At 50.0% G+C, this 144,179-nt stretch overlaps 2 protein-coding genes across 2 annotated transcripts; one reads left to right on the plus strand and one right to left on the minus strand.

Moving 5' to 3' along the window:
• Nucleotides 1-308: 308 nt before the first annotated feature.
• TUBGCP3 (tubulin gamma complex component 3) lies at nucleotides 309-90,513 on the minus strand. Its single transcript, XM_079137421.1, has 25 exons — nucleotides 90,340-90,513; nucleotides 81,336-81,443; nucleotides 80,643-80,710; nucleotides 76,351-76,428; nucleotides 75,333-75,550; nucleotides 73,610-73,782; nucleotides 71,935-72,053; nucleotides 71,228-71,353; nucleotides 69,166-69,234; nucleotides 68,715-68,847; nucleotides 67,013-67,179; nucleotides 58,296-58,406; nucleotides 57,898-58,006; nucleotides 39,885-40,051; nucleotides 31,156-31,266; nucleotides 30,757-30,865; nucleotides 28,023-28,212; nucleotides 26,262-26,397; nucleotides 25,590-25,658; nucleotides 21,701-21,836; nucleotides 9,639-9,727; nucleotides 9,411-9,542; nucleotides 5,669-5,809; nucleotides 2,887-3,003; nucleotides 309-1,402 (listed from the first exon to the last, which is right to left on the minus strand). The coding sequence occupies exons 1-25, from the start codon at nucleotides 90,413-90,415 to the stop codon at nucleotides 1,244-1,246; spliced, it is 3,111 nt and encodes a 1,036-aa protein (XP_078993547.1). The 5' UTR covers nucleotides 90,416-90,513; the 3' UTR covers nucleotides 309-1,243.
• On the plus strand, nucleotides 87,205-88,459 carry LOC306658701 (eukaryotic translation initiation factor 3 subunit J-A). Its single transcript, XM_079135896.1, has one exon. It carries the CDS (start codon nucleotides 87,223-87,225, stop codon nucleotides 88,006-88,008), a length of 786 nt encoding a protein of 261 aa, XP_078992022.1. The 5' UTR covers nucleotides 87,205-87,222; the 3' UTR covers nucleotides 88,009-88,459.
• Nucleotides 90,514-144,179: the final 53,666 nt, after the last annotated feature.

Here is a 144,179-nt window from a genome sequence, read left to right on the forward strand (position 1 = left end):
CCCAGCCCTGCATGCCTCCGGGAAGCCTTGCCTGGAGGGAATCGCTCGGATTCCGGCTTTATGAACCCCGTGACTACGGTCAGGTTGCCTCCTAAGACTTCCTGGCCTTCCAGGATTCCTCTCTGCGTGGCCAGGACTCCCCGCGACTCCCACACCAGCAGGGAGTGGGGCTCCCTGAGGCTCTGCACTGTGAGTCACACGCAGTCTGATTTCTTGGTGTCACAAATTCATATGCTGCATCACATGAAATCCAGCTCACCCCCACCCGAGACCCGACCAGTGACTACTCAAGAGATAAGCAATGCATCTGAAGATAGTCGCCTTTAATTTTCTAAGTTTTCATTTATGCAACATTAAAAAGGCAGATTTATGTGACCTGATATGACATTTTTACAAAAAACAGTTTCCCCCGAACATCTGGTCAGTGGTATATAAATATTTACAATGAAAAAATAGGCAAGGAAAAAGGAAACCTCATTATCCAAGTCGATTTCTTTCCAATGCTTGTCAGGATTCTGAAAATAAAATACTCACTTTGAAGTTATTTGTATCTACACACTGCTTCAGCTGACAGTTCTGAGAAATCTGGGCTGTACTGTTTTAAGGTTTCTGTTCTATATTGCGCCTACTTGTTTCTATACTGTTTAAGAAGTTATCTGAAATAGTAAACTAAATATAAAAATGTAAACTTTGGAAGAAAAAGTCAAAACGGACATGTGTGAAGGCAACGCATTAAGATACAAATGCTCTCAGAGGTCAGTATTTCACAACACTAAAACCAAAATAAAATGCTCTGTGTATTGTTTTAGTAGGGACATTTTTTTCATTTTAATTACATTATGGTAACAAAAACTGCCTCTAAAGAGGATGTTAAAAAAATAGCCTTGACATTACCATTTCAATTCATGAATACAGCACTGTCCTTGTGCTAAAAGAAACACAAGTTTCTAAAAAAGTGACAAATATAAATGACACAGCGTGTAAGCAGCCCCAAACACGCTGGCATCTTCTGAGCAGGAAGACCGTGCCAGCCAGCTGTTCAACCCAGCCATCTCGCACTCGACTTCAGCACAGGACCAACTCCGCCAGCTGCCCTGCCACAGGCACGCGCACCTCCCAGCAGACGGGGCGTCCAGCACACAGGGCCCCCAGCAGCATGCCACTGCTTGGAGGGCCGGGGACGTGAGCAGAATCTCAGTGCTGACGTCAGCAGCAGCCCGGCTCCTGGGGACGAAGGCCCTCGTCACATGTGGGCACTGCGCCGCCCTCTGGTGCCCAGAGACACGCGGAGTCTGGGCTCTCTGGCTTTATAATGTTCGTTGAAGTCCAACCTGAAGCTAAGAAACCGCAGGCTTTCGTCGGAGCTGGTGGTCAGTAGCACCAGAAACTGCTGCACAATGCCCTGGAGAGACAAGAGCACAGGCCTGCGTTTCAGAAGAGGACCCGAGCCACCCGCCTCCAGGCTCCTGTGCTTGCTCTTTCTTCTGCCGAGCGCTGTGACAGATCCCACAGCAGCTGTCAAGGACACAGGCTGGACCCTGGAGCTGGCTCCGGTGCTGCAGCACCAGGAGCTACGGTCTACAGACGCGATCAGAGTGCATGGGTTTCACTTAAATCAACACACAGTTTTCCTTTCAGTCCTCAACTCATACAAAAGCCAACAGAACCCTATAGAAGCATTCGATGCGTCCTGTTTTGAATCCAAACCGAATTCAAAGCAATGCTCTTCTTTGCTCACCTGGTGCTGCAAGCACGTCCACCACAGAGCTGAGGGGAGAGCGGGCCAAGAACACACACTGACCTGGCCAGGACAGAGAGCAGGCTCCACGAGGGGCACCGGGCAGCCATGCCACGCCCCTCCCTCAAGGTGTTCCCTAAAGAGGCCACACCAGGACAGAGCAGACTCAGAATGTGACATAGAAGCTGTCTGCTCAGCACACGCTTCTCTGTAAGGGGACTGCTGTTCACCTCTGTGGCTTCAGCTGCCTTGAGAGGCTCTCCTCAAAGAAAGAGGCACAAGGCACCACACCCTCTCGTCCCTGCAGTCTCCCCGTGTCCCTCCCCTCTGCCGGGCTGCCGTGGCAGGGCAGGCACTCATACCCACACAGGAACCCCTGGAGCAGGCACAGGCTGCAGCATGCCCGTGTGCCCAGTGCCTGCCTAGTGACAGGGAAAGCCACCAGCAGTGACAGACTGCTTCCTGTGACTCGCAGCCCCGACACCCAGCCGCCTCAGGATGCCAGAGCAGAGACCAGCTTTCGTCATCAAGGAATCTGAATGGTAATGATTTACAAAGTTTAAGACTGCAATTTGAACAAAATTGGGATTACACTAATTAAGATTACTCTTTAAAATATGTCTCAACTCCATCAGGGAAATGTGTATAACCACACACTAGAATACTCTCTCTCTGAAATGGGCGACTGGTCATGTTAAATCACACATTACTACTTTGTAGCTGCACGACTGTCTAATCTCAGTAGCACAGAGCTAACCAGGTGTTGCGCTCAGAAGGCAGGCAACCTCTCTACGTGGCACAAGTGGAGAAGGAAGCTCAAGCCCCACCAGCTCTGGCACGGGTCTGGGTACAGACAACTCCCTGCTGGCCCACTTGGTCTGACGGTGTCAGCAGGGGAAACAGCCCTCCCTCCACGCTGGCACCACCCCACAGGTCCAAGTGCCAACCTCCCTGCTGCGGTTCTTGTCCTGTTACCCCACAGCAGCCCCTGCAAACCTGTCTCCCAGGAGCCCAGGGACCCCTGGGGCTCCATCCTGGCCACTACTCACATCTACACAAATCAGAGTCAACTGGATAGAACCGGATCTTGTCTAAACAATTTGAGAACAGAAATTTTTCTGTCACTTACAGGAAATGCTAATACCCACCTGGTAGAAGTGTGTCAATATTTGCAACTGTGAACACATTTTTGGAATAGATTCTTGAAATTCTCGAATTCTCCTATTTTCCTCCTCTTCCTCTGCTGCCGTCACGCCCCACTGACCCTGAAGAATAAAAAGCACCGAATTTAATTTTCTGATGTCTACTTGCTTCTAATAACTACGGTATTACACTACACAACATGCAACAATTCATGTGATTCATTCCAAGCTAACCAGTCTTTTCCTACTACAAATAAACGGCCTGACATCTTTCTGACAACAAGGGTGAGGACGGACGCCAGCAGGCACTGCCGTGGCCCGTGAGACAGGCTCAATTCCTTCCTGGGACTGGGAATTCTTTGCTAGGGACATGTCACCTACTTCTGTTTTTTAAAAGATAATTTCCAATCGATGGTGACTGAATAAATATCTTTTCAACCAGCATTTACCGGAAATATCGAAGTCATCTCTTTTTAGTAATTAACATGGAGAATTATATGACTAGATTTCCTGATCTTGACATTCCCAAAATAAACCCTAGTCCTGTTCATTCTTGAAATTTCTGCTAGAGTTTTTCACTACCATCTTATCTAAGATTTTTCCATCAATATCAATAGCCCAGAACATTCTCAACTACAGAACATTCCATGAGGAAGAAATGAAAAACAACAATGTAGGTCAGCAAAGGGAGGAACTACCCTAAAAAAAAAGTAGAAACCAAGTCAAGTTAAACACCAAAAATAAGCCCAAATGACTGGGAATACAAATTGTATCTCAATAATAACCGTAAACATTAATGGCCTAAACTCATCAATCAAAAAAGACACCAACTAGCAGATTGGATTAAATAAAAAGCAAGACTCAACAATATGCTGCCTTCAAGAACTTGTCTCAGAAAAAGACATCCACAGACATTCACAGAAGGTGAAAGGATGGGAAAAAACCTACCACACACACAGACTCAGTAAAAAAGCAGGTGTTTCCATCCTTATATCAGATAAAGTGGACTTCAAGCCAAAGTTAGTCAGAAGGGATAAAGAAGGACATTTCATACTGCTTAAGGGAACCATAAATTAGGAAGACATAATGATTGTACATACTTATGCCCCAAACAACAGTGGATCTATGTATGTCAAGCAAATCCTCCTCAGTTCCAGGAATCAAACAGACCACAACACAATAATTCTGGGTGAGTTTAACACACTGCTGTCAGAATGCATGAGAAAATGCTTTCCCCCACTCCAGAGTCCTATCAATACATATGTTAGTTAACTTTGGATTTTTGCTAATGGAGAGAGAGAAAACAGTCTTTCATCCACAGTTTTAGTTTACATTTCTTTCTTTTAATGAGTGAAATTAACTATCTTGTTGTTTATTAATAGCAAATTTTATTTCCTTTTTCTGTGTTTCAAAAGGGTTATGATTTTGTCAATTTACATGTTAGCAAGGATAGCTCTTTTTAATATAAGCTGTAAATATCTCCCTTAGTTGTCTTTTTTTTTTTTTTAAGTCTATGATGCTTCTTTCCATAAAAAACTGATTTTTATATAAGAAAAAGTACCAGTGAAATATTTATGACTTAGGGATTTTGAGTCACGAAAGGTTAGATAGTTCTTACTAACTCCAGATTTGTAAAGAAAGAGTTTTCTTCTTATTACTTAATGGTTGTGTTATTTAAAAAAATATCTTTGGTACATATGGAATTTATCATGGTATATGAGGTAAGGCAGGGACATTACTTTACTTATCCCTGTAACATTTATTGTCTACTTCTTTTTCCTAGGGATTTGAGATGATGTCCTCTTTATACATTCAATCTCTACATGTATCTGAGTGTATTTACATCTGGGCATTCTGTTTTGCTAATAGACCAGTATGATACTCTTAAATTATTTAGGCTTTAAAAAAAGTCTTAATGTGTTTTAGTGCTCATCCCCCTTTTATGTTTATTTTTTTTCACTAAATTTAGTACCATGTGATATGGCCTAAAACTGTTTTCATTGAGATTTTGTTAAATTTACAAATTAATTTATACAATAATATGGTCCTTCCATTTGTAGAAAAGCTATTTTTTTGGCTTCAGTGGTATTTTAATTTTTATTTTTAATAGGTCTCACATTTTTATTGACAAACATATTAATATATTTTTTGTTACTGTTATACATAAAATATTCTCTTCCGTTAAATTTTCCAAAAGATTGTTTGAATATACGTAAACTACTGATTTTTGTACTGTGACTTTGTATTTGGTAATCTAACTGAGCTATCTTACTGTTTGTAGTAGCTGTTAATATTTTGAATCTTAAAAAAAAATACCTGAAGACCCTTTCAGACTTCCTGGGCCCCCAAACAAGCCTCTGCAAAGAAGATGGCTTTTCTCCCTCTCCGCATTCCTTTCCTCAGCTCGACACTGGCAAGACCCTCAGGGCAACACAGCAACAGCACGGGACCCCATGTCTCTGGAAAGGTCCCTAGTACCTCACTATCGAGCACAAAGTTCTGCTGCAGATTTTCCATGCAAATCCTTTGCCAGATTTTACTTGGCATTAAATGATTTTTCTCATTAATTTGTAAATGTGAACCATAATATTTTTATTAGAATGATGCAAACAGCTTTGTATTTTGAGATTGTGCCTAGACATGGTGGAACCCATTTTCCTTTTCATACGTCACAGGTTGGTAATACTTTGGGTTCTTACAACCACGTTCACAACAGGAAAAGTACTTGCTGCCATTTGGGAATAATATGGCAAGAAGTTAGCTCATTGCTGGACTAAAAAAACCATACCTCAATTTCATGCTGCTTCTTTTTCTCTTCAAATTGTAATCTTCTCTGCAATTCTTCTAGAGCAGCTCTGTATATTGCATCTTGAGCATTCTGAAGTTCAATAATTTGATCAAACACAGCTCTGAGTTGGTTTAAAAGTACCTGAAAAGATATGACCCATGTTTTTTTTATTACAAAATTAAAGTGCTTACTAAGCTTCTTGAATGAAAGACTTCTAACTGGATAGAAAGACTCTTGGTTTGGATGTGGTCTGTCCCCTCCACAACTCACGTGGACATCTGTCCCCGGTCTCACAGTGCTGCAGGTGGAGGGACTATGGGAAATGCTTGGTCCTGAGGTCACACTGAGCAAAGGACCATCATCACTCTGCAGGGCTGGAGACGGCTTAGGGAATGAGCTCACTCTCCCAGGCTGGGGTTGTCCTGACCAAGGGCACCCCTCATGTTCTCTCCACCCCCCACCCACCATGCCGCTTTTCCACCAGTCACCCTGCAGCACGAGCCCAGAAGTGAAGAGGTCAGTACCACGCCATTGGACGTGCAGCCTCCAGAAGCATGAGCACAAACAGACCTCATTCTTGATGAATCGTCCCATTTCAGGCATTGTTCAGCAACAGAAAACAGGGTAAGACAGTACTACCCAGTAAGTCGTCGGCCCACATTCTCCAAGGATTCACTTACCAAGTGCCTACTACGAAAGAGCTCTGCGTGAGGTGCTGGCAAAACACTGTACTCTGCACTTAAAATCTTCCACTGTTTGAGATGGCTTACCCCACAAAGCGCAAGTGCAGGAGACCTGGTCCCCAACCTGTCAGTGTGGAGCCGGGGGCCTTCACGAGATGACCAGGCCATCAGAGGCTACGTCTCCCTGACCAGACTCGTTCTCACAGGAGCAGGCTAAGCTCTTGCGCCCCTTTCTGCCATGCACGCCCACTTGCCCTTGAGGTTCCTGCCATGAACTGAAGCTGCATGTGGCCCTCACCAGAAGCCATGCCCAAGTGGGTGCCATGCTCTTAGACTCCCAGAACCCTAAGCTGAATGAATCTCTTTTCTTTAAAATCGCCCCCTTGCAGGTATTCAGTCACAGCAACTGTAATAGTGCTAAGTACTAATCTGATGAGGTACCAAGCTCTCCATGCAAATTCTCTCAACTTCTCATGCTAACCCAACAAAAGCAGTAAACATAGTAATGATAAATACCTTTTAAAAACATGCTTGCACACATGCACACAAGATGGTTTTTGATTACTTTTAAAAAGTAGCAGCTAACACCTGCATGCCAGTCACTATAATGAACATTCTACATAAACCACATAACTTAACTCTCACACATCTACCAAAGAGAAACTAGGATCCCTCATTTAAATCAGGAGAATACTGGAGTAAAGCTATCGAGTGGGATTCGAACCCTGGTCTATCACTGGCAAAGCCCTTCATCTTTCTAACTGTGGCGACCTGGCCCGCTAACAGTGTGCATGACTGAAGCACACACAGCAAAGGCCTCCCGTGGGGACTGTGTGCTCCCCAGCCACACCCACATACCAGCCATATGCTGAGGATACGCCCAGATATCCCCTGGACGAATACACACACCACCTAACACACTGAAACCCATTACAGTCTCAGGTCAACAAAAACCAGGTTTGGTGAAGGTAAGAGAATACAAAGCCAGCAAACCTTTCAAATGAACACCTTTTAAATTACTAAGTATTTTCCAAGTATTTTAAACTACCTTTGTAGTTATTTCAATATGTTTCTAAAAACACTGTTTATAGAAGCATCTTTATCACGGCATGTTTTTAAGTGATGATCAGTAGTTCTTTAATAGTGAAATTCAGTGTTATCAAGTCCCTATTTCTCAGCCATGGTTGTCTAACCAGACACACTGACGTTCAGGCAGAATGAAAGCTTCCAAGGCAGACATCTTCCACAGCAGGCCCCGAGCTGGCCACAACGAGCGCCCTGGAGCGCCCCTCAGCCACCGCCCTGGCTCTCCCGAGGCCTCTTAGCCTAAGAAAGGCACCCGAGGTTCTGTGCCTGCGCAGCTCATCTGCCGCAGGTCAAGCAGTGTGCTCCTCCTCGCCCAGTCCCAAGTGAGACCAACCTCCAGAAACCAACCACAGGGACACGCAGCAGCCGGCACAGGGCCGGAGGGAAGAGCTCGCAGACGCTAGACGCCGTGGAAGTGTTCCGCACTCGTCGGGGCAGCCTGCTCAAAGGCGCGGAGCCAGACGCTGCCCAGGGAGCGTCAGCTGCAGAGACCACCGTCCCTGGACTGAGAGTGACAGCACTGGAGTGTGGCTCAGGGGTGCCGCGCTCATCTCGCACGCAGCAGGCGCTAGGTCCAACCCCAGCACTGAACAGGCGAGAGGACCCCAACCTGAAGGCTCCACGAACAGGTGAGAGGAGGACCCCAACCTGAATGCTCCACCTAACAGGTGAGAGAGGACCCCAACCTGAAGGATCCACCTAACAGGTGAGGAGGACCCTAACCTGAAGGCTCCACCTAACAGGTGAGAGAGGACCCTAACCTGAATGCTCCACCTAACAGGTGAGAGAGGACCCCAACCTGAAGGATCCACCTAACAGGTGAGGAGGACCCTAACCTGAAGGATCCACCTAACAGGTGAGAGGATGCTAACCTGAAGGATCCACCTAACAGGTGAGAGAGGACCCCAACCTGAAGGATCCACCTAACAGGTGAGGAGGACCCTAACCTGAAGGATCCACCTAACAGGTGAGAGGACGCTAACCTGAAGGATCCACCTAACAGGTGAGAGAGGACCCCAACCTGAAGGATCCACGAACAGGCGAGAGAGGACCCCAACCTGAAGGCTCCACGAACAGGTGAGAGGACCCCAACCTGAAGGCTCCACCAACAGGTGAGAGGACCCTAACCTGAAGGCTCCACCAACAGGTGAGAGAGGACCCCAACCTGAAGGATCCACCTAACAGGTGAGAGGACCCTAACCTGAAGGCTCCACCAACAGGTGAGAGAGGACCCCAACCTGAAGGATCCACCTAACAAGTGAGAGGACCCTAACCTGAAGGCTCCACCAACAGGTGAGAGGACCCTAACCTGAAGGATCCACCTAACAGGTGAGAGGACCCACCTAACAGGTGAGAGGACCCTAACCTGAAGGATCCACCTAACAGGTGAGAGAGGACCCTAACCTGAAGGATCCACCTAACAGGTGAGAGGACCCTAACCTGAAGGATCCACCTAACAGGTGAGAGGACCCTAACCTGAAGGATCCACCTAACAGGTGAGAGGACCCTAACCTGAAGGCTCCATGAACAGGTGAGAGAGAACCCTAACCTGAAGGCTCCACAGAACAGGCGAGAGAGGACCCTACCTGAAGGCTCCACCTAACAGGTGAGAGAGGACCCTAACCTAAAGGCTCCACCTTTCCTGGCACCTCCTCTGGGACCTCCGCACAGGCCACTGGCCACTTCGACCCTGCAGTGCTCTGCTTGGTCTACTGTCCTCCTGCAGCCAAGCACGGCTCACGATCATGTCTCCCTTTGGAACACAAAGGATATTACCACGGCCCACCATGTTCCTACCGCCTCAGGCACGTCACGGCCTGCTCTTCTCCCAGCCCCTCTGTTCCTACTCTGTTCAGAGATGGTGAACCTCAAGCACCCATCACTGAACTGCTGCCCAGGAGGGGTATCGGGTGAGTCTAAGGTGCTCTGTCCAGCAGCTGGCATTCCTCCCGTGGTCTGTCAGTCAGCCTTACCCTGGAGCCACTGTCCAGCAGGCAGCGGGAGGTGATGGTGTCCAGGAATGCCTCGTGCGCTGCGATGATGTGGTCCAAGTCCTGTGCCTGCTGGACTCGGTTCCAAAGCTCGTCCCAGGAGCACTCCAGCACCTGCAAATGACAAGTGGAGGCTTCTGGAAGGCCAGGTCCTACCTCCTGCAGAATTCTGCACTGATCTGGCTACGCTCAGCAGGATGGTCGGCGTACCTCAAACGTGATGTAATACTGCATTTGATGAATGAAGTGCACCATCTCCGAGGCCAGAATGTGACACTGATGCAGCACCCCGGAGAGCTCTGCAAGAAAAGACGGCGTCCTCGTGAGGACACTGAGGACAGCAGTGCACCATGTGGAGGCCCCAGCTGAGCTCCCGAGCCTGCAGCAGGAAACCGCCTTCCATCAGCAGGCCGACAGACCTCAACAGGCCGGGGGACCTACTCGAGCAGCGCTTCACTCCACCAGGGTGAGGAGGAACGGCACCCAACAGGAGTCGTTTTTGAAGGTCAAACACGTTCGGCTTTATAAAAATGCAGTACCATGATTAAACATAGGTTCTAGTTCATGGCTTCTTCACAGCAACCTGTCTGCTGTGCACAGACCAATAGCGACTCCCCAGCTATTTGGAGACAAAAAAAGGTACTTCTTTAAAGACTGCAGGACCTTGTCACCTGCAAGGAAGACAGCCTGTGAAGGTGTCAAGGTGCAACAGACTGTGCGTTCCCTGTGAAACTGAACTGTCACAAGGCTGAAAGGTGCCCATGGAGTGCAGGTCTCTGCTTGCTGTGCTCAGTCATGCCAGAACTTTGTCACACTCATATACGTGGCATTTCATCAGGCCAAGCCATCAGCAGAGAACCGTGAGCAGACGCTGCATAGGCCAGCCTGCACATGCCTCTGCTGCATGTGTAGGAGGGAACAGACAGAGGAGAGGGTGAAGTGACGGAGGCCACGCAGGCCTCAGAACCGCCCCCCTCTGTCACGCAAGCTGAGGGCCTGAGGGTGGGTCACAATCCAGTTTGATTTCCCTTAAGAAAAGAAGACAGAGACACCCAGGGAGAAGACATCCATGTGAGCGCAGAGGCAGAGACTGCAAAGAAGGCCCTGCCAACGCACAGCTGCAGAGGCCTGGGGGCCCTTCCGGCAGCCTCCCAGCGGCCCGGCCTGGCTGCACCTTGCTTCTAGACTTCTGGCATCCAGAACTGTGACCCAGTTTGTGATTCTTTATCCCAGCAGCTCCAGGACACAGACATACGGTCACGGCAATGAGGTGGCCCCCCCAGCGAAGTGCTGATGCCTAAGGAAAGAGCGCTCCTTTCCAGGAGCCAGGGAGGGCCCTGTGGGGTGCTGGGGTCCTGTTCAACTGCACCACGCGGTCGGGGAGAAAGGGAGAGAAATGACCCCAAGCTTTACAGAATACAAACTCTTCAACAAAAAACGAGCGTTGCACGTGAACTGTAAGAATGCTGTGCAAACAGATTCCATCAACAAGTCGTGACACGACCTGATCCTGGCCCGGTGCTGGGGGGACGTGGAGGGCTTAGGCAGCCAGGGCAGGGTGACAGGTGGAGGTCGGGCAGGACAGAACAGAGGAGCATGGAGGGTCTCCTGCCTGACAAAAGTACTCGTGGACACCAGCGGGGGACCTGAGCAGGCACTTCTGAACTCGTGCTCCTAAGGGAGACCCAATGGAAAAACTAAAACAGACGAGTGGATAGGGTGGGGGGCGCCAGTCTATCATAGGAGAGCGTGGACAGGGAGGAGAGGAGGAAACTCCAGGGACCATGAAAAGAACAGGCCAAAGCTCCCCACCAGACTCCCAGCTCCAGGGCCCCTTCTCCCGGAGAAGTCCGTCTCTGTCGCTTTTGCGATAAACTGCTGCTTACTTGCTGTCTATGTCCTGCTCCTCAGTTCTTTGCTGAGCAGAAACAACAAACCCAAGACCCCTAGATGGTAACAGTCAGCCTGAGATGAGCCAGCCACGTGCTTGGAAAATGGCAAGAGAAAATGCAGAAGCAGATGTCATCCAGCTCCAGGAACCTGGAATCTACAACCCCGGAGGGCCAGGTGAGCCGGGAGCAGAGCAGAGTCCTGCCACAACGTGGCACACGTGCACTCTTCTCGTGCGACAGAAGGCATCTGGAAGTAAGAAGGTGCCTGAAAAGCTGAACTCTGACGACAAGGAGACCCCCACGCAGGGAGGCAGGAGAGTTCCCCGTGGAAACGAGCGATGAACGGCTTGCCACACACCTCCCAGGGCTCAAGCCTAAAGCGAAAGCACTGGGGCCCGGACCCTCAGGTCATAGACGGGTCGGGGGTGGACGCCTGGGTTTTCCTGCAGGCACATGCCAGTCCACCTCATCCCCTCCAGGGCGGTGACACACTTGTTAGACACACAGCCACGACTCCTCACGCACTGCTTGGTGCTCCCACCACACCCTGGACAGCTGGACACAGCAGCTGGGGTCCACCCCCAGAGCGCAGACCACAGTCCCTGCCCGGCACCAGGCTGCTTCCCTCCAAGGGCAGGCCACCACACCGTCCTCCCACTGCTCAGATGGACATCCACAGCCCAGGTTCAGTTCCCGGCCCAGCTAAAGGCCCAGAGTGCAAAGCATGCTTTTCCCCAAGAAAATAAGCTCCAATTCTGCTAAACTTAGACTTCAACTTTTAAAAGCATAGTAAAATGTACTCTAATGGTGGGCAGCTGTATTATGGCTTAGTGAGCTTCTACAGGAAATAACCATCATTTGCAACTCCAGATTGGGTTTCAGCCAGAGCCTCATCTTCCCGAGTTACTGCCCACAGCCTGGCTGGTGGTCGACCATCTGTGCCTGTTCAAACACTCTACCTGTCCAAGATGCGTAGCTTTGTGACTACATTTGACTGCTCTGAGTGCAGCAAAGTCATATGAAATAGTTGAGGTACTATTTATGAAAGGTTTTCTTGCATTCTGGATTCTGTCACAGAAGCCTGGTAGAGTCTTCCATTAATAAATAAACGGCCTGGGGTCCTTCCTCAGGTCTGCCTATGGCATCTACGCCTGAACCACCTCTCCAGCTGCAGCGGAACACACCTCCGAGCAGAGCCCTGACGCAGTCATAGTGAGCTCCACCCTTGCTCTCCGCCCTCCTGAGGCAGCTATGCAGTCAACTCACCTCTCCTGACAGCTGTCCAGGGAAGCTGGTCCAGCTTCACAGGACCAATAGAAACAGACAAAAATCACATGCCATCATGCAGATGCACAGAGGCCACTCATCTCCTGCTCAGAGGCCCTGTGTTACTGAACAGGAAGGTCACTCCCCCTGTCTAGGAGACCCTGTGTTACTGAGCGGGCCCCTCTCCCCCCTGTCCAGGAGACCCTGTATTACTGAGCGGGCCCCTCCTCCTGTCTAGGAGACCCTGTGTTACTGAGCGGGCCCCTCTCTCCTCGTCCAGGAGACCCTGTGTTACTGAGGGGGCTGCTCTTCCCCTCTGGGCCCTCTATGATCAAGCAGGCCGCACCTGCCACTGTCTCAAGACCCTCTGTCTCAGTTCTAGAAACATAAACATTCTTTGTAGCCAGTCTTCATTTTCTAGTTCTAAGTTAATTTTCCACACACAGTGGAAGAAGTGCAATCGCAGGAAAACTCATGTTTGCACTGTTCATTTCAGTCTGCATTGACAGAAAGACTTCCAGAGCTGCTCTTGAGGAGTCCAACTGCCCTCCAATCCAACAGTGTTTGTGTAACGTGTCGTTTTTAGTACAGTTATACATTTCTGCTGACATTTATACACTTCACTTTTCAGTCAGGAATGTTTTTCTGGTTTTCAAGTCCTTCTGAAAGTAGATACATACAGATTAAATCATTAATCCTATATCACAATCACCGAATTTCTCAAGTGCATGATTTCTTTACTACTAGTTACATTCTAGAGTCCTGAATGCCACGGCCTTTGGAATGGAAAAGTCACGGGGTTCTGACATCAGTGCTTGTCTGTGATTCCTACTTGCTCCAGGGCTCGGGATGCAGCAGCAGCTCTGCCCCTCAGCAGGGATTTCACTAAAGCGCAGGATTAGACAGAGTGTGGGAGGGACTCGGAAACGTGGGCGCGCTCAACGAAGAAGAGAGAGCCCGCTGCAGCCCGGTCGGCTGTGGCAGTGAGCTGGTTCAGCAGAGGGAGAGCACAGCGACCCAAGGCAAGGTTTGCTACGGGAAACCCGAGATCGGAAAGCAACCTGGACTAGGCTGACACAGAGGCTGCACCTGAACTGGGGCTTGAGAGTGCAGCTTCCCAGCTGGCTGCAGAAGCTGAGTGGAGTCACCCTGAGGCGGCCACGCTGTGACTACTGCTGTGCAGCCTGGAGGCCACACCGCCATACTGTCCCCGCCAGCACCCGCCCCGTGGCTAGAATACCTCACAGAACACAAGTGAAACAGGCACAGGGGGATTCAGGTTGGAAAAGAGAGGCAGGGCCCAACTCCCTTGTCCTCTGAGTCTGGCCACATGACCAGCTAAGGCCGCACGGCCAGGAGTCTGAACAAGCAGGTGTGAATGCTCCCAGGGACTAAGCCTGGGAGGGCTGCTGGCAGCAGCAGGGCGTGTGGAGGGTTGGCTCCCCTGCCCCACAAGCAGAATTCTCAGGAGATTCCTGAGATCCAGACTGCCAACAGGCTCTGTGGACATGCTGGTCTAATCTCTCCAGAGCAGACCCACCCAACACGGCTCCTGAGGCTGGCAGAGCTAAGCCCCAGCGCCCGGAACTCCCCTCCAAGACTCTGCAGCAGCCCACCAGGTGTGCACAGATGGGTCTGCGCAGACAAAAACCTCGTCCTCCCGCTCCTCCTCCAACCCACACCTGTGTGTCCCCAGTCCAGTCCACTCCTCCTCTGCTGGCCCTACCCGCAGGGTTCCAGTCCACACCAGCTGCACACAGTGGCCCACGCTCCTCGCTGTCACCTAGAGCCTTCCCTAACCTGCACCTGCCCAGGACAACGTGGATGCCATCGCCCCGGGGTCTTCTCCAACCTGGTCTGCCTGAGGCCTCCTGTTTTGACTCCTACAGCACTTTCCCCGAGCAGACCCTGTGTCACATTCCAGGATTCTAAGTTCCTGTCTCCACATCTGTCACGTCCAGCACTGGACCCTGAGTGGATGGGGGATCTGCACCCACTTACAGCCGGATCATTCAAACACACCTTCTCAAAGGGTCCCAGGATCAGGCCGATTCACAACCGTGTTCGCACATCTTTCCTTTCCTTAGCCTTTGTGCTTTTTTTAAATTATTTATTTATTTTTGATATTTTACGCACTGCATTTTGATTCACTGTACACAAATAGGGTACATCATTTCATTTCGGTTTGCACACGATTTAGATTCATACCATTCGTGTAATCATACATGTACAGAGTAATGATGTCTGTCTCAGTCCACCATTTTTCATACCCTTCCTCCCTCTCATTTCCTTCTACATAATCTAAAGTTCCTTCTATTCTTCTCTCACTCCCCACACCCCCACCCCCATTATATATTACTCTCCACTTATCAGGGAAAACATTCAGCCTTTTGGGATTGGCTTATTTCACTTAGCATGATATTCTCCAATTCTATACATTTATTTGCAAATGCCATAATATTATTCTTCTTTATGGCTGAATAATATTCCATTATGTACATATATATCACAGTTTCTTTATCCATCCATCAGTTGAAGGGCATCTAGGTTGGTTTCATGCTTTTAAAGTACAACCAACCCATGCATTTTTCTTTCTAGAAAAACCTTTGTCTTTTCTGTGCCCATGTGCTAAGGCTCTCACAAGGATAAATTCAACTCAATTCTTTCATTCAAAGCACTGCTCATGCCTCAGAAAACCAGGCACTCTTCGCCCCACACCTGAAATGCACACAAGTCACACTTTCCTTCGTGGGTGACCATGACATTGCATAAGCACAGAATCCCAGAAGCAGGCAAATCCATACTACGGCCAAACAGATACAGTGTGCCCGGCTGGTCCAGCACCAGAGCTGCACTGAGTGAGCAGCCAGCCACCAGCCCCGGCTTACCTAGGAGCCATGCAGGACTCATCCGTTGTTATGGTTTGGATGTGAGGTGTCCCCCAAAAGCTCACGTGAGACAAAGCAGGAAGGTTCAGAGGAGAGAAGACTGGGTTTTAAGTCTTAACCTAATCAGTGAATTAATCCCCGATGGGGTTAACTAAAGTGGTAGGTGTGGCTGGAGGAGAATGGAATTTGGGCGTGGCTCTTGGGTATGCACTTTGTATCTGGAGAGTGGAGTCTCTGCTTCCTGATGATGCGAGCTGCTTCCCTCTGCTGTGCTCTTCCGCCGTGATGTTCAGCTTCACCTCGAGCCCCAAGGAACAGAACTGGCCTTCTATGGACTCCAGTCCATAGACCTCTGAAACCGTGAGCCCTCAAATAGTCCTTCCTCCTCTGTAATTGTGCTGGTCAGATCATTCAGCCACTGCAGGGAATCAGCTGACTAAACGTCGGTGCTTCCTGACTGCCTCTGAAGGCTGCCGAGAGAACCTTGGTGTGAACAGCATCCTCAGCCAAAGGCACCTGCTCCAGGAGATGCTGGATGAACAGCACCGAGAGTCACTAAGGGTTTATTTTTAAAAATATCCTAAGCCAGTTTCTTCACAGCTTCAAATCCCTTTCCCTCAACACGTATTTATACCTGATGCCACCAGATTATAAAGGGATGTGATCAAACAACCGTGTGGCTTCTTTCCTTGAGTCTATGTATTCAAAGGGCATTTCCCCAATCTCTCATCAGTTCTCTTCCTCACAGGGCTCGCTCGGTGTGTCCCCACTTCGCAGGCAAGCATCGCACGCCGGCTGTCCATGCGTGAAGCTCCCAGCAGCCAGGTGCTGTTCCAAGACTTCAGTGCAAACGCAACCCTGAGAAGCCTGGCAGTCAGCGCTCCCCCACCCCAGCCACAGTGGGGAGTGAGGCCACACAGCCAGGTGCGAGGCAGATGCGGGGAGAAGGTTGGCGGGGGCCACGCAGCCCCAGGTGCGTTTTGGTGACAGCCTGAGTCAGGCACAGACAACTAGTGCAGATTTGTACAATTACAATCTGAGGGCTCATTCACACACACAAAGCAAGTGCAAAGACATTTTCAGAGAGGAAGACGTCCGCCATCTTTCAGGCACCGTCTCACGGAGGCTCGGTGCTGTGTGAGACACCTCGCTGCTAACATGTCTCCAGAAGGAAGGCGACCGCCAGGTGGACTGGGCAGTGCCATCAACAGGCCTGTGGCCCGGGCACCAGCAGTGCTGACGGCCACGATCCCCGACTCCAGCACCTGCCGCTCGTGCGGAGTCCTTCGCTTTCAACCTGGAAAGGGGAACTCCGGCCATTCCTCTGTAACGGCCTCTGCCTGGCTGGGCTCAAGGGGCGTCACTGCTGCTCCTCCCTCTGCAAGCACGGCGCCCGTTCCCCTCGACGCCTCCACCGCTCCTCTCAAAGGCAAGGGTCAGAGGATGCGCCCGGGGACAGCCGCAGGGAGGCCACGCACCTCCTCGTGGTGGCAGCAGGCACCTCAGACACGTTCTCAGAGATCATGACTTCAAAACAATGGACCTTAAGGTGACAAATAATGAGTAAAAGGTGAACCAAAAAAGCCACCGGAGCAACGAAGCCTTGGCTCACCCTAAGCCTCTAACACAGCCGGGTCACCCAACGTCCCCCGCTTCCCCGAGGCTGCCGTCACCCTTGTGCCATCGCTGTTGAGCACAGGTGCAACCCAGAGGAGAAATGCCAGGAGAGTCAGCAGCGGTGCAGGTGAGGAAGAAGCGCAGAAGGGGGCTGGCCAGGTACACGTTCCAGCTTCCCCAGTCGGACTACGGACCACCATGTTCATCTTCCAGATTCCACCACAGCTCAGCGCCAGGAGACTCAGGTCCCTCCGCCCAGCTGAACGTGCATGCGATGCAGGTGTGGGCCTGAGACAGCCATTGCAAGCCACCCTGAGTCTCAGGGCAGCTCTGGCAGCAAGGTTCAGGCTGTGAGGCCTGCAAGGTTGAAGACAGCACCTGGGACAAGCACCTGGGAGAGGAGGGCACAGACCCAGGGCAGCCACTACCAGATGCCCAGCCTAGTCCTCCTGACAATTCTGTAAGCACCTAATTTCCAACATCCAATCCAAATATCAGGCCACTTCTCACATCTTCCATTCCTATTACCTATTTTTTTTATTTGTTTTCTTGCTAAGATTTCCATTTTTATTTTCAAACGTGAGAGTTAATCCTGAGCACATACATGTAATTACATGCTCTTGGACCAGCCACTTCCTATGCTCAATGGAAACAGGCATCCCATGAGATGTCCGGAGGGCCCCATGGCAGACACAATCAGCAGTCAGACACAGCCACACCCCAACACCGTCTCTTCTGGGAGCACTATTTCATTCAGCAGTATTAGAAACAACAGAGAAAAATCAGTACCTTTAACTGTCACTCAGTCAAGTGATGAATTGGTGTTTAGTACACCAACTACTGTAAATATTATCATTTACATTTCTTTAAAGCTAGTAGAGTTATACTATAATAATATTAAAAAATAAGCAATAAACTGCCACTAATGTTCTCCCTATCTCCAGACATTGTAGAGAATTAAGATTCTCCTATGGTTCTCTAAAAATTCAGGGTCTAAACTATTTTTTGTTTGTGAACAAAATATGTGAACATCTTAAAACAAAGGGAGAGGTAATTTCTGGATCAGTCTCACCAGAGGGCCTTGCAGCAACTCTTCACAAGGATGAACGCGGTCTTCTTCCTCCTTCAGAACACAGGCATGCCATTTCCAACCAGGACCAATAGGTGACCACTTGGACATGCTGCTCTGAGTGGAGTGGAGCCTCAGCTCTCCTTCCCCCTCACACAGGGCTGGGGAAGACCACGAGCTCCCCTTCCCACACTGTCCACTTTCTCACGGAACGTGACTGCCACTAGTAGCAGTACCATTTAGGTTAACTGAACCTAACAAACATTTTAGTGGTAACTGTGTGTTTTACACAGTTGAAGGGCAAATAGATAAAAACTTCACCATCCAGGGAAAATGATCTTAGGTTGAAACAGATACAATCCTCCCAGCAGATCACCACACTCTGTCTCTACTAAGTGCAGTGACATACGCCTACAATCCCAGTCACTCCGGAGGCTGAAGCAGGAGGATGGCAAGTTCCAGTCCAGCATGGCAACTGAGTGAGGCCCTGTCGCAAAATAAAAATTAAAAAAGGGCTGAGGATAAAATGCCCCCAGTTTAGTCTCTTTGTCAAAAAATGAAAACAAAAGAAAGTCTCCCGTCCCGAGCAGATGGCTTTCTCCCTTAACCGCTCGCTGGCATGATGGGGCTGGACACTGTCCTAACAAAAGCCACCAAACACTCGCTGGAGCAAGGCCACCCTCCACATGGAGGACTGCCACGGGCGGCTCACAGGAGCACCTTAAGGGTCCCGTCTGCAGATGCCCCAGGGTCCAGCCGATGAGACAGATCTGTACCAGCAGTATCAATAGATACCACCACAGTTAATTTCTGCTTATGAAAATGCTCGCCATAACCAACTTCAAAATGCCTCTCAAAAATAAACATAAGTGCATTAATCCCCCAACAGGAACACAGGCAATAAACCATTTTCTGGAAAAAGAAAGACAAACAGGAATAAAAATGCAAAACACCCCCTTCTCAGTAATTTTAAAAGCATTAAACAATTAAAATGAACTCTGACTTGTTAAAACCCTAATTCCTTTGAATGTAACATCTGATGTCTGCAGAAGCAGCGAGAGACAACTTCTGCGCAGTGAGGGCTGGCTGCGTGGGGATGCAAGCTAAACCAGCGCAAGGCTCCCAAAAGCAGCCTGACCGTGTGCACACCAGCTGGGACACCAGTGCTGAGTTCAGTGCACAGAAGCAGCCGGAGCCCACGCCCATGAGCCCCCAACTCTGCTCAGTTCCCCTCTTATAAAGGCATACTCAGAGAGGCACGAAGACCCCCTCACAGGACCTTAGAGTGTCCTTTCTATTAGTGGAAATCACCCATGCAGGCAAAGAGCAGTGACAGAATGACACTGCAGCCAAGGCAAGGTGATGATGGGGTCCGACTGTTCAAAAAAGTTCATGACAAAAGGGAGGATGGGCAAGAGAAGCTGGAGCCGAGCTCAGCATGCTAAGACTCACTCCTGTAAAGCTACTCAACAGACATCAAGGTGCATGTTCAGACACAGAGAAAACTGACCAAAAGATGTACTACTTGTCTCCAAACAAAAACCAAAACGCACTGTTGATCATTCAAAACAGTGAGAGAAATGCAGTCCCCACCAGCAGCACCTAAAGGTGCTCTGGAGCTCAGCTCCCCAGAAGCAAGGCACCTGAGACACTGATACCACAGGGAAGAGCGGCACAGGGACGAAGTCTCTATACAGCAGGGGTCAGTCTAAATCCACAGCAAGACACTGGTTTGTCGGGTGGGTGGCTGAGAACCCACTTCTTGACGGTACTGATGAGAATGGAAGAGGAAGGGACACCTCGCAAGGAGAGTCAGGAACAGCAGTGGCAGCGAACCCTGTGGCACAGAGGGCAGAGGTGGCAACACAGCCGTACCCTGGCGGAGGCGGCACAGGTGGGACTGTGTACACAGCATCTCCAGACCCCAGTGCAGCTACTCTGCACCACAGCAGCCCCCAGGCACCCACGGCGAACCACTGGTGCCCTTGCTCACTGGCCAGGCAGGTCCCTCCCTGCAGCCTGCCTGAGCGTCACTGCTGTGGAACTCTGGCAGCTGCTGGAGGAGAGCTTCAGGCTAGCAGAGACGCAGCGATCCTGGACTCTTTCCTTCAAACACTCGATCCTTTCTTATTTTTGATAACTGCTTTTCACCAACCCAAGGGCATGTGCATTTTATTTTTCTTTAGAACTATGCATTTACTGAGACACTTTCTCCAAGGTTCTTGCCAGATCGACTTCAACACAAAGATTTCAGAAGTATTTGCAACTAAAGTCATTCAATATTTGTAACATTAAAATAATCCTGACACTTGGCATTTTTGCTGCAGTTTAAGACTGTAAAACATTTCCATGTCCTAGTTTATGGGAAAATAATGCACTAAATACATTCCACAAAAGAATAGAAGACACTAAGTGAATTTGAAATGAGTCAATAACTTATTAAATGGTTTTCCTTCCTTCTTAAAATTGGTGATTAAAAACGGGCACAGTGACACACGCCTGTGATCCCAGCTACTCCGGAGGCTGGGGCAGGAACATTTTAAGTTCCAGGCCAGCTTTAACAACTTAAAGACTCTGTCTCAAAATAAAAAAGGTCTGGTAATGTGGCTCAGGGGTAGAGTCTCTGGGTTCAGTACCACCACCACCACCACCCACCCCTGCAAAACTTGGCCATTAAAATGGTTAAATTGTTTAACTAGTTAACAGTTGAACACCAGTGAAAAACAAGTGTGATTTAAAAAGAAACTTCCATGATCTAAAAAAGTAATAGCATGACTCACTTTCCTTAGTTGTGCTGATGCCATGACCAGCACAGTCAAACTCTCAGGCCAAGCGAGGGGCGGAGGGGGATTGGAAAATAAAGATTCACCAACACGGATCTTGAAGATGAAGCTGGGATCAGGTGCAGCTCTGCTCTCTGCGGAGATGCAGGTCTAAAGAGTCACGCCAGCAATCTTTATATGTCTCATTATCAGGTTCGTTATCAGGTTAAAGACTATGCAACCATTATTCTTTGTATTCAGGAAAGTTACAGAAACCAGGACATCTACGTGGCTTTTCCAGAGTTGCAATCCAGTTGCAAAGTGCAATGTTAACTCTCAAGAAAGTCCATTGTTTAAAGTCACTGTAAAGCGGGCAGGAACCAGGGAAGCTGTTGGTGAAACACTGGGGTGGTGGAGCATAAGCAGTCTTCTGTTCCCAGGAGCTGTGTGCCTGAGGTCAAGGTCAGAACTGACAGGACTCTGCCACAGCCTCCTCATGCAGGGCACCCTGCACAGGAACATTCCCAGGCACCAGGCACGCCACAGCCATGAGGTCATCAGAGACCCCCAATCTCCGTCACTGCTCTCCATATACCGATGTCTAGATAAGCAATACTACAAGTAAGCCCTTTCACAAAAATCAAGTTCAAAGGCAAAACAGTGAGTCCCTTCAGCTGGATCATTTTAAATGGACTTCAGATTCCATGGACTTACTAGAAACCAGAGAGTGGCAGCTGTGGGCAAGCATGTGCCCACACAGCCACCCTGTCAGGCCTACCTGGCATGTTCCTTAGGAGCTTGGCGTTGCACATGTGTCCCTTCCGGATGTCAGTGAGGATGTACTCCATGCGCTTGGCCCTCCAGAGGAAGTTAAACACTCTCAGGTAGTGGCTCATGCACTCCCGCGTGAACACCTGGGAGATAGTGGAAGACAGGGTCATGGCACTCGGAACTCGGCACAGACTTGAACCAACCCAGGTCCCGGGCTCCAAAGAAGATCAGCAAACACTCAACCAACACCAGCAAATTCTAGGAGGTGCGCGAGTAACCACAGCGGCGCATTTCGAGGAAAGCACCACGGTCACCGTCGTACTGATGATTCACAGGCCAGGCACACTCCCGACAGTACCAGGCAGGCATCTTTAGACCCATCCCGCAGCTGGGAAAACTGGGCTCCAGGCGATATGGCTACAAATGGCTCTTCAGTACCATGGACCCAGGCCAGACCCAGGCCAAGTGTGGATGCCCAGCTATGACTCCCAGCTTCTGGAAGGACATCCAGCTGGAGCACCTGCTTCCCTAAGAGCAGCTCCAAGGCCTGGCAGAATGTCCACTCTGAAGGGCCCCTTGGCCGTCTTCGTGCATCTACTCATCACTTCTGAATAACACCTCTGGTGCTCATGAATGTGGCTTCCCAAGCAGGTGACCAGCCCTGTGGTGGGGACAGTGCAAGGCATTCCCTGCTGCCCCTCAGGGCAGCCAGGTAAACCACAAGTCATTCTTCCATTAAGGATGTGCCTTAATGGAAAGGGGTGGGAAAAGGTTTTTCCAGTAAAGGGTTTTCTGCAAACCAACAAGTCTCTGACACAAGCATGAGTGTTGCAGAGGTGAAGCCCGAGCCCACCCCACCCCAGAGGGCAGGCAGAGGAGGCACCAGCTGCCTCAGTGCCCACTCTGCACCATAGCCACCTGGACACACCCTGCCCGAAAGGCCAATTTTCACACAGGGACAAGGCCTGCCTTTGCTCTAAAGGGAGCTCTTGCACCCCTGGGACCTGGCCTTGTCCACCTCCGCTTCCTTACTCTAAATGTGACATATGTGGCCCTATTTTACCCATCTCACCTGCCCAAACTACCCATCCTCCAGGACAAAGGCACACATTGTTCCCCAGTGGCACCCATGTCTCTCCTCCTCAGACACTTGCAACATTCTGCTTGATGTCCACGGTTTTAGCATGTAAGTACGACTACCTACGATCCTTCTGTATGCTTCCTTGTGCCAGTACCTGGTAGGTGCTCCACACTGATGGAGGACCAGATGTCGAAGCAGAAGTAATTAAAATTGCATTGAAGGTACTCCAAAACCAAACTATCTCCTTTGCTGTGCTCCCCTTTAACAGTCTAGCAATTACAGAAATTAAGGGTGATCAGTTTAAGTACTGTAATAAATAAAGGATTCTTCACCATGCAAACGACGCATTACAGGGTAGGGGCCCTTTAACACGTTTTAAACTGCATTGTAAAAGTGCAGTTTAATCACCACCACCTTGGGATATTAACTAAGAAAAAGGCACTCACATTCCACTGAACTTACGTGGAAGAAAGCACGACACTGCAGTTTTGCTATCAATGCTGCCTTTCAATTCCTCTCCTGCTACAGAATCAATGTCACAGAAGACTAAACGGGCTCTGAACCTCACCAATGGGTCCCTGGCAGAGGAGACAGAGATCACAGGCCTCTGCTGCCCCTGGCAGAAGGGGGCACTGAGAGCCCTGTCCATACCTGCCCTTGCCAACACCAGGCATGCACTGCCCCTGCCTCACCGTGGACCCCAAGTCCGCCTCAGCTGTGGGGCAGTCAGACGCCTCAGCACGAGTTCCAGATGAAACAAAACCCGACTTCACACAAAGCTTAGGGCTCGCTCAAAACAAGGTGAGCCAAAAATATTGTATTAGGTGTTTGGTGAACTACATTTGGCTAATTTGGAGGGAGGATAATCTGAATCCTGAATTCCATACATTAATTTCAGATTAATTTTCCAAATAAAACCTAACAGAAAATTTCAGTGATATTTTATATCACAGAATTAGTATGAAGCTATTATATGAAATGTAATTACATGATTATTATAAGACGTGTACCCATAAATTCTGTATAAAAATGCCAACTAGAACTGAGAACAGAAAATAGAATAATAGTAAATTTAACAGAAAAAAACAGAAAACCATTCTCTTCAAAACCTTGACTTGAAAGATTTTTTTAATATGACAGTCGTCTAGTTCCCTTTATATACAACTGCATACAGTTCACTCTCTGAAAAAAATCATTCGATTTCCAGTAATAGTCTGAATACTTACAATGGTCCAGTGTGGCTACAGCTATGGCAAGTTAGCTAAAGACACACTGACCACATGGCAAGCAGGAGCACATTCCCCACGCTGGGTCCCTGGCAGAGCTGCCACCAACCACAGGACCTTCCTTTCTCCTTTCTCCGTGAGGCAGCCTAGGCTGCTGCCACCACCACCTACAAATTGACACCTGTTTGTGGCAGGAATGTCCTAGATGTGTTTTTTAAAATGACGCTATGGCATGAAGTGCTTTTCTTCTGTCCTTGCACTAACATCTGATTTTAACAACACACTACTGCATGAGTACCAGTGTACACACACAGCAGACTCCAAGGTGTGCAATATCACAAAATAACTAAGGCATCACGGATCTGATCTGTGCTCAGTTTACCTATCTGTGAAGGCACTTACGCTCTGTGAAAATGTGATCACCCCTCCTACGGCATCCTGGTGCCTGATGCAGGCTAGGCAAAGCACTCTATCACTGAGCCCCACCCCAGGCCCACTGTGGAAACTTGTAGGCTGTGAAAATAACAGGAAATGTACGTGAGCCAGCAGCAAAGCAGATAATATGAAGGTCTCTAACTTAGAGAGTCCCTGTTTAGGATATAGGTCAAAGGAAAAAACGAACACGAGAAGACAGTAAACCTAAGAGCAGCTGTGCGTTCAAACTGGGGTAGCTCTCTCTGGTGAAGGACAGACAAGGGACGCAGGAGCAAGACAACTGTGCCAGAAGTTCCAGCTAATGGACAGCACCACACACCTGGTTGCTGCCAAGTCTGTCAGCGAAGCTTCAGAGACATTATCCTGGCAGAGGGTGTGACTTTCCAAGAGAGAAGGGGACAAGTGATGGAGTCCAGCTCCACAGGAACTAATGAAGAAGCCTTAGAATCTAACTACTTAGACAACTATATTACTTCTTAGCAAAATATTTGTCCCAACAGTTGAAAGAAATGCAATGTCCTTCTTTTCAATATTTCAGCTATAAAAATGACTGAACTAAGTTTAAAGAGATATCATGGTCAAAGAGGATTTATTCAAGACCAAATAAAGAAAACTGAGCACCAGAAAGAGACACTTTAATTGCAGATATGAAGACAACAACTCTCCTGGCCAACCTTTTATGATGGGATAACTAAAAAGAAAAGAGAACCTCACGACGTGTGGTAAAAGCACTACGAACAATAGCACAGCTATTTTCTCATCAGTTTAAATGAATACTCAATATCAAACTTTATCTAAGTAGTGAAAATACAATTCCCCTAAAATACACTTTATAGTTCCTTTCAAATTATCCTAAATTAGTTGCTATAATCTAAGAATAATGGAACAAAATGAACAAGCCCTTTATTAAATACTTGCTGAAATCTATGGTAGAACAAATGACATTTTCAAGGAGTCTTAAAACACGATAGCACCTCAGCACTTATCACTAAGGGTTCACACACGATTTGGCCCGAGTATTCATTCAAGGGCACATCCTACACGTCACGATCACTTCAATCAAGTTCATGGAGAAGAAAGCCAATTCTAAACAATTAAATGTTTAGCATTCAAAATAGGCGTGGCTGTCAGACAAGCACACAGAATGCGCTCACAGTCGCAATGGGTCCATCGACGTGATAATCCAGGCTGAAGACGTCCCAGCCCGTGTCACCCGGAGAGACCTGTTGACAGAAAGAGACAGAAAACTGAAAGCTCTGGCGTGCCTGCTGCAGAACTGCCCAGGCTTCCCAGGGTCGGCCGTGACCCACCCGCTGTGCAGCAAGTGCTCGCTGTCTGGTGCAGGAGAGCAGGGAGCCGCGGGGTCAGCCTCTGCGCCTCAGCAGCGAGGGACGGGCGAGGCACGCCACAGCTGCTCTACAGGCGTTCAAGACGAAGGTAGTGAGGACGTGCTCCAAGTCCAGAGGCTCGCAAGACTCCAGATCTCCAAAAGTCGTATTTTAAGAAAACCAATGGAGTCCTGCCAGGATCCTCATCACGCTCAGCAAACATGCTTGTGTTTACACCCATCTCCAGCCAGAGCCACTCCCCACACCTACGCTGAAAGCCAGTCTGCTGCTGAACAGACAGTGTCTGTGACGTGCCGTCTGTTCTGGGACCCCCGCCCTGTGAGTTGCCCCTCCCAAGGTGGGACGGCTTACAGGGAAGGTGCTTGCCTGTAACCACCAGTATCAAGGGTCAGGTGGGGTCATGGCTCCCAGGAAACAGGTGCAGCTTCCAGGAGAGTCCAGATGAACCACACAGACACACCCATGAGGATGGCTCACCTCCAGCAGCCTCACATCCAGCCTTCTGAGGGTCTCGGGGCTGTCAAACTGTGCATTGGTGGCTCTGACGGCGGTCTCGAGGATCCCAGTCAAGTTATGCTGATACAACGTTGTTGCTGGACGGACAAGTTCTGGTCTTAACAAATTGGGCAGAAATTTAAGAGAATGTTACTTGGATTTCTAAGGAACTTCTAAATAATCTAAAAGAAAAGTTAAGAATTTGAATTATAAAAACTGAAAAGATAAATGGGACCAATACAATACGGTAATGAAAGCTTCATGGCATTAAATTGCAAATAGGATCTGTCAATTATTTGAGACTGAAACATTTATTAAAAATTTCCAAAATATTGATTTTCATTTGGCTTAAACTGAAAGTACTCAGATGTTAACAAATGAAGTTTTCAAACTTAGGCCTGGCCTATGAGCAGCACAGATGACTAATTTCCTACAGACACATGGCGGGAGGGAGGGCTTCCTAAAGTCAATTCTACTAAAAACAAGGATGCCACGATTCCCAAGGGCTCACAAACACCTACCACCTGCCAGGTGCAGGTGGCTACAGTTTCTACCTACCAGGCACCTATCTCTCTGCTCAGGGCGCATGTGAAACATGGGCAAATGCTGAGCACAGACATCACCTGGGCACTCCCTGTGGACAGCAGACATCTGCAGCAGACCTCTAAGGAGGACCCCTGCCACCTAGGGACAAGAATGCAACACTGCACATGTCGGAGTGAGTTGAGGGAGGCAATCTACAATGTTAGGTCCCATGTGACCTGCCTACACCTGCTCCATCCCGGTTCAGCCAGCACCCAGAGAAAAGTTCCCTTTAACAACTCGATTCCTCATGCACCTCAAACCACCCATGTCTAAGCCACTAGAGATCCTTGCCTGAGGAGGAAATGTTCTGTAAGCGGGACCACCTAGCAGCTGGCCCACTTTCACGAGGAGCTTATGGGTGCAGAAGGTCAGCTATTACCAGGTCCTCCACCACATTACTTCTCAAACTGAAGGCCACTTCCAAGCCCCACCCAAACCTCCAGACGAGACTCCGGGGCCATCCGACACACACTGAAGTCCAGACCGCAGGTCCAAGACCACTGCAAGTCTGATGAGGACAGCTGGAGCTCAAAAGTAACTCACTGCTTCGTGTCCCAAGGGGAACATCTATCTTTATAAAATGTCCTAAAGGGAATCCCACACCCCGTCCCCACATAAGAAGTGCCATTCTTCCAAACGCCCCAGTGAAAACCCCTGAGCTCGCGGTGTGCTCATGGCCAGTGCTGCCCGGAGCCCTGCACTGCACCCCTGGTCACCTCTATCTCCGGGAGGGAGGGAGGGAGGGAGGGAGGGAGGGCCAAAGGGGCAACACGAAGGTCTGGCTCTTCACACAAACGAGAGCTGGGAACTCGGTACCAATTCACATGGATCACTCATCTTCAGGCCGAGCTCAAGCTGAAGCCAGAGTTAACTGTGACTCTGCCTGACTGCTAATAACACAGCCTCGGAGCTCACGATGACACAGGTCCTCGGGAACAGCGCGGCACAAGCCTGATGGCCTACAGATCACCAGAGCCAACCCAAAAGGGACCCTGGCCTGTGAACTGACACCATCTGTGTAGATTCTGAGAGACATGTGCCCTACAACATCTCAACTGCTTTCCCTGTGATGCCACTGATTCTTCCACCAGAACTGTCAGACTCTTTCACGTTGTAAGTACTGCACACTTAGAACACTCGAAGCAGTTCATCTCTTACTTTAGCAAATCCATTAAGTGCCTTATAAAGTCTCCTTGACCGAGAAGCAAGTACCGCCTCATTGCCTGCATGTGGTCCAGCAAGCTGTACTTTTTGTTGAGAACATCCAGTAGATATTTGCTGGTCTCGAAATAAGCAGCATCAATCTTCCCTTGAAATGCATTTTCTAGATCTGTGAATAGATCTGCAGCTGTAGAGGACAAAAGGGAAAGCACACATACACGCATGATGTGTATCTGAACACGAACAGCAAAGGCACACAATGCGCAAGGCAGTGACCACCCGCCAGAGCTGCAGTCAGTGAAAGCAAGCCAGCACCCACAGCGAGCCAAGGACGCTGCGTCCAGCCATCGCTGACGTCACCCGCGGGACCCACACAGGAGGAGATGGCATGGCACTGCTCCTAATTTCGAGGATCACTCTCCACACTGCCATGTGAAGTCTCACTAGAGATCCATGGTCACCCACAAACACCCACAGGACACTCCATAACTGGGTCCTAGAGCAGAACCACATGTGAACAGGCATGTGCTAAGCAGCTCTGGAGAGCGGACCATCACAGTCATGCACACAGTGCCACAGAGTGGGCCCCACGGAACTGCTGGAGACTCCCAGGGACAGGACCAGACTGTAGTCCACGGAGCCGGACTCCTAACAGGGAGAAGCACTCCAGGAGACACAGAATGTGGAGACCACAGGCACACCACAGAGCTTCGTATGATGCTAGTTACATCCTGCAGCTCAGGTCTGCTGAGAAAAACATCTGAACATTCAGTTTCATTTAGAATCCACAGTAACTCATTCCAAAGCTGAGGAACAACCTAAGACTGAGAAAAGATAAAATGCATGTTCAAGGTCAAGCAAGAGTAAGGGAGGCGATGCCTTCCGTGCCAAGTTTCAGGCTCCCAGCACTACTGAGTCAACCAACTTGAAGGCTTCGTGATTCTCTGTGCTTCCCCACACCAAGGCGGACTCGTACTGCTGAGTCCAGTGTCACACCTTGTTTCCTACCCGGCTCTGAGGGCCTGCCATTTGCCCCATTTGCCATTGCAGCCCAGGAGCGCCTTTCCATACCACTGTTTGGCGCTTAGACACTTCTCATCCAGTACAAAGGCAAACATCACCAGTCTTCCCCAGGCGCCGATCAGACGGCTGAGACCCAGGCTCCTCACAGCCCATGGCTCCTTAAGCTCCAACTTTTCCGATTCCTCTCTATTCTTTAGTTGCATGGGGTTGATCTCGAAATTTTTTCACAGATGAATATGACATTTTCCACCATTTTGTATTATTGGTAGTCTCTTGAGATTGTGCCTATCTTTCCACTATGCCATAAAGTGAGCAGCAGAAATCTGGTTTTCCAGACACTAGCTGTAGCACAGTAGGAAGGGGCAGCAGGAGGCCCAGTTCACTGTGAAAAAGCAGTGCAGCCACAGCCACAGTGCAGAACGGCAGAAGCAGCTGCAGTGGCCATAAAGCAGCAGCAGAGGCAGCCTAATAACAGGGACTCCGGGACACTGCCCCTCACAGGTGCCACCCATGCCTCTCCTGCGGGCTGTCCTCTCTGGGCACTATGGAGAGGTCACAACTCCAACACAATCGTTCTCCTGGCTCTTCCTGCTTCTACATTTTAAATGTAGGCATTTCCCAAAATCTGCCCATTCTATTCCAGGAGTAAACCTGGGGGATACCTAAAACTGTGTGTAAACACACTTGGGTGAGACACCCAGCCCTGAGGGCCTGCCATCTGCCCCGCCCCTGGGAGCTCCTGCCAGGGCATCAGCCTTGCCCCTAGCCACCATGGCAAGGCAGGTGCTTCCCAAACCTCCACATCCGGCCCAATCTAGCTTGGGTACACCATTTCCAATACGATGTCTTATACAGACTGAACTTCTTGAACACATGGAGACGACATATGAATAGCAAATACAGTCAGGGCTGGAAACTATAAAAATAAGTTAGGCACACATACAATATCATAAAATCATTAAAGCTGGGCAGGCAGCAAGTGGGTAAAATGGATGCAAGGAACGGCAGATCAATGAGGGGACATCATTACACCTGAAGTGCACGGACAAATTTAGCTTTGAATAGAATACACATTTGCCAAATCCCTGCTGATTTCTGAACTAGCCTTTGAGTCCCAAAGCATGGCTACCATTAGTTACATTTCACCCTGTTTTCTTATTTTGTCACCTGTCACTTTACCATTAGGAAAAAAGTAACAAAAATTACTAAGCAGAATAAAATAGCTACACCTCCTCTAATACCTGCTACTTAACTCTGCAGAAAGGGAGTTAGACATTCACACGGATATAGATGTCACACGCGCACACACACACACTCTAGACTGTGTACGAAGGAATTTCAGTAATCCACATAACCAGTGAGTTCTATGGAACAAAGAATATTTTAAGCAACATACGCCACCACCACCATCACACATCACCACCATCACAGCATCCCCATCCCCTACACGTCATCGCCATTATCACCACCACCATCACCCAGCACCCCAGCACCACTACCACCTCCTCACCAACACCCCGTCAGCTTCCTCACTGTTGCCATCAACCCCTCACCACCACCACCAGCTGTCCTGACGTCACATCACCACCACCACAGCAACCCACCTCTACACGTCATCTTCACCCCTCACAAGCAACATCGCCATCATATCACCACCATCATCTCCATCCCACACGACTGCACCACCACCACCACCACATCATCATACCATCCTGAGGTGGCTCTGCAGACTTGGTCACAGCTATCATCTTTGTGGTAGGAGTCTGATCATGACAAACTTGGTGTAAGAAATTTATTGATTTTCCTATCAAAAGGACCTAAAAAAGAAAATATCCTAAGATTACCTTTATATGAAATTTAAATTATCATCCAATACTACAAATAGTCACATGTTACAAATCGGTTATCAGTTAAAAACTACATAACAAGAGCATTAGGTCAATACACTAACAAACACATTGATACGTCGATGCATTCAGTCAACACATACTTTAAGAATACTAACAATCCTAAAATGCAACAAGATTTTACTTAACTGAAAATTGTTATGTAATCCAAGTATACATAGCAATAAAATATCAAAATCACAAAAATGTCTTCTTCCTACCTTCCTAGATTGATCCATCGTCATAAAGGAAGGAATCATCGATTTCCTCAAGGTATACTTGTCATGCCACAGCCGGTCTGTCTTCACTGTTGGATCTGACGCTACAAAAAACTGAAAGCAAATGGTCAATGGGTTTCAAAAAGTGGTATTATTGCAAAACATGAACCAAATGCAACATCAAAGAATAAGTTATTCTAGAAAGGTATTCTATGGGCAAATTCTCCAGGTAACAGGGAGTCTTATCCATTTACACAATAAAACCTGTTTTATAAAACTTGTTCTTTGGACAAAAATCCAAGTTGAATTACATGTTTTCCACTTTCAAAACCGTAAGAGCGTAACAAAACCAAGCTACACTTCTTGGAGAGCAATGAAGCCTCTGCTATGCAGCATGGAGAACCCACATCTGACAGCTTCCCTATCTGCACAAAGCTCCTCTACTTTGGTAACACCACAAACTTCTGGAGCTTTCTACTCAACATGTACCAACTGTGACTTCCTGCACTCCACTGTCCCCTCCCATCCATCTGCCTGCCCTTTACCATCTCTACCTCACAGAGCCCCACTGTGGAGCAGGGGTGTCTGAACCCACATGCTCTGGTCACAAACTCGTGGCAGAGTTCAGACCATCGCCTCCTGGCCAGCCCTCGTGGACACAGGCGCGCACGTCCAAATGGTCACAAGCAGCCAGCCTGGTGGCACTGTAGAAAGGGCCAAGAATCTCCTCTCCCGTCCAAGTCATAGCTCATTTCCATTTCCCCTCCTCCACCCAACCCACTCCTGCCACCCAGACCACTGACACCAGAAGGAACTGAGCACGGAGGGGAAGTCCACTGCGGTCACTTCCAGCTTAGCTACCACCTGGATGAGGATCCTTTCGTCTTCAGTCAAATGCCCTAATACCTGTGCCTTTGTTTCTATAAGCTTGTTTTCTAAAAGCAGAACCCCTGAATCAAAGTAATTTGATTTTTATGGACAATGCTAGCGTTTCCTTTCCAAATGGCTGTTTACTGCCACTCTTGCCAGTAGCATGCCCTGTATTCTGCATCCTGTGTTCTTTTAGGTTCTGCCAATTGGTGAAATCGTTATTTGTCCTGTTATTTGACTACAAATGAAGTTGAACACATTTTCATGATTTTGTTACTTGCCTTTCTTCTCCTGAAAACTTTCTGTGTCCTTAACCCATCTTTCTGCTGATTTTGCCTTTCTCTTATCAATATGTAGTTCTTTTCGTGAATTATTACACAACACAAATTTAGTTTTTCTAAGTTAATCGTTTGTCACTAATTACAGTATGTCCTATTTTTTGTATGTTCTATTTTTCTGTTACTTAAATATCTTCCTCCTATAGCTTCCGGGCTTCCTGTCTCCCTAAGATCTTCCCATTTCCAGATCATAGAAATATTCTCCACCATGTTCCTTCAGTCTTTGTGCCATTTTATTGTTACACCTTTGGATGCTGAACTGACAGCATGCTGCAGGGATCTGCTTTCTCCAGGTGCCATGATTCTTTACTGCTGGACCAGTCACACCATCAGAACTGCATCAACAGACAAGAGGAAGCCAGGTGGCTACTGCAGGAGATATAAGGTACGTCTGATGATTCCTTCATCTGCCATCCTCCAGAGACCAGTTCACTTTTATTACCTTGTGAACGCACAATTCAGTGCCTCTGGAATTTGAACCTACATGGTTATTATTCCCACTGGTGCTCCATGCTTGGGAATGTGGAGCCTCTGGGGCCACTCCCTGGTCCTTAACACTGGACGGGCTCCAGGGATCCTGCTAGCTTCCAGGCATGGAAAGGCCCCTAGGCTCAGCTGCTTCCCCACCATCCTACTCTGCCTCTGAGGGAGAAGTCAGGACACGACCTCAGCACCCATGGTGGTGTACTACAGGAGCCCAGAAGAATGAGACCCAACACTGCAGCTGCACAGCGGCAGACTGGAATCCCACCTAGGTGGAGCACACAAGTGTCTGCCCATCCCACAGCACCATGTGGAAGACACCCTGACTAGACAGTGAGCCCACAGACAAAATGGACCCAAGGAATCTTAGTAACCACAGAGCAACACAGAATTACTGATTTCCTAACAAAATGCAAGGACCAAACTAACCCAAGAAAAGAGAGGAGACCCAAAAAGAGCAACAGCTTTGGAAGAAACTGGAAATGTAAAATGCTGTCTGTCAGCAAGACACAGGGCCTGCTTAACTTCATAAAAACGAAAAAAACAAAAGAAACACCTTTTTTTTTTTTTTTTTGGTACCGGGGATGAACCCAGGGGCACTTAATCACTAAGTCACATCCCTATATCCCTAGGCTTTTTTATATATTTTATTTAGAGACAGGGTCTTGCTGGGTTGCTTAGGGCCTTGTGCTAAGTCGCTGAGCTGAGGCTGGCTTTAAATTTGAGATCCTCCTGCCTCAGCCTCCCGACTGCTAGGATAATAGGTGTGCACCACTGTGCCTGGCTAAAAACTACCATTTTTATGCTTTTAAAATGTTCAAGAAAATATACATAATGACCAAGTTTTCTTCATGATGTTAGCATAATACTAGCACACCTTACAAAAAGTGTCCGAAGTTAATATCATAAGCCAGTTTCCTTTCTGAATATAGAAGAATAAATTCTGAATAAAATAGCATCCTTGTATTACTGAAATAAAGTATTCTTGGTCAGAGTTTATTACTGTTTCAGTATGGCACTAAGTGTCTAAAAACAAGTGAAAACAAAACATTTAAAGGAATCATAAAAGCTATCATGTAGTGATTTGAAACAGTTTGTTTTAACTACCACTGACCCTCCAAGAATCTGAGGAAAAGTACAGACCTTTGTCCCAGGAAAAACTGCACACTTCATAATATAGCTGGTATAAAATTCAGGAACCTCAGAAATCATTCTAAGCAGCTTTAGTAAGGAAAAACAATATTTACTGGCATAAAATAACATTATTTACCACAAGGAAAAAATAACAGGTTATAAAATATGAAGTGTGATTATGATATACAAATATACAGCAAAAATGGGCATATTCATAAATTACTGGTGAATTCTTAACTACCTCTATTTATCTATTTGTATAATCTATTTTATCGCTATATAATCTGAATTTTTAGAACTGCAAGTATTTTTACATCAGAGAAAATATTGTTTAATTAAAGAATGAAGTAATTTCATCAAATACTGAACACACTGACCAGTACTTTTCTTAGTAACATCGTTTTCTCAGGGCAATTAGCTAAAAGAGCTTTTCTGTCTCTTGCAGAAACAAGGGTAAAGACTTGAGACAGAATTCCAGTGATGCCCAGGTCCTGGTAAGAAAGGTGTGATGGCGTCAGCTGCACACAGCCAGCCCCTCTGCATGGAGGTGCATGACTAAACCGAGGCCCCCCAGACTGTAGAGCAGGGACAACCCCACTGAGTGTAGCTGAGATTTCCTATCGTTAGCACAACTTAAACAACCACAGTATTCGCTGACCTTTCTATTTCAGACTTTTTGATTTACATTTCTTTTCTACTTTAAAACACAACGCAACTGCTTTGATAAATAAACATTCTCTAATGTGGATTATCATCGCCTTAACATATGCTTAAATAATCTCCACTGAAATTTAAAAAAAAAAAAACATTAAAAACCACCATGAATAATCTCCACATTACCCAATCACTGTGCTGTGCATGCTCTGTAGCTTGCCATTCAACAGATTAGATTAACTGTATAAACTATTTCCCTGCTCTTTACTTGAACAGAAGAGCTAGTTTTTACAGACAACACACTAATTCATCCTAATAGCTGGAGTGCAGCCGGATTTTTATCAGTGTGAACAATAAGGAAATTTAATTTCAACTATAAAAAGCTCAGACAATCCAGTCATCTTCAGAAGTCATGAACACACTGCTTCCTCTGGGGGCAAAGGAACAGGCAGTCACTCTACTGGCAAACAGCTAGTGTGAACACAAAGACCAGGGGCCCTTCAGGATGCAATGAATCCTGAGAGAGAGATGAAGTGATGGAGAAAAAACAAGGCCGGAATACGGCCGCAAACTTCTACTTTACCGATGCACCACTCAAGGTCTTGGATTTTCAGTTATATCAGACACAGAATCGAGAGAAATAGAGCTTGCTGTTGAGGAAATGCCAAGGCTCCTACTAAACACAGAAAGGAAGACGGTGATTTTCTCAGTAAGGAACTGGTTTCTAGGAATCGGATCCATTGACACAGACCTCAAAAGACTCCCTATGTATACTCACCAACCATGCAGGCCACGGCCAGGGGTGAGATGGCTCCTCAGGACACCTCCAGGAGACACCATGCCGACTGTGCCAGACACCCCACAGAACGAAGGTCCCGGAGGAGACACATTCACAGACCACAGCATGCACGGGCTCAAGACTTGCCCTCCCTTGGTTAAACTGAGCCCTGCGTGTTTCAAGTGCCCAGGAATACAGCTGGTTCTTGCTACTGATCTTGCACCTGCTACGTGGAGAACCTGTTCACTACATTCAGGTGTCTTCGCCTAGGTACAGCTATGGTACAGTGTGTTTGCATTTAGAAGGCCTTGTCCTTAGGCACAGGAGACCACCTACTGCTTCCTGTCCAATCTGGATGCTTCCTCCCCTGCCTGCAGCACAGTGCTGACAAGAGTGGTGGGAGAGGACCCCCCCTTGCTCCGATCCCAGGGGCAGGCTCGTGGTCTGACAGCTCACGGACGCCCTTTGCTAGCTAGGCTCCTTTCCAGTTGGTCCTGTGCGTTATTATGGTGAAGGACACGGGATTTCTTCAACTGCTCTTGGAGCATAACGGGGCGGGGTGTTTCTGTCTTCTCCCCTCATCGTCCTAATGTGGTGTCACACAGTTGTTCCAGCTTGGACGACCCTTACGTTCCTGGGGTAAATCCCACTTGGCTATGGTGTGCCACCCTCTGATGTGCTGTGAATTCATTCTCCAGGATTCTCTTGGGGGATCTTCACATTTGTTTTCATAAGAGACACTGGCACGTAGTCTTCCTGTGCTGTCTCACGGCAGCCCTCTTAGAATGACCACAGAGCCCTCCCGTTCTACTGTGAGTGCTGGCCTCTGGACACGCAGAGCCAGTGTCCGAGCTGTGTGCCACAGGTCTCCTGGGCACTGCTCAATGCCTGCCTTCTTTCTCATTCAGTCCCCCAAGCTGGGAAGGCCTCACCAGACCTCCCTGCTCCCGCCTGCTCTGCAGCGCAGCTTGCGATCTTACTGCATGCAGTCACTGCACTGCTTAGCTCCAGCTTCCATGAGGTTCCTTTTTACAAGTTCTCTTTCTTGATATTTTTCTATTCCTTTTGATTACAGAAGGTAGCATTTATGCAGATATTCAATCATCTACCAGGAAATAAAAGTTTATAAGCTCCCATATAGCAATCAGTCAACTATAGACTTGAGACATTCAACTTTACAGTAGCCAGACTGAGGAAGAACTAACCTATGCTGGAAAAAAGGGGCAGACTTCCTCAAATTTTAGTCACATAACCATCAAAACACACAATGTATACCTCTACAAAGTACCATATTCATACAGTGCGTATATTAGAGTCAACTAAACAGAACCTTCCCCAAAACTCATCAGAGGTTTAAACAGACACGTATAAATGTAGGGTCTTCAGGAATTCAGGGTTGATGGAGATGTACAAATAGAAAAGCGAAAAAGCCTCAGACTTAGGGACAGAAAGAAGGGACTCAGAGTCCACACCGTTCTCCTTGGGCTCTATCACCTCAGATGGACATCTACACGCTCACATTGCCACTTGTCTGCTCAAGCCTTGCCCACACAGAACCCCACCAGCAGGGTGGCTACCATGCACCTCTGGAACAGAAGGGAGGCTGGGGAGGTGAGGTCGCTGCACAAGCACAGAGTCATCAGGATAGGCAGCCCAGAGTCAGACCTGGAGCGTGGCCTGCCCCACAGGCAGGAGGTGGCTGGCAGCAGATGAGCAGTGAGCAGCATGTGCCTGGGCCTGCAGGGCTGTGTGTGGCAAGCCTGGGCAAGGTGCACCTGCACTTCACCTCAAGGACATCAGGAGAGTTGAAGCAGCACAGGGTTGTGTTATGATTGACATATCAATTACCAGAGGGAATATAGGGCTCTTCAATAAAATAATGATGTAACATTTTTCATCTTTTTTTTATGATGTTTCTAAAGGTTTCTTAAAAAATACCTTTTGGTTCTGTTAGGTACAATTTTACGAGTAATAAAAAACTTCAAACAAACATACAGAACTTTTTTCCTTGGTGCTGGGGATTGAACCCTGTCAATGCATACACCTTGAAAAGAAACCCTTATTTTTTCATTTTCTTAACCACAAGATCACTTACAGACCACTAAACTCACAAATGACTAAATTTTTAAACGCCAAGATAATTGTTTTGTGATATATGGTCAGAAGATTATAATAGCATTTTAAATAATCAACTACATGGGGTTTTTTTGTTTTGGGGTTTGGTTTTTGGGGGGGCGAGGGTGAGCACTTGCCCCTGAGCCACATCCTCCGCCCTTTTTATTTTTTACAAGTTGCCTAAGACCTTAGTACATTGCTGAAGCTGGCCTCAAACTTGCAATCCTCCTGAGCATCCCAAGTCGCTGAGATTACAGGTGTGCACCACCTCCGCCACACAGGTTTTTAATAGCACATGCATACACCCTATAATTGGAGAACAACAGGACGCAAACACATTAACCCTTCCAAAGGAAAGCAAAGGCGGATACCTGCAAGTTCCCCCTACCTCCCATCTTACTGGATAAGAACTGAACATAAACACCCTTTAATCTTAAAAATGTAAGTCTCACTTGAAGCTCTAACTAAACGACTCATTACATTTTCCAGAACAGACCCCAGAAAGGATTCAAACTTCACTACAAACACAAAACAAGCTTGCTGCAGGTGGTGTGACCAGACACGCCACACAGCCACCCGCCTGCCTGAACTCCCGAACACCTGGAAAGCCAGTTAGAGGAAGTGCTCCCAGGAGTGGAGTCAGCCAGGACAGACGCTGGCTCGGGCCAGGGGCCTCGTCTGAGGGCCTGGCCAGAAGCACTGACAACACTGGACTTGCTCTGGATTCTGGAATGTCTGCGAACACGAGGGACCTTGGGATGGGACTCCAGGGTGAATGACTCCACTTCTGCTTCCCGTGAACCTCACGGCAGTCCAAAGGCACTATGGACACAGGTCAACGTGCCTGTGTCTTGGAACATGACGGGCCGGGTGGAGCTTCTCACCTGTGGCATCCTGTTAGCACTCAGAAAGTCTGAGTTCAGAGCACCTCAGAATTGGAACGTTCAAATTAGGGATGCTGAGCCTCGGTATACCCACTGGAGGGCTTAGAATGGCCGAATCAAAATCTAAAGCACGTATCCCCACCAGCCAGTTCCACCTCTGCACCTACTTCAGAGAAATCTGGGAGACACAGAAACGGACATTTGTTTGAATAAAATTCATAAGATTAAAGCTACAAAGAGCAGAATTTCCATCACTAGGAGAGCTGCTGAGGACAAGCTGGTCTTCCATATGGTGAATAGTACAAGGTGATAAAAAGAACTCCCCACACTACCACAGAGCCAAGACGCACTGACCCACGGCACCACACACGCCCCTGCGTGCCACCCATCACGCGCTCCCAAAGCACAAAGCTCCACCTACCATCAGTTCTGCTATAATGTGTTTTAAAAACAACAGCTATGGCAGCACAACCAGCAAGCCAGGCAGCACACAACCTCACATCTGCTCACAGGCACTGCGAGCCAGAGGACACAGTGGAAGCCAGAGCCACGGCCGCCGATGTGTAAGGCGGCCCCAACACTCCACAGGAACAGACGAACTGAAGCCCTCCCGTGCCCACTTGCACTGCAAACATCAGAGCCGTCTCAAGGAGAATGCCATATTTATTGCAGTGAGTATGTATTTCTTAACCACTTACTTAATGTGTAAAATTTTGGGGGGTTCCTGTTTTTGAAAATGTTTTTGAGTGTGACGCCCCTCACCCTACTTTCCCCCAAAGCCCTATGGTTTTCATTATGTGGGTTTGCATAAGTGATTTATTCATTCATTTATTTATTTATTTATTTTGGTACCAGAGGTTGAATCCAGGGGCACTTTACCACTAAGCCACATCCCAAGCCCTTAATTTAATTTTTTATTTAGAAACAGGGTCTCACTGAGATGCTCAGGGTCTCACTAAGTTGCTGAGGCTGGCTTTGAACCTGTGACCCTCCTACCTCAGCCTTCCAAGCAGCTGGGATTATAGGCGTGCCCAGCTGCATAGCAGTAAATTTTAAGAACGCATACACCATATTATAGCAGAACTGACAATACTTCCAAAAATACATTACACAATTAAGTTGCTTCCTTCAAACCACAAGCACCCCAGCTGGGCAGAGTGAGTGCACACAGCAGCCTCCTAACACAGAGAACATGAGAAGCTGCACCACTCAGACTCAGGACAGAATGCCTGGGTGAGGGGACCAACTCCCCTGAGTCTCTCACTCCTGGAGCTAGAGAGCAGCTGTCCACTAACCACTCAGAGCTCTGCAGCTCAGCAAGACGGACCCTCTTTCCAGCACAGTGTGAAATGCGTGTGGCACTTGAGTGAAATGCAGTGTGTCCCACTAAGAGGGAGCAGAAGTCGTGGGGACCAAAGGAGTCACCAAGCACCTGCACCTCTTAGCCCCCAGCCTCAACACCAAACACCGCCTTACCTCGTGGTAAGTGTCCTCAAGCTCCCCATCGTAGATCCAGCGGTAGAGGAAGCTCAGCACAGGATGAGACACCAAGCTCAGAATGTGCTGCACCAGGGATCTCATGTAGGGGTCTCCCGTTCTCGTGTAGGCATGGACAGCTGAGGCCAGCTCACCTCCTTTCCTTCCTGGGAAAACACACAACACCCAAGTTTACTTCACATCACAAACCTGTCACTCAGCGTTAACCAAAGATGGCCAAGTAAGGGAGATAAAAGAGGTCTGCTTTCTTTGGTTTACACAACTTTGGGACTTAGATGCAGCAGCAGCAGCAAGCAATGCATCAAGGCCAAGAAATCAAGACCCTGCCCAGGGCTTCACTAAACATCAGTGATTTCCCTCTTCACAACTACTTACCAGTGCTTCAGTTGAGAAAGTAGCAAAAAGTGGCTGGTGACAAAAATCTGTATCTTACGTGGCTTTCCATGCCTTCTTGACTGAGATGCACTAAGATTCACACTTTGTATTGTAATTCGGCATCCATGTAAGCACACATAAGGACTAAAGTTCTAAGAAACAACACCTACACTGTTTTGGGAGAATATCACACTAGTCTCAATTCACTGACTTCAACCTTTACCAACAGCAGTGCCATCCGAGACCCTGCTCCACACAGACAAAGCAGCCTTGAGCGCAGTCTGAAGGAGGGGGCGGCAGACTCAGGTCCAGGAGCGCAGGTGCAGGAAGCTTCCCAAGCAACACAACAGCTCAGGTTGCCCTACATCTCTGCTTGTGAGCAGACTGCTCTGACGTGTGCCCAGGGGTGTAAGCCTGGGACCCAGGATCTGTTAGTGGTTCTCAAAGCAGCACATGCTACCAAAATGGGAAGAGGACAGGTCAGACAGGCAGAGGACAGCAGCAGGACTTAGGTGACCGACTGGACACTAGAAGAGCTGGAGGACTGAAGAAAGAAGGGTAGTGGCAGAGACCCAGGCATGGAAGTGTGCAGTAACTGGGCCAACTGCAGGGGTTTACTTGTTGTGGTCAAAAACTTCTATTTTGACAGGTGCCAGAGGCGGGAGGCAGGCACAGGCAGCATGGGCTCAGATACACTTAAGTTCAGGTGCTGAGAACCACACAGCAGAAGATGGTCGAGTGTGTGCAGCTCCTGCCATGGGCAGATGGCTGGCTCTTCGCATCCCATCAAGTCCTAACAAGCCAAAGACACAACAACTACCAGGATCCCAATGTCACAAATGAGAAAAAGAGGATCCTGCCAATGTCACAAAAGAGAAAAGAGAAGGTCCAAGATAATACAGACTATGAGGAAAACATGTTCAGAAGGCAGCCAAAAATACAGAGGCTAGACCCAGGTGGAGGCCAGGGGCAGGAGCCTGCCTCAGAGGAAGAAGAGCGCCAGGGAGACGGCAGGGAAGGCTGCCAAGCAAGAGGCCAGGCAAAGAGGAGCATGAGGGGTCCCAGCAGATACAACACATGCAGTGGCAACTGCCAGCCTGGACACGTCCCCTCCTGGCCTCACAAGGACAAACAAGGACCACACTGACCACAGTCGCTCTCTCTATAGGTGCCGGGTCTATTAATCTGTATTCAATGAACATACTTTGGGCTGTTAAGGATGCAAAAGGTCAGGGCAAAGCAAAACTGGATGGCTTGCCCTACTGATGGTTCTCAACTGCAGCACACACAAACAAGACGGACCTTGGCAGTGATCCACCAGGGCCGCAAGCGTCTTCAGTCTTATTTTGGGATCATACGTCCACACCAGGAGGCGCCGCAGTGTTAGGCTACTCTCAAGACCCAAATTCACCCTGATCGTCCTCTAGTGTAGCTGAAAAACAACATGGAAAGTTTAAGCACAAGTAACTAAGTCTGTTCGGATCATTCAAACACACCTTCTCAAAGGGTCCCAGGATCAGGCCGATTCACAACCGTGTTCGCACATCTTTCCTTTCCTTAGCCTTTGTGCTTTTTTAAATTATTTATTTATTTTTGATATTTTACGCACTGCATTTTGATTCACTGTACACAAATAGGGTACATCATTTCATTTCGGTTTGCACACGATTTAGATTCATACCATTCGTGTAATCATACATGTACAGAGTAATGATGTCTGTCTCAGTCCACCATTTTTCATACCCTTCCTCCCTCTCATTTCCTTCTACATAATCTAAAGTTCCTTCTATTCTTCTCTCACTCCCCACACCCCCACCCCCATTATATATTACTCTCCACTTATCAGGGAAAACATTCAGCCTTTTGGGATTGGCTTATTTCACTTAGCATGATATTCTCCAATTCTATACATTTATTTGCAAATGCCATAATATTATTCTTTTATGGCTGAATAATATTCCATTATGTACATATATCACAGTTTCTTTATCCATCCATCAGTTGAAGGGCATCTAGGTTGGTTTCATGCTTTTAAAGTACAACCAACCCATGCATTTTTCTTTCTAGAAAAACCTTTGTCTTTTCTGTGCCCATGTGCTAAGGCTCTCACAAGGATAAATTCAACTCAATTCTTTCATTCAAAGCACTGCTCATGCCTCAGAAAACCAGGCACTCTTCGCCCCACACCTGAAATGCACACAAGTCACACTTTCCTTCGGGGTGACCATGACATTGCATAAGCACAGAATCCCAGAAGCAGGCAAATCCATACTACGGCCAAACAGATACAGTGTGCCCGGCTGGTCCAGCACCAGAGCTGCACTGAGTGAGCAGCCAGCCACCAGCCCCGGCTTACCTAGGAGCCATGCAGGACTCATCCGTTGTTATGGTTTGGATGTGAGGTGTCCCCCAAAAGCTCACGTGAGACAAAGCAGGAAGGTTCAGAGGAGAGAAGACTGGGTTTTAAGTCTTAACCTAATCAGTGAATTAATCCCCGATGGGGTTAACTAAAGTGGTAGGTGTGGCTGGAGGAGAATGGAATTTGGGCGTGGCTCTTGGGTATGCACTTTGTATCTGGAGAGTGGAGTCTCTGCTTCCTGATGATGCGAGCTGCTTCCCTCTGCTGTGCTCTTCCGCCGTGATGTTCAGCTTCACCTCGAGCCCCAAGGAACAGAACTGGCCTTCTATGGACTCCAGTCCATAGACCTCTGAAACCGTGAGCCCTCAAATAGTCCTTCCTCCTCTGTAATTGTGCTGGTCAGATCATTCAGCCACTGCAGGGAATCAGCTGACTAAACGTCGGTGCTTCCTGACTGCCTCTGAAGGCTGCCGAGAGAACCTTGGTGTGAACAGCATCCTCAGCCAAAGGCACCTGCTCCAGGAGATGCTGGATGAACAGCACCGAGAGTCACTAAGGGTTTATTTTTAAAAATATCCTAAGCCAGTTTCTTCACAGCTTCAAATCCCTTTCCCTCAACACGTATTTATACCTGATGCCACCAGATTATAAAGGGATGTGATCAAACAACCGTGTGGCTTCTTTCCTTGAGTCTATGTATTCAAAGGGCATTTCCCCAATCTCTCATCAGTTCTCTTCCTCACAGGGCTCGCTCGGTGTGTCCCCACTTCGCAGGCAAGCATCGCACGCCGGCTGTCCATGCGTGAAGCTCCCAGCAGCCAGGTGCTGTTCCAAGACTTCAGTGCAAACGCAACCCTGAGAAGCCTGGCAGTCAGCGCTCCCCCACCCCAGCCACAGTGGGGAGTGAGGCCACACAGCCAGGTGCGAGGCAGATGCGGGGAGAAGGTTGGCGGGGGCCACGCAGCCCCAGGTGCGTTTTGGTGACAGCCTGAGTCAGGCACAGACAACTAGTGCAGATTTGTACAATTACAATCTGAGGGCTCATTCACACACACAAAGCAAGTGCAAAGACATTTTCAGAGAGGAAGACGTCCGCCATCTTTCAGGCACCGTCTCACGGAGGCTCGGTGCTGTGTGAGACACCTCGCTGCTAACATGTCTCCAGAAGGAAGGCGACCGCCAGGTGGACTGGGCAGTGCCATCAACAGGCCTGTGGCCCGGGCACCAGCAGTGCTGACGGCCACGATCCCCGACTCCAGCACCTGCCGCTCGTGCGGAGTCCTTCGCTTTCAACCTGGAAAGGGGAACTCCGGCCATTCCTCTGTAACGGCCTCTGCCTGGCTGGGCTCAAGGGGCGTCACTGCTGCTCCTCCCTCTGCAAGCACGGCGCCCGTTCCCCTCGACGCCTCCACCGCTCCTCTCAAAGGCAAGGGTCAGAGGATGCGCCCGGGGACAGCCGCAGGGAGGCCACGCACCTCCTCGTGGTGGCAGCAGGCACCTCAGACACGTTCTCAGAGATCATGACTTCAAACAATGGACCTTAAGGTGACAAATAATGAGTAAAAGGTGAACCAAAAAGCCACCGGAGCAACGAAGCCTTGGCTCACCCTAAGCCTCTAACACAGCCGGGTCACCCAACGTCCCCCGCTTCCCCGAGGCTGCCGTCACCCTTGTGCCATCGCTGTTGAGCACAGGTGCAACCCAGAGGAGAAATGCCAGGAGAGTCAGCAGCGGTGCAGGTGAGGAAGAAGCGCAGAAGGGGGCTGGCCAGGTACACGTTCCAGCTTCCCCAGTCGGACTACGGACCACCATGTTCATCTTCCAGATTCCACCACAGCTCAGCGCCAGGAGACTCAGGTCCCTCCGCCCAGCTGAACGTGCATGCGATGCAGGTGTGGGCCTGAGACAGCCATTGCAAGCCACCCTGAGTCTCAGGGCAGCTCTGGCAGCAAGGTTCAGGCTGTGAGGCCTGCAAGGTTGAAGACAGCACCTGGGACAAGCACCTGGGAGAGGGCACAGACCCAGGGCAGCCACTACCAGATGCCCAGCCTAGTCCTCCTGACAATTCTGTAAGCACCTAATTTCCAACATCCAATCCAAATATCAGGCCACTTCTCACATCTTCCATTCCTATTACCTATTTTTTTTATTTGTTTTCTTGCTAAGATTTCCATTTTTATTTTCAAACGTGAGAGTTAATCCTGAGCACATACATGTAATTACATGCTCTTGGACCAGCCACTTCCTATGCTCAATGGAAACAGGCATCCCATGAGATGTCCGGAGGGCCCCATGGCAGACACAATCAGCAGTCAGACACAGCCACACCCCAACACCGTCTCTTCTGGGAGCACTGTTTCATTCAGCAGTATTAGAAACAACAGAGAAAAATCAGTACCTTTAACTGTCACTCAGTCAAGTGATGAATTGGTGTTTAGTACACCAACTACTGTAAATATTATCATTTACATTTCTTTAAAGCTAGTAGAGTTATACTATAATAATATTAAAAAATAAGCAATAAACTGCCACTAATGTTCTCCCTATCTCCAGACATTGTAGAGAATTAAGATTCTCCTATGGTTCTCTAAAATTCAGGGTCTAAACTATTTTTTGTTTGTGAACAAAATATGTGAACATCTTAAAACAAAGGGAGAGGTAATTTCTGGATCAGTCTCACCAGAGGGCCTTGCAGCAACTCTTCACAAGGATGAACGCGGTCTTCTTCCTCCTTCAGAACACAGGCATGCCATTTCCAACCAGGACCAATAGGTGACCACTTGGACATGCTGCTCTGAGTGGAGTGGAGCCTCAGCTCTCCTTCCCCCTCACACAGGGCTGGGGAAGACCACGAGCTCCCCTTCCCACACTGTCCACTTTCTCACGGAACGTGACTGCCACTAGTAGCAGTACCATTTAGGTTAACTGAACCTAACAAACATTTTAGTGGTAACTGTGTGTTTTACACAGTTGAAGGGCAAATAGATAAAAACTTCACATCCAGGGAAAATGATCTTAGGTTGAAACAGATACAATCCTCCCAGCAGATCACCACACTCTGTCTCTACTAAGTGCAGTGACATACGCCTACAATCCCAGTCACTCCGGAGGCTGAAGCAGGAGGATGGCAAGTTCCAGTCCAGCATGGCAACTGAGTGAGGCCCTGTCGCAAAATAAAAATTAAAAAAGGGCTGAGGATAAAATGCCCCCAGTTTAGTCTCTTTGTCAAAAAATGAAAACAAAAGAAAGTCTCCCGTCCCGAGCAGATGGCTTTCTCCCTTAACCGCTCGCTGGCATGATGGGGCTGGACACTGTCCTAACAAAAGCCACCAAACACTCGCTGGAGCAAGGCCACCCTCCACATGGAGGACTGCCACGGGCGGCTCACAGGAGCACCTTAAGGGTCCCGTCTGCAGATGCCCCAGGGTCCAGCCGATGAGACAGATCTGTACCAGCAGTATCAATAGATACCACCACAGTTAATTTCTGCTTATGAAAATGCTCGCCATAACCAACTTCAAAATGCCTCTCAAAATAAACATAAGTGCATTAATCCCCCAACAGGAACACAGGCAATAAACCATTTTCTGGAAAAAGAAAGACAAACAGGAATAAAAATGCAAAACACCCCCTTCTCAGTAATTTTAAAAGCATTAAACAATTAAAATGAACTCTGACTTGTTAAAACCCTAATTCCTTTGAATGTAACATCTGATGTCTGCAGAAGCAGCGAGAGACAACTTCTGCGCAGTGAGGGCTGGCTGCGTGGGGATGCAAGCTAAACCAGCGCAAGGCTCCCAAAAGCAGCCTGACCGTGTGCACACCAGCTGGGACACCAGTGCTGAGTTCAGTGCACAGAAGCAGCCGGAGCCCACGCCCATGAGCCCCCAACTCTGCTCAGTTCCCTCTTAAAAAGGCATACTCAGAGAGGCACGAAGACCCCCTCACAGGACCTTAGAGTGTCCTTTCTATTAGTGGAAATCACCCATGCAGGCAAAGAGCGGTGACAGAATGACACTGCAGCCAAGGCAAGGTGATGATGGGGTCCGACTGTTCAAAAAAGTTCATGACAAAAGGGAGGATGGGCAAGAGAAGCTGGAGCCGAGCTCAGCATGCTAAGACTCACTCCTGTAAAGCTACTCAACAGACATCAGGTGCATGTTCAGACACAGAGAAAACTGACCAAAAGATGTACTACTTGTCTCCAAACAAAAACCAAAACGCACTGTTGATCATTCAAAACAGTGAGAGAAATGCAGTCCCCACCAGCAGCACCTAAAGGTGCTCTGGAGCTCAGCTCCCCAGAAGCAAGGCACCTGAGACACTGATACCACAGGGAAGAGCGGCACAGGGACGAAGTCTCTATACAGCAGGGGTCAGTCTAAATCCACAGCAAGACACTGGTTTGTCGGTGGGTGGCTGAGAACCCACTTCTTGACGGTACTGATGAGAATGGAAGAGGAAGGGACACCTCGCAAGGAGAGTCAGGAACAGCAGTGGCAGCGAACCCTGTGGCACAGAGGGCAGGTGGCAACACAGCCGTACCCTGGCGGAGGCGGCACAGGTGGGACTGTGTACACAGCATCTCCAGACCCCAGTGCAGCTACTCTGCACCACAGCAGCCCCCAGGCACCCACGGCGAACCACTGGTGCCCTTGCTCACTGGCCAGGCAGGTCCCTCCCTGCAGCCTGCCTGAGCGTCACTGCTGTGGAACTCTGGCAGCTGCTGAGGAGAGCTTCAGGCTAGCAGAGACGCAGCGATCCTGGACTCTTTCCTTCAAACACTCGATCCTTTCTTTTTTGATAACTGCTTTTCACCAACCCAAGGGCATGTGCATTTTATTTTTCTTTAGAACTATGCATTTACTGAGACACTTTCTCCAAGGTTCTTGCCAGATCGACTTCAACACAAAGATTTCAGAAGTATTTGCAACTAAAGTCATTCAATATTTGTAACATTAAAATAATCCTGACACTTGGCATTTTTGCTGCAGTTTAAGACTGTAAAACATTTCCATGTCCTAGTTTATGGGAAAATAATGCACTAAATACATTCCACAAAAGAATAGAAGACACTAAGTGAATTTGAAATGAGTCAATAACTTATTAAATGGTTTTCCTTCCTTCTTAAAATTGGTGATTAAAAACGGGCACAGTGACACACGCCTGTGATCCCAGCTACTCCGGAGGCTGGGGCAGGAACATTTTAAGTTCCAGGCCAGCTTTAACAACTTAAAGACTCTGTCTCAAAATAAAAAAGGTCTGGTAATGTGGCTCAGGGGTAGAGTCTCTGGGTTCAGTACCACCACCACCACCACCCACCCCTGCAAAATTGGCCATTAAAATGGTTAAATTGTTTAACTAGTTAACAGTTGAACACCAGTGAAAAACAAGTGTGATTTAAAAAGAAACTTCATGATCTAAAAAAGTAATAGCATGACTCACTTTCCTTAGTTGTGCTGATGCCATGACCAGCACAGTCAAACTCTCAGGCCAAGCGAGGGGCGGAGGGGGATTGGAAAATAAAGATTCACCAACACGGATCTTGAAGATGAAGCTGGGATCAGGTGCAGCTCTGCTCTCTGCGGAGATGCAGGTCTAAAGAGTCACGCCAGCAATCTTTATATGTCTCATTATCAGGTTCGTTATCAGGTTAAAGACTATGCAACCATTATTCTTTGTATTCAGGAAAGTTACAGAAACCAGGACATCTACGTGGCTTTTCCAGAGTTGCAATCCAGTTGCAAAGTGCAATGTTAACTCTCAAGAAAGTCCATTGTTTAAAGTCACTGTAAGCGGGCAGGAACCAGGGAAGCTGTTGGTGAAACACTGGGGTGGTGGAGCATAAGCAGTCTTCTGTTCCCAGGAGCTGTGTGCCTGAGGTCAAGGTCAGAACTGACAGGACTCTGCCACAGCCTCCTCATGCAGGGCACCCTGCACAGGAAACATTCCCAGGCACCAGGCACGCCACAGCCATGAGGTCATCAGAGACCCCCAATCTCCGTCACTGCTCTCCATATACCGATGTCTAGATAAGCAATACTACAAGTAAGCCCTTTCACAAAAATCAAGTTCAAAGGCAAAACAGTGAGTCCCTTCAGCTGGATCATTTTAAATGGACTTCAGATTCCATGGACTTACTAGAAACCAGAGAGTGGCAGCTGTGGGCAAGCATGTGCCCACACAGCCACCCTGTCAGGCCTACCTGGCATGTTCCTTAGGAGCTTGGCGTTGCACATGTGTCCCTTCCGGATGTCAGTGAGGATGTACTCCATGCGCTTGGCCCTCCAGAGGAAGTTAACACTCTCAGGTAGTGGCTCATGCACTCCCGCGTGAACACCTGGGAGATAGTGGAAGACAGGGTCATGGCACTCGGAACTCGGCACAGACTTGAACCAACCCAGGTCCCGGGCTCCAAAGAAGATCAGCAAACACTCAACCAACACCAGCAAATTCTAGGAGGTGCGCGAGTAACCACAGCGGCGCATTTCGAGGAGGAAAGCACCACGGTCACCGTCGTACTGATGATTCACAGGCCAGGCACACTCCCGACAGTACAGGCAGGCATCTTAGACCCATCCCGCAGCTGGGAAAACTGGGCTCCAGGCGATATGGCTACAAATGGCTCTTCAGTACCATGGACCCAGGCCAGACCCAGGCCCAAGTGTGGATGCCCAGCTATGACTCCCAGCTTCTGGAAGGACATCCAGCTGGAGCACCTGCTTCCCTAAGAGCAGCTCCAAGGCCTGGCAGAATGTCCACTCTGAAGGGCCCCTTGGCCGTCTTCGTGCATCTACTCATCACTTCTGAATAACACCTCTGGTGCTCATGAATGTGGCTTCCCAAGCAGGTGACCAGCCCTGTGGTGGGGACAGTGCAAGGCATTCCCTGCTGCCCCTCAGGGCAGCCAGGTAAACCACAAGTCATTCTTCCATTAAGGATGTGCCTTAATGGAAAGGGGTGGGAAAAGGTTTTTCCAGTAAAGGTTTTCTGCAAACCAACAAGTCTCTGACACAAGCATGAGTGTTGCAGAGGTGAAGCCCGAGCCCACCCCACCCCAGAGGGCAGGCAGAGGAGGCACCAGCTGCCTCAGTGCCCACTCTGCACCATTAGCCACCTGGACACACCCTGCCCGAAAGGCCAATTTTCACACAGGGACAAGGCCTGCCTTTGCTCTAAAGGGAGCTCTTGCACCCCTGGGACCTGGCCTTGTCCACCTCCGCTTCCTTACTCTAAATGTGACATATGTGGCCCTATTTTACCCATCTCACCTGCCCAAACTACCCATCCTCCAGGACAAAGGCACACATTGTTCCCCAGTGGCACCCAGTCTCTCCTCCTCAGACACTTGCAACATTCTGCTTGATGTCCACGGTTTTAGCATGTAAGTACGACTACCTACGATCCTTCTGTATGCTTCCTTGTGCCAGTACCTGGTAGGTGCTCCACACTGATGGAGGACCAGATGTCGAAGCAGAAGTAATTAAAATTGCATTGAAGGTACTCCAAAACAAACTATCTCCTTTGCTGTGCTCCCCTTTAACAGTCTAGCAATTACAGAAATTAAGGGTGATCAGTTTAAGTACTGTAATAAATAAAGGATTCTTCACCATGCAAACGACGCATTACAGGGTAGGGGCCCTTTAACACGTTTTAAACTGCATTGTAAAAGTGCAGTTTAATCACCACCACCTTGGGATATTAACTAAGAAAAAGGCACTCACATTCCACTGAACTTACGTGGAAGAAAGCACGACACTGCAGTTTTGCTATCAATGCTGCCTTTCAATTCCTCTCCTGCTACAAGAATCAATGTCACAGAAGACTAAACGGGCTCTGAACCTCACCAATGGGTCCCTGGCAGAGGAGACAGAGATCACAGGCCTCTGCTGCCCCTGGCAGAAGGGGGCACTGAGAGCCCTGTCCCATACCTGCCCTTGCCAACACCAGGCCTGCACTGCCCCTGCCTCACCGTGGACCCCAAGTCCGCCTCAGCTGTGGGGCAGTCAGACGCCTCAGCACGAGTTCCAGATGAAACAAAACCCGACTTCACACAAAGCTTAGGGCTCGCTCAAAACAAGGTGAGCCAAAAATATTGTATTAGGTGTTTGGTGAACTACATTTGGCTAATTTGGAGGGAGGATAATCTGAATCCTGAATTCCATACATTAATTTCAGATTAATTTTCCAAATAAAACCTAACAGAAAATTTCAGTGATATTTATATCACAGAATTAGTATGAAGCTATTATATGAAATGTATTACATGATTATTATAAGACGGTGTACCCATAAATTCTGTATAAAAATGCCAACTAGAACTGAGAACAGAAAATAGAATAATAGTAAATTTAACAGAAAAAAAACAGAAAACCATTCTCTTCAAACCTTGACTTGAAAGATTTTTTTAATATGACAGTCGTCTAGTTCCCTTTATATACAACTGCATACAGTTCACTCTCTGAAAAAAATCATTCGATTTCCAGTAATAGTCTGAATACTTACAATGGTCCAGTGTGGCTACAGCTATGGCAAGTTAGCTAAAGACACACTGACCACATGGCAAGCAGGAGCACATTCCCCACGCTGGGTCCCTGGCAGAGCTGCCACCAACCACAGGACCTTCCTTTCTCCTTTCTCCGTGAGGCAGCCTAGGCTGCTGCCACCACACCTACAAATTGACACCTGTTTGTGGCAGGAATGTCCTAGATGTGTTTTTTAAAATGACGCTATGGCATGAAGTGCTTTTTCTTCTGTCCTTGCACTAACATCTGATTTAACAACACACTACTGCATGAGTACCAGTGTACACACACAGCAGACTCCAAGGTGTGCAATATCACAAAATAACTAAGGCATCACGGATCTGATCTGTGCTCAGTTTACCTATCTGTGAAGGCACTTACGCTCTGTGAAAATGTGATCACCCCTCCTACGGCATCCTGGTGCCTGATGCAGGCTAGGCAAAGCACTCTATCACTGAGCCCCACCCCAGGCCCACTGTGGAAACTTGTAGGCTGTGAAAATAACAGGAAATGTACGTGAGCCAGCAGCAAAGCAGATAATATGAAGGTCTCTAACTTAGAGAGTCCCTGTTTAGGATATAGGTCAAAGGAAAAAAACGAACACGAGAAGACAGTAAACCTAAGAGCAGCTGTGCGTTCAAACTGGGGTAGCTCTCTCTGGTGAAGGACAGACAAGGGACGCAGGAGCAAGACAACTGTGCCAGAAGTTCCAGCTAATGGACAGCACCACACACCTGGTTGCTGCCAAGTCTGTCAGCGAAGCTTCAGAGACATTATCCTGGCAGAGGGTTGTGACTTTCCAAGAGAGAAGGGGACAAGTGATGGAGTCCAGCTCCACAGGAACTAATGAAGAAGCCTTAGAATCTAACTACTTAGACAACTATATTACTTCTTAGCAAAATATTTGTCCCAACAGTTGAAAGAAATGCAATGTCCTTCTTTTCAATATTTCAGCTATAAAAATGACTGAACTAAGTTTAAAGAGATATCATGGTCAAAGAGGATTTATTCAAGACCAAATAAAGAAAACTGAGCACCAGAAAGAGACACTTTAATTGCAGATATGAAGACAACAACTCTCCTGGCCAACCTTTTATGATGGGATAACTAAAAAGAAAAAAGAACCTCACGACGTGTGGTAAAAGCACTACGAACAATAGCACAGCTATTTTCTCATCAGTTTAAATGAATACTCAATATCAAACTTTATCTAAGTAGTGAAAATACAATTCCCCTAAAATACACTTTATAGTTCCTTTCAAATTATCCTAAATTAGTTGCTATAATCTAAGAATAATGGAACAAAATGAACAAGCCCTTTATTAAATACTTGCTGAAATCTATGGTAGAACAAATGACATTTTCAAGGAGTCTTAAAACACGATAGCACCTCAGCACTTATCACTAAGGGTTCACACACGATTTGGCCCGAGTATTCATTCAAGGGCACATCCTACACGTCACGATCACTTCAATCAAGTTCATGGAGAAGAAAGCCAATTCTAAACAATTAAATGTTTAGCATTCAAAATAGGCGTGGCTGTCAGACAAGCACACAGAATGCGCTCACAGTCGCAATGGGTCCATCGACGTGATAATCCAGGCTGAAGACGTCCCAGCCCGTGTCACCCGGAGAGACCTGTTGACAGAAAGAGACAGAAAACTGAAAGCTCTGGCGCGCCTGCTGCAGAACTGCCCAGGCTTCCCAGGGTCGGCCGTGACCCACCCGCTGTGCAGCAAGTGCTCGCTGTCTGGTGCAGGAGAGCAGGGAGCCGTGGGGTCAGCCTCTGCGCCTCAGCAGCGAGGGACGGGCGAGGCACGCCACAGCTGCTCTACAGGCGTTCAAGACGAAGGTAGTGAGGACGTGCTCCAAGTCCAGAGGCTCGCAAGACTCCAGATCTCCAAAAGTCGTATTTTAAGAAAACCAATGGAGTCCTGCCAGGATCCTCATCACGCTCAGCAAACATGCTTGTGTTTACACCCATCTCCAGCCAGAGCCACTCCCCCCACCTACGCTGAAAGCCAGTCTGCTGCTGAACAGACAGTGTCTGTGACGTGCCGTCTGTTCTGGGACCCCCGCCCTGTGAGTTGCCCCTCCCAAGGTGGGACGGCTTACAGGGAAGGTGCTTGCCTGTAACCACCAGTATCAAGGGTCAGGTGGGGTCATGGCTCCCAGGAAACAGGTGCAGCTTCCAGGAGAGTCCAGATGAACCACACAGACACACCCCATGAGGATGGCTCACCTCCAGCAGCCTCACATCCAGCCTTCTGAGGGTCTCGGGGCTGTCAAACTGTGCATTGGTGGCTCTGACGGCGGTCCTCGAGGATCCCAGTCAAGTTATGCTGATACAACGTTGTTGCTGGACGGACAAGTTCTGGTCTTAACAAATTGGGCTAGAAATTTAAGAGAATGTTACTTGGATTTCTAAGGAACTTCTAAATAATCTAAAAGAAAAGTTAAGAATTTGAATTATAAAACTGAAAAGATAAATGGGACCAATACAATACGGTAATGAAAGCTTCATGGGATTAAATTGCAAATAGGATCTGTCAATTATTTGAGACTGAAACATTTATTAAAAATTTCCAAAATATTGATTTTCATTTGGCTTAAACTGAAAGTACTCAGATGTTAACAAATGAAGTTTTCAAACTTAGGCCTGGCCTATGAGCAGCACAGATGACTAATTTCCTACAGACACATGGCGGGAGGGAGGGCTTCCTAAAGTCAATTCTACTAAAACAAGGATGCCACGATTCCCAAGGGCTCACAAACACCTACCACCTGCCAGGTGCAGGTGGCTACAGTTTCTACCTACCAGGCACCTATCTCTCTGCTCAGGGCGCATGTGAAACATGGGCAAATGCTGAGCACAGACATCACCTGGGCACTCCCTGTGGACAGCAGACATCTGCAGCAGACCTCTAAGGAGGACCCCTGCCACCTAGGGACAAGAATGCAACACTGCACATGTCGGAGTGAGTTGAGGGAGGCAATCTACAATGTTAGGTCCCATGTGACCTGCCTACACCTGCTCCATCCCGGTTCAGCCAGCACCCAGAGAAAAGTTCCCTTTAACAACTCGATTCCTCATGCACCTCAAACCACCCATGTCTAAGCCACTAGAGATCCTTGCCTGAGGAGGAAATGTTCTGTAAGCGGGACCACCTAGCAGCTGCCCACTTTCACGAGGAGCTTATGGGTGCAGAAGGTCAGCTATTACCAGGTCCTCCACCACATTACTTCTCAAACTGAAGGCCACTTCCAAGCCCCACCCAAACCTCCAGACGAGACTCCGGGGCCATCCGACACACACTGAAGTCCAGACCGCAGGTCCAAGACCACTGCAAGTCTGATGAGGACAGCTGGAGCTCAAAAGTAACTCACTGCTTCGTGTCCCAAGGGGAACATCTATCTTTATAAAATGTCCTAAAGGGAATCCCACACCCCGTCCCCACATATGAAGTGCCATTCTTCCAAACGCCTCAGTGAAAACCCCTGAGCTCGCGGTGTGTTCATGGCCAGTGCTGCCCGGAGCCCTGCACTGCACCCCTGGTCACCTCTATCTCCGGGAGGGAGGGAGGGAGGGAGGGAGGGAGGGCCAAAGGGGCAACACGAAGGTCTGGCTCTTCACACAAACGAGAGCTGGGAACTCGGTACCAATTCACATGGATCACTCATCTTCAGGCCGAGCTCAAGCTGAAGCCAGAGTTAACTGTGACTCTGCCTGACTGCTAATAACACAGCCTCGGAGCTCACGATGACCACAGGTCCTCGGGAACAGCGCGGCACAAGCCTGATGGCCTACAGATCACCAGAGCCAACCCAAAGGGACCCTGGCCTGTGAACTGACACCATCTGTGTAGATTCTGAGAGACATGTGCCCTACAACATCTCAACTGCTTTCCCTGTGATGCCACTGATTCTTCCACCAGAACTGTCAGACTCTTTCACGTTGTAAGTACTGCACACTTAGAACACTCGAAGCAGTTCATCTCTTACTTTAGCAAATCCATTAAGTGCCTTATAAAGTCTCCTTGACCGAGAAGCAAGTACCGCCTCATTGCCTGCATGTGGTCCAGCAAGCTGTACTTTTTGTTGAGAACATCCAGTAGATATTTGCTGGTCTCGAAATAAGCAGCATCAATCTTCCCTTGAAATGCATTTTCTAGATCTGTGAATAGATCTGCAGCTGTAGAGGACAAAGGAAAGCACACATACACGCATGAGTGTATCTGAACACGAACAGCAAAGGCACACAATGCGCAAGGCAGTGACCACCCGCCAGAGCTGCAGTCAGTGAAAGCAAGCCAGCACCCACAGCGAGCCAAGACGCTGCGTCCAGCCATCGCTGACGTCACCCGCGGGACCCACACAGGAGGAGATGGCATGGCACTGCTCCTAATTTCGAGGATCACTCTCCACACTGCCATGTGAAGTCTCACTAGAGATCCATGGTCACCCACAAAACACCCACAGGACACTCCATAACTGGGTCCTAGAGCAGAACCACATGTGAACAGGCATGTGCTAAGCAGCTCTGGAGAGCGGACCATCACAGTCATGCACACAGTGCCACAGAGTGGGCCCCACGGAACTGCTGGAGACTCCCAGGGACAGGACCAGACTGTAGTCCACGGAGCCGGACTCCTAACAGGGAGAAGCACTCCAGGAGACACAGAATGTGGAGACCACAGGCACACCACAGAGCTTCGTATGATGCTAGTTACATCCTGCAGCTCAGGTCTGCTGAGAAAAACATCTGAACATTCAGTTTCATTTAGAATCCACAGTAACTCATTCCAAAGCTGAGGAACAACCTAAGACTGAGAAAAGATAAAATGCATGTTCAAGGTCAAGCAAGAGTAAGGGAGGCGATGCCTTCCGTGCCAAGTTTCAGGCTCCCAGCACTACTGAGTCAACCAACTTGAAGGCTTCGTGATTCTCTGTGCTTCCCCACACCAAGGCGGACTCGTACTGCTGAGTCCAGTGTCACACCTTGTTTCCTACCCGGCTCTGAGGGCCTGCCATTTGCCCCATTTGCCATTGCAGCCCAGGAGCGCCTTTCCATACCACTGTTTGGCGCTTAGACACTTCTCATCCAGTACAAAGGCAAACATCACCAGTCTTCCCCAGGCGCCGATCAGACGGCTGAGACCCAGGCTCCTCACAGCCCATGGCTCCTTAAGCTCCAACTTTTCCGATTCCTCTCTATTCTTTAGTTGCATGGGGTTGATCTCGAAATTTTTTCACAGATGAATATGACATTTTCCACCATTTGTATTATTGGTAGTCTCTTGAGATTGTGCCTATCTTTCCACTATGCCATAAAGTGAGCAGCAGAAATCTGGTTTTCCAGACACTAGCTGTAGCACAGTAGGAAGGGGCAGCAGGAGGCCCAGTTCACTGTGAAAAAGCAGTGCAGCCACAGCCACAGTGCCAGAACGGCAGAAGCAGCTGCAGTGGCCATAAAGCAGCAGCAGAGGCAGCCTAATAACAGGGACTCCGGGACACTGCCCCTCACAGGTGCCACCCATGCCTCTCCTGCGGGCTGTCCTCTCTGGGCACTATGGAGAGGTCACAACTCCAACACAATCGTTCTCCTGGCTCTTCCTGCTTCTACATTTTAAATGTAGGCATTTCCCAAAATCTGCCCAGTTCTATTCCAGGAGTAAACCTGGGGGATACCTAAAACTGTGTGTAAACACACTTGGGTGAGACACCCAGCCCTGAGGGCCTGCCATCTGCCCCGCCCCTGGGAGCTCCTGCCAGGGCATCAGCCTTGCCCCTAGCCACCATGGCAAGGCAGGTGCTCCCAAACCTCCACATCCGGCCCAATCTAGCTTGGGTACACCATTTCCAATACGATGTCTTATACAGACTGAACTTCTTGAACACATGGAGACGACATATGAATAGCAAATACAGTCAGGGCTGGAAACTATAAAAATAAGTTAGGCACACATACAATATCATAAAATCATTAAAGCTGGGCAGGCAGCAAGTGGGTAAAATGGATGCAAGGAACGGCAGATCAATGAGGGGACATCATTACACCTGAAGTGCACGGACAAATTTAGCTTTGAATAGAATACACATTTGCCAAATCCCTGCTGATTTCTGAACTAGCCTTTGAGTCCCAAAGCATGGCTACCATTAGTTACATTTCACCCTGTTTTCTTATTTTGTCACCTGTCACTTTACCATTAGGAAAAAAGTAACAAAATTACTAAGCAGAATAAAATAGCTACACCTCCTCTAATACCTGCTACTTAACTCTGCAGAAAGGGAGTTAGACATTCACACGGATATAGATGTCACACGCGCACACACACACACTCTAGACTGTGTATGAAGGAATTTCAGTAATCCACATAACCAGTGAGTTCTATGGAACAAAGAATATTTTAAGCAACATACGCCACCACCACCATCACACATCACCACCATCACAGCATCCCCATCCCCTACACGTCATCGCCATTATCACCACCACCATCACCCAGCACCCCAGCACCACTACCACCTCCTCACCAACACCCCGTCAGCTTCCTCACTGTTGCCATCAACCCCTCACCACCACCACCAGCTGTCCTGACGTCACATCACCACCACCACAGCAACCCACCTCTACACGTCATCTTCACCCCTCACAAGCAACATCGCCATCGTATCACCACCATCATCTCCATCCCACACGACTGTACCACCACCACCACCACATCATCATACCATCCTGAGGTGGCTCTGCAGACTTGGTCACAGCTATCATCTTTGTGGTAGGAGTCTGATCATGACAAACTTGGTGTAAGAAATTTATTGATTTTCCTATCAAAAGGACCTAAAAAGAAAATATCCTAAGATTACCTTTATATGAAATTTAAATTATCATCCAATACTACAAATAGTCACATGTTACAAATCGGTTATCAGTTAAAAACTACATAACAAGAGCATTAGGTCAATACACTAACAAACACATTGATACGTCGATGCATTCAGTCAACACATACTTTAAGAATACTAACAATCCTAAAATGCAACAAGATTTTACTTAACTGAAAATTGTTATGTAATCCAAGTATACATAGCAATAAAATATCAAAATCACAAAAATGTCTTCTTCCTACCTTCCTAGATTGATCCATCGTCATAAAGGAAGGAATCATCGATTTCCTCAAGGTATACTTGTCATGCCACAGCCGGTCTGTCTTCACTGTTGGATCTGACGCTACAAAAAACTGAAAGCAAATGGTCAATGGGTTTCAAAAAGTGGTATTATTGCAAAACATGAACCAAATGCAACATCAAAGAATAAGTTATTCTAGAAAGGTATTCTATGGGCAAATTCTCCAGGTAACAGGGAGTCTTATCCATTTACACAATAAAACCTGTTTTATAAAACTTGTTCTTTGGACAAAAATCCAAGTTGAATTACATGTTTTCCACTTTCAAAACCGTAAGAGCGTAACAAAACCAAGCTACACTTCTTGGAGAGCAATGAAGCCTCTGCTATGCAGCATGGAGAACCCACATCTGACAGCTTCCCTATCTGCACAAAGCTCCTCTACTTTGGTAACACCACAAACTTCTGGAGCTTTCTACTCAACATGTACCAACTGTGACTTCCTGCACTCCACTGTCCCCTCCCATCCATCTGCCTGCCCTTTACCATCTCTACCTCACAGAGCCCCACTGTGGAGCAGGGGTGTCTGAACCCACATGCTCTGGTCACAAACTCGTGGCAGAGTTCAGACCATCGCCTCCAGGCCAGCCCTCGTGGACACAGGCGCGCACGTCCAAATGGTCACAAGCAGCCAGCCTGGTGGCACTGTAGAAAGGGCCAAGAATCTCCTCTCCCGTCCAAGTCATAGCTCATTTCCATTTCCCCTCCTCCACCCAACCCACTCCTGCCACCCAGACCACTGACACCAGAAGGAACTGAGCACGGAGGGGAAGTCCACTGCGGTCACTTCCAGCTTAGCTACCACCTGGATGAGGATCCTTTCGTCTTCAGTCAAATGCCCTAATACCTGTGCCTTTGTTTCTATAAGCTTGTTTTCTAAAAGCAGAACCCCTGAATCAAAGTAATTTGATTTTTATGGACAATGCTAGCGTTTCCTTTCCAAATGGCTGTTTACTGCCACCTCTTGCCAGTAGCATGCCCTGTATTCTGCATCCTGTGTTCTTTTAGGTTCTGCCAATTGGTGAAATCGTTATTTGTCCTGTTATTTGACTACAAATGAAGTTGAACACATTTTCATGATTTTGTTACTTGCCTTTCTTCTCCTGAAAACTTTCTGGGTCCTTAACCCATCTTTCTGCTGATTTTGCCTTTCTCTTATCAATATGTAGTTCTTTTCGTGAATTATTACACAACACAAATTTAGTTTTTTCTAAGTTAATCGTTTGTCACTAATTACAGTATGTCCTATTTTTTGTATGTTCTATTTTTCTGTTACTTAAATATCTTCCTCCTATAGCTTCCGGGCTTCCTGTCTCCCTAAGATCTTCCCATTTCCAGATCATAGAAATATTCTCCACCATGTTCCTTCAGTCTTTGTGCCATTTTATTGTTACACCTTTGGATGCTGAACTGACAGCATGCTGCAGGGATCTGCTTTCTCCAGGTGCCATGATTCTTTACTGCTGGACCAGTCACACCATCAGAACTGCATCAACAGACAAGAGGAAGCCAGGTGGCTACTGCAGGAGATATAAGGTACGTCTGATGATTCCTTCATCTGCCATCCTCCAGAGACCAGTTCACTTTTATTACCTTGTGAACGCACAATTCAGTGCCTCTGGAATTTGAACCTACATGGTTATTATTCCCACTGGTGCTCCATGCTTGGGAATGTGGAGCCTCTGGGGCCACTCCCTGGTCCTTAACACTGGACGGGCTCCAGGGATCCTGCTAGCTTCCAGGCATGGAAAGGCCCCTAGGCTCAGCTGCTTCCCCACCATCCTACTCTGCCTCTGAGGGAGAAGTCAGGACATGACCTCAGCACCCATGGTGGTGTACTACAGGAGCCCAGAAGAATGAGACCCAACACTGCAGCTGCACAGCGGCAGACTGGAATCCCACCTAGGTGGAGCACACAAGTGTCTGCCCATCCCACAGCACCATGTGGAAGACACCCTGACTAGACAGTGAGCCCACAGACAAAATGGACCCAAGGAATCTTAGTAACCACAGAGCAACACAGAATTACTGATTTCCTAACAAAATGCAAGGACCAAAACTAACCCAAGAAAAGAGAGGAGACCCAAAAAGAGCAACAGCTTTGGAAGAAACTGGAAATGTAAAATGCTGTCTGTCAGCAAGACACAGGGCCTGCTTAACTTCATAAAAACGAAAAAAACAAAAGAAACACCTTTTTTTTTTTTTTTTTTTGGTACCGGGGATGAACCCAGGGGCACTTAATCACTAAGTCACATCCCTATATCCCTAGGCTTTTTTATATATTTTATTTAGAGACAGGGTCTTGCTGGGTTGCTTAGGGCCTTGTGCTAAGTCGCTGAGCTGAGGCTGGCTTTAAATTGAGATCCTCCTGCCTCAGCCTCCCGACTGCTAGGATAATAGGTGTGCACCACTGTGCCTGGCTAAAAACTACCATTTTTATGCTTTTAAAATGTTCAAGAAAATATACATAATGACCAAGTTTTCTTCATGATGTTAGCATAATACTAGCACACCTTACAAAAGTGTCCGAAGTTAATATCATAAGCCAGTTTCCTTTCTGAATATAGAAGAATAAATTCTGAATAAAATAGCATCCTTGTATTACTGAAATAAAGTATTCTTGGTCAGAGTTTATTACTGTTTCAGTATGGCACTAAGTGTCTAAAAACAAGTGAAAACAAAACATTTAAAGGAATCATAAAAAGCTATCATGTAGTGATTTGAAACAGTTTGTTTTAACTACCACTGACCCTCCAAGAATCTGAGGAAAAGTACAGACCTTTGTCCCAGGAAAAACTGCACACTTCATAATATAGCTGGTATAAAATTCAGGAACCTCAGAAATCATTCTAAGCAGCTTTAGTAAGGAAAAACAATATTTACTGGCATAAAATAACATTATTTACCACAAGGAAAAAATAACAGGTTATAAAATATGAAGTGTGATTATGATATACAAATATACAGCAAAAATGGGCATATTCATAAATTACTGGTGAATTCTTAACTACCTCTATTTATCTATTTGTATAATCTATTTTATCGCTATATAATCTGAATTTTTAGAACTGCAAGTATTTTTACATCAGAGAAAATATTGTTTAATTAAAGAATGAAGTAATTTCATCAAATACTGAACACACTGACCAGTACTTTTCTTAGTAACATCGTTTTCTCAGGGCAATTAGCTAAAAGAGCTTTTCTGTCTCTTGCAGAAACAAGGGTAAAGACTTGAGACAGAATTCCAGTGATGCCCAGGTCCTGGTAAGAAAGGTGTGATGGCGTCAGCTGCACACAGCCAGCCCCTCTGCATGGAGGTGCATGACTAAACCGAGGCCCCCCAGACTGTAGAGCAGGGACAACCCCACTGAGTGTAGCTGAGATTTCCTATCGTTAGCACAACTTAAACAACCACAGTATTCGCTGACCTTTCTATTTCAGACTTTTTGATTTACATTTCTTTTCTACTTTAAAACACAACGCAACTGCTTTGATAAATAAACAGTTCTCTAATGTGGATTATCATCGCCTTAACATATGCTTAAATAATCTCCACTGAAATTTAAAAAAAAAAAAACATTAAAAACCACCATGAATAATCTCCACATTACCCAATCACTGTGCTGTGCATGCTCTGTAGCTTGCCATTCAACAGATTAGATTAACTGTATAAACTATTTCCCTGCTCTTTACTTGAACAGAAGAGCTAGTTTTTACAGACAACACACTAATTCATCCTAATAGCTGGAGTGCAGCCGGATTTTTATCAGTGTGAACAATAAGGAAATTTAATTTCAACTATAAAAAGCTCAGACAATCCAGTCATCTTCAGAAGTCATGAACACACTGCTTCCTCTGGGGGCAAAGGAACAGGCAGTCACTCTACTGGCAAACAGCTAGTGTGAACACAAAGACCAGGGGCCCTTCAGGATGCAATGAATCCTGAGAGAGAGATGAAGTGATGGAGAAAAAACAAGGCCGGAATACGGCCGCAAACTTCTACTTTACCGATGCATCCACTCAAGGTCTTGGATTTTCAGTTATATCAGACACAGAATCGAGAGAAAATAGAGCTTGCTGTTGAGGAAATGCCAAGGCTCCTACTAAACACAGAAAGGAAGACGGTGATTTTCTCAGTAAGGAACTGGTTTCTAGGAATCGGATCCATTGACACAGACCTCAAAAGACTCCCTATGTATACTCACCAACCATGCAGGCCACGGCCAGGGTGAGATGGCTCCTCAGGACACCTCCAGGAGACACCATGCCGACTGTGCCAGACACCCCACAGAACGAAGGTCCCGGAGGAGACACATTCACAGACCACAGCATGCACAGGCTCAAGACTTGCCCTCCCTTGGTTAAACTGAGCCCTGCGTGTTTCAAGTGCCCAGGAATACAGCTGGTTCTTGCTACTGATCTTGCACCTGCTACGTGGAGAACCTGTTCACTACATTCAGGTGTCTTCGCCTAGGTACAGCTATGGTACAGTGTGTTTGCATTTAGAAGGCCTTGTCCTTAGGCACAGAGACCACCTACTGCTTCCTGTCCAATCTGGATGCTTCCTCCCCTGCCTGCAGCACAGTGCTGACAAGAGTGGTGGGAGAGGACCCCCCTTGCTCCGATCCCAGGGGCAGGCTCGTGGTCTGACAGCTCACGGACGCCCTTTGCTAGCTAGGCTCCTTTCCAGTTGGTCTGTGCGTTATTATGGTGAAGGACACGGGATTTCTTCAACTGCTCTTGGAGCATAACGGGGCGGGTGTTCTGTCTTCTCCCCTCATCGTCCTAATGTGGTGTCACACAGTTGTTCCAGCTTGGACGACCCTTACGTTCCTGGGGTAAATCCCACTTGGCTATGGTGTGCCACCCTCTGATGTGCTGTGAATTCATTCTCCAGGATTCTCTTGGGGGATCTTCACATCTGTTTTCATAAGAGACACTGGCACGTAGTCTTCCTGTGCTGTCTCACGGCAGCCTCTTAGAATGACCACAGAGCCCTCCCGTTCTACTGTGAGTGCTGGCCTCTGGACACGCAGAGCCAGTGTCCGAGCTGTGTGCCACAGGTCTCCTGGGCACTGCTCAATGCCTGCCTTCTTTCTCATTCAGTCCCCCAAGCTGGAAGGCCTCACCAGACCTCCCTGCTCCCGCCTGCTCTGCAGCGCAGCTTGCGATCTTACTGCATGCAGTCACTGCACTGCTTAGCTCCAGCTTCCATGAGGTTCCTTTTTACAAGTTCTCTTTCTTGATATTTTTCTATTCCTTTTGATTACAGAAGGTAGCATTTATGCAGATATTCAATCATCTACCAGGAAATAAAAGTTTATAAGCTCCCATATAGCAATCAGTCAACTATAGACTTGAAGACATTCAACTTTACAGTAGCCAGACTGAGGAAGAACTAACCTATGCTGGAAAAAAGGGGCAGACTTCTCAAATTTTAGTCACATAACCATCAAACACACAATGTATACCTCTACAAAGTACCATATTCATACAGTGAGTATATTAGAGTCAACTAAACAGAACCTTCCCAAAACTCATCAGAGGTTTAAACAGACACGTATAAATGTAGGGTCTTCAGGAATTCAGGGTGATGGAGATGTACAAATAGAAAAGCGAAAAGCCTCAGACTTAGGGACAGAAAGAAGGGACTCAGAGTCACACCGTTCTCCTTGGGCTCTATCACCTCAGATGACATCTACACGCTCACATTGCCACTTGTCTGCTCAAGCCTTGCCCACACAGAACCCCACCAGCAGGGTGGCTACCATGCACCTCTGGAACAGAAGGGAGGCTGGGGAGGTGAGGTCGCTTGCCAAGCACAGAGTCATCAGGAAGGCAGCCCAGAGTCAGACCTGGAGCGTGGCCTGCCCCACAGGCAGAGGTGGCTGGCAGCAAGATGAGCAGTGAGCAGCATGTGCCTGGGCCTGCAGGGCTGTGTGTGGCAAGCCTGGGCAAGGTGCACCTGCACTTCACCTCAAGGACATCAGGAGAGTTGAAGCAGCACAGGGTTGTGTTATGATTGACATATCAATTACCAGAGGGAATATAGGCTCTTCAATAAATAATGATGTAACATTTTTCATCTTTTTTTATGATGTTTCTAAAGGTTGTCTTAAAAAATTACCTTTTGGTTCTGTTAGGTACAATTTTACGAGTAATAAAAAACTTCAAAACAAACATACAGAACTTTTTTCCTTGGTGCTGGGGATTGAACCCTGCACATGCATACACCTTGAAAAGAAACCCTTATTTTTTCATTTTCTTAACCACAAGATCACTTAAGACCACTAAACTCACAAATGACAAATTTTTAAAGCAAAGATAATTTGTTTTGTGATAATGGTCAGAAGATTTAATAGCATTTTAAATAATCAACTACATGGGGTTTTTTTGTTTTGGGGTTTGGTTTTTGGGGGGGGCGAGGGTGAGCACTTGCCCCTGAGCCACATCCTCGCCCTTTTTATTTTTTACAAGTTGCCTAAGACCTTAGTACATTGCTGAAGCTGGCCTCAAACTTGCGATCCTCCTGAGCATCCCAAGTCGCTGAGATTACAGGTGTGCACCACCTCCGCCACACAGGTTTTTAATAGCACATGCATACACCCTATAATTGGAGAACAACAGGACGCAAACACATTAACCCTTCCAAAGGAAAGCAAAGGCGGATACCTGCAAGTTCCTCCCTACCTCCCATCTTACTGGATAAGAACTGAACATAAACACCCTTTAATCTTAAAAATGTAAGTCTCACTTGAAGCTCTAACTAAACGACTCATTACATTTTCCAGAACAGACCCCAGAAAGGATTCAAACTTCACTACAAACACAAAACAAGCTTGCTGCAGGTGGTGTGACCAGACACGCCACACAGCCACCCGCCTGCCTGAACTCCCGAACACCTGGAAAGCCAGTTAGAGGAAGTGCTCCCAGGAGTGGAGTCAGCCAGGACAGACGCTGGCTCGGGCCAGGGGCCTCGTCTGAGGGCCTGGCCAGAAGCACTGACAACACTGGACTTGCTCTGGATTCTGGAATGTCTGCGAACACGAGGGACCTTGGGATGGGACTCCAGGGTGAATGACTCCACTTCTGCTTCCCGTGAACCTCACGGCAGTCCAAAGGCACTATGGACACAGGTCAACGTGCCTGTGTCTTGGAACATGACGGGCCGGGTGGAGCTTCTCACCTGTGGCATCCTGTTAGCACTCAGAAAGTCTGAGTTCAGAGCACCTCAGAATTGGAACGTTCAAATTAGGGATGCTGAGCCTCGGTATACCCACTGGAGGGCTTAGAATGGCCGAATCAAAATCTAAAGCACGTATCCCCACCAGCCAGTTCCACCTCTGCACCTACTTCAGAGAAATCTGGGAGACACAGAAACGGACATTTGTTTGAATAAAATTCATAAGATTAAAGCTACAAAGAGCAGAATTTCCATCACTAGGAGAGCTGCTGAGGACAAGCTGGTCTTCCATATGGTGAATAATACAAGGTGATAAAAAGAACTCCCCACACTACCACAGAGCCAAGACGCACTGACCCACGGCACCACACACGCCCCTGCGTGCCACCCATCACGCGCTCCAAAGCACAAAGCTCCACCTACCATCAGTTCTGCTATAATGTGTTTTAAAAACAACAGCTATGGCAGCACAACCAGCAAGCCAGGCAGCACACAACCTCACATCTGCTCACAGGCACTGCGAGCCAGAGGACACAGTGGAAGCCAGAGCCACGGCCGCCGATGTGTAAGGCGGCCCCAACACTCCACAGGAACAGACGAACTGAAGCCCTCCCGTGCCCACTTGCACTGCAAACATCAGAGCCGTCTCAAGGAGAATGCCATATTTATTGCAGTGAGTATGTATTTCTTAACCACTTACTTAATGTGTAAAATTTTGGGGGGTTCCTGTTTTTGAAAATGTTTTTGAGTGTGACGCCCCTCACCCTACTTTCCCCCAAAGCCCTATGGTTTTCATTATGTGGCTTTGCATAAGTGATTTATTCATTCATTTATTTATTTATTTATTTTGGTACCAGAGGTTGAATCCAGGGGCACTTTACCACTAAGCCACATCCCAAGCCCTTAATTTAATTTTTTATTTAGAAACAGGGTCTCACTGAGATGCTCAGGGTCTCACTAAGTTGCTGAGGCTGGCTTTGAACCTGTGACCCTCCTACCTCAGCCTTCCAAGCAGCTGGGATTATAGGCGTGCCCAGCTGCATAGCAGTAAATTTTAAGAACGCATACACCATATTATAGCAGAACTGACAATACTTCCAAAAATACATTACACAATTAAGTTGCTTCCTTCAAACCACAAGCACCCCAGCTGGGCAGAGTGAGTGCACACAGCAGCCTCCTAACACAGAGAACATGAGAAGCTGCACCACTCAGACTCAGGACAGAATGCCTGGGTGAGGGGACCAACTCCCCTGAGTCTCTCACTCCTGGAGCTAGAGAGCAGCTGTCCACTAACCACTCAGAGCTCTGCAGCTCAGCAAGACGGACCCTCTTTCCAGCACAGTGTGAAATGCGTGTGGCACTTGAGTGAAATGCAGTGTGTCCCACTAAGAGGGAGCAGAAGTCGTGGGGACCAAAGGAGTCACCAAGCACCTGCACCTCTTAGCCCCCAGCCTCAACACCAAACACCGCCTTACCTCGTGGTAAGTGTCCTCAAGCTCCCCATCGTAGATCCAGCGGTAGAGGAAGCTCAGCACAGGATGAGACACCAAGCTCAGAATGTGCTGCACCAGGGATCTCATGTAGGGGTCTCCCGTTCTCGTGTAGGCATGGACAGCTGAGGCCAGCTCACCTCCTTTCCTTCCTGGGAAAACACACAACACCCAAGTTTACTTCACATCACAAACCTGTCACTCAGCGTTAACCAAAGATGGCCAAGTAAGGGAGATAAAAGAGGTCTGCTTTCTTTGGTTTACACAACTTTGGGACTTAGATGCAGCAGCAGCAGCAAGCAATGCATCAAGGCCAAGAAATCAAGACCCTGCCCAGGGCTTCACTAAACATCAGTGATTTCCCTCTTCACAACTACTTACCAGTGCTTCAGTTGAGAAAGTAGCAAAAAGTGGCTGGTGACAAAAATCTGTATCTTACGTGGCTTTCCATGCCTTCTTGACTGAGATGCACTAAGATTCACACTTTGTATTGTAATTCGGCATCCATGTAAGCACACATAAGGACTAAAGTTCTAAGAAACAACACCTACACTGTTTTGGGAGAATATCACACTAGTCTCAATTCACTGACTTCAACCTTTACCAACAGCAGTGCCATCCGAGACCCTGCTCCACACAGACAAAGCAGCCTTGAGCGCAGTCTGAAGGAGGGGAGCGGCAGACTCAGGTCCAGGAGCGCAGGTGCAGGAAGCTTCCCAAGCAACACAACAGCTCAGGTTGCCCTACATCTCTGCTTGTGAGCAGACTGCTCTGACGTGTGCCCAGGGGTGTAAGCCTGGGACCCAGGATCTGTTAGTGGTTCTCAAAGCAGCACATGCTACCAAAATGGGAAGAGGACAGGTCAGACAGGCAGAGGACAGCAGCAGGACTTAGGTGACCGACTGGACACTAGAAGAGCTGGAGGACTGAAGAAAGAAGGGTAGTGGCAGAGACCCAGGCATGGAAGTGTGCAGTAACTGGGCCAACTGCAGGGGTTTACTTGTTGTGGTCAAAAACTTCTATTTTGACAGGTGCCAGAGGCGGGAGGCAGGCACAGGCAGCATAGGCTCAGATACACTTAAGTTCAGGTGCTGAGAACCACACAGCAGAAGATGGTCGAGTGTGTGCAGCTCCTGCCATGGGCAGATGGCTGGCTCTTCGCATCCCATCAAGTCCTAACAAGCCAAAGACACAACAACTACCAGGATCCCAATGTCACAAATGAGAAAAAGAGGATCCTGCCAATGTCACAAAAGAGAAAAGAGAAGGTCCAAGATAATACAGACTATGAGGAAAACATGTTCAGAAGGCAGCCAAAAATACAGAGGCTAGACCCAGGTGGAGGCCAGGGGCAGGAGCCTGCCTCAGAGGAAGAAGAGCGCCAGGGAGACGGCAGGGAAGGCTGCCAAGCAAGAGGCCAGGCAAAGAGGAGCATGAGGGGTCCCAGCAGATACAACACATGCAGTGGCAACTGCCAGCCTGGACACGTCCCCTCCTGGCCTCACAAGGACAAACAAGGACCACACTGACCACAGTCGCTCTCTCTATAGGTGCCGGGTCTATTAATCTGTATTCAATGAACATACTTTGGGCTGTTAAGGATGCAAAAGGTCAGGGCACCAAAGCAAAACTGGATGGCTTGCCCTACTGATGGTTCTCAACTGCAGCACACACAAACAAGACGGACCTTGGCAGTGATCCACCAGGGCCGCAAGCGTCTTCAGTCTTATTTTGGGATCATACGTCCACACCAGGAGGCGCCGCAGTGTTAGGCTACTCTCAAGACCCAAATTCACACCCTGATCGTCCTCTAGCTGTAGCTGAAAAACAACATGGAAAGTTTAAGCACAAGTAACTAAGTCTGTTATGTCACTTCTTAACAATACAAAGTAATAAAAAAAAACTATTCTCATGATGAAACCAAAGGACCCTTTTGAAAAAATAATAGTACTTTCAAATTACAGAGGGTCTTTAAATGGTAGACAAACCTCTGAAAATTAACAATTAATTGGCTCTAGGACACAGAGAGACTTTTATGGACCTTACAAATCTTATTATGAAACTAAATGCAACCATTTAAAAGTAATGAATGAAATAACTTAAGAAGCTGTCTCTACAGTTTTAATTTTCTAGCTTACCTGGGAATGTAACACAGAGAGTAAGCGATAGTACTCCTTGAGCTCCTGGTGCAGGGCGGCACAGAAGCTCTGTGAAGAGGAGAGAGTCGTCAGAGCGCAGCACCCTCGCCCCATCCCACACCATACGTGTCTGCAGCAAGAACCAAGGCAGCGAGCTCAGGAGCCAGCTCCGGAAGGTCCGGGCCTCAATGCTGCCGCCACCAACAGTCCCCGGGCAGTTCTGACCCCACAGTGAGCCTTTCCATGACAACAGGAAAGTGCTGGTCCTTAGCACAGAAAGCATGGACTTTACAGTGGGAAATAAAGAAAATACAGCCTGGCCTTCGAGAAGCTAACTCAATACTGATCTACTGTGCTCTGGTCTGCACTGCTTGTTTTCCCACCCACAGCAGTGAACACTCCTGTCTCCATTCTTGACTGCTGACAGGGACCACAGCAAAACTGCACTGCAAGCAGGGCTTCCTGCACCGCACAGCCCTTGACAAGGCCTTTCTGGCACAAGCTGCAGGCTACGAACAGAGCACACAGAGGGCAATTCTGCCCCCAGGACAGCCCACCACAGACAGTATGCAACAGATGAAGCCTGTTCTCCTGAACATGCAGGTTCCTGTCATCTCTGCATATGTTAAAGCAATATATAATCATTCAAAATAGGGTTTCTTTTGCTATATTTATAGGGTTCATTTTGCTTTGTTGGTTCGGACTGCTAAGGATCCTTTCATATCTGTAGCTCTAAAAATAAACATAAAAATAATGATTTTGAAAACACAAAAGGACCATTTCAAAAGAGACCTGCAGAATAAAATGTCCTGGTTTAGGGAATCGCAGACCTTAGCACGAAGTTCTGGCTCCCAGTTAAGGTCAGACCCCCCACTGCCTCAAGCCTGGATGGCTCAGTTCCCTGCAAGTAAATCAGGTCAGGGAAGGAAGCACTGGATGAAGGGTGGGTGCCAGGTGTTTAATGAACTCAGGGTCCATCTCCTTAGGCAATGTCCACAAAGGAAAAACCATGTCATTTACTTAGGCACAACATGACTCTGCAAAAAACCCCGCCCCAGCACTTCAGGGCAGGCAGACATACACACAAAAAAAGTTCAAAAAACAGAGAAAAAATGCCTGACCACAAACCATTAAATCACCACTTAGGAGAGCCAGACACTTCTAGACTCAAAGCGGGTACTAACCATATAGCAAGGACCTCCCAACTGAGACACGGAATCACCCCAACCACAGCATCAGCTATTCTTCTAACAACATAAGTCATTCCTTCTTGGGCAAGGTCAAACTTCTGAGTGCCAGCCAGCCACCTGCCATCTGCGCACCAGCCACACCACCCTGCCAGGATGCTACAGCTTACCAGGCACAGCCCTCCACACGGCCGCTCACCGGGCACAGCCCTCCACACTACTGCTCATGAGCCATACCACCCTGCCAAGCTGCTCCCCAGCCACTCCACCTGCCACGCTGATGCTCACCTGCTGTGTTGTGGTGTCAAGCTGCTGTGAATCTCTTAATTAATTTTTGCAAGTACCACTGTAATGATTACTACCCACAAATCATGCTGTAGGCAGAATCCTTTGTTGCTGCACCACTGAATGAAGGTGGGCCTGCGGAAACATCCTTTGACCTGCTGCTTCCTGCGGGAGGGAAGGCAGCTGGTGTCCCACTACAGAGCAGGACCACAGCCCCCCGGTTGCATGATGGGCTCCCAGCACCTGCAGCACTCCAACACGGCCCAAGGTACTGCCCAGAGCAACTGCTCATCTAGCCACATCCTCGGGACCACTTCTCAGTAGTGACAGCAGCAAGGGTAGGGTCCTCTCCAGAGCTTCCCTGCTCGCGGGCCTACCTTCTGAACCCTTTGCAGCAGCATCTTATGCATCTGCTGCACCAGGTGCCTTTGTGCATGCCTGCTGTGCTTTCCACTCCCTGGTTGTGTGCACGCTGACCGATACCATCGCCAACCACCAAAGGGCTTTCTTCAAAAAGCGTTCTCCTAGTAGTCACTTCACAGTAAGATTTAAGTAGACTTAAGTATTTCCAAAGTTAATAATGAACATACCTGACCTACAAGTCCAAATGAACGGTCCAGACTCCTCTGATCAGTGTACTTCCTGATTTTATTATGTAACCATCCCAGCTCAGCAAGTCTGACTGCCGTGTCCCTCAAAGATTTACTTAGGTTTGCCTAAAAAGTAAATAGATCAGAAGTTAAAAATGAAAATCAATACTAGAATTTTCATTATTATTCTCCTCAACCACTTGTACTCGTAACAGCATAATTCTCAGGCTTCAGCATGCAAAAGCTACCAGTATTAATGTACCATCACTGAGGGCGAAGACAGCACAGGGCCAGTGGATAAGGAGATGCCACGCAGGGAGCATGGAGCTCTGTCATGTCACTGTGTGCAGAGCCTGTCTGTGGCCACGACTGATCCTCGGTGGCACAGAGATCTGGGATATTTGCCCTCTGAGAATGGGGAATTCTGTGTCAATGGCAAAGTGCTAAGCTGACCCCCTGCCCCGCAGGCACCTCTGATGACACTGCTGCAGCCACGTTGCCAAACCAAGGAAAGGAAGCAAGCACTGCCCAGAAGCTGCAGGAGGCACAGACAGACAGGCAAAGGCCAGGGCCCAGCGGTGCAACCTGCTTGGGGCACCCAATTCCATAAAGCCCAGGAGCACCTGGGAAGATGAACAGCTCACTGTTTGGACTGGAGACAGCTTTTTTCTTTGTGAATATCTAAACTAGATTCTTCATTACTGTACCTTTCCTTCCACTTTGTAACAATTTTCAGTGTTGCTCATTTTGATATTTTTGCCGTCTATGCCCTGGAAGACGTATAAAATGTCTCTCACAAGAGCTGCTTCAGTAATTTCCATAGCACCTGTAAAATGATTTTTTAAATACAGTAATCACTGAAAGACACATATTAAAAGGAAATAAATTTCATGACATGATTAGCTCCAGGTTACATATATGCCACCAGGACATTTACAAACTCAATAAACAAGCTTAAGATGAAAAGGTGTGAGTCTGGAAAAAACAGAGGCCTTCTGAAAGGCAGCAGGGCCCCTCTTCCATGCAGTGCCCACCTACAGGCCTTTGAAGGACAAGGCTATATGTGACCGAGGCAAGCAGCACAAGCCAACCAGAGGTGACCTCTGAAAAGCTGGTTCCCTGCACAGCAAGCACTCTCACCAGGTCCACTACACCACTAAAGAGGAGCATGGATGTGAACACATCTCTGCTTATCAGGACTTTCAAACAAACGCTAATCAAACTGGGGGACTGGACCAAAACGAGGACAAGGAGGCAGAGACAACCCCGAAGTCCAAGGGCCAGCGCAGGAGAGAGACTCCTAGAGACGTGGTCTGGCACCTGTGTTCCCAGAGACAGCCCACCACAGAGCGCAGAGTGTGCTGCCAATGTGGGTTGGGCATGCTGCAAACACCACCCAGGGTGAGCTGCCTAGGACAACGACAAAGGCACACATCTATTCTGTGGCTTGTGTCCACGAGATGAGTGTCTTCCCATCCACTCATTTTCATCCTCTCTATCCTTATATTCAAATGAGTCCCCTTTAAGCAGCACACAGTCTGAACAGAACTAGTTTTAAAACAACTGTCTTTTCAAACAAGTGTTATGCACTTAACACAGTTACCACTACATCTGGGTTCAGAGTACAGTCCTCTCTATCTACCCCCTGCCCTTTCTTCTTTTCATCATCTCCTGATTTTCGTGGATTAACCAAGGAAACCTTTCAAATCCACTTTTGCTCTTGGCTTTGCCAAGAACACAGGTTGAAAGGCACTGGTTAGGGGACAGGAGTAGAGAGCAGCGCTGACTTGGTCAAAGACACTGGCACACTAAGCATCAGGCAACATGCCCGTGCCAGCTGCTATTGGAAACAGCAGATCTGTGTGGGGCTGGGCCTGCTGCAAAGGCCACAGGCTCCTGGACACCTTCCCAGCTCCAACACAGTCCTCAACCTGCCTTCTCTGCAAACTCAGAGGCAGCAGGTTGTGGACCAGCGAGAAAGCCCACTCTTTGTAGGGCCTCAAGAAGGACACTAACACTCCTTTCACCAGCAGCAGATCATCACCAAGCTTCTTCCACTCTAGGCACTGCACTAAGCACCGGCCCTGTGTCAGAGACAGACACGGCCTCCGTACCCCTCAGATGCGGGGGTCTGAGCAGCCAGAGGCCCAGAAGGAACATAGTGAGGTGTGAGAGGAGCTCTGAGGAAGGTTCCCAGGAAGGACAGCAGGATGGGAGGGACCATGACCACTGGCTAAGAAGCAGAGGGCTACAGGACAGAAAAACAGTACATGAGTTGACACCAGATGTCAGGCCACACCAGGCACCCGCCTGACAGAGTGAAAGACCCCTAGGAGTGGAGGTACTGAGGGGGACCAGGGTGCTGCTGGGTGCTTCACTCACCACCCGTCTCTCCTTCTCTCCTCGACCTTGTCATGCTGCGAGAAACGGCATTTGGGATACCCTTTGAGGGAGGGGTTTGCGAAGAAGGCTGGTTTGCAGTTAAAGTCCATGCGAGACGAGACCCCAGCTGCTGTCGAAGGCAATCCCCAACTCCCAGAGTCTGATGAGACTGTCTAGAGAAAGAAAGTAACGTTAATATCTTGAAGTGACCAGGCTACTTACTGAAGAGACAAAAGTATCCCAGAAATTCCCCTAAGCTGCTACAATGAATCACATTAACTCATCACCTGAGATGGGAGACCCCACAACTTCACCCAATCATATATCATGACAACCAGTCCCAGCCTGTGGATATCTGGACCTACCCAGAGTGCTGAGAACATCTTATTCCCCTGCACACACACCTTTCTCCCTCAATTGCTTTTCTTTAAAAACACATGACACATTACCCACAAATTACCACTTTGGAATTCTCAACCTATTTTAACTTCAAGATCACCGCCTTTCACTCACTCAACAGTTCCTGAGCATAACATCTGGAACCTAGCCATCTGCCTGTCCTCACTCACCTCCCACCCTCAGGGTACTCACTAGGAAGAGACTACCATTTCAATCAACTTGGAAAATGGAAAGATGCAGAAATGGAAGGCAACTGCACATTCAAGGTCAAGGTAGCAAAGTGACTTGAGAACACATCACAGGTGCCTCCTGGTCCGAAGTCCGAGGTCCTGACAGCTGTTTCTAAGGACACGTGCTCTGACAACGCCAACAGAAGTGCTGCTGCCTGGGCTGCAAACACAGGCAGCTCACTGCACCTGCTATAGGTCCAGAACCTCTGTGTAGGGCAGTGCCCACTGCAGACTTCAGGCAGCAGAGAGGAGAGGGCAGTCTGGAACAGAAGTGCCTGACTCTACCCTCAACAGGGGGAAGCCAACAACAATCAAACCATGTCTCTGCAGACAGCTGCAGACTTAGGAGACTGGTTCTAAAGTACTGTTTCGGGTCAAAGTTAGCTATGCACCGTTTCTGCAGCATGAGGATCATCACTCCGATCCTGAGGTAGGAATGAGAATGTCAGCACACTCTGAGCTAGAACACGGACCTCAGACTCACTCTGTCACGGGCTGTTTATAAACATGCTGCATCTCCCTACGGAACACTCTGCCCACTCATTCCATCTTCTAATTCCTTGGACATAACTTTTCATCTTACAAGGCCATTTATGACTCTACTGTGCTTATGCAGGAAGCACCACATATCTGATGCTGATTCCTGATCACAGCTCCGGAAAATTATATACTTCTGACCATCTGCTTTACTGAGATTTGATCACCTGCACACAAAATCATATTCTTAAAATTAAATTTTAAAGACATTCTGAAGGCCCATTAAAGACTCTGGCACCTTTCACTCTCAGTCATGAGTTCATACTTCCTCAAAACATAGCCAGTGGCAGCATGTTACACCCTGGCATGACGACTCGGCCACTATGTAGTCCTGGAGCCCAGCTGCCCCATTCCTAAGCACTAACTTGCCAGAATCGTCTGCCTGGGGACAAGTCAACCCTATCACTTATTACTACACATTACCCACCACCAGCCCAACACGGCGGCCAGGGAAGCGGCCTGAAGACAGGGCCTGCAGTGCTCACAGCAGGCTCAGTGGGAAGCCCCAGGACCCCGACTCTGCTACGCCAGGAAATGCCTGTGTGAGCTTGCGTTACCCTGGGAGGAGAGGCTGAGGCGCAGGTGCAGGGCCGCCGAGGGCACCCATGCCGATGCTGCTGATGCCGCTGCTGCCCAGGCTGCCCGAGCTCGGCACCGCCTGGGTGCCCCGGTCCTGGTAGTTCAGGGGCAGGGTCTGCGGCCTGGCACAGTAGTAAGGAGTGGAATGAGCATCTCTCGGCAATGCCTGTGCAAATAACGTGGCATAGTTCGACACCTGAAATGGAAGTGCACCAAGATAAAGAAACGTGAGATCACAGGCCCACTGTCCCAAATCTGAAAGGGCAGTCTGCGTTCCTACTCTTCCATTTTGGGAATTAGATGTAGATTTCACATTTATTAAACAATCTGGGTGAGATGTTTTTGAAATATGCCAGAACTAACAAAGTTTTAGAAGTTTCTGAAACCCAACAACAACGTCTGATAACTGAACACTTCATCCAAATCCAGGCTAAGTGACACTTGAGCACTGGAGTCTGCATCACCCGCGGTGGAAAGGCCGAAGTGCATGGTGACCTTTAGAGAGACATGCAGCTGCCCCCACCACATTCCTCAGCCTGGGCACACGCATGTCTGCAGAACAAGTTTTACTGGACTGGACCAGGGCACAGAGCAGTCAGGCCACTCTCAAATACAGCACAGGCATGATGGAGCCACATGACAGCATGAAGCTTCACTGGGATGTCAGAAACAGTGAGCCCAGCAGCAGAAGGCATGAGGAACCCCGGGCCCTTCCAGTCACGAAGAACTACGCACCTGTGCTGAGTGGTAATTCTGCAAAGCCCAACTTAAAACCAACAACTCGGGCTCTTTTTAACTGCACACTGTTATATGAAAATAACACAATTCTGAAATACAGCTTAAGGAAAGTGCACAGTGACTAAAAATGCCCTTAACAAAGAAACTGCCTGATCCCAATGACCAAGCCAGTTCCCTGCTTTCTGCTGCTATTTTTTCAGCTGCAGAGGTTGATCCCTTTCGAATCTGACATACTGTCCCAACACGAGGGCCACTCACCTTGTTTGCCTGCCTGCGAGGGTCTTCACTAAGGTTCAGCAAGAGATAGAGTATTGACCACTTATTTTTCAAAACTCCCTGTTAAGAAAAAAATTAATACTAAAAGAACTATTTCATATAATTCTCCAGTTTTATTTTCCTCTCTCCTCCTAAATACATTTATTTCCAAAATAGAAAGCCATTTTAAAATTTCCCTGGTGACATCACTCTGTACTCATTTCACGTATCGTAAATACAGCGACCATCGGAAGGCTGGAGGTAATGTTCTCCAGTCAACACCCTTGGGTACCGTAACACCCTGCCAACAAACTCCGAAGTCCCCATAAGAACAAATCTTGACATTACCCTATTTCTGAAGAGCAGTGTAGTCTCCCCTGAAAAACACCTGAAGAACCGCCCAGAGAGACCATGGGACAAGTGCCATTATAAAACATATGCACTATTTTTTCTTTACAATGTCTCACTTAGGTCTGAAGTGTGAGCAGCCTCAGGGGCATGTGGACCTACTTCAAGACTGCAGCACCTGTCTGCCAGGATCACTGGCCCGGTGTCACACAAGAGCTGGCACACAGGTCCCACTTTTCTCTAGCCCTGCGTCATTCACAACTCCATCTGCAGCCAAAGCTCAACCCGCTCAATCTCCATCTGCACAGCACCCTGTTCTGTTGGTAGAGCCTCATCTGTTGGACACACAGGCTGGCATTTACAAATACGAGACAGATCACTAGTCACTGAATACCTGCGGCACGTGGACTCTTCATCACTAGCTACTGAATACCTGTGGCATGCAGACTCTTCATCACTAGTTACTGAATACCTGTGGCACGCAGATTCTTCATCATATAAAACACTCCCAAAAATTTATCTGAAGAATAAGCTCATCCCAAGTATTTAAATTACTAACTTATAAAACTAATTTACATAGACATTTTATGAACCAATTCCCCAGCTGAGACAACGAGAAAAAGAAAGAGCCCAGTCCTGATGGAGCCTCAGCCTGTGTCAGACAAGCAGGCAGACTGCACAACAAACGGCTCTTTGGGCTCACAAAAGGACTCTCAGAAATGCAGACACACAGGAGAGAGGGGAACTGAGTCAGAGCACCAACAGAAAGGGTGAAGAGTTCAAGGGAGCACACCACATCACTGACGTCACCACTGAGGGGCACAGGAGGTGCTGGAGGCAGCAGGAAGACCACGACCACCTGGGAAACACAGGCTTGGACCTCACTACCCACTGAGGGGCACTAGGCCTGGGGCCAGGGACTTGCTCAGGCCGAGACCTGCAGTCAGACCTTCACCTGCCTGCCTCCCGCAGACCACTCCTCCCCAAGATCCCACTTCTCTGTTTTGGGGCAGTCGGTCAGTAGCAGCAGCTGCCATTCAGAGATGGTCCACAGGGTCCAGGCGCTTTGCCTACACCATTTCCTGCCACAACCGAATGTATCTGCTTCATTCCACAAAATAGAGAAACACAGAGGGCAAGCCAAATAATTTACCTAAATCACAATGCTGCATGCCAGATTCAAACCAAGGTCTCCCTAACTCCAAAAGAGCCTGAAGTAAGAGGAGTCAAGAGGGTGGCAACTCAAGGTAGCACACACCAGAAAGGGGACACAGGGAAAGCGCAGAGACGCCCAGAGGCACAAAGAGGAGAGCGCTCCTTTCAGTTCCGAGGACCCCGGCTGCAAGTTCCAGTGAGCTTTCCCAAGAAACATGGTGACTGAAGGCGCCAGTGGCGCCTGGCAGGAGAAGCTCTGCCTCTGCAACGAAGGGCAGGCCGTTGCCAGCTCTCACTCAGAAAGGGCATGTGAGTGACCAGAGCAGAGAGATCACAAAAGGGGACAAAACCATGCACATAGAAATTACCCATAACATGTAGGAGGAGGCAACAGGTTTTTCATGGGGGTGGGGGTGCTGAGATTGAACCCAGTGTGCTCTAGGACTGAGCTGCACCCCAGTCCTTTTTATTTTGAGGCAGGTCTCACTAAGTTGCCCAGGTTGGCCTCGAACTTGAAATCCTCCTGTCTTGGCCTCCCGGGCCATTGGAACCGCCAGCGTACACCACCGCACGCTGCAACAGCTTTAACAGAGAAGAACAGGTATTAAACAGCCAGGGCCAGCCGCTGAGGAGCACTTAATGAGCACTTGATGTATGCTGAATGAGACAGCAAGAAGGAGGCAGGAGCAGGAAGACAGCCAAGCCACAGGGCCAGGAAGCTCGGCGCGGCCTCTGACCTCCCACCCTCTGGCTGGTGCCTCAGCCATCTCCAGCTACAGCCCGGAAGACAGAAAGCAAGAGACCTGCTGATGCAAACAGAAAACAATCTCAGCTCCAGCACGGATATTTTAACCCACTCCTGCCACTGGACTCTGAACACAAAGGGGCCTCGATTCAGACATTAAGCTTTCAGGACTGTGTGTAAACTAAATGAAACACGTGTCAGACATCGTGAGATCCAGAAATATCAGATCCAGTGTTTCTATAGAGTAGCTAATCCAGCAGATCCAGCACAGCTCACCCAGCATCCTGCGAGGCTGCACCTGACACCCCCACTAGGGCCTCTTGGCACACTCCCTGACCTCTTCCTGCCTGGCCCCTGTCTCATCAGTCCCAGCTACAGCGTGCTTCTATTCCCTAAGCAAGTCACTTCCCCTGTCCTCAGCCCTTCCTTGCCAGTCTCACCTAAGCCCAGCTCAGGGTCCCCCACTCCACAGCTCGACCCCCTTCCCCTAGAGTAAAAACCATCACAGCAAGCTGTACCTTAGACCTTTCCTCCCACAGCATGCACAGCACAATTGCAGATGAGGGACCCTCACAGAGACGACAACAAAAATAATACCAACATTTGTGCTTTTGAGCCAGATAAGTTTCGAAAAAAGATGTACTTTAATGACTAGTGTTACACTACCATCTCCAGTCACACGATGAAAAAAAAAAATCACCCAGGTTAGCTTTCTGGGCTAGCCCTAAGAAGCCACTCACCATTTCAAAATATTGACCCTTAGAAAGAAACGAACATCGAGTTCCAAACAAAACTTTGGGAAACGACCATTTTAAATCACAAAGTTCCTACCATGTTTCCATTCGATGGCCTACATCGACAGACACACAGGGTTCACTGGACACAATCTCCAGGTGGGGATCCCAGCAAGGCTAAGCATCTCAGGAACGTGATGCCTGAGAGCACATCTTTCTAACGCCCAATGCAAGTAGTTTTTATAGAGAGAAAGAGTTAAGAGAAGCACATAATATCACAGTTTGAAACAATCTGCCTAGAAATGCACTTACAAAAAAAAATTTCCTATTTCCCACTTTGTAAATATTATCAAAGATGAAAAAGTGCACTTAAAACAGTGAATCTAAGTACACTGATTTGAATTAAGGAATAAAAACACCCTCACCCTACTGCTACTCTGTTCACCCCTAACACAGCAAGTGCTAGGGGCAGAATCACCCTCTCTGACGTACTCTCTTGGAATTAAAATGCTCAAAGGACTTAGGCTTACACTTAGGCTTGTCTCAGGGCACAGTATATGAAGAGAGCTGAAGATTCAAAATATAAGAGTTTAGTTACTAGTCGCACTATGCCAAACTCCATAATTTGTATCATTGAAACTTCAACTTCACATCTGTTAAGCAAAGCATTAAACTTCTCTGGACTCACTTTCCGTTCTACAAAAGGACAGAGAAGGCTGGTGAACTTGGTTCCTTTACAATCAGAAATCTCTCCTATATTTTTCCCTGCAGTGCTGGAGACTGAACCCAGGGCCTTACACATACTAGACAAGAGTTCTACCACCAAGCCACACCCAATTCCCCCACTCAATTATCTTACTGGCAAAGTCTTTCATAAAAGTATCAGGCTAGAAAAACCATTAATTTTTAAGTATCAGTACCCATCACAAAACATTCAAAATCTTTTCATTCATTCCACTAAGAGTACAAATCAGGACATAATAAAGTATAGCAGAGGTGAGCTTTTCTGTGACGTGTGGACCAGCATGCCGTCTGAGTGTCGGAAGACTGTAACACAAACCCAGAGCCCTGATTCCTCTCCAGTGCAGCTCCACTCATCTCCATAAGCCATTTCATAGGAAACCCAGCTAAAACGTACTTCTACCATTGAAACTCTTAAAAACAGGGAACACTACTACAATTCAAAGTCCCTAGTGATCACAGAAAAGCTTAACGTGACACCACCAAAAAAGTCCACTAGGAGTGCCTCCCACTGACGGACTGACTTTCCCAGTGTCTGCCACCCCTGCCAGCGAAGCGTCCCCGAGCCGTACCTGGGAGTGAAGTTTCCTGTGGAGCTCTGAGAAGAGCGCAGCGTCTGCCTCCCTCCTTTGTCGAATAACTAGAAAGTGAGGGAAGAAATTAGGCGCTTATCACACATGCCATGCCACTCTTATGATACCACTTCATCTACAATAAGACAGCACAGAGCGAATTTCTAGAATTTCTAGGGGAGATTGTCCCCAACCAACCTCTCTGACACTTGCAAAATATGAGAAATATCAGTCTGGGATCAAAGCATTTATGTGAAAATTGCTAAAGAGAAACAATGGGAACATTTCAAGTCTACTTACAAATACTAATTAACAGTGAGGCAAATGATCATCAACTAGTTAATAACAACTACCTGGAAAGAAGGATGGAAAGTAAAAATAACTTTGGAATCCTAAATTCTAATGACAATAAAGTACAACATTATGACAGTTTTCCTGACTTAAAAACTATCCTTTCTACAAGTTTTGTTAAGATAGACAGCAATTAAATTATTGTTTCAAAATAAAAATCAAAACAGCTTTATTTTCATGTTATTAAAAACAATCATCTGAAAGGAGTGACAGCAAGCAACAAGTTCACCTCACATTCTGCTCCCTGAAGAGAGAGAAGCTATGGGTTGCCTGTGGGCCCAAAACTCACCACAACATGTTGGTGTCAGAATCGAACTTGTAACATTTAAGAAAAATACTTACGTTCTTTCTTGATTTTCTCAGCTACTAGAAATTCATCTCTCTCAACAGTTGGGGCAAAGTTGCTGCCAATAACTCGCACAGCAAACTGGAACTGTTGGGCTACATCGGCTGAAAGGTAAGTCAAAGGGTGTGAGTTATTACCAATCGGGCCACATTTCAGTCACCCAGTCCTTGAGGTTCAAGAAAGCAAAATGGGCACACAAATCTACCTTCCACCATCCCAAGATCTCAACTGAGAAGACGGAAAAGCTATTAAATCATAATGAAATGAATGAAAGTGAAACCAGAGTTTCATCAAATACAGGAGGAGACAGCAGCAGACCAGGGAGTCGGAAAAATCCCACAAGATAAAGAATAAACTGGATTGATCATCGCACCAAAAAGTAGCATGGAACGCCACAACCCAGATACAGCACCTGGGAAAGAGGCCTGGAGGAAGTCTCTGAGAAGCACCCAGGCCAGCACACAGAGAAGGCAGGCAAGCAGAGCACAGCCAGAGAGCCCATTTGTGTTTGCACATCCAGACAAAGATGGTGTTGCCTCCAACACCTTGGAAATAGCACTAACCTGAGAATGAAGCAATTTTTAAAATAAAAGCATAAACCTACAAAGGCAAAGAAACGAGGCAGAAATGAAGTTGAGATTAGTTCACAAACTGTGAAAAGGGGAAAACAGGTGTGTGTGACTGACGGCAGTGGAAGTCACAGTACAAGGTCTGCCGGGACTGGGGAGCAGTGCCCTCTGCAGTACCAGCGAGGCTCAGAGAGGCAGGCGCTCCACCTCTCAAGACAGCCACCAGAGGGCAGAAGGAGCGCCTGGCAGGGCAGAGGCTGGCAAACCAACACCACTTGCCCCCCACCACGACCCCTCAGGGTCTTCCCCACCAGGCTCCAGCCTGTGACAAAACTGTGCCTCAAGCTAGACCTACATCACAAAGCACCCGAGAACCTGCGTGAAGGAAGGACCACAGCAGAGGGCTTGGACCCTGGGACTCTTCAGATCTATAGTCACTTAACCACCTGGAACACAATGAAGGCAGTTAAAAACAGAAGGACAGGAAAAGAAAGATCACACAAACTCTGTTCAGAACAAACATGAACCAGTAAGGAAACATCAGGCAGAGCAAGCTAGACCCAGAAAGTCACAAGGACAAAGAAGGACACCTCACAACAATAAAAGGCCAATTCACCAAGAGGACAACAGCTCTAAGGTGCACCTCCTACCAGTGAGTTGGGAGGGAGCTTAAGCAGGAGGCAAACAGCAATAGAGGAGAGAGAGAGAGAAGCACATGCTCAATATGCTTGGAGAGGCCCAGCCTGCCTCAGGATGGAGCAAACAGGGAAGAGGACCCAGCAGGGACTCAGCGCAGTGCCCTGACAACAACCCACACCACCAACTCTCCTTCCACGTGCACAGGGAGCACCTGTCCACACAGACCGCATTAGCGGTCACAAAACCACATTTAGAACACAAAATAACTGAAAGTATTCAAAGCAAGGTCTCTAACACTAACAGAATTAAACTAGAAATCAATAATATGACATCTGAAAAGTCTCCAAATATCTGGAAGCCAGTCAACACAGGGGCCAAAAAGAAAGTCTCAAAGGAAATTAGAAAATTAATGAAAATGAAAATACAATGTATCACAATATATAGGGTACACTAAAACAACACCTAGAGGGAAATGTGTATCATAATAGGTTGAGGGCACGAAAACAGCACCTAGAAGGAAGTTTACAGCACAAAATGCTGAAAGATAAAAAGACCTCAAATCAACAAACTTGGTTTACACAATAAAATCCAGAAAAATGACAAACTAAACTCAATGTTGTTAGGTCGGAAATTAGGCGACTGTAGGGGGCAGAGCTGAGCAGCTAGAACAAAGACCAGCCCGCCAAAGGTGACCAGAAAGTTCGCAGCAAGGTGGATGGAAAGTTCCACTGACCCTTCACACCCACCTGTCACTCAACAAGACCCCCTCCCATCCTAGTCTATAAAAACCCTGGGCAGCCAGGGCCATGTGTGATTTTCTCCGGGTCCCTATACCCCGGGGGGTCCAATAAAGCTTGCTTCGGCCACTTTTCTGTCCCATTTTATTTGGCTGCTAACTGTGCCCACCGAGACCCACGGAGTTTACATTCGTTGAGCCCGCTGAGCCCACCAAGCCCGCCCAAGCTTACAAATGTATCATTAGGAAATACTAAAATTAAGAGCAAAACCAACCAAATTTAAAAACAACATGAGGAAAAAAATCAACAAAATCAAGAGTTGGGTTCTTTATAAAAAAGAAAGAAAAAAAAATAATAGGATCGACAAACCGCTACCAGAATGACGAAGAAAAACAAGATACGAAATCAAAAACAAAAGAGGGCGCATTGATACTGACCCCACAGAAACTTAAAAGGGCTAAAGAGGTACGAAGATGATCCACCCTCAAGACGGCAGAGTGCGGGTTCTCCGCTGGGGGAGTGGGGGCTGCACCTGGTGACTTTCTCCCAAAGGGCACAGGACAGAAGGCAGGGGAGGGCTGTCTAGAGGAGAGGCCTGAGGGTCCCGTCCCAGTCCAGCAACCAAGGCTGACCTCAACAGGCTCAGGCCCTGCTGAGAGTCTCCCATGGATGGCGCTTCACCTCTGTGGGCTTTCTCCCAGCACACAGGACCCAGTCTGCTCAGGAGAAAAATGTCAGACAAACCAGAACTGAGCATCCTATGCACAACCTTGATCTTCAAAACTGTCAGGATCATTATTTTTTAAAAAAGAAAAGAAGAATTCTGAGAAACCTCAGAGTCCACGGTGTCCAGAGGAGCAGAGAAGCCTGAGGAATGAGAGTCCTGTGACTCCATGAGGGGCTGTGCTGGAGGTAAGTGGCAGGAGGCAGTGACAAAGCAGCCCAAACAGCCAAGACCCGGGGAAGCACTCTCCGTCAGGGCAACCCTGCACCACAGTGTCCAAGCACTGGGGAGGGAGCCCCGCAAGGCGTGCAGCTGTCCCTGTGCAGTACTGCTCTGTCTCCAAAACACTCTAAAATAGCGCTGCTGCTGCCGCCATTTCGTTTATGTTTTGGTTTTGACTCACAAACCCTGTCTTCACTGCTCAAGAGTGGGTCCATGCTATCAATATTTTTAAAGCTCCATTTGAACACCTTTAGTCTTAAGAATAAAACAATTGAAACATTTGTTTAAGTTTCTTTGGTAATTAAAAAGTGAACCCCAATTTATAACACGCCACATATGAAAATTAACCTAGATGTACCATACCTAAGAGTAAAGGGTCAGCCCTCTTAGGAAAACAGAAATACAAGCAGCAACCAAAAGAAGAAATCTTTGGTATGTGTCAAAGGTTACCAAAATTTTGATTAAGATTATCTGATCATAAACCAAAGTAATGATAGATTTTTTTGAAAGGATAAACTTAACTTCAAGATTAAAAAGCTTCTGCTCTGCACACACACCAATCTAAATGACTGCCATGAAGTCACTGATGATGAAATTGGCTCAGAGGGGGCAGAAAGTCGCCACCAGATGCAGATCCCAACAGTGCAGTGAGCGCCCAACACTCAGACACCAAGCTCCAACAGAGGCCTCCAGAGGCCTCCAAGATGGGCCACGAGTAATGACTGAATAAGGACCACATGAGAGAGCTCCAGGGTGAAGTGAAACTCTCCTGCCCTCAACAAATGCCTGCTGCCAGCGCCCCTGCCCATATCAACCAACCTCCTTAGGCTCCTGTGGGATCAGAGGTGATTCCAATGCAAGCACTAGCTGACACAACGCTCCAACAAAAACACTGCTCTATACCAAACTTTTTGGTTGAGGGGTCCCTTTACAATCTGAAGATTGAGGACCCCGAAGAGTTTTCATTTATGGAGGTTATTACACCTACCCACAGTTACCATATTAGGAACTTAAGCAATGACAATTTTAAATACTGACTTACTTTATAATTCGATAACTTATAATGTAATAGTTAATTAATTCTATGTATATACTTTAAATCATCTATAAGTTATGTATAATAACCTAATACAATGAACATGCCGTAAACAGTTGTTAGACTGTATTGTTTAGGGAAGTTACAAAAAGATCCACACTGGGTAAGGGTTGTGGCTCAGCAGTAGAGCACTTGCCTGGCTGTGCTCAGCACCGCATATAAAAAAATAAATAAATGTTCATTGACAACTAAACAATTAAAAAAAGAGAGAGATCTGTACCTACTCAGTACAAATGCAAAGTGGTACACAATCGTTGATCACCTGAATTGTGGACCCAAAGCCCACTGATACAGAAGACCACATGCACACATTTGATGTATATTTTACCTTTAATATGTGGTTCAACAAACATTTAACACTCATTGATTTTCCCAAAAGTATAGTTATTACCATATTCTTCAAAAGAAAGATTACACATTACTCAAAAAAAAAAAAAAAAAAAAAAATTACACATTACACATTATTCACCACTTTAGAAAATCATGAAATCAACAGCAGCACTGTCCCAGACCCTGGACCACCAAGACAACACTTCTTTTGGTCAGGAGTGCACTAACAGGGGTCTTATTTTGACACTTTGTATACCAGTCATACCTGAACATTCATGTGGCCCATACTGATCTAACATAAACTCCCCTATACTTCTGTTTGCTTCACAGTGAGGAAGACTGAAGATCACAAAGACGGGCTTACAAGGCATTATGAAAGAAGCGTTGCCTCCGTCACACCTGAAGCATGCTACCACCAAGCTCACTGTTCCCAATGAGTGAAATACCACCTATCCAAAGAGAAAAGTAAAATGTGCTCCAGGTCAGGGCAGGGATATGGAAATAGGATTTTCATATCACTGGCTGGCAATATGTTGTTTCAAGCAAATTCACAAGTGCTAAATGTTGGGAAAAGTGATACTATAATTTGGATTTTGAATGTTTCCAAAGGCCCATGTGTTAAAAGCCTTGAGGAGAGCAGTTTGCTCCATGATGAGGAGCCTCACCACAGCCCAGCACAACCAACCAATCATGGACTAGAACCTTCAACACTGAAGTCAAAGTAAAACTCTTTATAGGTGGATTATCTCAGGTATTCCTCACAGTAACAGGAAGCTGGCTGACACATGGGAAATGATTACATTAACTTTAAAAAGTCATTAAGCACCATTATGCACTAGGTGCTTGGCTTCTGAATGTGTACTGAAGCCAAGTACATATATTTTTAAAGATTCCTTATGGCAGGGTGTGGTGGCAGATGACTGTGATACCAGTGGCTCAGGAGGCTGAGGCAGGAGGATCTCAAGTTCAAAGCCAGCCTCAGCAACTTAGAAAGATTCTGTCTCAAAATAAAAAATAAAACAGGCTGGGTATGTGTCTCAGTGGTTGAGCACCCCTTGTTTCAATACCTAGTACCAAAAAAAAAAAAAAAAAAAGCCTTATGAAAATTTAACATTATGAAAATCACATTAAAAGTAACAAGTAGGGCTGGGGTTGTGGCTCAGTGGTACAGCAGCACCTGCCTAGAATGTGAGAGGCACTGGGTTCAATTCTCAGCACTGCATATAAATAAATGAATAAAATAAAGGTCCATCAACATCTAAAAATTATTTTTTAAAAAAAGTAACAAGTATCTCTTAAGTCTTGATTTCACATAATTAAAAAGCAACATATTAGGGGCTGGGGTTGTGGCTCAGTGGTAGAGCACTTGCCTAGCATGTATGAGGCGCTGGGTTCAATTCTCAGCACCACATATAAATAAGTGAATAAAATAAAGGTCTATCAACATCTAAAAAAAATTTTTTAAATAATAAATAAATAAAGCAAAGTACTACAAGAGCATAAAGCCAAGTGTTTCTAACATGTTATTAGAAAATGAAGTAGACACACGCTCACACCCGGTTCGAGATGGCGGCAGCGGCAGCGGCAGCGGCAGCGGCGGGGGACTCCGATTCTTGGGACGCGGACACATTCTCCGTGGAAGACCCGGTGCGGAAGGTGGGGGGCGGCGGCACTGCCGGCGGGGACCGCTGGGAAGGCGAGGACGAGGACGAGGACGTCAAGGATAACTGGGATGATGATGATGATGAAAAGAAAGAGGAAGCAGAAGTAAAACCAGAAATAAAAATTTCAGAAAAGAAAAAAATAGCAGAGAAGATAAAAGAGAAAGAACGGCAACAAAAGAAAAGGCAAGAAGAAATTAAAAAGAGGTTAGAAGAACCTGAAGAACCTAAAGTGCTAACGCCAGAAGAACAATTAGCAGATAAACTGCGGCTTAAGAAATTACAGGAAGAGTCAGACCTTGAATTAGCAAAAGAAACTTTTGGTGTTAACAATACAGTTTATGGAATAGATGCTATGAATCCATCTTCAAGAGATGATTTCACAGAGTTTGGAAAGTTACTAAAAGATAAAATTACACAATATGAAAAGTCACTATATTATGCCAGTTTTTTGGAAGCCTTAGTTCGAGATGTGTGTATTTCATTGGAAATTGATGACTTGAAAAAGATTACCAATTCATTGACTGTGCTTTGCAGTGAAAAACAGAAGCAAGAAAAGCAAAGCAAAGCCAAAAAGAAGAAGAAAGGCGTGGTTCCTGGAGGGGGATTAAAGGCCACCATGAAAGATGATCTGGCAGATTATGGTGGTTATGATGGAGGCTATGTACAAGACTATGAAGACTTCATGTGACATTTTATCTTCTCCTGGTGTCTTCTTTCTGTTGCCCACAATCCCTTCAACATGTAGCACAACTTCCTTTCCTTTCAGTTCTGCCAAATGCTACAATCAGAAGTGCAGTATCTTTTGTGCTGGTTATTTTACCCCTTGACACTTAGGTGCTAATGTGCAAATGAGGGAACCTGGATCTTGCTGCCAAGGGGTTAAAATTGGGGAACCTCAATTGCTACTAAATCATAGTTTAAAAAAACAAACCTAATAATGTTGTCATTGTTGCTATTTGATTCCATAGCAGCAGTCACTAAATTGGAAACAAAGGTTGCAACATGACAAAAAATTATGTAGTATTTACCAGCACCATTCAGTAATACAGCCTTAACCATACCTCCTTGAACTACTTCATAACTTGTCAAGAAAAGCAGTTTGCAGCAAGGGCATGTGGTGTGCACCTAGTATTAAAATTGCTTTGTCTTAAAATTGAGCGTGAGGATGTTAAAAATACATTGTGAAGAAGACTGCTTATCTCAGACTGAAGATACTGCAGCTGAAAAGTACTAGTGTGATACTTAAAAATTAAATGACCAAAACCCTCCAACTTTGAAGCTGAAGAAGGTAAACTACTCCATTTTTGCAGTACAAGTTGTGGAATCTCTTATTTATCAGACTATTTCTACTGATGAAGTACTTCAGATTGGGGAGGGAAACTTTTATTTGCCTGATTCAGGTGTCTGAGAAACAGATCTCTTTGTTCTCCTTGGCTGCAGTGGAACAACTTTAACAGGGTTTTGGCATTTCCTTTCCTTTATAAAACATGCTCAGCAAACTGCACCAGTTAACTACAGTTTGGTAAATTGTTATGTTAACAATTATGACATCTGCAATGTTTTATAAAGCAACTAATTTAATAAAAATCACTATTGTGAGGACAAAAAAAAAAAAAAAAAAAAAAAAAAAAAAAAGAAGTAATTAACTAAAAGTTCTAGGGAATAGGCACATAAAATGCCCACTAAAGAAATTTTTTAGATGCCAATTCTAAAAGCAGTAATTAATATTGCTCTTTGCTCAATGACAGAGAAATTTAAAAGACGGAATAAGATACTAAATATTTACAAAATATTGCAGTAAGTAGTAGCATAACGTGCAATGATGAATATCAAAAATGTTCAAGACAAAGCAGAGAAGACATCATCTTTAATGGCTTCCTGAAATATCTTACTCAAAAGATCCCCTCCGGATCTCGCTGAGCCTTCTGACTCTTAACACAGACACAAGTCTACATTAGCAGATAAGAGGGCAGAATTTTGCTGAAGCATTTCCACCTCCGAGAAGGGGTAAATGTTTTAGGTCAATCAAAAAGTCTCAATATAAAGAATTTTTAAGTTTAGAAATGTCATTCTAGCTCATGAGGAATGACTTCAAAGTCCAGTTGTGATGATGACCATGTATAAACGTGGTTTATCCCTAGAAGAAAAAATGCTGGGCTCACAGGTAGAAAGGGAAGCACGTTCAAGTGGGAGGTCACGGCTTGCCATCTCAGTGTCTGACCTCTCCTGTGACCCTGAGCCTCTGCAGTGAAGTCTCCACCCTGGGGCCCCGGGCTGGAACCGTCCCGCTCCTCTTCCGCACCACCTGGGCTCTGCTTTCCTCCCTCTCCTGGGTGGCCCGACTTTCCTCTATGGCACCATCCCTAATCAACACCTAGTCTCCTCCACTGGAACTGGGATCTGCGCCCGGACAGACTTGTGGGCATCTTGGTATCACCACCACCTGGCCCTTGGCCAGGAAAGATGCGACGTGCAGCCAGGCCTGGGCGAAGCCGGTCACCGAGGAGCACACAAAATCGCCCCCCTTTGTCGCTTCGGTCACCAGAGCACGTTCGGGAAGTGCACACGCTAAGGGTCATACACCGGGAAAGGGGAGCGCGTACTCGCGACGCTCCAAAGTACCTCGGCTTAACCATCCTCGAAAGCGGCCACGCTCCACGTTCCGGAGCCACGGAAAGCGGCAGCGTCGCTCCAGTGCCCTCGATTCCCTCACGAGGCGCCCCGCCTCTGCGAACGGGCATCGGGAGGGGCGTCCTGCGCACCGAGGGCGCGCCGGGGCTCCGGGCGCGGAGCTTTCGGGTTTGGTGCTGTACCTCGATCGCCACCAGGGCCCGGGGAGCGCCCTCCGCGCCAGGGCGGGAGGCCCCGCGGCCGCGCCACCCGGCCCGGCCCGGCCCCGCTCCCGCCGCCCGCGCGCCCTGCGCCCCTCGGCCCGGCTCCCGCGACCCCGCCAGACCCGCCCCGCCGCCCCGGCCCCGCCGCCTCCGGGCGGCGCGCTGCGGCCTCGGGACGCGCGTACCTTCGCTCCGGCCCAGGATCCGGCAGCACAGGTTCTGCAGCAGAACGTTGGGCGACTTCTGGTCGGGCGTCGCCATCGTCGCCCGGGACTGTGCGCGGCAGCCGTCCCGCGCCCGGCTCCTGCGCCCCGGCTACGGCGCCGCCATGTTCGCGGAAGCGGCCCGCGGCGCGCGCTTCCCATGATGCCCCGCCGCCCCGCCGCGTCGCGCATGCGCAGCTCGCCCCGCCGCAGGTCCCGGGCCGCCCCGCGCGCGCCAAGAGGGTTGTGCGCGGGCTGCGGGAACGGGGTCCCCTGCGGAGCGCGGGCTCGTACCCGCCGCCTGAGAGCGCGTCTGAGCGGCACTGGTTTGGTTCACTCCCCAGGGAGAGTCTGCCCAAGGCGTGCCCGGCCTCTGGCATTTCCGCCCGGCGCAGGCACAGCCTGCTCCTCAGCAGAGCGCGGGGGACGCGGGCGTGAGCCGAGCGGCAGAAGCACCCGCCGCGAGCCCGCGACCCCAGGCAGCCGACGTCACCGGGAGAACGGCCCGAACGTGGACAGAGCAGGACGAGGCGCCTAAGAGGCAGTGACCACGGAGCGTTTGGGAAGCTAGAGATGCGTACGCGGCGCCCTCGACGGCGTCTGGAGTCACTGCACTCAAAGCCCAGCTACCTGCAGGAAGGTCGGGAGACCAGGCTGCGTGGACAAGGAACGCTTCCGATGGGAAGAGCTGCGGCAGCCGTGCCCGCGTGCCCGCCAAGCACGGGCAGACGCGGCCGCAGGAGAGCTGGTCTGCAGCACGCAGACCGCGGCCGAGTGCAGCCCAGAGGCGGCAGGGTCTGCAAACAGCCATGTTCTCAACGTGAGGTCTGGGGTGGTGTCCCAGCCTGGGGACGCCAAGCATCTCTGCCCGGTGGGCTCATGGATAGTGAAGGAGGACTGCTACCATCTGCTTTGCTCCAAATCCACTGGCGGTGCTGCGCTGCCCTGCCCTGCCCTGCCCTGCTCTGCTCTGCTCTGCTCTGCTCTGCTCTGTGTAGGAGAGGACCACGGCCTTCTGCTGGGTTCAACCCGTGGGAGCCAGCGGTAGAACACCCGGGGTAGAAGGCACAGCTCATAGCACACTGTCTTTGTGAGACAGATGTTTTCTCCGTGGCAAAATCTCTACTGTCAGCCCATTTGTCGTGACAGGGATACTGCCCCATGAGAAGCTTCCAGAATGTCACTGTGGTGATTACCATCAGCTCTTCCCGGTCTTCCCTGCCCTGTGAGCTGTAGCCGCTTCTGCCTGCTCATCTCACCAGCCCCAGCCCCCTGCTTCCATCACCCTCCCTAACCAGTTGTGTTTCATCCCGTGTGGTTTCTGCTCTGTGCTGATATCCAGCAGTCCTTGGTGGTAGGAGTGAACTCTGAGCGATCAGAGGCCTCAAGATGTCATTCCAGGGCTGGATTGCTCACAAGTCTAAGCTCCAGTGTGCTGACAGCCTTTGGGAGGGTGGAAAATGAGTATATGACGTATGGAGTGCCAACGCGGTTTATGTTATCATATGTGACTGCTGGTTGATAGGAAGACCTGGAAAAACTAAGTAGCTGCTGCAGCCAGATACGTGAGTAGCAACACACCTGCAAAGACTGTACAGGTTGGGACAGACCGAAAGGAGTGCGTTCCAGTCTTGGTCTTCATTCCTAACCCCAGGTGCAATCACAGAGCCAGGGAGCTCCATAGCTCCTCTAATAGGATCTCTCCTTGCACCTGCTAGACAGTCAGAACTGAGGGCCAGATCTAAGCCCAGCTGGCAGTAAGGTATGAAGCAGGCCGAGCACAGTCCTGCTACATTCCATCTTAAGGTAGGTCGTTAGCTGAAAAGTGGGACCCTGAAGATTAACGTAGATGGGTAAAACACGAAATCCAAAATCACCCATCTTCAGTGGTCTCTTCAGCCACTCTACCCACAGAGACTCAAGCAGCACGGCTATTCTCATCATCAGTAAGTTAAAATGAAATTCCAAAGGAGAGAAAGGGTAGGCAGATTTCTTCTCCAAAGACATCAGAGAAGACGAGCAGAAAACCGTTTTTTAAATGGTATACCTAAATCCAACCTTACTGATAATTACAACAAACATCACTGGAATGAAGCATTTCAATTTAAAGCAGAGACTGGCCAGGACTGGTGCACCTGTAATCCCAGCCACTAGAAGGCTGAAGAAGGAGAATTGCAAATTCAAGGCCAGACTCAGCAATTTAGTGAGGCCCCATCTCAAAACAATAAATACAAAGGGCTGGTCTGTAATCCCAGCTGCTCGGGAGACAGCCAGGAGGATCCAGTGTTCAAAGCCAGCCTCAGCAACAGCGAGGCACTAAGCAACTTAGTGAGATCCTCTCTCTTAAAAAAAAAAAAAAAAAAAAAAAATAGGTCTGGGAATGTTGCTCAGTGGTTGAGTGCCCCTGAGTTTGATCCCTAGTACCCCCCTCAAAATAAATGGGGGCTGGAGATGTGACTCAGTAAAACACCCCTTTGTTAAATTCCTACTACTGAAAAAAAGAGAGAGAGAGACTGTCAGAATGAGTTTTGAAAAGTTGGCCTTGATCATGTGCTAAATGTAAGGCGTGTTCTAATATAAAGACAAATATTGAACGTAAGGAGGTGGAGGGAAGCAGCCCAGGTTAGTCAGACCAAAAAGGTACATTAACTTTGGAGAGACAGGCTTCAAGACAAGGAGTCTTACCGGAGGTAAAGAAGAACATTTTGTAATACCAGAAGGGTCAGTTTATCGATGTGGAAGTGCCTCATGGCAGAGCTTCAAGATGCATGATGAGGAGGGAGTTCCAGGGGTGAGTGCAGAGGGAAGCAGTGCCTCTCCACACACACAGTACAAAACAAAGAAAGTGAGGCCACAGAGTTAGCCAAGTTGGGGACTAGAAATCCACCAGACAGGTAACACTGCGAAAAACCGCCCGTCCACCAGAGCACTCGCAGGCCTCACCCAGGCTGCCCCAACTCCGGTGCGCAACATGGTCAGCGTGAGCCGTGGTATTCCTAAACCACAAGACTCCATTCCTCAGTGAGCCAGCTCCCTGTAGGTCAGGAAATGAAAATGAATGGCTCTGCCAGAGAAGAAGGGCTTGTTAGTACGTGGACAGGGAGTACCCCAGCCACACTAGCCCAAGGTCGGGGGCCCACTGGGTGCGGGTGGCAGGCCAGACTTTTCATGGATATTTAACTGTGGGTCAGCTTGCCTGAGCCACGGTACCCAGAAACTGGCTCAGATTTATTCAGGGCATGTGTGGGTAAGAGAGCAGATTTTGAATAAAGCACGTTGTCCTCCCTGGTGGGATAGAGCCTCTCTAGTCCACAGAAGGCCTCAATAGAACAAAATGACTGACCACCCCTAAGCCAAAGGGTTTTGGCAGCAGGTGGCTACTCCCTGTTGCCAGCCTGACAGCCCATGTGCAGATTTCACACTTGCCAGCCCCCACAACTGGGCAGACAGCTCCTTAAATAAGTCTCCTGTCTTCCATGTTCTTTTAGTCAGCTTTTTTGTTGTGAAGCAACAATTTGAGTAAGAAAAACTAGGGCTCACGGTTTCAGCGGTCTCGGACTGTAGATGGCTAACTCTATTCCTCAGGGCAGAGGTAAGGCAGAACATCATGGTGGAAGTGTGTGGCAGAGGGAAGCAGATGGGAATATGGCACCAGGAAACAGCGACTTCTCTGACAGGGACAAAATATAAACCCCAAAGGTACGCCCCCAAGGACCTACCTCCTCCAGCCATACCCTCCCTGCCTACAGTTACCACCCAGTTAATCCCTGTCAGGGGATTAGTGCACTGATTGGGTTAAAGTATTCATAATCTAACCATTCCGCCTCCAAACCTTGCATGGTTGTACACGGTGAGCTTTTGGGGGATACCTCACATCTAAACCATAACATGTACACACACAGGGTAGTGTCTGAGATGAGCTTCCCATGAATATCTGGCTGACAAGGAAGCTGTGTGAGAGACAGTAGCAAACGGCAAACCCAAAGGAGATGTGAGAGCTGCTGTGACTACATTTCCAGCCCACACACACATCCAGGGATAGGATGAAAATTTTCAGGCTCTGCCCAAATCAGGGCTTGGGCATATGTTGTGCAGAAACAGGGACAAGACCTAAGAAACCAGGCTAAAAAGTTAAAATGAAAATTTATAAACAGTATGAATCCGGGAAATGCACAGGGTTAAGCACTGAATAAAAAAGCCCACATCACCACAGAGTGTGAGACCCAGAAGCATGTAAGTAAGGTGCCGGCAAAGCCATGGCAACGCCTTGGGTTGTAACAGTTCCTTCAAGACCCAGGTTATTATAGCTAAATAGATAGCCTGAGCAACCCTGTATCTACTAAGGATACAGGGTTCAATAAAAAGGAAAGCCCACTTGGCCCTTCCACCCGTGAGCCCCTCCGGCCGCAGAGACACCAGGTCTGCACAAGCTCTCCCAGTGTGAGGGACTGACAGATCTGGCTCCATGAGAATGTTCTAGGCCAGTCTAAGGAAATGACTAAACAGACTCCATTCTGCTCTGAGACTCCATGTTATGTAGGAAATAAGCTTCTCCCATGGGAACACCCCGCCTCTGTGCCCATCATCAGTTACTTGGTGTGACATGTTTAATAATATACAATGGCAACTCCTATGTAGTAACCAATGTACCATGTAAACAGTAATTGTGTGGATGTTAGCAACCATTCTTTAGTTTGTACCTAGGTAAGGGTCAGTTTGACCCACTTCCCCCTCTGTCGATGATCTCATAATGTTAGTTTGTAATTTTGAATCATAGCAACAGACACTTGTGATTCATGTGATTTTTTGGTATAAAAACCCCTACAACCCTGTGGTCGGGGCTGTTCTCCCAATAGCCATTTTTGGGGGCATTGTGTGAGACAGTCAGCTGGCCAGCTTAATAAAGACTCTCAAATTTGGACTTCTCAGTGGTGATCAGTCTGTTCTTAAGTTGCGCCCCATAACACCAGAAGTTCCAGGTGAGGAGTGTTTTCTGCTCTGGTTTGCTTCAGTGTGCCCTGGAGGCCAGGTGTAGAGGGCTCGGTGTCCAGTTCCTGGTATTATTGGGAGGTGGCTGAAACTTTAGGGCCTGGACTTAGTGGGAGGAAGGGAGGTCACTGGGAACGTGGCCTTGAAGGGCCCTTGCTTTCACTCTGCTTCCTGGCTGCCACGAGGTGAGCTCTCCTCCACCATGTGCTTCCTGGTGTTCTGTGCCTCTGCAGGCCCAAAGCCATGGGGCCGGGGGACCACAGATTCAATTCCTGAACCAAAAGAAGCCTTTCATCCTTTTAAGTTCTCTCGGGTGTTTTGTCGTGGCAATGGAAAGCTGACTATCGCAGCTCCCTAACTCATTCCATGAAAGCAGAATTACTGACACCAAAATCCAAAAGTCATTATAGAAAAGAAGATTAGCCTCCAACTCCCTCAATCTAAATGCCAAAATTCTAAACTAAATTTTGACCAATCAAATTCAGTAATTGGTAAAAAGAGCAACACATGAGCAAGTGAGCTGTATGCTAGAGTTAGGGTTTGAACTGTGTCCACCCACTTCAGACACTAAAATCTGACCCCCAATGTGGCTGTGTTAGGAGATGGGCCTTTAACGAGATTAAGTTAAACAATGTCATAGGAGTGGGGCTCCAATCCTATGGGACTAGTGGCTTTTTAAAATAAATTTTATTGAGCATATTTAAGATAGGTTACATGATATTATGGGAGGGACCCCTGTAGATGGTAAAGAACTTACTTGGGTGAAGCAAGTCAACACCCCCATCTGCTCATGTAGTACCCATTTTTGTTGCTTTTGTGGCAAGAGCTGCTAAAATCTTTTTTTTTTTTTAATTTGTTCTTTTTTAGTACTACATGACAGTAGAATGTATTTTGGCAAATTATACACACACACAGTATAACTCACTCTATTTAGGGTCCCACTCTTGTTGTACATGATGCTATTTGCCCTGGCGTGTATTCAGATCAAGGCCAGAGAGTTTTGTCCCATCCCGCACACAGTGCTGCTTCACCACCTGTACTCCTCAGACGCACCTGGTCTCCAAACGTTGGCCACCTGCACGCCTGCCGCTTAGTGTCCTCTGGCCCACACCTTCCCATCTCTTCCCACCCACCACCTCTGATAACGGCAGGTCTGTTTACCACCTCTATACATTTGAATATTGTTTTTATGACTCACATTTAAGGAAGATCATGCAGTGATTCTCTATCTGTATCTGCCTTATTTTCTTGGTACAATGCCCTTCAGGCTCAGCCACATTGTGGCAAGTACAAGATAGGGCTCTTTTCCGGGCTGAACTCTGTTCCACCATACGGAGCATATCTCTGTTTGTCAGGGTGCTTAGGTTGTTCCCATATCTGGCTATTGTGACTGGGGCTGCAGCGAACCTGGGAGTGTGGCGTCTTTGAGAGCTAGCGCTTTCGCCTTCTGGGGGTATCGACCCAGAAGAGGGACAGCGGGTCATGGGGGAGTTCTGTGTTTAATTTCTTGAGAAACTCCATGTGTTTCCCATAAGACTCTACCCAGGGGACTGGTGTCCTTATAAGAAGAGTAAGAGACCCTCACTCGACCTCTGTCCCCACACACCGCGGACAGGTTATGCAAGGATGTGGTGACACTGGCTGTCCGCAAGCCAGAACAGGGGCTTCCCCAGACCCAGCCCTGCTTGCACCTTGAACGTGGACTTCCAGCCTCCACAGCTGGGAAGAAATAAATTTCTGTTGTTCAAGCCACTCTATCCATGGTGTTTTGCTATGGCAACCTGTGCTTAACCACGTAAGGCTAGTTAAGCATTCAAAACGCAATGCGCTTAGTATTATTAAACACCTACAGAAAAACTGTTATGTCATCTCAATAGACACAGACCCTTGAGCAAACATGTGATATCTATGTATGATATCTATGTATGATATCTCTCTTTTTTTTTTTTTTTTTTAAGGTACTGGGTATTGAACCCAGAGATGATCTACCTCTGAGCTACTGAATAACCGTCAGCCCCGGAGATGAGGCTCAGTGGTTAGGTGCCAAAAAAAAAAAAAAACAAAAACAAAGGGGGCGACCACTGGCTAATGGCAAACTACTACTTTAAAATAGAGAGTAACCTAGGGCAGGCGCAGCCTGAGAGCTGCTGTCCTACACACCGTGGAGTCACTAGGGCAGGCGCAGCCTGAGAGCTGCTGTCCTACACACCGTGGAGTCACTAGGGCAGGCGCAGCCTGAGAGCTGCTGTCCTACACACCGTGGAGTCACTAGGGCAGGCGCAGCCTGAGAGCTGCTGTCCTACACACCGTGGAGTCACTAGGGCAGGCGCAGCCTGAGAGCTGCTGTCCTACACACCGTGGAGTCACTAGGGCAGGCGCAGCCTGAGAGCTGCTGTCCTACACACCGTGGAGTCACTAGGGCAGGCATAGCCTAAGAGCTGCTGTCCTATACACCAAGGACTCACTCAGGGCAGGCACAGCCTGAGAACTGCTGTTCTACATACCATGGAGTCACTCAGAGCAGACACAACCTGAGAGCTGCTGTCCTATACACCATGGAGTCACTAAGGACAGCCTGAGAGCTGCTGTTCTACACACCATGGAGTCACTCAGGGCAGGCACAGCCTGAGAACTGCTGTCCTACACACCACGGAGTCACTAGGGCAGGCATAGCCTAAGAGCTGCTGTCCTATACACCGTGGAGTCACTAGGGCAGGCGCAGCCTGAGAGCTGCTGTCCTACACACCGTGGAGTCACTAGGGCAGGCGCAGCCTGAGAGCTGCTGTCCTACACACCGTGGAGTCACTAGGGCAGGCGCAGCCTGAGAGCTGCTGTCCTACACACCGTGGAGTCACTAGGGCAGGCGCAGCCTGAGAGCTGCTGTCCTACACACCGTGGAGTCACTAGGGCAGGCATAGCCTAAGAGCTGCTGTCCTATACACCAAGGACTCACACAGGGCAGGCACAGCCTGAGAACTGCTGTTCTACATACCATGGAGTCGCTAGAGTAGGCTCAGCCTGAGAGCTGCTGTTCTACATCATGGAGTTACTCAGGGGAGGCACAGCCTGAGAGCTGCTGTTCTGTACACCATGGAGTCACTCAGGGCAGGCACAGCCTGAGAGCTGCTGTCCTACACACCACAGAGTCACTCAGGGCAGGCACAGCCTGAGAGCTGCTGTCCTACACACCACAGAGTCACTCAGGGCAGGCACAGCCTGAGAGCTGCTGTCCTACACACCACGGAGTCACTCGGAGAAAAGCATAGCCTGCTTCCCCCCTCATTCAGCAAAACACACACACACACACACACACGCACACACACACGCACACACACCCACACGCGCACACACACACACACTGGTACACTGGAGATGGAACCGAGGGGAACTCAACCACTGAGCTACATCACTAGTCTTTTTTTTTTTTTTTTTTTTTTTTTTTTTTTTTAATACTGGGTCTTGCTAAATTGTACAGACTGGCCTCAAACTTGAGATCATCCTGCCTCAGCTTCTTGAGGAGCTGGGATTACAGGTTTGCAACACTCTGCTCAGTGGTAAGAAAAATAAAGACTTTTTTTTTAAAGAAAAATAGGGTGGGGGGTGAAACTCAGTGTTGGAGCACGTCCTTAGCATGCACAAAGACCTGGGTTCAATCTCCCCACAAAAGAAAAACAGAAATGAAAAGGTTTGCCACCAGCATATCTATTTTCAATCAAATATTAAAGTGAACCCCTCAGGCAGAAGTAAATCATGCTAGAAGAAAGAACAAGGCATGCAAAGTGTAAAGAGGTGGAGGATGTGGAATGAGCAGGGCAATCGTGTGCTTAGGTCTCACATACATGAAATTAAAATGTGTGGCAAAAGCATTTCACAGCTCAGAATGCAGCTCAGTCCTGGAGCAGTTTCTAGTGGGACCAGATCCTGGGCTCTTTCCCCAGCACCACACATGCAGACTCACTAGGAATGGGAGTGTTCGACTCTATGAAAGTGTTCTGATGTCTTGGAAATGTCCTGAAAAGTTCTAATTTATGCTGTACTTTGATACATAAAAATATTTGCTATAATTTCCAGGGAAACCACAAAATGAAGAGTGAAAATATTGATAATGGCACAAGTAAAGAGTAAAATAAAGAAGTATAAAATGCTTTCTTCAATTCAAAAAAGAAAAGGGAAAAAATCATAGGACGGATAAGAGAAAAACATTGAAATCGCATGGGCACACCAAAATACCTTGCAAATGACACGGAGGCCAGCTGCCCTGAATGCACTGAGGCTCCACAGGACCGCATCACGTCACGGCCAGGCGTGTACTGTCCAAGGACTGCCCACTGTTGATCCGACATTGACTGCTTGGTTAGAGGGACCATTCTCTTCCTGTTGGTGCTGCGCTCCTTGGAAAGCACTTGCAGGACAGTCCAGCTTCCTGCCAGAGTGGGTGTGCACCTGTCCTTTCAAGACAGCGTCCACGTCAACTGTTTGGACGTTCTCTGCTTGGGACATCTGTCTAGGCTCTCCCATTTATCTATTTATGTAATAACTTATTCAGGTCAGTATGCGTGTTATTCTTTGGATTGTAACTAACACTGTCTTACTTTACTGCTCAAATTGCCCCAGGTGTGGCCATTCGAACTCTTTCTGTTTGTTCCCCTTGACATCTCTTCACCTTTGTTTTTTGGGTACTATTTTAGATTCACAGAAAACTGGGGCAGATGACCCATAGATCTGTGCCCTTCCTCCCTTGAAAATTTGGTCATGCTGGTCATGGCAAAAGGGGCAAAAATTAGCTTCAGGATTAGAACATTTTACTTAAGATTTGCGAAGAGCCCTGCCTTACCTGAGATAAGGCTCTGCCTCACCCTGCTGCATGTTAGAGTGACTCCAAAATAAGTCAGACTTCAGCTTATTTAGTTATAGTCAGAAAATTGGTTTTTGTTGTAAAATTACTATGATCTCAAATAGGGGATATAATGTGGTTCTCAGTCAAAATTCAAGATAGCTATTATACAAGCTGAATATGTTTTTACTCTTGCTAATTTCATTTTGTAAAACTGTTGCCTGCTACTGTTTTGCAGAAGTAGCTGCTTCCAGAACACACAACTTAGGTAACTTTTGATAATAAGCCATTACCTATAGAATAGATAGTGGTAACTTCCAGTACTAATACAGACTCCAGTTAGATAAAAGGGTAAATAACTGTAAAGTTATAAACATTGAAGTTTAAAGCCCAGTACTCTTACTTTATGACTGGTGAGACTGGCTTGCTGGATGATTAAGATCAAACTTAGAAATTGGAATTAAATACAGAGGCCAAGAAAAAACAGTATCTTGCCCTCAAAGTCAGCCTGAACCCAGAGAATAAGAGGACTTCTCTAAGGAGCGCTGCAACTCTGGGTCACACAACCTCCTGATCAAGGAGATTGTTGAGACTAGAGGATAAAAAATCACTCAGTGCATCTGCTGCAGAGGAGGGTCATGGAAAAAGGGAGACATCCCTTAATGCTTCCAAAGGAAGTCACCTCATCAAGAGACCCTGCCTAACCAATGGCACTGGTGGAGCTAAGGAGCCGCTCTTAAGTTCTCTATGAGTGAACCCTGTGGGAACTCAGCTGACTCTTTAACAAGACAGGAACCAGGTCTATTTGACCAGTTTGATCTTGACACCCAGCAAAACAGTTAAAACCAAACTATAGCCATTCTTGGGCATTTAAAAGAAATAATAGTTAAATGTAACTTAAGATGTACACTTGTATTAGCCCACTAAAATAAAGACTGGAAGCTACAAATGAAAGAAAGATTCTTCAGCAAATGTGCCTGATAACTATCAAGAGAAACTGCCAGAGTCAGAAATTTTTAGTCAGTTTAAGACCTTCCTAAGCTACACAGGTAGACTTAATCTATGTTTGCTAGTATGTTTATCTATCCCTAAGTAACAGAAATATAGAGATCTCTACTAAACACAGGTTATACCAATAAAGGGATATTTTACAAAAATCAGATGACATTAAGTAGCTTAACTATATTTTCTGGGGACATCTATGATATTAAGAGTTAAATGTTGTGTTTACATTCCTGATAACCTGGACAATGTTAAAGTCCCCAAATAAAGGCCTTGTCCTCTGCAGCCTTTGTTAGGCCTAGTTATGGGAACAATTTCTCAGTTCTTCCACCTCCTGGTGAGAGATTGACTTCTGTCATTTACATGATACTCAGTGACATGTTTCAGATGCTGTAACATTTGCTTTGTACTAATCTCCTTTCAGTATTCATGTCTTTTTGCTCTCATAGAAGTACCCACCCTCAGATGACTTTACAACCTGCTCTTTCCCAGCCAGACTTCTACCTTGGACCCCTCGATTGACCCGATTTTTAAAAAAGGGAACTCCAAACTGTTTGCCCCTCCCTGCCCCCTTTCAGCTTCGAAGCAGCCAGAACGATCGGCGCCCCCTTTTCCTTACAGCAGTTGGGAGTTCCTAAAGGGGGGATGAAGCCAGAATTAAGGACAGGTAGTTAGTGTAGAAATAGGGAATCGGGTCAATTCGAGGAAATGAAGTATGAAACCCATCTGCCTCTGGAAGTTGGAGACTGCCCCTGGGAGAATAAAATGATAAGGATGCTGTTTGCCATGGACAACCTAAGACAGGCACAGTCCCAAGCCAAATTAATATAAAGAAAAGGGGGAGATGTCAGGGACGCTCGCCTCTGAGGGCCCGCGGAGGCAGGCACACCCTGGCCTGATCTTCAAGATGGCGCCTGGCACGGTGCCAGAAAAAGCTTGACGCTGTTAACAAGTTTCAGGAAGTACTCTTGATTGGCTGACGTACCTTGTGCTTGGCTTGTGGACAGTACATGTTTTATGCGTTTCCTTGATATGCCCATGCATTCGCCACAGGGACAACTTTCTGATTGGTCCCTGTATTCTTTATAACCTGGAGTAGTTCCGAATTGAAAAGCCTTTTGTCCACATTAAAGAGAAGAAGCTTCACTGCACCAAAAAAGGCATACGTGTTATCATTTCCTCCGCGGGCGGAGGGAAGTGATCCCAGCACACCATCTCCCACTAGTGTAGTGTAGTTGTCACGATTAATGAACCAATGTTTATGCGGCATGATTAACTAACATCTGCAGCTCGTATTAGTCCGGTCGGATGGGAGAGGAGGAGTACAAGGCAATGCTCTGTTCCCGGAGGCGGGGAGTCCTCCCATCCTTGGTCCCTGGGCGTGATGCCTAAGCTGAGCAGTTACCCTGGTGCAGAAACCCATGGGCAGCGAGGCCGAGAGCAACTGGAGCAGGTTATCACAGGAGGGAAAAGAGGGAAGATGCAGACACCCACTGGAGAGAGGGACGGGCAGGTCAGCTAGGGACCAAAGTGTGCCCAGATGATTAGGCCTTGGACTTCGGTACCATGAGGGAGGAGTGGTAGCCACAGCTCTTCAAGCCCAGGGTCTGTGCATGTGTGCTTGGGTCACTTTGCCCTTTGGCCCAGCGCCCCTGGCAGAAGGTCACATAACGGTTGACTGAGCCTTGAAGCAGCTTGTGGGCTCATGAATGGCCTTGGGAACGTGATGTGTGCCCACAAGCCTATGGAGGACTGTGGCAGCCCCCAAAGGAATGAAGGGGAAAGGGAGCTGGTGGTCAGCTCAGCTGCCGAGGGGTCTGCCTGCCTACCTAAGCTGCCCGCCCACTCAGGGGAGCGGGGTGCATGACCGTGGCTGACACGAGGGTGCTGAGTCCGGGGTCGACTGCTAGTCAGGGACTGCTCTCTTCTTCCTCTCCTGCTGGCCTCTGACTGGGCTCATGTGCAGGCGCCGCCTCCTGAGAGAAGATTCCATCACCCGGGCAGGGCCAGCGACAGCTCGGGTAGATGGTGTCCCACTGTGCTCACAGTTCCTTCCACCCTGGCCCGGGTCTGTTCCTCCTCTCCCTTGTTCGGCTCCCGTTAAAGTTCCCTGTGTCCTGTATTTGATGTCACATCGAACACTGTAGGTGACAAATGCATTTGGCCTGGCTAAACTGGAAGCTCTGTGATTGATCGGTTATCAATACACAACTTGACTAACATCAGGACCTTCTAAGGATGGACTGACTAAAACTCATGCACTTTCGAATTACAATTAGTTTACAAATTTATGTGAACATTCTCTTTGGAGATTGTAATGATTGATTGTTCTGATATCAGATTGACAGATGAAACTTCATTTGGGTATTGGAAGACTCATCTTTAGGAGGAGGTCGTGGAACTCTTGTAAGCAGATGGACAAATCTGGAGCAGGGAGTCTTTTGATCCACTGGCCTTTCTGTTCTCTGGTTTTATGAGCACCTAGTGTTTCCTCTTGTTCTTTTACAATCTTGAAAATGACCTCCGGGGGTCGGCTGGCCAGACAGGGCCTCTGCAGGTATCCAGGCGGGCAGGCGGGAGCCATGCCCTGCCCTCCCAGGGCCGTTCCCCTGCTCTTCCACCTCCCTGCCCGTTCTGGATCCGAGTTCGCCAGGCACACCACGTTCAAAGGTCCAGCGTTCCCCTGAATGGTCGTTCTTAGGTTGTGCAGGAGCCTTAATTTGGAGCCTGCGAGGGCACACGTGACTTTCCACCAGGCACGGGCCTCTCTGCTGCCTTCCACCCACCCCTCGCTCTTCCTCGCACTTCCACTTTCTCAGGGCAGTTTGTCATAGGCCCATGGTGGCCTCTGGTTCTCCTACTGGTCCAGCAGCTCCTGGGAGTTTCCTGGGTGACAAAGACTGCTGCGTGGAGTGTGGTCCCAGGAGGTGGTCAGCACACGTCCAGGTGCACCACGCATGGTGAGGTGGGGTGGGGTGACGGGCTCGTCTGCCGGAAGCTGCCGCGGTGCCTTCCACATCGGGCTCAAGGTGACCTGGGCAGTCCTGTCAGGTCCTCCAGACCCTCCCGCTCCTCGACAGGCACACGCAGTGAGTTTCCTTGTCCGCTCCTCTTGGGGCCCATCAAGCTTTGTAAAGCCTGTCGCTGGGCCAGGCCTCTCCACAGCACCGTGAGACTTTCACAGCAGAGTATTCCGTGTGGCCCGTGGAGGGGTCTGTTGAGCCTCTGGGAGCCAGACATTGTCTGTCCAGATCAAACCACCTGGCACCTCAGGGCCATGACCTCCTGAAGCCAGGGGTACGTGCCTGGCTGTGCCTTGGTAGCCATCTGCACACCATTGCTTTCTACACAAATTGTGAGCACTGCCACACACAGCCAAGTCCTTCAGTTATGTCCCTGATCTTGGCAACGGCTTCATGAGGTCTCCCCATTTTACCTCAGGGGGAGCTGCAATCTGAAGCCATGAAGAGTGTGCTCACATTCACGGGGGGTGGGGGGGACCCAGGGCTGAGCCCCTGGTGAGACCCTCAGTCGCGCTGCCTGCTCCGTGCCTCATCCAGACATGGTCACTCAGTGAGTTTTGATGGCATTCTAAAATGTCTTTAGCCCTTTAGTCCTTAGGAGTCAAGGAAAGCTTCCAAGGAGAAATCTGATAAAGAAAGAAGCTAATTAGTTTTCCGGATGATTGGAGTGCTTACTTCCCTTTTGCCTGAACAAGTACTTCGGGCAAGTTAACAAAGCCAGGGTTGGGGGCTCTTTCACTGCAGACCCTTCAGCTGCAGACTCCCCAGTCAGTGGGCAGACAAGGTCTCCTTAGAGGCCTCCTGAATAACTCCTGAATAATGCTCTTTCTTTTCTGCGTGGGCATTGTACTCAGTGATTGAGTCGAAGCACACAAATGACTAGACAGGCCATTTATTTCTATAATTATACATTATAAATTACCTTGGCGGCAGCAGACTTAAGCTCATCTCTGCACAGCAGAGAAAAACATTTGCTCTGTCCTGCTTCTGTATTTGTTGTGCCTCACTAAACAGCAGGGTGGGCTAGTGACCACGCACAAGCACTGCTGTTTGTTCATTGTTCTTAAAATTAGCTCAGATGTATATTTAAAGATACAGTTGGACTATGCAGGGGAGTCTGCATGAGAGGGGGCCCAGAACCAGAACCCAGAAAATGCCCCACCACGCGTGTCTCAGTGACTCTTTAAAACGGCACGGGTAGTGTTTCGGCAGGATTCCAGGCTAACATCAACGTTTAATGCCTGATGGAGACATAACACCACCATGAAGCGACTCCCCGGCTAGACTGGCGTTCCAGAGTTGTGTGTAGTCCTGAGTTTCCGTGGTGGAGTTGGGATCTGGAATGGACCTCAGTCTCATGTGTCAAGGGTTAGTTCCCATTGGTGGTGCTACTGGGAGCTACTGGGAGCTGGTGCGGCCTTTAGGACATGGGCCCTAGTTGTTTGGCAGGTCAGGGGTATGCCTTTGGAATGGCAGGTCGGGGGTGTGCCTTGGAAGGGTTTTTGTCCCCAGACCCCTCCTCTCCTCCTGTCTCTCTCTTTTCTTCCCAACTGCAATGAAGTGAGCAGCTCTAGTCCACCACCTGTTCCCTGCCGTGATGTTCTGTCTCACCGAATGGGCAAAGTAACAGGGCCAACTGACCGTGGACTGAAACTTCTGAATCTGTGAGCCAAAATAATCCTTGGCTCCTTGAACTTGTTTTGCTCAGGCATTTTGTCACAGGGATGGAAAACTGACTCATGCACAGTTTAAAAGCATCAGATTTATAAGGCACAGAGAGGACCCTGATCCACAGGCCAGCCCTCAATGTCTCTGCTACTCATGAGAACAAGTCACATAACACCCTCCAGCTGCTCTCAGCTGGGAAGCAGACTGTGGTATTCTGTTGATTTCATATTCTTAAACTAAAGTGGATCCATTCCAGGAGATGCGAGCGCACCTCCCTGACAGACTGCAAGCCCTCCATCAGCAGCAGTCTGCTCCTCTGGGCCCCAGGCCCTCCACCAGCAATCCTGGGTTGGCAGGACATGCACCCTTAGGTCTTCTCTGCAGTTTTCAGGGCCGTCTTTGTGCTACCTGTGAGTTCTTCCACATAATGTATTCCACCTAAAACTTTCTCTTTTCTGACAGTTTTATTTAATTACCGATTCTATAATTCTTGGTAGATTCCTTCCTTGGTGTTTTAAACTCAGAAGACATTAAAAATGCAGATGACTTATCACCCTTGACTCTTTTGTCTTATTGGGTGGGACCAAAGTTCACATGTGCAGAAGAAAGAAAGCCAAGTGATCAGGAGAAGGTGGACAGAGGACCGGGAGGGAGCAGAGGCTGTGCTCTACCTCCTCTGTGCTGGTTGCCCTGGCGCCCGGCTCTAACCGCAGACCCTTCTCTCTGTCACCGCCTTCTCTCTCTCTGTCACCCTGCCACATCACAACTGGTCCAGGAAAAATGCCACAGCCCATTTTGTCTCCAGGATTTTGAAAGTGTCTCCGTGACAAACATAGGATTCAGCATTTTCCTGCGTGAGAACGACTGAATCAAATTAAAACCTTTGATCTAGGTGACAATCACACAAAGCCGAGCAAGTGCCCCATAGTGTGGCTAACTGGTCAGCAGAGAGGGTACCCCAGTGGTGCAGAGGCAGGCGTCCGGCTCTGTGAAAGGCCATCTCGACCACAGCCTTACTAACAACAGCCACCCCTGTGGGGTGTTTATTTCCACAAAGGGCTCCAGCCAGACAGATTCCTCAGCGAACCAGGACACAGACCTCGAGGGCCGGTGCTGGGCTCAGGGATGGGGGAGCTTTGTCAATGCCCGTGGGACAGTCAGTGGCCCTGGGGGTGGATCCTGCCTCTGCCAGACTGGCGCTGCCCTGTGGCTCCGACCATTGGTCACATCTTCATGGAAGTCAGAATCACCAACAGGAATTAATTTCTAAACCTCTATCTAAATAAGGCTGGACTACATTGATACATTAATACTTTTTATTTTTACATTCATTAATAAATTAGGAGATAAAAGTCTATACAAACTGAATATGAAAAAAATCTTGCCAGGTAATTTCTACTATGTTGGGATGCTGCTATTTATATTGTGTCTTATGTTCTGTGAAAAGCTGTGGTGTGGTCTTCCCAAAGGCCCCCAGCCCATGTGAATTAAGGGTTCCCTAGAATTCTTTCTTTAGCTTCCAGGAAATCATTTGAAATACTCGCTACAGTCAGAAATATTTCAGAAGAAGGCATTCGGTACGTGTGATGCAGACAGAAACCACCCTACACTCCGGTGAACTGTGGAACCAGGTACTTGAGACAATCTGCAATTTGTTTAGAATTTTCTCAGCTATTTCTCCAGGGGAAGCTGGAGGAGAGGAAGGACTGTTTTCTGATGCCTGAGCCTGAGCCCTTGCCCCAGGGCGCCCAGCCACCCAGCAAGGCCAGCCGGTGTTCCGGAGCCCCCCACGAAAGACTGTTCCACCCAGGTGGCTGAGGGACGCTGCTGACCCAGGTGCTGAGCCAGCCCATCTGTGAGCCGGCCTGTGCTGCCCTCTGCCGGCCGTCGGGGCTGACCTGCTACCCCAAGAGGCGGGAACTGGAATTTGAAGCAGGTCACCTTGTTTAGAGACTAAACTCAGTAAGAATTAGATCATCAATAAAGTTTTCATCATTTTACAAATGAGTCTTCTGAACTGACCCCCAGTTTTGCCTTGCTGGAACCCTCTGTCTTGTTTTCAGAAAGCCTGCAGGACCCTTCCACTCTGTCCCCAGGGAGAGCTGGGGGCAGATGGTGTATAGTCAGCTCACCAGTGTTGAGTCCCAGTAAGTTACGGCTTTGAACTTCAGTTTTCTAACCCTTACAGTAGAAATGACTATATTCCCCTCACAGAGTTCTGAGGGTGGTCAGGAGTTCATGTTCAAAAAAATATCTGCAAGCATTTAAAAATGGCCGTGTAAGAGGTGAAGGAATTTCCACCACATTTCAATATGTGAAAATTCTCAAGAGTACATGGAAAAAACTAAGGAAAAAAAAAAAAAAAGCAAAGATTGAGAGGTTCACTTTGTTACACTGAGTCTAATTTGAAAATACCTGACAGCATTACACATACTTGAATGTCGTGTGATTCCATGTATTAAAATGGATTAAAGATTAATTAGAAAGTAGCAACGGGCCTAATTGTATCAACCATTTCAAAGGAGTGACCAACAAGCAAAGTCTGGGGATCCACTGACCCAGGAATGATCCCATCTGCCCCATGGTGGGTGCGAAAAAGCCAAAAACCAGGGTGGCCTGGCAAGGTCAAACTCCAGGAACTCTGGCTTGAAGGGCTGGTGTTAGCGGAGGGATTGCCGTGTACCCACTGGGACTCACTTCTCCAAGGACAACACAGACTCTGGAGCCCCAGCTCTGGGCAAGCACCTCTCAGGAGCTTGACAATGCCTCTGAGCTGAACAGACAGCATAGTGAGCTCACAGAGGCCTCTGCCAGCAAACTGCAACCTCAGAGGAAGTCACCTACCTGTCCCCACCCACCTCCCAGAATCTGGAGAAAACTGGCCAACTCCTCCCACCTCCCAGAATCACTGGGTCCCTTTTTCTTTTCATGGCATGGACCTTGGTCTGAATCTTGTCTGGCTTTCACTTAGAAATTGGTATCTCCCACACTGACGCATCTTATGTACAAATACGTGTTGATATTGGGTTTTCATTTTTCTATCTACAAATGCATAAATGCGCATTAAAATTCTGAACCTTGGTGAAACCTTAAGCAAACCATATTAGCACTGCAGAGTGAGGAGACCAGGCTGCCCTGAGTGACTCCATGGTGTGCAGGACAGCAGCTCTGAGGCTGTGCCTGCCGCAGTGAGTCCATGGTGTGTAGAACACCAGTTCTCAGGCTGTGCCTGCCCTAGTGACCCCATGGTGTGTAGAACAGCAACTCACAGGCTATGCCTACCCTAGACACTACATGGTGTGTAGAACAGCAGCTCTCAGTCTGTGCCTGCCCTGAGTGACTCCATGGTGTGTAGAACAACAGCTTTCGGGCTGTGCCTGCCCTGAGTGACTCCATGCTGTAGAACAGCAGCTCTCAGGTGTGCCTGCCCTGAGTGACTCCATGGTGTGGATCAGCAGCTCTCAGGTGTGCCTGCCCTGAGTGACTCCATGGTGTGTAGAACAGCAGTTCTCAGTCTGTGCCTGCCCTGAGTGACTCCATGGTGTAAATCAGCAGCTTTCAGCTGTGCCTGCCCTGAGTGACCATGGTGTAGAGCAGCAACGCTCAGCTGTGCCTAAACCCGGGTGATTGCATTTTATAAAATTGTAATTTGCTATGAGCTGCTGCATTCTGAGTGCAAGTGCCCAGCTAGGATTGTTCCACACCCTGTTTATATGAGTACATAGCCACCATCATCCTGGTAGCACCATGAGGCACACGCTGATAACTTATCACTAAATCAGGGGCACCTGGACATGAGGACATCCCACATCATATGAGAACACCAGTCGTGTGAACTTCTGAACCTCACCAAATGAGAAGCCCTCACTCACTGGACATGCAGGACCTTGACCCTGTCGCCTGGTCACTGACCGTGAGCCTTTCCCAGGAAAATCAGCACTTGGATGAGCCTGTGATCTCCTGCGCCTATTGGGCTGCACCCAGTGCAGTTCCCCGACCTGAGATGACCACACGGAGCCACTGCAGCAGACACTCTGAAGCAGATTGCCATCCGGACCCTCGTCTTTGAAACTCTGTGGAACTGGTCCTTAAAATCCTTACACAAGCCCCTGCGGTGACTTTGACTCTGCACTCAAATCTCTCTGCCTGTGTTCTTGGCCCAGGATCCTGCAACCCTGCAGCCGCTCTAACCCTTTCTTAGTCTTTCTGTCACCTATTTCTATAGGCTTGTGTGAAGTATGTGTGTCCTGAGTGTTTTGATATTAGAAATTAAGATTGGAATAAAAGAACTTCTGAGTGCCGGCTTCTGATACCAGGTGACCTGCCAGCACACAGTGAAATGCCTCTGATGAAAGTGGGCCACCTGTGAATTTATTGCTGTTCAATGAATTGTGACATTGTATGAGGACACAACATGTTTTGTCTGTTAATGACATGTCACGCTCGTGACAAAGGGTCCTGAAAACTAAACTGTCATTGCAATACAGCCCTTCAAAGCAGGCGGTGCAGTGCGCAGGCAGACAGAGGGCTGCAGGCGCCACTTGGTTCTGGAGCACTTGCCTACCATGTGCCTATGTTGAGGCCTTGGATTCAGTCCCCTCCGCCAAGTCACGAAAGTCTAGACAGACCCCTCCTGCTAAAATAGGAGACTTAGGACCCAGAATGTCTAAGCACATCCTTTGACATGCACAGGACTGAGTGAAAATCGCTTGTCGTAGCCAGAAGCAGGAAGCACAGCTCCAACAGGGGAGACAGCACACAGCAGAACGAGCCCTGGGGTAGAACCGACTGACAGGGCACTTAAAGCAATCATAAATTGTGCTTCTACAAAGAATCATAAATTCTGTTGATACAAATTTTAAAAATAGAACATCTTTGCCAAAAAGTCGCTCTAAAAGGACCAAGTATAAATCATGGCAGGAACGAAAGCTTGCTGGAGAGCTCTAGAATGGAGAAGGGAGAGAACAGAACCAGCAGGCACGAAGACAGCAGGGTCTACTCAGTGCGGTCAGCAGAGGGAAGACAGGCCCGAAAAGGACGAAGAGCCAGGCACAGTGGCCACACCTGTGGCCCAGCAGCTCAGATGGTGAGCAGGTGAGATCAGGGCCAGCCTCAGCAACTTCACAGAGACCCTGACTCAAAACAAAACATAAAAATAAAATGACTGGCATTATGACCCAGGGGTAGAGGGCCCCTGGGTTCAGTCCTCTACCTGCAAAACAAACAAGGAAAGCTGAAGAGAGCTTCAGGGTCATGAGGAAAGAAAACAGAAGATCTCCAGTTTAGATCACTGGACTCCCCTAAGGAGAGGGCAGGACAAATGACAGCTGGACCTCCCCAAGATGGCAAAAGTCATGAACACGGACTCAAGAAACCAAGGGAGCTGCATCAGCATAAAGCATTAAATAACCAACCACAACAACACACATCATAAAACTTCAGACAAGTCAAGGAAACAAGCCGAGAAGCAGCTCCAGAGCTGATGGCTGGGGAAGGAACGCCGGCTCAGACAACCCTGGAGCCCTCGGCAGAGACCAGGGCCAGGAGGAAACGAGCACCAACAGAAAGAAGCGTCGGTGCCGAGCCCCAAGCCTGGCAGAGCAAGCCCAGGAATGAGGGTGAGAAGCACCACTCAGCAAGGGTGCCCAGGGCTGTCTCACCCCAGGCTTAAAGGGGCCAATGGAAGGACAGTGAAGAAGGGGCCTTGGCAACAGGACAGTAAAGCCAGGAGACTGTAACAGACTTCCCTTCACAGGAGTCTCTTCAGTCACACTTTACAGGGAAAGCACAGTTGCAACTCCATCAGACAGAGTGCCACACACATGAGCAAATGGACGACAGCACCTACAAGTGCACAGGGCGTAGGCAAAGCTGGAGCCCCGCCCACCTCACAGTGGCAAGATGGGAGCTCAGTGGGCCACGGCAACCCACAGACCCAACACCCAAGCAGCCACCAGCAAGCCACACACAGCAGTGTGCTCGGAAGATGTTATGACTAAATAAGGTGGGTTTCTAAAAATGACCAGGTGACCCAGGCAAGAAAGAGAAGGAACTGACACCAATAAGGAAATGACAGACAGAGGCCCTGATAGGTCAGCAGTTACCTTAGAGGCAAATGACCTAAATACACCAACTAAAAGACAGAGGTTGGCAGAGGAGGGAGAAGCACAGCCCAACTGCACACTGTAGGAAACTCATTTCACATGTAATGGCCAGGTAGAGTGAGAGAATAGGATGGAAAAAGATGTCACAGAAACAGCCCAGAGAGTCAGGGTCCAGGCTGTGTCACGTCAGATTCAGGAGCTGAAGAGCAAAGAAACTGCCAGGGGCAAGGGGGGCACCGAACATGACCACAGAATTTATAAGAAGACGTGATCTGAACACACGGGCCCCACAGAATGCAGCTTCGAAAGACTTGAGACGAAAACCGATAGAGCTGGATGGGAAAGAGCCAGATGCAGAATTGTAGTTGGAGAGCTCTGTACTCTTCCCTGGCAAGACGGACCTAGTGGACAGACAACCGGCAAGGACGCAGAGCCACCGACACCAGGCCTAAGTGTCGCACATCAACAGGAGGCGCGTCCTTCCCAGCACCGTCTGATCACCACGGTGCAACTGGGATCACAACCCACCCTCATGATGTCAGTCGAAAAGAATCAAAGCAGAAATCAATTAACAGGAAAGTCTCCACCATGTAGAAACTAAACAACCCAAGGGCAGAGGAAGTTGCCAAAGGAAATTCAGAATACACCGAACACCTGAAGTTGAAAGTGCAATGAGAAATCCCCAGGGTGCAGCTTCAGCAGCGTGGACCAGGAGCACACAGCCTGGCGCTTGGCCGTCAGAGGAAGCCCCGCGTGGCAGCGTGGGTTCCCAGTGAAGGAACTGGAAACAGAAGGCAGAAAGCTGGGAGGAAATCATGAGGTCCAAGCAGACAGCAGCTTCGCCTAGAACAGAAAAGCCATCAGGAAAACAGAGGGGCTGGGGAGCAGGGCTAGCACAGGGCACCGGCCACCACCATGACTCAGACCCCACCAGCCAGGGTGAAGGACACGCAGACCGCTCACACTCACGCAGCAACTGCACGTACCTGGCTGATGGCTCTTCTCTTGAGGTCAGGCAATAAAGATGGAAATGTGGTGTGATTACACCCAGGAGAATGGCCAGGCTTCAGAGACGGATGGTGTCCAGTGCTGGCAAAGGATGTGGAGCAGCTGAAGCCCTGTCTTGTCTTGGAGTGTGAAATGGTGCAGGTACCTCAAAAATGTGTCCATTTTGCATAAAGCAGAACATCGCCCGCCCCCCGCCTGCTACTCTACCTGGGAAGCGAGGACATAGACTGCACAGCCTTCAGAGCAGCCGTCTCCACAGGGAGAGCCGTCCAAGCACTACCAGCAGGACAGCGGATGCACAAATCGTGGTATGATCGAATAATGGACTTCTCCTGAGAGATTAAAAGAAGAAATAACTACCAGAGCCAAACAGATGTAGATGAGGTGGGGTGTGGCACAGGGCACAGCACCCACCTAGCACACATGAGGCCCTGGGCTCCATCCCCAGCACCCCATATAAATAAATAAATAAAGGTGTGTGTCCATCTACAACTAAAAAAGAAAATTTTAATGTGATTGAGTCCCAAACACTTTACAGAGAGCCAAAGCAGCAGACGCGGCTGCTTTCACTGAAGTTGAACACGACACAAATCTCATCAATGATGATGGAATCGGAATTGGGGATGTTCAGGAAGGCTGGGTTTCACAGAAGCAAGCAGAGGGGCTCTGCGGGGACCGAGCTTGCATCTGACTCAGAGCTGGTTTCCGGGGACACGCGTTGGTCCACGCGTGGGAGAGGAAGCCATTCCAGTGCACAGCACAGGGTATGACTCGTGCCTCAGTGAGAAAAGTGGATGTGCTCACCTCCAGAGCCATCGCCTGAACGTGCTGCCAGTCATACTCCCAAAGGGACCCCTGGCGTAGAGTAGGCAACACTCAGTGAGCACTCCCTTCAAGAGGCGTAAAGACAAGGCCTGTCCCTCATCGCTACTGTTGAGCCAGGTGCGCTGGAGGCCCTCCAAAACTCCAGAAAAAGAACCTAAGTAAGAAGCAGAGTATCCAAGTGGAAAATAGAACTGCCCATGTGTGTTTAGCTGCTCATGTTCACGGGGGTCTCACCTGGGCCAGGGCTGGCAGGACTCTGCCCACTGGCAGGTGATGGTCCTGACTCTGCTCCTGCTTGAAGGGCACACGTGCATGAAAAGGCTGAAGGTGCCCTCGATTTACTCTGATCATCTAGAATCCTGCTGTCTCTTAGCACACAGTTACACGCATATATATTTGGCAACAAGATATTTCAAAGGAAGGAAAAGATGTCTCCTTTTAGGGTAGGGAGCGGTAGCTTGCTCAGGGCATGTCCTTGCTCTCCACCTCAAGTTCCTTTTAGCATCTGGTTGAGATGAAGAGAAAATGGTCCTCTGATATTAAATCAATATCCGAGCAGGGTGGAAGGAGGTTTATATCAAGTTTCCACAATGCCAACGTCAAGTGTGCGATAATGCTCAAAAACCATGCTGCCGCCCCTGCCAACTAGAGACTCAAAAGTGCAATTTTGGCAAAATAAATAAAATGACGGTTAAAAAATGATTTTCTTTTTCAGTGATCTCATAGGACACAACCTTGGAAAACAAGGGCAAATTTCTTGCAAGGCTTGTGAATTGGGGGAGGCAGTTAAAAAGAAAAGCCATTACCAGATATTTAAACAGTATGGAAGGAGGCGAAGAGATGCAGAGGGATTCCCGTGTGCCTACTAAGCACCAGGCACTTCACAGACATCCCACACTCCGAGGAGACGGCGCCAGCCACACTGACCAGCAGTGCTCGAGGCCAGCTGAGGTGGTCTGAGGCGGCCATGCCTCTCGGAACCTTCGCCTCTTCAAAACCCCACCAGGATCTCTGGGAGTGGGCCCAGGAGAGTCATTCTGGAAGACGCCCCAAGGGATCTTGGTGTGCACCAGCTCCGTCTCTTGGGGTGGCATACAGTCCACCCTCCCTCCACCTTGTTCCATACCCAGAGGCCAAGCTTCCAGTCCCTGCCCCTTGCTTCTTTGCTGGCTTGCTCTCCACAGCCTGTGCTTCCTGTCTCTGATCTGGCCTGTGTTTCTTTGAAGAGGTACCTGATGCTTCTCAGCATGCATCTGCTGCGCACCGTCCCCACAGGTCAGCCTTTGGAACACTGACCCTCACCCCCCGCCTTCCTCCATCTGAGGTCCCCACGGTGACCCAGAGGCAGATCTCAGGTGTCCCACAGTGCATACAGTTTCACCCTTAAATGTGCCAGAAGAGCACAGATATTTAAAACATGATAACTAGAAACTCTTTTAAACCAGACACGGACTCCTTTCTGGGCGGACCACCTCCCAGGCCTGTCCCCCTGTCCTGTCCAGGGGTTGGGGTGAGCGTGTGCCATAGTAAGTGCAAAACACGCTGGAAGTGCTGGCATGCTGAGCGGCCGATTCACAGCCCAGGCAGGAGTGGACAGACTCGCTGCCCCGTTGCCATGGGGACTCTCTCCCAGCCCCCTTCTCCTCCTGTGCCCTCCAACAGCTGCCTTGCTGGCCTTCCTGAGGCCACCAGGAGTGCCCAATGCCTGGGCAGAAAGCCCGCCTTCAGCCCTCACTCACCTCGAGCTCCAGCCTGGGGGGGTGACATGCAGCCACTTACACCTCCCTGCTCTTGGTGTGGGGTCCATGCCTCCTAGTTGTGGAACCAGTGGCCAGTGGTTCCTTCTTCTGATGACCATTCCCCAAGTACTGGGGCTTCCGGGGGTTTCATCCCAGGTCATCACTTAAATCTTTGTGCCCCTGTATTCCCCTGACCCCCTGGAGTGATGCAGACCCTGGGGCGACCATCCACTGACTGTGGACTCCCTCCAGGGCTGGGCAGGTCGCAGCAGCCCAGTGCCCTCTGGAAGGAGCCCCGGGGCCTGCAACGGCACGCAGCTGCCCAGCGAGGCAGGCTGAGTGTGCCCTGCACTGCAAGCCTCATCTCTCTTGGTGCAGTCTACCATTCAACTGTGGCTCCTTGAGGGCAGAGGCCACCGTCTATTAACACGAACATCTCAGGATTGATAGATTGCTGTTCAATAAGGGTTTGCTGTGAATAAATGAAGGCTCACCAAATGTAATTCAAAATGCACTTGGGGGAATTATAAATACAGTTGTCTAAAAGGCCTAGTAGGAGCATGCTCAAGTGCTTTGCAAGGCTAAGGAGGGATCCTTTTACCCTGAATTTTGGCCTTGTAAAATAACATAAGTGATCTGTGATATCTGCTTAGCACAAAACCAAAAGCTTGCAGATGGCCATTTCTTCGCGTTGAAAAGGCTGCCAGCCGTCTAGATGCACACTGTTTCCATGGGCATGGAGGTGGCCTCCCCGCGAGGTCCCACGGGTCATCTCTGTAGCACCCAGGGTCACCAGCTCAGGGCTCTGCTCTTTGGATGAGGACAGGAGTGATACACTATGGGGCATGGCTGCTCGCTCTGCTGATCTCAAGGGTCAAAATCCCGGCTTTCCCTGATGGCATTTTGTCTGTCAATCACCAATCAATTTACTTAATCCTTTTAACTCTTCTTGTTACTAATGGTAGGGCAAGGAGTTCCATGAATCTTATCACTGGGAAAAGTGGATGCTTTCTTTTCTTTGAAGCCATAAGTCTGCCTCCTCTAAACGAAGCCAAGGCCCGGAGCCGGGATCCCAAGCTGAGCGGCTGGTCACTTTGCCCCTGGACTTCATGACTCCACAGGGAGCCATCCTGCCCTTGGACTTTCCATTTGCAAACTGATAGATCCATCTTTCTGGTCTTCTTTTCTTTCAACAAAGACTACTTCCAGGGTCTTCTCATGATTTCCTCTGTGGCTACGGGACTGCTGTCCGGAGCTGACCCTGACATGCCAGAAGCACCAAGCGTGGTTTCTGCTGGAGTGTGCTGCAGTGTTACAGTGACCTTTAGTGCCCTTGCGAATGGCCTGCAGCATCTTGCCTTGTTCATAGACTGCAGTATGTAAGAGACCAAATGCAGAGCACTTTGTCATCTGGATTATCCCCCTGACACATGCAGACAGACCACAGAGGAGTCTTGGCAAGCCCAGTCATCCTTGCCAGTTTTTCAAGATGTCTTCAGAGTGGACACTTCTTCTCAAGGGTAGAAAAACCACAGTCCAGGATGAGGAGGGACCTTGACAGTCACATTCATGTACTTCCGTCCCTTCAAGCAGGACCTATTGAACTGACCTCTCATGAACAGAAATTAAGTCCACCTTCAGAGTCCTTCAGGGGAGGTGATTCCACATCCTTCCCCAGCAGTCAATTCCCACTGGTCTCCTCCGAGTGACCTGAGTACATCAAGCTTCGTAAAGAACTGCTTCTGCCAGGAAATCTCCCCAGCTCTAATCTGGCCTCCCCGTTCACTCTGTGGCTCCTTGCTAAGCCGAGTGGGGAACCATGCTCTCCTGCCATCTCTGGCAGGTGGCTTCATCCAGTCCAGAGGCTGGGAGTCCACACCTGTTGGAGGGACCCCACCTACTGTCTTGCCGGAGTTGTGCCTGCTGCAGACAGGGCCACGTGTAAGGAGAGTCCTCTGCAGACCTGGGCTCCTCTTGCAGCCACAAGACGAAGGTAGAAAAGTCCTGGAGCACTGTGACCTTGCTGCATGACCTCTATGGAGGATGAGGAAGAGCAGGGCCACCTGCCACATCTCTGCTGAGATGTGCATCAGCCAGAGCTCCTACCCCACACCCTCTTGAGCAATGTAAGGATTCTGGTTTGCTCAGAGCCCAGGGAGGAAACTTCTTATCTTAGGGTTTGCTCTGCAGCCCCTCATGAGCAACCCAGGCAAGCCATCCAAACTCCCACCCGACCCTGCCTCCCCAGAGACTAGAAACCAGCCTCTGCCACAGAAGGACAGGTGGTACCCCCTTGGGCAGAGCCCTTGATCGCCTCTGGTCCCTGGGCATCATGGAATGAAAGAGCAAGCTCCTGCAGTCAGACGCTTGGTGGTGTGAATTCCACGTCTGCTGCAGTCAACCAACCCTGCCTGGTTCTTCTAGACCTTCAGGCCGATGGTTATTGAGCTGGCTGCCTTATAAAATAACTTAGATTCATTGAATAGTATAAAAATAATAAATATAACATTCTGCCATGCCCATATTTTTCTAAGAGTCATTTTAAGAATTATATTTGCATAAGTAATACTCTATTCTTCATTGCTAAGAAGTCAAGAATCGTGATTCTCTTGCTTGGGAGAATGCACGCACAACCTCAGTGGGCATCTACACACCACACTCCGCGGGTTTGCCCATCTTCACCTATTTAATCTCACGGCAATCTCGTGAGGTGGGCGCTGTAACCATACCCACTGTAAAGGCGAGGACCTCTGGCCCAGAGAGGTTCAATGAGTGCCCAGGTTCAGGTGGCTGGAGGAGCTGATGCGGGGCAGCTGGCCAGAGACCAGGGTGGTGCTCAGTGCTTTCTACCTCCCAGTCGTAGGTCCTCCCTGGAGCTCGGCCCATTCCTAAAAAGGTTCTCCAAGTTCACAGTTTCTGTACGGACAACGAAAGAGGCACAGAGGAAGATCAGCAGCTCGGGGGCCCAGGAGTTCCACCGCACGCTTCTTTTCCACATTAATCCGAAAGGCTCTGCACACTGTGGTTCCCCTTAGTGGCCACACTAGAAGTGAGCTTGAGCCGCCCACCTGGCCCAGACAGTCAGCCTGGCCTCCCTGGAGCAAGTGGGCTTTTCCTCCTCCAGGTCGGGCATCCTAATTTAGCTGGGGACTGTCCCAGTAGGGAGTATCTCTGACTAGTCGTGGAGTCAAAACTTGGTTTTTGCTGCTGAAAGACATTTTCCTGGAGAAATCCCATGCAGTCTCCATTCAGCAACCAACTCCGATTGATGCCTCGGAGGCAATGTCGCATGATGGAGTAGAATCCCTCTAAAAGGAGGGACAACGAAAGGAGCAACCTGCCAGTGGGAGACTAGCCAGGCTGGAGGTACGTACGCTGGGGAAAGAGCCTCTGGAACTCCAGGAGAGAATTAGGTCATTTTGCTACAGACAGACAGGAGAGGCTGATTTTGAAAAACTCCTTCTTGGTTTTCAATTAGATACCTAGTGTGTACTAAAGTCCATGAGGCCATTCTTTTTCAACATTGTGTTTTGACGATATATCATTAATTTGATTAGCTCATCTAAATAACAAATCCATGATTAAAATGAGTTTGTTGAAGACAAAAGAGACCCTTTCACAACGACTGAGGTGGTGGCGCATGTGGGTCACAGGAAGTATGGGACCAGCAAAGCTCAAAAGTGCAGGCCCATGGACGCTTCTGCGGAGCCAGGACCACTTGGGTACCTGAAGAAGGACGCCAGCCAGGACCTCACTAGTCTACAGCTTGTCTTACTCGACCTGTTACGAGCAGGGCCGTTCGCACGTCTCGTCCCCCGCGCACACATTAGGGTATCAGCTGTCTGAACGCACTTTGCTGAGACTGTGCCGAGACGTTATTTTTCCCATAAGCGGGATCCATGTTCGTGTATGGTGAAAAGTAACTTGAACTATGCACGTGTGTGAATGTTTGAAATGTGGGTTCCACTCTACTTTTGGGGGTAATGCTTCACATTTTGATTGATGAATGTATCATATAACACACCTTTTATTTAAAGATGTGCCTGCCACTGATTGGGTGACTGATGCAGCTGACCCCTCCAGGTCTGCTCGTGGGCCACTGCGGGCAGCAAGGGCACACTGCAGAGGCACCGGCCCCTGGCGGTGGGCGTGGGGTGCCTGGGGTCTCCCGGGCCTGCGTCTCTGCAGGGAGAGACAGTTGGCAACCCTTCCAGGAGCCATGGAACCTAACCGCAGCCTCGGGGTACACGCCACCCAGCTGCTCAGAACGAGGTGAAGGGCGGTGTCTGATCTGTTAGCCACCACGTCTTCCCAAGACAGGGTTTTGGGGGGTTTTTGTTGTGCCTTTTTTTCCTATTTGCAGGCTGAAAAGTCAAATTTTTCCTCCATTAATCTTTTTGTGAACGATGTCCGTGTGCTTGAGAGTTAATTGCCTTCTGGACGTTTCCTGGCTTTATTATTTATCTCTCAAGCTTGGCAATCAAAAGAATATATAGATTTCCGGGTGCAGAAATTGGTCCAACGATGTTTTCTGCTGTCTGCAGCGTCCTCCCTGCTGAAGCTCAGCAATATTCTGCTGGTGTTCTGTCGACCACAGCAGGACGCTGGGTTCCAATTTCATCTTCCTGAGCTGGAACGCTCGCCCTGAGGTCAACCTCAAGCTCAACCTGTCTGGACCAGCCTGCGTCTCCTCCACCTGCCCCTGCGCCTGCCGTCCTTCTCGCACCACTCCAGAAATCCTGGGTCACCGATGACTCCTCCCCTGGCTGCCGTCAGCTAGGTTACCTGTCCATCCCTCTGAGCTCCTTCCAAACCACCTTTCCTTCGACGTCCTCTGGGTTCATCTGCCCAGTCACTCAAAAGGTCTCTCAGTTGATATGGGCAATACACCAGACCCTGCGCTGGAGCTGGGACTCCAAAGGGAGCCCAGACACAACCCCATCCTCCAGGCTCCATGAGCTAAGCCCAGTGACAGCAGCTCCTTGGTACTGGACAAGGTCCACCTTGAGTGCTCTGCCTGCCCCACTGTGCTAAGAAGTTCCCTTGTTTGGCTTGTCCAAAGAATCCTTCCCAGAACAGTTGATGCCTATCTGGGGTTTTTAATGATGAATGTTGGGAATCTTCAGCGGAGAGCGGTGGAGAGGATAAAAGCTCACAGTCAGGAACCCTGCCCACTCGCCTCACCTGCAACCTGAGAGGACCCCGGCTCTCACCTGATGCAGCTGGATCGAGTCACGTCTACCGAAGAGCCCGGGCCAGTATGTTGCTGCGACCTGGAAGGGCAGGCAGCCCAGCTGCTGCTGCCGTCCAGGGAACGTAGGGCCACTAGCATGAGAGCTTCACAGGGAGACAGAATTCCTGATGGCCTTTGAGTTTCCACAGCCCGAAGCTGCTCCCCATGCTCCCCCACCTGCCCCGAGCACGGAGCCGCCCGGCTCCTCTGCGTGATCAGTGCACCTGCAGGGTCCCGCAGACTCTGCCCCACACTTCACGCGCACCGTGCCATCCCTCACATCATCGCGAGTGCACTCGGCATTTCCCACTTGTGGGCGAAGAGGTTAGACTTGAAGAGTCTGCCCGAGCACGTGGCTGGTTTGAGATGGAACCCAGGCCCACCGGGCAGAGAGCACAGGCTGCCCCATCAGCGCGGTGAGGACATGGCTCTGAAGTCATTCTCCAGCATCCTGCCTCTCCCAGGAGAGCCTGGGTAGATGGCACCACGGGGTCCTTCCTGCCACGGTCCACGCCACATTGACATATCTAGTGACGGTGTCAGGCAGGGACCAGGGACCAGACAGGGCTGTAGCTCCCTCAGTCAGCGCAGAACGAGACACAGACCCTCTGTAGGGAAGGAGCTCTCGCTGTGCACCCCAGGCCCAGCCACCTGCTCCCACGGCAGGACGCGCCAAGTCAGGCTAAACGCACAAGCTGTCAACAGCCACGAGGGGCATCTGAGCACCAGCCACCCCAGCCGCCAGTCCTGCTGATGGTGTCCACGAGGGGAGGCGGCTGGGCAAGAAGCACCTGCCTGGGGAATGTTTTGCTACCTGTATGAAGCCGGCGCCTCTGGCTCTGAGACGTGTCCCCAGGGGAGCTGGACTTCAGAGCTGAGCTACTGCTGTTGATTCGTGAAATTGAGCATTTTGTGAAGAAAAGGTATTTCAGCAAGAGGTCACCCTGCTCTAATAAGATGAAATTTTATATTAGATTACTTCCTGAATAATTTTTGAAAACCAACTATTAATGAAACAACAGCTTCCACCTTATGGATTTCTGGGTATTGAGGTAGACATTCATGTTTAGAGGACTGTTACTACCAGCCTCCACTGGCGGGACATTTGCTGATATTTAATGGATGACTTATCACAAGGAATCAAATGGGGCCCTTCTCACACTTCCCAGAGCTCCAGAGGGGACTCGGTAGGTATTCTCACCAGATAATGGCCACCGCGAGACAGGCAGAACTGCTGGATAAATCACGAAGGGCCACCTTCCTTATGCCGGGAGGAGGAAGAGATGCTGGAAAACTGTAGAGGAGGCAGCCTCGATACAGGAAGTGGGTGTGCAGGGGACTCGCCTGGCACTAGGGCAGCCAACTCAGTGGATGTACAACTGCTGTGTGGCGAAAATAGAGCCCGAGACCAAAGAGGCAGTGAAACCACAGGGTGGAAAGAAAGGCTGTCAGCCTCCCACACTCCTGCCTGCCCCTTGCAGCCACATCCAGAGGCCCAGGTGCCCTGCTGGGGGCCAGCTGTTTACTACTGAGCATCCCACAAGCCTGGCCATGGACCAGTCCTCTGGACGGAGCACCAAGCTGCACGTGGTTGTTTGGGAAAAGAATGGGTCGAGGCTTTGCGGTCGGTGTGCAGGTCTGTGCCCACCCTACAGTGGTGAGCAAGCTCGCCGGCATCTGCCACCGTGCCACGCACCTCAGGTGCACTGCTCAGCCAGGCGACCGAGCAGGTCGAGAGGCCATACCTGCTGAAGGTGGCATCTGCTCAGCTGCAGGAGGGCGGCAGGAACCGGCCGGACTCCCAGGTGCCTCGGGACCTTCTTCCCAGAGGTGAAGGGAGGGGAGGGGTGCTGACTGCAGGCACAGGGCTGGCAAGGCAGTGGAGGTGGAGGTGGAGCAGGGCATCCGTCCTTTTGGCCTCAGGCCTCCTCTGGGCCTGGAGTTAGCCCTGGCCCTGCACTGCCCACCTCTGCCAGCCAAACACCAGTCGCCTCTTTTACGGAGACTGAAGAATACACTTCCCCGGCTCAGGGTGGGAAAAGGAAAGGGAAGGAAGATGGGTGTGTGCAGGGATGCCCTGGAGACCCCCCTAGCAGGAAGCCTTTCTAAAGGAAGGACCAGCCCAAACCAGATAGGCCCTGCGCAGGCCTGAGCCGAAGGCAGCAGCTCCAGGGGCCACAGCCTGAGCTGGGAGGACCGCTGGTGCTCACCCTCTGGGGACAGAGCAACTGCCTGGACTCGCTCCTTCTGTGCGTCCCAAGGTGGCGTACACAGTGCCAGGCAGGCGGGCAGTGACCTCCCCTGTGCCCACTGTCCCAGCCTTCTGTGCCTTACTTTGTGGATGTTGGGCCCAAGCTGTGGGATGCTTGAGCCCGAGCATGGGCTGGAGGTGCAGATCAAGAGACATGTGAGTTGGGGACCCTGGGGTGGCAGCAGGAAGCACTGGGAAAGGGCTTCTGAAAATAGGGGAGTTTGGGTGCCAGGGAAGGACAGGTGTCTGGCAGCACAAAATGCAGAAGAAGAAATAAATAAACACAAGTCAGGCGGGAGAAATATTTTTAACTCTCCCAAACCAAAAGTAGCCATGGACAGAAGAAGCTGGGCAAGACTTAACAATGGTGTTCACATGGAAGGTCACTCATGCCTCACCCGGATAGAGACGACGCAGTGAGAGAGCCCACTCTGGGCTCGCGTCTCAAAGAATCCAACATGTGGGCAGCTGGCCACGAGGACACACGGAGGGTCGGGTGTTCAGAACGGTGGACTTTGTGGACAGTTGAATGTGAACGGTCACCTGCAGCATTTGCATGGGATGTTGAACACCTAGCAAAAAAGAAAAAAGAAAAGAAAAGAAAAGAAAGAAAGAAAGAAAGAAAGAAAGAAAGAAAGAAAGAAAGAAAGAAAGAAAGAAAGAAAGAAAGAAAGAACCAGCACTTAAAAGCTCTAGAATCTGCTTTCACCATCACTGTCTCATAGAAAGGTCATTTTCAATCCCAGCATTGGAGGAGCTGGGCAAGGACGGGCCTCCCCAGGAAGCGGGTTCCTACCTGGGGCACAGTCAGGTGCTCCGCGATGCGCCTGTCTTCCTCACTTTGATGTGGTCCACTCTGAACAGCAGGACAGCACCCAGGAAGCACAAAGGAACTAGACCCAGACCCTCGCTGCAGCTGCTCCTTCCTGTAGCGAGCACACCGTTCACATTTCCAAACACCTGCGGGAAGGGGGCCGTGCTCCTCGGCCGTCCAGGCGTGGTGCTGAGGGTCAGATGCAGTCCTGGCACCCCAACACGCCAGCCAGGATGCAGGAGCTGATGGGATCGACCACCACAGCGAGCCTGGCTGCCAGCAGCGGGGCCGGGGGAGGCAAAGGGAGAAAGAGATGAGGAAGGGGCCACAGCTCCTCGAGGCCAATACCTCGCTTCTCACGGGATGTGGGCAAATGGTTCTGAGCTGGGGCTGCTTCACAGCACCCGGGGACTGTGGAGCCGGGTCCTTGCTGATGGAGTGTGGAGCTGCGGGAACCAGGAGGAACAGGCTGGAAGGATCCGAGGTGCTGACCACGTCGGGCGTCAGCGTGAGCTCACGCCTAGCTCACGTCAGCGTGTGTGCACATGGGCCAGTGAGCACACTGGGGCTGGGCTGGTCCTCACACCACCTCTGCTGGAGGAAGCAGCCAATCCCCACGTGGGGCAGGAAAACACGAGCACCCAATGGCCACGAATAAGGAGCTCTCGGAAGAGGGTGCAGGGCCCACAGGCTGCAGGTGGGCCTGGGGCGGGAGTGAGGAGCGGCCCTCTGTCTGCACACCAGCCTCCGCCCATCTCTGGTGGACACATTCAGTCACCAGTGATGAAGAGTGCTAGAAGAAAAGTGCCCAGAGTGACGGGCACCCTGAGCTGGGTGGTCAGCGCTGAGACCTGTGGGGACAGGAGCCAGGCAAGAGCCATGCTTCCAGGCTGTGCAGGTCACTACTGCTGCCCCGCCCCCGAGTCTCCCTGGGGTTCTCACCCTGGCTCTGAAGTCAGGGTCACGAGCCCCTCACCACCCCAGACGCCCGGCATCTCCTTCTTTCCACTAGGTCCTCCCGGCACAGAGCCATGGGGCGCCGGGCTGGTCCCTGAGGGCCGGTACTCCCCACGCCACCATTGCCAATGGATGGAGCCAGAGGTCAGGAGCCCTCCACGCTCTGCAGGGCCAATGGCTGATCCACTGCTTCGTTCCCCAGGCCCCTCTCCATTCCCTGGTCGCCACCTGTCAGCCGCCCTTAGCTCAGCCTGCAGCTGTGGGCCCCCGGCGAGTGCCCAGGTGGCCCTGAGTGGAGCGGTGTCAGCTCAGGCCATCACAACAGACACCTCAGCCTGGGCTCAACTTAATTCTCACTATTCTGGAGTCAGGGAGTCCAAGATCGAAGTACCAGTCTTCATGGTGGGGCCCCTTCCCGGCGGGTAGACACTGGCCTTCTCTCTGTGTCCTCACATGGCTGAGAGAGAGAGCACTCTGGTTTCTCTCCCTCTCCTTACAGGGACACCAAGCCCACATGACCCCACTAACCCTGATCACCTCCCAAGGCCCCACATGGCCATGTGGATATGTGGGAGGTTCAGCCCAGGCAGGTGGCCGTGTCCTCTGGCAGGCAGCTGCGGCACGTCCTGCGGCTCTCCCAGGGCTGCGCGGGGCCAGGTGCAGGCGTGAAGGAGTGCATCAGCTCCTGCGGTCACTGTGGCATTGAACGGAAATGGCGCAATGGAGAGCATGCAGCTGACTGACTTTTAGAAGCCCCCAAAGAAAACCACAGGTTCAAGTCAGCCAACCTCCGCTCAAAGGCCACCGTGAAAGTCAGGAGGCTCCTGGGACAGGGTTTAGAGGACTTTGCCTCCTGCAGGGCAGCCTGCGCAGAACATCAGGCCCGAAGGTCAGTGGCAGAGGCAGGGCAAGAAGGAGAACCAGAATTCGGCCTCGGGTCTCCGGTGAGGGACCAGCCTGGAGGCAAAGGACCTGAGGATCACTGCCTGAGGCCCGGGTGCCAGGCGCCCCTGCAGCCCAGACAGGGCAGCAGCTCCCTACCCTGCTGGAGAGGCACCAGCCTGTGGGAGCGGGCACGGCCCGAGCCTGTGCCACAGCTTAGCAAGCTCCAGAGAGCCTCGCAGAGGAACCCAAAGTCAGTCCTGCTCCCAGAGGGGAGGCATTGGAGCTGAGCCTCTGAGAACTGGCTAGCCTGTGGGATTCGGGACCCCAGAGCACCCGGCCCCGCGCCACCATTGAGAGCACAGAAGACCCCATCCACGGAGTCGAGGGCCCTCACCAGACACAGGCCCTGGGCTCGCAGCTCCGGCCACCCGAATCGTACCCAGCCTGGGGGTTTTGTTATAGCAGCACAATGGACAGAGACCACCAGAAAGAGAGAAGGGCCCCAGGATCTCAGCCTGCTCCCTCTCAGCCATTCAAACCCATGGGCGTGTGCCCGCCAGCCACGAAGCAGGGAGAAAGCCCGGCGTGGGCCAGCAGCAGGGGCTCCTCTCACCAAGGCCCCAGACTCTGCCTGGACGCACGCCCCCCCGGCCGCCGCACGTACTCCCGTGTGTGCCCGCCTGGGGAGCCGCCCGACCAGCCTGGCCAGCAGATGTACAGCACCTCTGCTAGAGCCCACCGCCAGACGGGCGTGGGCCTCCCCTGCCTGAGGCTCCGGCGGCCAGCCCCAGGTGCACAGGCCTGACCCACCAGCATCCATGCATGAGACCATGTTGCCCAGATGTGACCGGCCACTCAGTTCAACAGAGGAAACAGGCCACCATCAGATCCCTGTTGAAGGTTCTAAAGGGAGTGAGCGATGGACACAGGGGAAGAGAACCACAATCAGGAGCCCAGCAAAGATGGACAGGCAGCACAGGCGAGCCTGGACAGGGGACCACAGAGCCAGCATGGCGTGTAGAGTGTGGGAGGTGGGCACAGGAAGACCACGTCCCTGTGTGGAGCCTGGACAGGGGACCACAGAGCCAGCATGGCGTGTGGAGTGTGGGAGGTGGGCACAGGAAGACCACGTCCCTGTGTGGAGCCTGGACGGGGACCACAGAGCCAGCATGGCGTGTGGAGTGTGGGAGGTGGGCACAGGAAGACCACGTCCCTGTGTGGAGCCTGGACGGGGACCACAGAGCCAGCATGGCGTGTGGAGTGTGGGAGGTGGGCACAGGAAGACCACGTCCCTCTGTGGAGCCTGGACAGGGGACCACAGAGCCAGCATGGCGTGTGGAGTGTGGGAGGTGGGCACAGGAAGACCACGTCCCTGTGTGGAGCCTGGACAGGGGACCACAGAGCCAGCATGGCGTGTGGAGTGTGGGAGGTGGGCACAGGAAGACCACGTCCCTGTGTGGAGCCTGGATGGGGACCACAGAGCCAGCATGGCATGTGGAGTGTGGGAGGTGGGCACAGGAAGACCACGTCCCTGTGTGGAGCCTAGATGGGGACCTCAGAGCCAGCATGGCGTGTGGAGTGTGGGAGGTGGGCACAGGAAGACCACGTCCCTCTGTGGAGCCTGGACAGGGGACCACAGAGCCAGCATGGCGTGTGGAGTGTGGGAGGTGGGCACAGGAAGACCACGTCCCTGTGTGGAGCCTGGATGGGGACCACAGAGCCAGCGTGGCGTGTGGAGTGTGGGAGGTGAACCCATCCCTGTGTGGGCAGGGTGTCCTTCAGAACAGTGTTCTCAGCCCCTTGTGCTATCTAGAGGTCGGGTGTTGAGGATGGACACTGTAAACCACAGGAGGAAGCCACAGCGAGATGCGCGTGGAGCAGCGGGCACATGACCACGCCTGTCATCCAGCACCCAGGGGCTGCGGCAGAGAGCCCCAAGTTCAAGGTCAGCCTCAACAACTTACCCTGTCTCAAAATTTAAATTTTTTTAAATGCCTGGGGGTGTAGCTCAGTGGTAAAGCACCCCTGGGTTCAATCCCCCACACAATAAAAAAAACAGTTTCTCATGGGAAATGCCTAACGAAGTCCTTAATCAAACGTTGATTGATAAAAGAGACCTTGAAGGAAAGGGGAGCCACAGCAAGTTTGAGCCCAGCAACATCTGCAAAGCACAGAACATACATAGCCAACTACACCCAGTGAAAATAAAGACTGTGGAAGGAAAGCCCCAGAAGCCATGAAGTCGCGTCTCCTTAGAAAACATGCCATGGCAAGGAAGTGGGGAAGGCACACTCATACCCTGCAGGTGGGACTGCAGATTGGTGCAGCCGCTCTGGAGAGCAGTGTGGAGATGCCTCAGAAACCTGGAGGGGACCCACCATTTGACCCAGCTATCCCACACCTCGGTTTATACCCAAAGGACTTAAAATCAGCAGACTACAGTGACACAACATCAATGTTTTTAGCAGCTCAATTCACCATAACTAAAATATGGAACTAACTTAGATGCCCTTCAACAGATGAATGGATAAAGAAAATGTGATATATATATCACATGACATACATACATATATGATGGACTATTACTCAGTCCTAAAGAATGCAATTATGGAATTTGTTGGTAAATGAATGGAGTTAGAGAATATCATGCTAAGAGAAATAAGCCAAACCCAAAAAAACAAAGGCCGAATGTTTTCTCCACTATGGTGATGCTAATTCACAATGGGGGGATAGGAAGAATAGAGTTGCTTTATACTAGGTAGAGGGGAGTGAAGGGAGGGGAAGGGGTGTGGGGATAGGAAGGAAAGGAGAGTGAAACACGTGATCACCTCACGTACACGTATGACCGCATGACCAATGTGATCCATGTGCCATCAGGAAAACGAGAGCTCACGCTCCACTCGTGTACACGCTGTCAAAGTGTGCGAACGCGTTCTGCCGCCATGTACGGCTAATTAGAATAAAGGATCGATTTTAAAAAGACTCACTTTAGATGTTGCCATTAAAAAGGACATAAAGCCTTTAAAAAAAAGGAAAAATATACCCTGAAAAACAAGCACCCCAGGCGGAGGAGAAGGGGAGAAAAACCCAGGAGGAAGCAGTGGCCGCAGTGCCGCCCCGGCCAGGCGCGGTCAGGAAGCGGCCAGGAGAGAGGGCACATGGCTGACGGCAAAGGCTCAGAGCGGCAGGCAGGTTCCAGACACTCAGAGGCACCGACGACCAGAGGCACAGGGAGCCCCCTGGAGGGACCGCAGGACGGCGCGGGGTGAGTCCGGACAGCAGGACGTTAGAACGCCACACCAAATGCAAAGCACAGTCTCTCTTCTGCTTCTGCAGTGCTGGGCGGAACCCGGGGCCCTGGACATGGAGCTCAGGCCCCACTGTGGGGCTGCAAGCAAGGCTGCCCGAGCCCAAGTGCCCCAAAGGCACAGAGCGCCTTGGACCCCAGCCGGCGTCAGCCAGCGGCCTCCTGCGCCGGGGAGGGTGCTCCTTCAGCCTAACGCATGGTACGCAGAGATCAGCACTGCAGGAGATCCGCTGGGCTGAGCTTCGGAGGCCCGCAGGACGCTGTCAGACCCAGGGCTTTCTGTCCCCACGGAACACTTGTCTCTCCTTTGGGGTGTTGTCACTGCCCCCCGAGCCTGCGTGGCTCAAGGGAAATGAAACTTGAAAGTTGACTAAAGATTGCCACATATTTTGGAATTAAGTAATATCCTAAATCACCTAAGGCAATGACGGTAAGAAACCCAAAACTTGGTCTATACACTTAACATCAGACTTCCAGAAAATTGTCCTGATGTAAGCGTCCAGCTAAAGGATGGAAAGGCTGAGAAGCATCCAAGTATCACTCTCAAGAAGTTAGTGGGGAAGGAAATCGAGCATAAAGCAATTAGAAAACATACAGACAGGAGCACTCATTAACATCGTGGGCAGAAGAAAGAGAATCAGCAAGTGAGGATTTTAAAAAGTGATTCTTTGAAGTGATTTAAAAAAGCAAACACACAAGCAATTGGCAAGATTGATAAAGAAAAATAGCTTAAATGAAAAGAAAGTAGAAATTACCAACATCAGTATTGAGAAATGGACCTCGCCACCGTCCCACAAACGCAAGAGCAGTGAGAAGGGTATTTCAACCACTGACTGCAAGCTCCTCACACAACTCAGTTGAACGCACAGCCTACTTCAAAAACAAGCCTCCAAAACCCAGACAAGAGGACAGAGAAACCAAAGAGTTTTCCTCTGTTGAAAAATTGACATCTGTAATTTAAAACTGCTCACGAAGCAAAGTCCAAATATTTATGAATCTCCATGGATTCTTCCAAAAATTTAAGGACTCACAACAATCATTCATATGCTCATGGAGAGAGGAGAGGAGCCCAGGAACCAGCATCCTCTGCACCAAGCTCTGAAGCACGTTGTCAAAAACAAGCACACAGGGGCTGGGGATGTAGCTCAGTCGGAAGAACGCTTGCCTTGTAAGCACAAGGCCCTGGGTTCCATCAAATCTCGCTGCAACCCTGGATGCCAGGCCTCTGTAAACAGCAGACCACGTGTGGCAGTTCTGACAAAGTGACAACACTTTATAATAAGGTCCCGGATTAACCCTGGGAGCGCAGCCTTGCTCAACATTGTAAACCAATCGGTATCACTCCCAAGAGTCATAGAACAGAGGAGGCCAATCAAGCAATCCCTCCAGAGAGGCAGACAATGTGACAAACTCCAACATCTACTTGTGATAAGAAATTCTCAGCAATTAAAAATAGAAGGAAACATTTTAATCAGAAAAAAATAACTTAAAGAAAAAATGTATCAAGTCTATTACTTAATAATAAAATTAAAAAAGCCTGCACTCTGAGACCAGAAATCAAAAGAAATGTCTACTGTTACTATTTCCACTGGGCTTTGGCAGGAAGGCCAAAAATACAACAATAATGATAAATCAAATACTGGAAATGAAGAAATAAAACCATTACCAGTCATGCAAGAATTGATTTTGCACATAAATATCCAAGTGTCCACGGCTAGAACGTGAAGGTAACCACTGTCCACATTCAAGGTCAAGCTGTGAAGAGCTGCCCCCAGGACCGCCTGAGCTGGTGCCTCGCCGGCCACCGGCAGGCAGAAACTAGAACCTCAACTTGAGGAGGCAGCCGCGGTGGAGGCTGCAGGGTGGCCCCGGGCGGGACCAGGCTGGTGGGTGAGTGGCGCTCGGAAGGAGCAGCTTCAGCACTCCCAGGCCTTCTCAAGCCCTGGAGGCCGGCATCCAGGCCCAGGTGTGCATGTGCCCACGTCCTCTGTGGCCTCTCCTCGTCCCCCTGGCCAGGGCATCTGAGGAGCAAGGACCTCACAACGGAAGGACAGAGGCCCCAGGACAGGGAACGACGCCTCTATCTGCTAGAAGAAAAGGCAGCGAAGAAGTGCCAAGAGTGGGACCCTGTCCAGTGCTGGAGAACGCCCCAAGAGTCCTGCACTCCAGGAAGGGACAGGCGCATTTCCAGAGGTCGCAACAGACGCGTTCCCAGAGCCTCGCGTGGGAAATGGGCAGCATTCCAGCCGTCAGACGGGAGCCTGGCCTGAGGAACTCCCAACCAGAGCCCACTGGCCAAGGGCGTGCCACTCAGAAGGCCGGCCACCTGTGGTGCCCTGTCCCAGCTCACCGCTCAACCCAGCCCAGCACCCAAGAAGGGGTGACCACTGGAGCCCAATGGCCTGCGCACCCCACCCCATCCTGACCCAGAACCTGAGAAGGGGTGACCACTGCAGCCAAATGGCCAGCACACCCTGTCCTGTGCTGGGACCCAGCTCCTCTGGCCCCCTTTGATTTGTACCACTACAGACAAAGCAAGAGCGGCTCCTTCCTTGGTTAGAAGCGGTGCCTCCCGGGCCAGCCTGACTGGTCACTGCCCGGCTCTTCAGATGCGCTCCTGGTCTTTTGTGTTAGTTTTGCCATACATTTTCTTAGCTTTTTCGTGGCAGCCAGCCCATACCTCTGACGGGACCTTTTCCCTGGCCCAGGCGGGACGTGAGTGAGAGGACCGTGTCCCCGAGTGATTTAGACACGCCCGCACACTGGGGCTCGGACTGCGTGACACACCACCACTCTGACACTGAAAGCAGAGGAGCTGGCCGTGGCCCGGGAACACTTCCGCACCATGCAAAGGTTCTTTCTGCACATTTTACCCAAGTAAGCATGAAAATTGAGTGTCATTTAACCCCTACAGCAACTACCAAAAATTAAGATTCATATATAAATAGTTATTAGGTGATTTAGAATGAAATTCTTTAATGTATTCAAATAATCCAAAAGGTAGAAATGGAAAAATAGAAAAAAAGCCAACAACAAACAAACAATGAGCCAGGAGTCTTCTGTAATCCCAGTGATTTAGGAGGCTGAGGCAGGAGGGTCACAAGTTGGAGGCCAACCTCAGCAACTTAGTGAGGTCCTAAGTAAGTTAGTGAGGCCCTCTCTCAAAATAAAAAATAAAAAGGGCTGGAGCTATGTCTCAGTGATTAAGTGCCCTGGGTTCAAATCCTAGTACTAAACAAAAAGAAAAACAAATCACACAAACAGTGAATCCCAACTCTAGTCATAGCAATACTATAAATATTAATGTACTAATCCATTTAATTAAAAGGCAAAGGTCGTCAGAATGGACCTCAAAAGGCCAGCGTAGGTTGTCTTTATTCCAAGTGCAACTCTTGAAGATCGCCTGTGAGCTCTCCCTCACTCATCTCGTAATGCCACTCGGCACGTTCTGAGAGACCCTCAGCTATGCCAGGCCCTCTGAGGAAACTCCTGGCTTCTCCTGCTCTCACAGAACATGTCTGAGGCCACGTGTGGGTTTCCCCACAGCGACCCCAGCCCCAGGCTCCAGACACTGGTGTCCTGCCGTTCAGGCAGGCCAGTAACCTGGAGTGAGTGCAGACTGCCACGGGCAAGGCCAGCCCCACCAGAGGCCTGCTCCAGACGCCTGCCACACAGAGGCTCCCAGCTGACTCCACTCCTGCCCACGTGGGGGACCCTGGCCCCTCCTCAGGTTGGTAATTTTCTGTGTAGCTCACGGAACTCAGGGAAACTCTTACAGCCACTGGCGTATTATGAGGATGGATGGCCAGAGGGAGGGGTCCAGGGCGAGGCCAGCAGCCCGGGACAGAGGTACTGGTGGAGGCACTGCTCAGGCCCTGTGGCTCAGGCATGTCCACAGAGGCACGAAGGACTGACTCCAGCTCAGTGCCTCACCCCCGGCACTAGGGTAGCGCAGAAGCCGAGCTGCTGACCGTGGTCTGGTTTTGGTGACCGGCCCCTACCAGGAGCCCAGTAAGACTCACCTCATTAAAAACAAAATATGATGCACTCACCTGGGAAATTAAAGGCGCGAAGGAGCTGTCAGGAGCCAGCGACTGCGACCAATACGTGCTTCTTGTTATGTCACCCTATCGCCTCTCAAGCCAACTTTGCAAATGAATCAAGGGAGACCACACCCTGCCACGTATTTGAAATGAAACCTGAAAATACAAGGAAAAAGTGCACCTGTGTGCACATCTGGGAAAGGGGTGCTGGATCCACAAGTCAGGGCTCAGTCTGGAGGGGCCCAGCTTTTCATCTGGAAAGCCTGCAGCCTTCCAGAGGGTGCGGAAGAAAGCAGAGGGACTGCCGAGCACCCGCTGTCGACCTGTGGTCCCGTCTGCTTGGTGTCCCCTGAATATCATACGGGTAAATACGCTTATTTCCCCCAAAACTATCGAGAGCAAGTTGTGGGCTCTGAACACATTATTTACCCTCCGAAGGTAAATTACATCTGCCTTCTAAATATTTCAGTACGCGTTTCTCAGACCACAGAGTCTCTAACAACCTCAGTGCAGCTATCCGGTTCCGAGAGCTTCGCATGGACACGGTGCTTCCACCTGACCTGCTGCGTGTCCCACTGTCATCACTGACCCTGTGGCGTCCCCCACCGTCTTTCCTCCCATACAGGATCCAGCCTCGATCCTAGGCTCCTACGTTGCTTTACTTTCCTTGTCTCTAAGCCCTGGGCTGTTCCCATCTCTGATGGCATGGGCAGTGTTTGCTTTCGTATCATCAAGAACACGCCCATGACCTGCAGCTCTGGTTCTGGTGAGCAGAGAGCTGCAGTCCGAGCTCGGAGGTGCTGGGGTGGCTGAACCTGCTGAGGGCTGGCCCACCCTCCAGGAGGCTGACCTTGCACAGGCAGCCCCCGCCTGTGTCTCTTCCCTCGCTTCCCTGAACGTCTGAGGTGGTTCTCCAGCACAGAACCAGCAGGAGGCTGGCCGCAGTCCAAATGCTGGTCTTGTGCCTAGACAACCTCTCTCTGGCCTCCCTCTTCTGCCTTTGGTGTATGGGGTAAAGAGGGAGAGAAAGTGGACTTCAGGGACCCCAAGCCCTCACCCCAGGCTCAGAGGAGGCAGGACCTGTCGAGGGGTCCTTGGCCTTGCTGGTAGCCTGTGCTGCGTTCTCTGTGACCTGCGGCCACCTCTCTCCTGGCCCTGAGGGCAATTGGGATTCAGACCAACGCCTGGGCGTCTCCATGGGAGGCAGGCACAGTGTGGGTGGTCCACTGCACAAAACGTCCGAGCCAGCGCTCAGGCGCCACATAAGAAGGCCCAGCTGAACTCTGAACCCTGGGCTCCACTCAGCCTTCCAGATTCCACGATCTGCAGAGGACAAACAGCAAGCCTAGCTGCGAGGCGTCCTCAACGGAGCACGAGTCTCATGGCGGGAAGGGTCAGGAGCAGCACCCTGGAAGCAGAGCCTGCTGGCCGATGCTGGGGCTCACTCCAGATTCCACGGCGGTCAGTCCCACGCTTCTCCAGTGGGAAGGTCAGCGCCTCCTCAGCCCGGGCCTCCTTCCCGTTTGGCCTCCAGTGCCGCTTCCTCAGTGGCCCCTTCGTCCTCACCCAGCAGGGCCCTCTGCCCGCCACGTCTGTCAAGCGAGCTCAGTGATTCCCAGTCACTTGTGCAAACGAGCCAAGTGGCCAGTGCAGAGTTAGAACTGGGTTCCCTTTGTGTTCTGAGATGGTGAGAGCACGCAGGAAGCCGGCTCCCTGTCACGCGGTTCCAGCCGTGAGGAGAACCCTGCCAAGGTGGCCGCCCTGTCCCGTCGGGAGAACGGGCTGTCCTGGCGGCCAGGTCAGGGAGGTCTGCACAGGTAGCCTCGCCTGCCCAGCTCCTCTCTGGCTGTGGGATGCGGCGGTGCCACGCGAGATCCCGTCTGCTCTGCACAGCCGGAGGGAAGACAGCGCCCCCACCCACCTATCGCCATGACAGCCCTGCCCGTGCGCAGTCAGAGAGCCCCCCCCCCCCCCCCCCCCCCCCCCCCCCCCCCCCCCCCCCCCCCCCCCCCCCCGCTGCCGGGTCACATGGCTAACGTGGCAGCACGGTGGGCGGGGCCAGGAGAGGCCTAGGGCAGTGAGAACCATGCGACCCCTCGGGGCTTGCCTGGCGTGCCTCCTGCTCTTGTTCAGTGAGCAGCCTCACCTTGAGGAAGATGGTGGAGGTGTGGGATGGCCTGGGGGTCACCCAGCAGCTGAGCTGCTGCACTACACCCACGAAAGGGTGGAGAGCTGCACCACAGGCCAGGAGGATGGAGGCAGGGGAAGAGGCCCAGGCTGACCTCCACCCCACCTTGGTATCAGGAGAGGCTGGAGAGCCTCAGGAACCCAAAGACGACTCTCGGAGAGGCAGCCAAGTCCGTTTCCTCAGCGCAGCTCAGGCCGTCTAGACCAGGGACCCCGTGCAGAGGGAGCCCGAGCCGCTAGCTGAATGCCAAGGAACCTGCCGAGGAGACTGGCATGGTCAGCTCTGGGGAGCTCGGATGAGCAGAGCTCAGGGCCTGCGTTTGCTGATAGCAGTTTGGAGGGGCCAGAGAGCAGGCTTACCAGAGAGCAGGTACAGGCGGCTCTGCCCACCCACCCTCCCAGCCAGTGCCGCCAGGGCTAGCGCTGGGTCTTCCCCTCCTTACCCTGGAGCGGTGGTGCTCACCTGGGTGCTTTCGAAACCAGCTCCACCAGAATGCCACCCCAAGCCCTCTGACTCCACCCTTGTGGGGCGACCTCGTGGAGTTTGTGACAGGCTCCCCAGGCGAGTGCTCTGTGGGGGTAGAGGCTCGCTTTGGAGCGCGGCCCTGCGGTTCGGGGCAGAGCATCTGATCACTTGACACTGGCTCTGTAAAGCCCTGTGCTTGACCAGCACCTCTGTACTGGCCATGGAGATCACCAACACTGCCCAGTTACTCCGGGCATAGCCGAGGCGGAGAGCCACGGTGCCAGGGGACACGCACACCAGGCGTGGCTCCCACGCACCTGCCCTCTCGGCTGCCCAGAAAGCAAGGCACTGTTAAGGGAGGGGACCCTCACCTGGAAGGGGCATCTGAACCCGCAAAGCTGCCTTAGCTCAGATGGTGACCCCCGACTCTGCCCTGGACCCCCAGGCCGCGTCCTCCTTCCGAGAACCTCACTCCCTGCAGCAGGTCCCCATGCTGCTGCTGAGCCAGCGCAGCATGAAGTTGACTGCTACTCCATGGCCTGGCTGCGGGGGCAGCAGCGGCCTCGTCCCATCAGACACGTGGCCTCAGTTGCTTGAGGACAAAGTTGCCTGGTCGGCAAACAGGCCGGCACAGGCCGTCGCCCTGGCAACCTCCCCTGCATCCCGTGTGGCAGAGCCGAGTCTTCCGCTCTTCCCGTCCACAGTTCAGCGCTCATCTACCTCAAGGTGGTGAGGCTCAGAGAGTCCGTGTTCCCCACCAGGAACGACGGTGCAGCACGTCTGAGCTCCTCGCCAGCACCCCTGGCATGGCTCTGGCCCTCACTGCTGGAGAGTGAGAATGCCCACAACGTCCCATGGCCTCGCCTTCCCGCATGTGCCAGCGAGGTCCAGGCTTCCCTTGCCCCAGGCTGTCTTTTCGGAGTGTCTGCAGGGAACACAGCCTTGGAAGACAGAGAGGCCTCTCCTCCGGAACAAAGGGCGGCCGCTACCGTCCGGCCAGGAGCTGTCCTGCCAAAGCCCCTGTGACCATGCAGGAATGTTCAGAGGTGAGGTGGTCCGATTACGAGAGGCCACCCTCACCAGGAGGCCACTCCACGATGGATCGAGGGTGCGGAAGGATTCCTCCTGGGGGTGTCTGGGCAGGTGGGTGTGGCGAGGGGAAGCAGGTCCCTGGGCGCTCGGATCACATCCTGCCTTCCTGGCGCCTGCAGGAGCAGCTTGTCCGCCATACACCCTCCACCCTGGTGCCCTGCCCCACCTCAGCCCCAGAGCAATGGCGTAGGCCAACCACGGACCAACCTCGAAACTTCAGTCAAAACAAAAGTTTCCCTCCCGAGTTGCTACTGTCAGGTGTTTGGTCACAGTGCTGAGAAGCTGGCTAACACAGTGGCCATGCCTATGGCCTGTTCAGATGGCCCCTGTGCACAGGCACTCACTGACGTCCATGCTTCCCACTGAAGCCCCTGCTGCCGGAAGCCCTTCACTCGACGCAGGTTCTTGTGCTTGCGGCCAGCACCCCTGACACTGACCGGCTAATGGGTCAGCTTGCAAGTAGATACAGCCCTGGCCACCTGGGCTCCCAGCCATCTGTTCACACGGTGGCACTGCACAGCTGTTGGATCAGCACACTGCAGCAGGGCGACACGGGGTGGACTCTATCAACTCAGTAAGCGAAATGTCGTCTGAGCGTGCGCCAGAGTGCAGCAGCATTTTCATGGGTCAGAGAGTGATGCGTGAGTGACAAACGCCCTTCTTAGGAGTGTGTTTCAGCGCAAAACGACAAGAAAGCGGAGCAAGGGAGTAGCGCACACAGGACTTGAGATGGTGGTCACCTGACTGAGAAGAGGCAGGTGTGGGGAGCAGGGTGGGGTGGGATCCTGGGGGCGCCCGCGAGGCTTGGGGTTGGGTGGTGGGTGTGCAGAGTCCTGGCCAAGAGAGGGTCAGGCCAAGGGAGGGTCAGGCCAAGGGGGGGTCAGGCCAAGGGAGGTCGGAGACCAAGGGAAGGTCAGGCCAAGGGAGGGTCAGGCCAAGGGAGGGTCAGGCCAAGGGAGGGTCGTGGCCAAGGGAGGGTCAGGCCAAGGGAGGGTCAGGCCAAGGGAAGGTCAGGCCAAGGGAGGGTCAGGCCAAGGGAGGGTCAGGCCAAGGGAGGGTCAGGCCAAGGGAGGGTCGTGGCCAAGGGAGGGTCAGGCCAAGGGAGGGTCAGGCCAAGGGAGGGTCGTGGCCAAGGGAGGGTCAGGCCAAGGGAGGGTCAGGACAAGGGAGGGTCGTGGCCAAGGGAGGGTCAGGCCAAGGGAGGGTCAGGCCAAGGGAGGGTCATGGCCAAGGGAGGGTTGTGGCCAAGGGAGGGTCTGGCCAAGGGAGGGTCGAGGCCAAGGGAAGGTCAGGCCAAGGGAGGGTCAGGCCAAGGGAGGGTCAGGCCAAGGGAGGGTCAGGTCAAGGGAAGGTCAGGCCAAGGGAAGGTCAGGCCAAGGGAGGGTCAGGCCAAGGGAGGGTCAGCCCAAGGGAGGTTCGTGGCCAAGGGAGGGTCAGGCCAAGGGAGGGTCAGGCCAAGGGAGGGTCAGGCCAAGGGAGGGTCAGGCCAAGGGAGGGTCGTGGCCAAGGGAGGGTCAGGCCAAGGGAGGGTCAGGCCAAGGGAAGGTCAGGCCAAGGGAGGGTCAGGCCAAGGGAGGGTCAGGCCAAGGGAGGGTCGTGGCCAAGGGAGGGTCAGGCCAAGGGAGGGTCAGGCCAAGGGAGGGTCGTGGCCAAGGGAGGGTCAGGCCAAGGGAGGGTCAGGACAAGGGAGGGTCATGGCCAAGGGAGGGTCAGGCCAAGGGAGGGTCAGGCCAAGGGAGGGTCATGGCCAAGGGAGGGTTGTGGCCAAGGGAGGGTCTGGCCAAGGGAGGGTCGAGGCCAAGGGAAGGTCAGGCCAAGGGAGGGTCAGGCCAAGGGAGGGTCAGGCCAAGGGAGGGTCATGGCCAAGGGAGGGTCGTGGCCAAGGGAGGGTCTGGCCAAGGGAGGGTCGAGGCCAAGGGAAGGTCAGGCCAAGGGAGGGTCAGGCCAAGGGAGGGTCAGGCCAAGGGAGGGTCAGGTCAAGGGAAGGTCAGGCCAAGGGAAGGTCAGGCCAAGGGAGGGTCAGGCCAAGGGAGGGTCAGGCCAAGGGAGGGTCAGGCCAAGGGAGGGTCAGGCCAAGGGAGGGTCGTGGCCAAGGGAGGGTCAGGCCAAGGGAGGGTCAGGCCAAGGGAAGGTCAGGCCAAGGGAGGGTCAGGCCAAGGGAGGGTCAGGCCAAGGGAGGGTCGTGGCCAAGGGAGGGTCAGGCCAAGGGAGGGTCAGGCCAAGGGAGGGTCGTGGCCAAGGGAGGGTCAGGCCAAGGGAGGGTCAGGACAAGGGAGGGTCATGGCCAAGGGAGGGTCAGGCCAAGGGAGGGTCAGGCCAAGGGAGGGTCATGGCCAAGGGAGGGTTGTGGCCAAGGGAGGGTCTGGCCAAGGGAGGGTCGAGGCCAAGGGAAGGTCAGGCCAAGGGAGGGTCAGGCCAAGGGAGGGTCAGGCCAAGGGAGGGTCAGGTCAAGGGAAGGTCAGGCCAAGGGAGGGTCAGGCCAAGGGAGGGTCATGGCCAAGGGAAGGTCAGGCCAAGGGAAGGTCAGGCCAAGGGAAGGTCAGGCCAAGGGAAGGTCAGGCCAAGGGAGGGTCAGGCCAAGGGAAGGTAAGGCCAAGGGAGGGTCAGGCCAAGGGAGGGTCAGGCCAAGGGAGGGTCGTGGCCAAGGGAGGGTCAGGCCAAGGGAGGGTCGTGGCCAAGGGAGGGTCAGGCCAAGGGAAGGTCAGGCCAAGGGAAGGTCAGGCCAAGGGAGGGTCATGGCCAAGGGAGGGTCAGGCCAAGGGAAGGTCAGGCCAAGGGAATGGCAGGCCAAGGGAGGGTCGTGGCCAAGGGAGGGTCAGGCCAAGGGAGGGTCAGGCCAAGGGAGGGTCATGGCCAAGGGAGGGTCAGGCCAAGGGAAGGTCAGGCCAAGGGAGGGTCAGGCCAAGGGAGGGTCGTGGCCAAGGGAGGGTCTGGCCAATGGAGGGTCATGGCCAAGGGAGGGTCAGGCCAAGGGAGGGTCATGGCCAAGGGAGGGTCAGGCCAAGGGAAGGTCAGGCCAAGGGAAGGTCAGGCCAAGGGAAGGTCAGGCCAAGGGAAGGTCAGGCCAAGGGAGGGTCGTGGCCATGGGAAGGTCAGGCCAAGGGAAGGTCAGGCCAAGGGAGGGTCAGGCCAAGGGAGGGTCATGGCTAATACTCTCACATACCTGAAGGCTGACCATGGATGGCACAGACAGATGGACGAGTGGACAGTGTGAGGGTGGATAAAGGAAGGGACTGTAAAGAAGAGCGCAGCAGCAGCCTCCCTGAGGGAGCTCCGCACATGTACCCTTCCTCTCTCCTCCTCACTCTGGAGGATGAAAGGGAAACACGCTCTGGGACACTGGCCTGCAAGGATGGCTTCCTGTGCGTCTCAGCGCGAACCCTCCAGGTTGATGTCTTCCGTTACAGGGCCCAAACATGACCGTCCAGCCCCTCTGGGTGTTGCGAGCCGGGCCTGCGTTGGGAGACCCAGGTGCCGCCCCGCGGGAGTTCCAGGACAGCAGTTAGCCGGCTTCTTGGCCAACCCTGAAGTCCCACAGAGGCCCAGGGGCCCTGGAATTGACGGAAGCAGGGGGTCTTTATCCCTTCTGTGTTCCCTCGGGCCCAGAAGGTCCTGTGGAGCTCACAGGTGCCCTGCTGGGAAGTGGAGGCCAGGTACACGGAACCCTGCAGCACCTCCGGGCCCACACAGTGCTGGGCTCAGCTCCTGAGGACACTCTTGTGCTCCTGGTGGCAGGCAGGGTCCACCAGAGTTCTATCTGCGCTAGCATCTCTGGAAAGGGGTGTGAGTTTAGACCTCCCTGGGCTTCTAGGCTCTAGGTAAATCTTCCAAGTTCATTTTCTTGAAAGGCAGAATTGCCCTGAACTGAGGAAAGTCCCTGGCTAAGTTGAGGCTGGCCTCAAACTTGTGATCCTTCTGTCTCAGCCTCCCAAAGAGCTGGGTTACAGATGTGTGCCACCACGCCCAGCTAGCTGTACCTTTCTAAATTAGTTAATAAATTGAGCATCCCAAAGTGGAGTTTTCAAGACCAATGGCACACAGGACTGTACTGGAGTATTTACCACTGTATTAGTCAGTTTCTGTCACTGTAGCAAAATAACTGAGATAATTAATGCAAAAAGAGAAGGTTTGCTCCAGCCCACGGTTCTGCAGGCTTCAGAATGGCTGCCTGGCCTGGCCCGCTACTGTGGGCCTATGGTGAGGCAGTTCTTCAGGTGGGAGGAAAACCACAACTCCACAGCAGGAGCGAGAGAGGGGAAGGGGCTGGACCCACAGAGGTCGTGCGCCCAGGGACCTAGGACCTTCCAGAGGAGCTCGGGGTGGGAGCCCTGGGTCCCCTCAGGGCTGGATGCCTCCAAGTCCCTGCTTAGCAAGTGGCACGCAGTGGCACTGAAGACCCGCGTCCTGACCCGGGTGTCGAAGGAGGACTCGCGGGCGGATGCTCCCTCAGGGAGTGGCCGGCCCTCTGGCCTCTCAGCCACCCCGCAAGCACATGCACACCATTTGCACTCGTCCTGGCTGTCTCTCGGCTGGGCCTCCACACGAAGCCCATCACCCACCCTCCAGGGAGGATCCATTAAGCATTGTCTGTGAGGTGCCTGACCTCATCACAGGAAAGTGCTCTCTGAATCCAAGGAATTAAAAATAGAAGTGAAACCAAGAGACGTTTAGACCCAGGGTTCAGTTTCCTGTGCAGCTCAGTGAGCTGTGTATTCAGGGCAGAGCCTGCAGCATAGGCAAGGGAAGGAGGGTGCAGGTGGCGGGGCTGGAAAGCACAGTGGGCACCTTGTCAGGAGGGAAGACAGTGAGCCTCAGACACCAATTGTGGGCAAGGCCCAGGATCCCACATCGTGGTGTTCAGCCTCCTCAGTGAGGAGGCCCGGGCAGATGCAGAAGCAGCTCGCCGCAGGCAGCAGGGGCTGGGCCACCCTTCCCTGGACAGGCGAGTCAGCTCCTCTCTATACTTCACCTTGGAGGGGAGGGTCGACCGTGGCTTCTTAGTTCCCACGGGCCGCCGAGGTTTTGGGGCATGAATTGGTCCAATCTCACAAGACACCATGGCACATGGTGGCCAAGAACTTGCATGGGAGCTAGACTGCCTTGGTTCCAATCTCAGTTCTGTCGCGTTTGAGTATTTTCTCATGAAAAAAAGGTAGACAAAAAGTTGAAAGAACTGTTTGGTGCATGCCCCACCCCATAGCCACGCCCACAGCCATGCCTGCCAGCCACTCCTCACAGCCACGCCCACCAGCCACACCCGCCAGCCACAGCCCCGACCCTGCCTCCCACCCTCAGGACCTGCCCATGTCCTCTGGCCTCCAGCTGGAATGACTCTGGTGGGCACCCAGAGTCAAATAGTATCCCCCAAAGTCATGTCCACCCTGAGCCTGTGAACATGACCTTTACTGGAAACATCGGTTCAGGTTTGTCATTGGTTCAGGAAGGGGTCACGCTGGAGTATCAGGTGACTGGTGTCCTTGTGAGGAGAAGATGGCCACGTGACCATGGGGGCTGTTGTGGAGGGACATGTGCCCAGCCAAGGACACCAAGGACAGCTCACACCAGAGGCCCCGTGAGGTGAGGTCTTGGAGCCTTCGGAGGTGTGTCCCCTCCTGCCTGACCTGACCCCCAGAACTATGATAAGGCAGGTCCATCTTGCAGCCCCACCTGGGGGCTACGTCACGGGTCCAGGTGTCGATGAGGCAAGCATGCTGTCCCGGGAGGCCTGCAAGGCCGAAGATGCGTGCCTTAGGCTGGTGGAGGACAACGTGAGGAAGGGCTTCTGCGCACGTGCTGTGGCGACCGTGGCGCTGGCTGCATGCTCAGAAGCAGAGGTGTCAAATGTGACAGCTGAACTTTCTATTCACAGGTGTTTACAGCAGACCCAGGTGTGGCCACGAGCACCGAGTCCACTCCGTCCACAGCAAAGCGCTTTCACAGCTGTAGACAGGGCACCCTCCCCAGCTTTCACGTGCAGTGTTGGCACCGAGAGATGCGCAGCCAGCCTGGACACCAGTTGCCCCTTGCTTACTGTCATTTGCAAAGACTCCATAAACCCCTTTGGGAAGTAGTTAATTTAAGAATAATTTGCAAATGCAGGAACCCCGTCTATCCTGTTTTTAAAAGGCAGGAAAGAAAAGAACCTGTGACCTGTCTCTTTCCTGTAAGAGCAAGTCTTTGAGACCAGAGCCTACCAAGCCTGGGTCCTGCAGCAGGAACTTCAGCCCTGTGGTGTGACCGCATGTGAGCTGCAGCCTGTTGTGACCTGGGAGGTCCATTTTCTAATAACCTACCAGTTTGGGTTGAATTAAATATTGAAAGCAAACTCCAGAAATATCTAAAAGGAAACACCAGCAATATGGTATCGATTGTGCTAGGCTGTTTAATAATTGATTCGCTCACCTCGGTTTCTGAATGTCGCTGTTTGTGTCTCAGCCTCAGAGAGGTAGGAAGGGGCTGTGGATCCGCTGTGCACATTCCAGTTCTCTGCAGGGGGCTGGGCTGAGCAGCAAGGAGCGCAGACCTCCTCACATTAGCCCAAGACGAGTCTCAGGCCAACCCCGTCGTCAGGCACCACCAAGGCCCTGTCCTGCGTGGGACCAGCGCCCCAGGCCAGGCCTGGAGAGGCCTGACAGAGCCTTGCAGAGCACAGGAGCACCAGGTGGCGCCTGAGGGGCCGTGGCGAGTCCCAGTTAGGCTGACCTGGGGGCTCACTGTGAGCCCATGGGGGCCGGCACCAGCAGAGGGAGGAGAACCCCTCCCTGAGGCCCTTTGTGCAAAAGACCTGGGGCTCCCGCTGGCTCATGCAGCCCATGGGCTACACCCAGCAAATCTGCTCTGTCCTCCAGTCTGCTCTGCTGTACACCGACTCATCACAGGTCTGGTCTCATCGGCATGTCACCCAGCAGCTCTGGGCACATGAGGTCAGGCCCAAGGAAGAGAGGCAGGCTGCATACCCCAAATTCGTGATCAACCTGAGCTGGCAGAGCAGCCGTGGAGGGCGCAGAGGGGGCTCTGTTGCTTGGAGTCTTGGTTCTTAAATAGCCGATCCAGTTACGGATGAACAGCTAACCCAGTAAGAGGTGTCTCGCCACAGGACCCAGCCAACAGGAAGAGCCACGGATCATTCACTCTTGCCCTTTGTTTTGCTTCCTCAACCAGCACAAAGAGACAGCGGCTTCCTCATTCCTGGGTGGGAAGGCCTGGCTCCTCTCAGGCCACCTGGTCTCTGGGCCACACACAGGCCCCAGGACACCTCCTGCCTTAGGCGGAGCTGGAGCCCAGCACCCAGCTTGGGTTTCAGGAACCCCAGGAGGATCACAACACCCCCAACAAAGGGCTCAGGGACCTGCACGCAGCTGAGATCAAGCCCCATGGCCCAGATCCACCCAGGAG

Source organism: Sciurus vulgaris (assembly GCF_902686455.1).
Source record: "Sciurus vulgaris genome assembly, chromosome: 4".
NCBI lineage: Eukaryota > Metazoa > Chordata > Mammalia > Rodentia > Sciuridae > Sciurus > Sciurus vulgaris.

What these genes read in the sequence shown, in the direction of transcription:
- LOC306658701 (XM_079135896.1), top strand. Translation starts at nt 87,223, where the DNA reads ATGGCGGCAGCGGCAGCGGCAGCGGCAGCGGCGGGGGACTCCGATTCT.
- TUBGCP3 (XM_079137421.1), bottom strand. Translation starts at nt 90,415, where the DNA reads ATGGCGACGCCCGACCAGAAGTCGCCCAACGTTCTGCTGCAGAACCTG. An exon ending in GTTACAAAGTGGAAGGAAAG is followed by an intron (nt 71,354 to 71,934) that starts GTACAGTAATGA and finishes TTTACTTTTTAG; the next exon opens with GCAAACCTAAGTAAATCTTT. An exon ending in AGAAGCAGCATGAAATTGAG is followed by an intron (nt 3,004 to 5,668) that starts GTATGGTTTTTT and finishes TTTATTCTTCAG; the next exon opens with GGTCAGTGGGGCGTGACGGC.